We start from the raw sequence: 144,179 nt of genomic DNA, 5'->3' as shown, positions 1-144,179 counted from the left end.
TAATGACAGTGATAGACAAGACTACCAGCACAGGCCTCCTCCTCTCCCACTCCATCCTCTCTTTCTGTTCTTCCCCTTTTGAAGTCTTTCTGAAGACCGCCTGCTTTTATTTTTTTCCCTCAGCTAAGGCAGCAAAGGGCCAGGCTTCCAAAGTGAACATCAACTCCTCGCTGTGGAGGACATCATCAGTCTGGAGGGAGTGAAGGAGGATATGTCCGCCGTCCTCACCACCCTGAAGGACGACTTCAGCGCAGCTGAGCATCAGAAGCTCTCCAGGTGCGTAGGGGCCGTGGACTGTAATAGGGTATTTCCAGGAGGATAGTCTCTCATGACCGACTGTTGATTATCTGGCCAGTGCACTCGGTTCTAGGTGCTGAGATTATGAAGAGGGAACCGTTCAGTTCTGTCAGTAGAGGGAACCGTTTCAGTTCTGTCTAGTAGAGGGAACCGTTCAGTTCTGTCAGTAGAGGGAACCGTTCAGTTCTGTCAGTAGAAGGGAACCGTTCAGTTCTGTCAGTAGAGGGAACCGTTCAGTTCGTCAGTAGAGGGAACCGTTCAGTTCTGTCAGTAGAGGGAACCTTTCAGTTCTGTCAGTAGAGGGAACCTTTCAGTTCTGTCAGTACCACTGTCTGATCTTTCAATGCGGGATGCAAAGCTCTGAAGGCCTGACATTTAAGTGTTGTCCTTCTTTGTAAGCTTTAAAAGACCAAAGTCAACTGTTGGTTTCACTATCGATTGTTGGTCAAAAGATGAGGAAAAAGTGCATCCATCTGTTTACTTTCTCCCTGACAAATGGCCTGAGGGGGGGAAGAGTGATCCCTGCTCTTTACCTTGACCCCTGTTAACCCTGTTTCCTGAACTACATCCAGTTCAAAGCCTCCCCCTCTCCCCTCGGTGCAGACAAACCCTGAGAGGGGGGCTGAAGGGAGGGCCCCAGGGGGAGGAAGCTGTAATACCAGGATTTATACACAGATTAAATAGCTCCCCTCCCCTCTCCCTCTTTGCTCTTCTGTCCAGATGCACAGTAATCTGTGGAAGCAGCAGGATTTAGAGCTGACAGGGAATCTGACTGGAGAGATTTTGGAATGGGGGGAATCATGACATCATTTTGTTCTTGTGTGTGTGTTTGATAGTCTCATCTGGGTCTCATTATGTGGTGTGTTTTGTTGTAAGGAAAGTTAGCTGAAGGAAGGGCTGTTGTATTGGACGGGTTAATACGGTGAACCGGGCATCTGGGAACTCGCAGACAGTGTGGAGGTATTACAGCCTGTTCCTCTGCTAGAAGACTAACCTCTCGTGTCCATGGGAACACTGGACTAACGTCAGGCTATCCAGTCCTCCCTGAACAGCTCGGTGTATATTGCCTCAGATGAATACACTGAAACGAGAGCATTTTCAGGTCAGGATGCCAGTCACCCTCAACCAACACAGACATATTTACAACCCCAGTCTGTCTCCCAGAGATGGGTCAGAGCATTAGCTTCCATAGTTCAAAACAACTAGTTAATGTCATCCTCACGATCGTAAGGTGCCCCAGGCTAGAGCTCATGATCCCAGGGCACCCACCCACTAAACGTCACACAGGATCCACCTGGAGGTCTGATGGGACTTTATCATGAGGAACCCAGGGTCGGGTCGAGAACTAGAGAGAGGAAAAGGGAGGTAGCTCTTACCTGAATATGTCCTGTAAGAATACATTTTTGTATTGCAAAACGTTTTTCTACAGTGTGCCCTACTGAACAAAACCCATGGTAAATGTGTGTTTTTTTTGGAGAAGGCCTGTATTGTTGACTAATAGTCTACCTTCTGCCATGTTGGGTCAGCTGCCTGTGCCCTGACCAGGAAGAGTCCATTTGGCTAATGGCTTTCCAGTCGATCCTCATCCCTCCTCATGCCGTTTAGGAAATGCCTGTGTGCCCTCTGGAAGCGCTAGCAGATGTGCAGGCAGCCAGGTAGTCTCTCTGGTCTACCAGCCGGCTCTAGCAGTTAGCCTGGGGACGAGGTTAGGGCTCGAGTAACGCAGGCTAAAAAAGCTAGATTACTCTATGGTCCACCCCACCCTCCACACTTCTCCACTAGCGAGGGATAGAGTTGGTGATGTAAGCCAGAGGACGGCGAGGGAGGAAACGGCAGCGTCTGAGGTAAGCCAGATGAGAAGAGGAGACCCATGTTGAAGCTCTGGTTCAGCAGTCTGCACTGTTAGGGGGTGACCGAGAGAGGAGATGAGGGTTGGGGGGGACCTCCTGCACCCCAGCCAAAACCAAACCTGCATCCCAACCATAACCTTCAGCTCACTCTCTGCCAACAGTCTGAGGCTTCATAGTGATCACATAACGGTTTAGTTGTCTTGGTCATGTCTTGTTTTATGCTGGGACTCAAGAATTACGTTTATTGTTTTTATATTCTGTTCATAAAGCGTCTCAGACTAGGAGTAACATGACATGGACAGTGGGGACCTGATCCTAGATCAGCACTCCTACTCTGACATGCTGTATAAATACGGGCCCTGGTCCTTTTGGGTTTTCAGGAGCTCTGGATCACATTGTGGTGTCCATGGCAGACGGCAAGTTCCCACTGAACCAGCTGGGTCAGATCTCCATGAAGTCCCCTCAGCTCATCGTGGTCAACATGACCGGTTTCCCAGAGGTGAGCTCACATATGCACAGTACAGACACAGACACACACACACACACACACACACACACACACACACACACACACACACACACACACACACACACACACACACTGTATGAACCACACTCTGGGCTGATGGCAACACATTGTGAAATTGGCACGTCATTTTAGAAACTTGGATTGAAATCTCCTACTCTTGTCTCATCCAGTGCATGGAAGGTTGAGCAGTGTCAAGTGTCGACACACAACTTCCATCGAGCTCTCTCGTTCTCTCTCTCGTTCTCTCTTACTCCTTTCTCCTCTGAAACTTGAGTCGGTTAGTGATCGATGGTTCAGGGAAGCTCTTTGTTCTGGGATAAGATTGAAACAAATGCCAAGACTCTGTGGTCAGCTGTCATCAGCAGGAAGTGACCGCGCTTTGCCCTCTGGGAAGGCGGAGAGCCAAATGCTCCAATAGATTCTCTTTCTCTCAGACACACTGAAAGTGAACAACTCTTTCCCTCTTCATTCTTTTCTCCCTGTGTTTCTCCTTCCCCCTGGTCTTTTCTCCCTAAAGCGTCCTATGTTGTTGAGGGTTGCCCCTGTCTAATTCTGGGATCAGTTTTAAAGGGAGATTGATGCTCTTTGGCCTTGGCTCAGATCCATTTAGTACTGCAGAGTACTGTTTCTTCAACATGAGCAGCTGAACCTGGAACGTAGTACTCTTGTCACCGTAGGTGTACTAATACATTATTCATGAGAGATCACAGCTTTTAGATTTGCAGATTTGTTTTTGTGAAACTCATACGGATTAGCATATTGTCATTATCAGAGACCCCCCCCCCCCGGACACACAAACTATTGCAGCATAAATACTGGAGGCTGACGGGAGGGGTCGGGAGACACTGGCCCCGTCCGACGATACCTCCGGACAGGGCCTAACAGGCAGGATATAACCCCACCCACTTTGCCAAAGCACAGCCCCAACACCACTAGAGGGATATCTTCAACCACCAACTTACCATCCTGAGACGAGGCAGAAGACCTCCCCCTTGGCATGAACCCAGGGTGTGTACGGCAGGACCAAATTGGAAAGATAGGTAGGAGCAAGCCCATGTAATGCTTTGTAGGTTAGCAGTAAAACCTTGAAATCAGCCCTTGCCTTAACAGGAACCCAGTGTAGAGTGGCTAGCACCGGAGTAATATGATCACATTTTTTGGTTCTAGGCAAGATTCTAGCAGCCATGTTTAGCACTAACTGAAGTTTATTTTGTGCTTTATCCGGGTAGCCGGAAAGTAGAGCATTGCAGTAGTCTAACCTAGAAGTGACAAAAGAACTCCCATTACCTAATAGTCTTAACAGCCCAGCTAAGGCAACACAGGGGGGACTGCACAGCACCCAGAGCAAATAGGATTATAATTATTCACATCAATTACCCATGATCCTAACGAGAGGCCATTGTTTTCCAGCCATTCAGTACTGTGTTACTGCAAACCCCCAGTGGCTGTTGTGAAGTGGCGATGGCAGCATGAATTAAACCACTTGGATCTGAAGGAAGAAAGGGATGTAAAAGGTCTGTGTGGGATCCTCAACATCATTAACCAGCTGTTTTCTTTAGCTCTGTTCGTTCCTCTCGGTTGGGCTGTGGCTTTGAACTGGCTGTGTTTATTCACAAACCTCTGTGTAATTCCACAATTTAACATATTAACCAGAACATGCCTGGTGTTTACAGAGCTGGCCAGAACAGAGCACAGCATTCCCCCACTTTTCCCTAATGGCTAGAGCTGTAGGAAGTAATGATGAATTCAGTACTGAGAACAATCAAACATAGGTATGGGATGGCTCTCTGGAGTTACTAGAGAATAGGAGAGAACCAGAGAATGGGAGAAGCTGTTTATTTAATAATTCATTTTTAACCCCCTTTTTCTCCCCAATTTCGTGATTACGATCTTGTCCCATCGCTGCAACTCCCCAACGGGCTCGGGAGAGGCCTCTGAAACATGACCCGCCTAGCCGCGCTTCCCAACACCCGACCACTTTACCTGGAAGCCAGCTGCACCAATGTGTCGGAGGAAACACCGTTCAACTGGCGACCAAAGTCAGCCTGCAAGCACCCGGCCCGCCACAAGGAGTCAAGTAAAGACACCCCCAGCCAAACCCTCCCCTAACCCGGACGATGCTGGGCCAATTGTGCTCCGCCATATGGGAATACCGGTCATGGATGGAATACCGGTCATGGATGGAATACCGGTCATGGATGGAATACCGGTCATGGATGGAATACCGGTCATGGGATGGCATACCATACCGGCATGGGAGGAATACGCATACACGGTTCATGGGATGGAATACCATACGTCATGGGATGAATACCATATCGGGTCATGGGGATGGAATATACCGGTCATGGATGGAATATACCGGTCATGGGATGGAATACGGTCATGGGATGGAATACGGTCATGGGATGGATACCGGTCATGGGATGGAACCCCATGAATCGAATGGGATGGAACCGTCTGGGACGGTCATGGGATGGAACCGCGGACGGTCAGGGATGGAACCCCGTCATGGGATGGACCCGGGTCATGGGATGGAACCGTCTGGTGGACCGGTCATGGATGGAACCCGTCATGGGTATGGAACCCCGGTCATGGGATGGAACCCGGTCATGGGATGGAATACGGTCATGGGATGGAACGGTCATGGATGGCACCGGTCATGGATGGAATACCGGTCATTGGGATGGAACCCCGCATGGGATGGACCCGGTCATGGGATGGAACCCCGGTCATGGGATGGAACCGGTCATGGATGGAGACCCCGGTCTGGGATGGAACCCGGTCATTGGGATGGAACCCAGGCTGTTTGTGTTCCGCAACACTGAGATGCAGAGCCTTAGCCCGCTGTGCCACTCGGAGGCTGTTTTTATTTATATATTTAACTTGCAAGGCAAGAGACTTTTATGAATTAATACAAACAAATAATCCTTGAATCTCGCTGCCAATTTCTTTCCCCCCTCAGTGGTTAAGACCATAAGAAAGGTTAAAGCCCTGCTCTCCTCCCACATTACACACTCACACTTTTGGACTGAAGCAGTTGTCATGTTGCAGCAGCAGAGATTTGTGAATGTGTGATATATACAGTAACTCTGGTACCAGTGGGATTTGGTCCATTTCATTTATGTACTATTTTGGCGTTCCTGTGTGAGAGTTCTCGCTCCTTGTCATAATTCTGGTGATGTTGCTCTTAGTGCTGAGTTTCAAACTGGTTCTCAGTGTTGAACCTGAACTCGGTGTGCTCAGCGTTAGTGTGTTCCCACACGGCCTGTACTGCCAGTCTAACAGGCTCCATGTACTGGAGGTTCACAGGCCCAGTCTCGGACTCTCAGGCACCTCCTTTCTGTCTTCCCTGTTTCTGACGTCTCTCCTCGGGCACCTCTCCTTTCTGTCTTCCCTGTTTGTGACGCTCTCCTCGGGGCACCATCTCCACCACCACAGACAAATCACATAGACAATTAAAATGAAAAGGCTGTAATCTGGATATTGGAGTTTCAAACACAGTTAGTTCTAACATGCTCTCCTAGATAATGACTCTGTTGTCTACCAGACCGTTAGTTTAACATGCATCTCTAGATAATGATGTTGTCTACCAGACGTTAGTTTACATGCATCTCCTAGATAATGACTCTGTTGTCTACAGACTGTTAGTTCTAACATGCATCTCCTAGATAATGACTCTGTTGTCTACCAGACGTTAGTTCTAACATGCATCTCCTAGATATGACTCTGTTGTCTACCAGACGTTAGTTCTAACATGCATCTCCTAGATAATGACTCTGTTGTCTACCAGACCGTTAGTTCTAACATGCATCTCCTAGATAATGACTTGTTGTCTACCAGACCGTTGTTCTAACATCATCTCCTAGATAATGACTCTGTTGTCTACCAGACCGTTAGTTCTAACATGCATCTCCTAGATAATGACTCTGTTGTCTACCAGACCGTTAGTTCTAACATGCATCTCCTAGATAATGACTCTGTTGTCTACCAGACCGTTAGTTCTAACATGCATCTCCTAGATAATGACTCTGTTGTCTACCAGACCGTTAGTTCTAACATGCATCTCCTAGATAATGACTCTGTTGTCTACCAGACCGTTAGTTCTAACATGCATCTCCTAGATAATGACTCTGTTGTCTACCAGACCGTTAGTTCTTAACATGCATCTCCTAGATAATGATCTGTTTGTCTACCAGACCGTTAGTTCTAACATGCATCTCCTAGATAATGACTCTGTTGTCTACCAGACCGTTAGTTCTAACATGCATCTCCTAGATAGTGACTCTGTTGTCTACCAGACCGTTAGTTCTAACATGCATCTCCTAGATAATGACTTGTTGTCTACCAGACCGTTAGTTCTAACATGCATCTCCTAGATAATGACTCTGTTGTCTACCAGACCGTTAGTTCTAACCTGCATCTCCTAGATAATGACTCTGTTGTCTACCAGACCGTTAGTTCTAACATGCATCTCCTAGATAATGACTCTGTTGTCTACCAGACTGTTAGTTCTAAATGCATCTCCTAGATAATGACTCTGTTGTCTACCAGACCGTTAGTTCTAACATGCATCTCCTAGATAATGACTCTGTTGTCTACCAGACCGTTGTGCTGTATAAAATATATTCTATAGTGGAAAGAAACTTTACTCAGAATCTCCTTTTCCAATGCATAGTGAGTACCAGGCCAGACCCCGTTCTGACAGCACCCCGCAGCACTTCCACACTGCATGTGCTCCCCCCCAACACACACACACACACACACACCCTAGCCCCCCAACCCCCTCTACCAGAGATTCTACACAGTTCACCCAGCTCACCATGGATCAAAGCCAGCATGACCCAAGGACCGCCTGTGTCTGCAGTGAGAGTACTACTGCCCCAGTCCCAGCTGGCAGTCATTCGGTACAGGTCTAATGTGTGTTTGTGTCCTCAGGCCGTGGCTGCTGCCACCCACGCCCTAAGAGAGAGCAGCATGAAACTCAACCCTGAGGTGGACGGAACCATAATCAAGGTGGCCATTCCCAAGTGAGTCAACCAGGCTGGGCCCGAACACTGTCTCTACTCTCGCTCTCTCTTTTTCCTCTCAATTTCATCACTCTCTCTGTTTTACCCTTTCTCTCCATGTCTTTCTCTTTACAGTAATGAATTCTCTTGTCAGTCCCTTCCCTGACCATCCGTCACATTGTAAAGAAATGCATGGATCTGTCTKTGGTTTCCAGGAGTTTCTGAGACATTTATCTGACTGTAACAGTTCTACAACACCAACCTTGGTCAGAAGTCTTCAGTTCTCTGACCAATTCTGCTCCCTGCCAAATCAAATAGCTTGATGTGCAGCCGTCACTCACGTAACCACAAAAACATGTGGTTACGTCACAAATGGCACACTACTCCCTATGTAGTGCGCTGCTTTTGACCCTGTASTGAATACATTTGGGATGCAGGCTGTGTGATTAATAAGTACGCCCAGCAGCAGGTGCTTGTCTGGCAGCGCAGGATAGGGGGACGGACAGACGGACGCCCTCTTCCTCTGCAATCAGTCTCAGCACGCAACAATATTTGCATTTCCAAAGAGAGCGAGCATCTTGATTGGCCCAGAATCAGTAATTACACATTATTGTTTGCAGTAAATAGACACCACTCTTGGATTGTTTGCAAATAGTCCCAGGCAAAAATACCAATTACAGAAAATAAAGTGTTAGCTGTTACACCAGCAAAACAAAGTTGTTGACTGTTCTGTGACCATGAGAAGTTTTTTTTTTTTTGTGGCACAGAGAGCCAGGCATTTAGCCAGGTATTGTTTTAAGGAATGAATGCTTTGGGCATTAATATGAATTGTGCCTACTTTCTCCCATATTCTCTCTATTAAACAGTGTGTTTGTGTGTGTTCATGCTTTGTGTGTGCGACTTTGTGTTATCGCTCGTAACACTGTGTCCATGCAGGGTGACGCGGGAACACAGGGAGAACCTGGCTAAGCTAGCTAAGCAGTTCGGTAACAAGGCCAAGGAGTCTCTGAGGAGGGTGAGATCCAACGCTATCACTCAGGTGAAGAAGGCCAAGGACACCGTCTCCGAGGACACCATCCGATTGGTGGAGAAACAGGTACTGAGATACCTCAACCTGTCCTATCGGAGGACTGAAATACAATGGTTATAATAGTCAGAAGGCTACAAACGTTCAGATGAATCCTTACTGTTTTTTGTTGAACCCCGTATTGTTTTACAGTTTCTATAATCGTAATAGTTGTCTAATAAGAATTTCTGTTCTCCACTCTCTCAGGTTGGGCAGATGGCRGACAGCTTTGCAGCAGATGTAGACAAGCAGTTGACTACCAAGACAAAAGAGCTGCTGGGGTGATGACGACTAACAGCACCACACCTTTATTTTTGATATTGTCACGTTTGCAACGGTTCCTCCTGCATATATGATTGGACACGATACTGCACACGATACTGCACACGGTGCTGCACACGGTACTGGACACTAGTTGATGGAGGTCTAGTACTGTGCTGTAGATTTGTTTGGCGCTCGTTGGGGGCTTGTTTGTGTGTTCCAGAAGTTGGCATCGCACAACAGCGGCTGCTGGGTTCCTCACTCACTCTCGTCTTCAAACAAACACAGAGGGGAGAAATTGACTTTTAATGGCTTCTGGGAGCCTCCTCCTAATCAAACTGATGCTACAGAGAGCTGTGTTTATGTAGAAAGCACCACACTCGACATAAACTGAGTGGCTTTTCTGGTCTGAGACACCGAGACAATCTCCCAGAGGACAGGAAGAAGAGATATGTATGTGGTGCCAGCATTTGTTTCAGATTCACCCTTAAAGGGATAGTAAACGATTTTACACATTACATTTTTGTTTTCTTACACTTGGAAGCAGCCTCTCGACATTGAGTGACTGCAACCCTTTAATGCCACTCCAAACTCACTGATTAGTTCTGTCAGTTTGTCCAGGATTAATCCTACAGCTATCAATGCAAACACAATAAAGTGGCTACTACCATTATTTATGGGGGCCATTAACTGAAACACTGCTTTGTACGTCATCTCTGTTCTGTTTCTTCTTCTTTACCTTTGATGTGAGTTAGATGTTAGATTAGTGAGTGATAATGGTCTACTTTCTTCCTCTGTACTAAATTATAATGCATCACACCATTCATCTATTAGGCAGGGTCTTAATATGGTGGTTTACTTGGCCCTACCGTGAGACGCTACACACACACACACACACACACACACACAGATGGTCATCGGATAAACAACAGTTTAGAGGAGGAGTGCACAGATGAGGGACCTGGCAGTGTTTCTGGGTCCATATGTCAGTAATTTGGGGGCATTGTGTACCTTGGCCCAGAACATGATCGATGGAGGAGTGAAAGACTCAAGTCCCTGGCCCGAACGCAGCTCTGGAAATTGCTTTCAGCTGAATACTTTCATTTCATTTGACATTTATCAACTGAATTACTGGTCCTCCGCTCGCAGCCTCCCTCTGTTTTAATACTGCTGCCATGGAATAGCGGGATGGTGAGGAGAGAGGAAATAGATTTTCTTGTACATTTTTACTAGCGGCACAAGTCTAAATTGGCTCAGTAAACTTTTGAATTGACAGTGTTAGTGCACTCCCTTTGGACACCAACATCTGGCTGGGAGGTTAAAGTAAGGAGACGTACTGTAACTACCTGGCTGTAGTCCCTGTAGTGATTTGATGTTACATATTATTTCAGTTGAAGCAAGGAACTGTAAGTCTATCTCGCAGGGGCCTTGTCTTCGTACTTTACATGCAGATTTTGTATGTTTGAATTATACATTTTTGGAGTCTTGTGAGAATGGTGTAACATTGATATACCGGTTAGGTTTGGTGAGAGTACTTCACTAAAGCCTGGCAGAGGGGTTGTGCAGGCGATCAAACCTCCCTGCCAGTGCCGCTCTGATTACACACCCAACACCCAGCCCATGTTCCTGAACGGTGGTAATGAGGGCGAGAGAGAGAGGGCAGTGAAGCACTTCAGCGGCCATAGAAATGTGTCCCATATGCCTATCGCGTCCTCACCATGTGAAGTGTACCAGCCACCCGACGATCTCATCAAGAATCCAATCAGTGATGTAGAATACACCTCTGGTGTGATGGGAAGACTTTCAGCCCAGCAGTTTGTGTCATAGGGGAAGATTCACTGCATATGTAAATCAGACTGTACATTACCATGGATTTGATGTTCAGAARGATTTGAGGTGTTAGGAGGGAGGGGGGCTAAATTGGAGAGGGAACAGAGGGAGACCCTTGTTTCATGAGATAGGCAGAGACTGAAAAGAATAGGCTCTGTACAGTTTCTGATCTGTAATTCATATTTGGTGATGGTGTTTGAAATATAAACGCAACATGTAAAGTGTTGATCCCCTGTTTCATGAGCTGAATTTAAAGATCACCAGAAATGTTCCATACTCACAAAAAGCTTATTTCTCTCATATTGTTTACAAATTTGTTTACATCCCTGTTAGTGAGCATTTCTCCTTGGCCAAGATAATCCACCCACCTGACAAGTGTGGCATATCAACAAGTTGATTAAACTGCATGATCATTACAAATGTGCACCTTGTGCTGGGGGCAAAAGGCCATTAAAATGTGCAGTTTTGTCACATAACACAATCCCACAGCTGACTGCAGGAATGTCCACCAGAGTTGCTGCCAGGGAATTGAATGTTCAATTCTCTACCATAAGCCGCCTCTAACTTTGTTTTAGAGAATTTGGCRGTACGTCCAGCCGGCCTCACTACCGCAGACCACGCGTAACCAGCCCAGGACCTCCACATCCGACTTCTTCACCTGCGGGATCGTCTGAGACCAGTCACCCGGACAGCTGATGAAACTGAGTATTTCTGTCTGTAATAAAGCCCTTTTGTGTGGAAAAACTCATTCTGGTTGGGTGGGCCTGGGATGACATAGGCCCACCAATGGCTGCTCTCCTGTCCACTCATGTGAAATCCAAAAATTTAGGCCATTGGCCTAATTCATTTATTTCAATATACTGATTTCCTTATATGAACTGTAACTCTGTAAAATCATTGAAGTTGTTGCATGTTGTGTTTTTATATTTTTGTTCAGTACAATTAAGTCAGTTCTCAGATAAGAACCTTGTAGGTCTACTGTGATAGGCTACAATCTTGATGGCCTGCTATGCATACGGTTCAGGGCTAATGGTATGTCATGTGAGGACTACCTGAAGACTGGAATGTGTGACTTTGGGGTCATAGGGTCAAATGAGTATGTAGGATGACTGATATACATTAATGCAGAGGGTTTTGAGCCTATATGATGCTCTACTGGGTCTAATCTAGACCTTATAAGCCTTTCCACCCACTCAGAAATAGTTATTATAGTATGGAAATTGTTATTGCGTATATGAAACACCATTAGCAGGAGGTGGGGCATCTTAATCATCAGGTAACTAATACTGGGGAAGAAAACTGCTTCATTTATTTTCTCTATATTGATCTGGCCTGTGATGACTGTGTTGACCTGGCCTTGTGGCCTGTGATGACTGTGTTGACCTGGCCTTGTGGCCTGTGATGACTGTGTTGACCTGACCTTGTGGACTGTGATGACTGTGTTGACCTGGCCTTGTGGACTGTGATGACTGTGTTGACCTGGCCTTGTGGACTGTGAGACTGTGTTGACTGGCCTTGTGGACTGTGATGACTGTGTGACCTGGCCTTGTGGCCTGTGATGACTGTGTTGACCTGCCTTGTGGACTGTGATGACTGTGTTGACCTGGCCTTGGGACTGTGATGACTGTGTTGACCTGGCCTTGTGGACTGTGATGACTGTGTTGACCTGGCCTTGTGGACTGTGATGACTGTGTTGACCTGGCCTTGTGGTCTTTGAGCCATTTCAGTGTCACAGGAGGAACGTGCGCTCGTTTGGGGGGGTCCCTGGGCGGGTCTATGCACGTCTCGCCATGGGCTCGGCTGCCCGTGCACCCGTCGCAGTAAGGAAAGATCGATCCCCTTCTAACAGAGCGTTGCTTTAATCTGAAGTGTTTAAACTGTCATTCCAAATCGTCTGGATGTCGTGATTACCGGCACGAGGAATTATATATTTAGCTTTATGTCCACTGTGATTTCCCCCCCCCCATTTTTTTATCTTAAGTGATTGGTACCCTCAATGGTTCCTATCTCTGAGGAGTTGACCTCATCCCCTGGGAACACTGTAATCAAGGGTCTCAGCGCGGCGGAGAGGAGAGAGAGAGAACTAGATGGTGATGGGTGAGAGGGTGTGATGGGGCTGGGGTATCATAAATGACAATGTTCTGTGTTCCTATTCTAATATGACCCCTACTACAGCACAGACATTAATACATTCATAAGTAAATGGCTTAGGCTATATTTGAAAATGTATGGAGGTGTTCAGTTCAGTCCCCCACTCTCACAACAACCCTTTTGTTACAGTATGTATGGTATGAAGTTTATAATGTTACAGCCCACCCATAGTAAGGCTTCACCAGTTTGAGAAAGCAAAACATGTTGACAGTTGAAGTTGCTGCAAGACCTATTATTACATTGACCATCTTCTTGTCTTTTTTGACCTTGTGAATGACCTCTCACTTGTGGCCTTGTCTCTATGTACATAATGACACGTGCGAGGCCTGTCGTGGCCGTTAGTGCTCTTAAAGCGTCAACATGTCAGTTGATTCAACAGCCTATTTTATGATTGAGAATGTACTTGCCGTTCTTCCGGACTGTGATGAAATGTTGAAGGCCAACTTGCGAACAGGTGATACCTGTTAATTACAACACTAACTTGTGCTACAACAGTTTATTGGACACATTGTTAGTGTCAATGTGAATGTTAACTCTAGTGGTCCCAGCTCTAACAGACACCCCAGCATCTTTACTMCAAGACTGTTTTAACCTCCAAGAAGATCAAGTGAATCAGTACTTCCTCCTAACCCATCCCAAAAGTCCTTTAAAAGATGCCTCAGCACACAGTCCACCACTTGACTCCAATCCTTAGGTCGCTCAAACTCTAACCGATCCTGAGATATCCTCKGAGATATCCTGAACTAGACTAATACATGGTAATTCCCTTATAAAAAAGAAGTGATCATTTGCTTTCCAAATGCCACAGATAAAACAGGAAGTTGGTTAATCTGAAACCTGATCCGGCAGGAAGGAAGGACTCAGGAACCAGCGTTGAGATCTTTCACCAATCATATTCATCACAGCCGGTCGGCCCGGGCAGGCCCAGACTCATTAGGTCGCAGCACTGCACTTAACTAAACATCTTTCCCATAAAATAAATGCTTCCAGGTTACTCTGCCTTGCCCAGGTTGCCTCTTCACCCTGCCTCGCCTCAACAGCCCATCTGATCTCAATTACCTCAGTGAGTTGGTTGGTGGTGCTATAGTGGTGGTGGAGTGATCAGACCTGGGTTCAAATAGTGTTTAAAATCTGTCAAATACTTTGAGCGATCGCTTTAACCTGCCTGGGGTGACAGTCAGGTGCAACAGGGTTTGTGGGTTGGACTATTGACTTTTCTTCTGGTTCCATTGCAACAGGCAAGCTCAATCAAGCACAGATAAAGTATTTTAAATCATTTGGAATAGTATTTGAACCCAGGTTTGACTGGTGGTGGCGTAGTGATACCGGACCCCTAGTCTGACTCAAGGCCATGGCAACTGGTGAGACGCCGAGCCGTACCCCGACACAGATCTACCTGCTCTCTGTCCCTCTCATTTAGAATACAAGGGTTGTGTCCCAAATGGCAGCCTATTCCCTATATAGTGCAAATGACATCCTATTCCCTATCTACAGTGCAAAGGGCTCTGGTCAAAAGTCCCAAATGGCAGCCTATTCACTATATAGTGCAAAGGGCTCTGGTCAAAAGTCCCAAATGACATCTATTCCCTATATAGTGCAAAGGGCTCTGGTCAAAAGTCCCAAATGGCAGCCTATTCACTATATAGTGCAAAGGGCTCTGGTCAAAAGTCCCAAATGGCAGCCTATTCACTATATAGTGCAACGGGCTCTGGTCAAAAGTCCCAAATGACATCCTATTTCCTAATATAGTGCAAAGGGCTCTGGTCAAAAGTCCCAAATGGCAGCCTATTCACTATAAGGCAAAGGGCTCTGGTCAAAAGTCCCAAATGGCAGCCTATTCACTATATAGTGCCAAAGGGCTCTGGTCAAAAGTCCCAAATGACATTCTATTCCATAGTAGTAGTGCAAAGGGCTCTGGTCAAAAGTAGTGCAACATATAAGGACATCGCCAATAGGGCAAGAGGAGGGGAAAGCGTTATTGAATAATTGGTTCCTGATGCTTTCCGCCCCTTTCCTTTGGAATATTAATGACCAAATAGTTTTCCTAGTGCACTACTTTTGACCACAGGGAATAGGGAATATGGTGCCTGCTCGCTGCTATTTGAGACACAGCCATAATCTTTTTGGTTGATGTTGTTGGAGGAAGTGGGGCCTAGGATATAGGAAGAAGTCCTATTTGATGGGTTTAACTGTCATTTTGTGGGAGGAGATCAGACAGTTGGTGTGGAGTTCCAGTTCCAGAGGATATAGAATATTTTTATTCTTAGGACTGGAGGATCTCAGAAGCTTTGAGGCCCATCCCAAATGGCACCTAATGGGCCCTAGTTAAATGTAGAACACTATGAAGGGAATATGGTGCCATTTGGGACACAGRCCATCTGAAGATCTAGGCTCAGGCTGCTATAGAAGTATTTGTGGCACAGGCTAGCGGATTAATGTTCTGGAGCATGTCATTTCTTCATAGGTCACATGCGAAAAGTCAAACAGCAAACAGGAAAGACCAGAAAGCAGAAATCTGCAGAACATATGTTCTGTTCCGATTGGTGTCTAACAGAGATGTTTTCTGTTGGCTTATTTCAGATCAGATTAAAAGATACGTTGCAGGTAGAGTATGAGACTGGGATTCCTGTTACACTGTCTCGCTCTCTCTAACTCCCTCTCACTCTCTCACCTGTGCAGGTTGAATTTACCTAGGYATCCACTTGCCATGGACCTGCCAGTGTCAAACTGGATGTAGGCTAGGCTACAGACTACATGCTTCAGATCGTGAATTGATTTTATATCCATTGTGAGCACACTTCTTTTTTTCTATCTCTTCTTCGTTTTCATTCACCCACTTACCTGTAGTTTATTAAGGCATGGTTGGTTTCCATAGTAACCATGAGTCCACATCCTCTCAGCATCATTGTGAATGTGTTTACAAGGAGATGAGAGGGCACAACCTTGTGACAGCACATAAACTAACTATCTGGTTGCCACAAACACTCAGAGGGGGATACAATATGTTTCCCATGTATCTTGCTCCAAAAACACCATTCTGTTTTGTAATCATTGCTGCTGAGTCCAGTAAGATATATATATATCTGCTGCTATAACTCCTGTGGTTACGCTATTGTTATTTAAGTTAAGGAATTAGTGTTATCTGCTTGTCTGTGACTGAATAGGCCCAGTGGACTATAGTCTTTATGCTACTTGGGGAGCTCAGGTCCGTGCTCCTTCAGTTGTATTGAGAGGTTTCTCTCTCTTTAATGGAACACTCAGTGTTCTAGAATCATCAGTGATGAAAGTCTTTGTTCTGTTCTGACTCACAGACAACCCCTCATTATCTCCAGACCCAATCTCTCTGAGTGTGCTGCTACAGTCAAGATTAGAATATAGACAAATGGTGCCGTTAAAAAAAGCAAGCGACAAAAAACGCAGAGCATTTCATGAGAGGAAAATACCATCTTGAGTGAATAAATTCTACTAAACGCGTGTTGGAGCTAGAAGACGTACAAGTGGTGAAAACTTCTGAGAAGGATTTTGAGAAGACAACTCATTCTCAATATCCTCTTCTATGGTTACAGCTCTCCTTCTGCCAGAGATGGTCTGTCTATAATGTAATAGGACTCATGTCATCCGTTGGATTCTCAAATGACCAATCTGAAGTCAAGATAGAGTTTGTCATGAGGGTCAGGGAGGACTAGAAACAATTGTGTTATTCTTCATTTAGCCTAGTAAAATGCATTAGTTGAATTCCACCCCCAATTTTTTTTTGTAGAGGTGTTGACTAACTGAGTGTAAACTATACAAAGAAAGAAAGTCACACATTCTAATTATGCTCCCAAAGGTTTAATGGGCATGACAACCAACGTTTCAGCACACAGTACCTTCTTCAGGGCTTCTTGGTAAACGCTTGAACCAGGTTATGTAGCGAAACTGTGCAAGTAGTGCAGCCAATGAACACAGTGAGGGGCGTGTCATAGTAATTAAGGTAATGAGGGATGAAAAAGTGGAACTGTTAAAAACTCTTATTTTACTGCGTGTGTCACGATGTTGAATACACGAGGCAGTTATTTACATAATCATATGTCAACATAATTAGATTTAATATAATACATCACGTTAATATAATCTTATGTCAACATGATTAGATTTAATATAATACATCACGTTAATATCATTTTATGATTAGATTTAATAGAATACATCATGTTAATATCAATCATTATTGTTACATTTAATTAACTTTAATCTTTTTCATAATTTAAATTATATTTTTTTCATTTTTTATTTAAGTAGGTAAGTCAGTTAAGAACAAATTMATATTTACAATGACGGCCTACCCAGGCCAAACCCGGATGACGCTGGGCCAACAGTGCGCTGCCCTATGGGACTCCCAATCACAGCCGGATGTGATACAGCCTGGATTTAATATCTTCTTGTGGTTCAAACATAATGCATAATGAACATCATCAACATGGGAAACATGATATGCAGTATCAGCTAATAAGCTGTGGGCAAAACATGTTCATTGGGTTGAAATGTTCATAGAAAGGGGCCTGAGATCAAAGTCAATATTCAAACCACTAGGGGTCAGTGTTTTTAGGTGGGAGATCCAGTTGGCTTCCCTCTGTAGCAGTGATGTCTCAATGTTACCTCTTCTCCTTGGTAGTGTTACATGCTCCATACCTGTGTATATGAGGGAGGAAATAGCATGGTTGGCTTCAACAAAGTAGGCTGCTACTGGGTAGTCAGTGTTCTTACACCTGACTGAGCTGTGGTGTTCAGCAATTCGTTGTTTTGTCTTTTCGTTTGCCCAACGTAACCTTCACCGCTTCATTTAGCCAACAGAGGGAGACAGAGACTGATAGTCTCATATAGAAGTAACTACTAATCTGTAGCCTACCTTTGCTGCACTAATATTCCATGTGACATGGGTGACAGGTTTTCTATAGTGTGTTTCTATATTTAATCTGGGTTGAACAGATAAGGAGATAGTATTTACACTGAGTATATCAAACATTAGCAACACCTTCCTGATATTGAGTTGCACGCACCTTAGGTAAAAAAAAAAGTGTCTCCTTTTACCTTCACTGATTGAAGTGGATTTAACAAGTGACATCAATAAGGGATCATAGCTTTCACCTGGATTCACCTGGTCAGTCTATGTCATGTTGTTAAAGTGTTGGATACACAGTGTACACATGAATATGAACTAAATGGTGTGAGGCCGTACTGACAGCAGAGAATAATGTGCTTTCTGTTTGCACTAAGATAATGGCATCATTTAAACGCTCACCTGTTTCTAGGCAGCCAACTATGTCTTCTTTACAGAATACTTAGTCTCCCACGTAAACACAGATACATGCATGCATGAACACACACACACACACACACACACACACACACACACACACACACACACACACACACACACACTTATTCTATCATCCTCCTTTTGGTCACTAGGGTCTTCACACTGTCTGTCCATTTGGAAGGTCAAGGGAGCCTCTTTCTGTCTCCACCTCCCTCTCTTTCTTTCTCTTTCCCTCCCACGCCACTACAAGTGGGACCATGGACGGTAACCTGTTGTCCTTCATGCTGTTTGGGGTGGTGGTGTGGATGGTGGTGGCTGTCTACCTGTGTGGTACTGCTATGCTCCCTGTGCTGGAAGAACCAGGGAGAGGAAACTGACATGGAGAGTTCAGAGGTTACATCTGCTGAGATCACAGAGATCCTGTGAGAACATGACAGAAAAGGGGAAGAATACTTTGTCCTCATTCCAGAGGTTAAGTGCCTTGCTCAAGGGCACAATGGCAGGATATGGCAATTAGGATGCTCAYTTCCCATCATCTTTTCATGAGAGATTTGGGATTTGAACCGGCGACCCTCCTGTTTTCTGTCTCTCTTTGCTTTTGCCCCAAGCAACCTTATCACTGGTAAGTAGAATTTATTTTCTTACAATTTCTTACAATAAGATGAAACCTTATTTAGTACCTCTTATTTAAGCAATAAGGCCCGGAGGTGTGTGGTATATGGCCAGTATACCATGGCTAAGGGCTGTTCTTATGCACCGCGCAACATGGAGCGCTTGGATACAACACTTAGCCATGGTGTATTGGCCATATACTACAAACCCCCAAGATGCCTTATTGCTATTATAAACTGGTTTCCAATGTAATTAGAACAGTAATCAAGTCATTTGTGTCATACCTGTGGTATACGGTCTGATATAACACGGCCTTCAGCCAATCAACATTCAGTGCTCGAATGATCCGGTTTATAATATATATTTATTCTATCTAGAGATGCCAAAGTGGCGGACCCAGTCCTAAGTGGAGACAAACTGATCAGGTATACTTACAGTGAGAGTTAAAATTCTAGTCCAGTAGCTACATATTTAATTAGTTAGTCCGATAGTTACATATTTAGTTAGTCCAGTAGTTACATGTTTAGTTAGTTAGTCCAATAGTTACATGTTTAGTTAGTCCAATAGTTACATGTTTAATTATTTAGTCCAGTAGTAACATGTTTAGTTAGTTAGTCTAGTAGTTACATGTTTAGNTAGTAACATGTTTAGTTAGTTAGTCTAGTAGTTACATGTTTAGTTAGTCTAATAGTTACATGCTTAGTTAGTTAGTCCAGTAGTTACATGTTTAGTTAGTTAGTTAGTTAGTCCAGTAGTTACATACTGGCATGTTTTACATGTATACTATTTACATATTAAATTGTCTCGCCTTGTGATGAGAACTACAGGGTGATCTATGAAAGGGCTTTTCCAAACCATGCCTTTCATACTGAAACTACATTTAAAACATTTGTTGTATGACTTGTTTTAATTTGAGTGACAGGACATTTGTACATATTATACTGAACAAAAATATAAAAACGCAACATGCAACAATTTCAATTATTTTACTGAGTTACAGTTCAAATAAGAAAATCAGTCAATTGAAAGAAATTCATTAGGCCTTAATCTATGGATTTCCCCCACAAAAGGGCTTTATTACGGACAGAAATACTCCTCAGTTTCATCAGCTGTCCGGGTGGCTGGTTTCAGACGATCCCGCAGATGAAGAAGCCGGATGTGGAGGTACTGGGCTGGCGTGGTTACACATGGTCTGCGGTTGTGAGGCCGGTTGGACGTACTTCCAAATTCTCTAAAACGAAATTGGAGGCGGCTTATGGCATAGAAGTTAACAGTAAATCCTCTGGCAACAGGTCTGGTGGACATTCCTGCAGCTCCCTTAAAACTTGAGACATCTGTGGCATTGTGTTGTGTGACAAAACTGGAAATTTTAGAGTAGCCTTTTATTGTCCACGCCACAAGGTGAACCTCTGTAATGATCATGCTGTTTAATCAGCTTCTTGATATGMCACACCGGTCAGATGGATGGATTATCTTGGCAATGGCTCACTAACAGGGATGTAAACAAATTTGTGCAAAACATTTGAGAGAAATAAGCTTTTGTGTCTATGGAACATTTCTGGGATCTTTTATTTCAGCTCATGAAACATGGGACCAACACTTTACATGTTGCATTTATATATTTTTGTTCAGTATAATATATATTTTTGCATAAACATGAAAAATGTGAGGGTTAGTTTAGAATATTTTCTTTCAAAGGTATATTACTGTTACCCACTGACATTTTGAATAACAGCACCTCTTTCATGCTGATCCTCATCACAGGGGAACCACAGGGGTGGGTGCTGAGTCCCCTCCTGTTCCCCTGTTCCCCCTTGACTGCGTGGCTATGCACGTCTCCAACTCAATCATCAAGTTTGCAGATGATACAACAGTGGAAGGCCTGTTTCCCAAAACAACGACAAAGCCTACAGGGAGGAGTGGTGCCAGGCAAATAACCTCTCCCTTAACGTCAACAAAACAAAGGAGCTGATCGTGAAATACAGGAAACAGCAGAGAGAGCACGCCCCCATCCACATCGACGGGGCCAGTGTGGAGAGGGTCAAAAGCTTCAAGTTCCTTGGCATGCACATCACTGAGGAACTGAAATGGTCCCTCCACACAGCCAGTGTGGTGAGGAAGGCGCCAATTCAACCTCAGGAGACTAAAGAAATTCGGCTAAGACCCTCGCCAACTTCTACAGATGCACCATCGAGAGCATTCTGTCAGGCTGTATCACCGCCTGGTATGGCAACTGCACCACACGCAACCGCAGGGCTCCCCAAAAGGTGGTGCGGTCAGCCCAACGCATCACTAGGGGCACATTGCATGCCCTCCAGGATATCTACAGCACTTGGCCAAGAAGATCAACAAGAACCTCCGCCACCCGAGCCACGGCCTGTTCACCCTGATACCATTTAGCAGGCGGAGACAGTACAGGTGCATCGAAGCTGGGACCGAGAGACTGAAAAACAGCCTCCATTTCCTGGCCATCAGACTGCTGGAGCTAGAAACACAATAATTTACTGCACTGCTGGAGCTAGAAACACAATCATTTACTGCACTGCTGGAGCTAGAAACACAATCATTTACTGTACTGCTGGAGCTAGAAACACAATCATTTANAGCTAGAAACACAATCATTTACTGCACTGCTGGAGCTAGAAACACAATCATTTACTGTACTGCTGGAGCTAGAAACACAATCATTTACTGCGCTGCTGGAGCTAGAAACACAATCATTTACTGCACTGCTGGAGCTAGAAACAATCATTTACTGTACTGCTGGAGCTAGAAACACAATCATTTACTGCACTGCTGGAGCAAGAAACACAATCATTTACTGTACTGCTGGAGCTAGAAACACAACCATTTCACTGCACCTGCTTTAACATCTGCTAATCTGTGTAAGCGACAAATAAACTTTGATTTGATTTTACATACCCTCTGTAGATTTGAATTGTGCAGTAGCAAAGTTGACTTTGGCAGGGTAGAAGAGGAGACTTGTGTTCCAGGATCCGGTCGAAGTAAAAAATGTAATACAAAGCTTTTCGGGATACAAGTAGTCATGTTAAAATGCAAAGGCTAACAGCACCAGAGGCTAACATGGATGGGATAACAGCCCTAGTGTCCAACAGCAAATGGCTACAAAGATATAATGGCTTAGAAGCCAAATGGCCCAAGACTAGTCATTCAGAATTTTAAACTGGGTGGTTCGAGCCCTGAATGCTGATTGGCTGAAAGCCGTGGTATACCAGACCGTACACCATGGGTATGACAAAACATTTATTTTTACTACACTAATTATGCTGGTAACCAGTTTATAATAGCAATAAGGCAACTTGGGAGTTTGTGATATATGGCCAATATACCACGGCTAAGGGCTGTGTCCTAGCACTCCGTGTTGCGTCGTGCTTAAGAACAGCCCTTAGACGTGGTATATTGGCCATATACCACACCCCCTCGGGCCTTATTGCTTAATTATACATTATATATTAAAACCAACTGATACAACTTTCAATTGAACAATGACAACAGTGAGTCATTTGCTACTTTGAGTATAGATGGATGTTCAGTCAGTTCAAGGTTGGATTGTCACAGGTTGAGGCTTGTGAGTAATTAAGCAGGTTACTCATGATATGATTGGAAGCAAAGACGTGTGAGGATATGACATCTTGGTCATCTGGGTCGCCCCCTCACACCTCCTTCCTTCCATAGTATGATAACATGCCTCAAGTAAACAGTAAGTATTGCCTAGATACATCCTGAATGTTTGTAATACAGTCTGAAATGTGCAGGGTATATCACCACTGGGTGATATGAGATTGATATAGCTCCCCCTGTCCTCATACCATACACAATTGTATTATGGCTCAACTCACAATCGTAATCAAGGGACTGTTATGTGTAATTACTATGTGTGGTGTCATCCTCACAGCTTTTATTTATCTGCAAATACAGAAATAAGGTTTAGGGGTGTTGGCCTGAAGTTGCAAGTTACAAATTGTAAGTGGACTTTATACGTTGGGTGCGGCTGTCTATGTAAACAATTTGAAATTGTTACTCCGTCATGATAAACATAGCAGTAAGACATGTATGTAAAAAATAACATATTTCCCACACCTTGTTTTGGTATCTAAAAGGTTTCACATTGACCATTGTTTTCACAGGCATTTATTTTAATTTCACTGATTAATCAGTAACTCAGTACTCTTTAGTCTTGGACAGACACATCTGCGATTGTTCCCTCACAGTGCAAATAGAACTTTGGACTCATTATTCCTACATGTGTATTATGTTAGATTCCTTAAAAAGGGAGTGTCTCTATGGAGTATCTCTACAATACTGCATGCTTATGTTTCTCAAATCATGTCCATTCAAATGCATTCATTATATTGGATAGACAGTGGCTACACGACTGTGGGATATTTTCACCAGGACACTGTTGTTAAATCTGTTGTTAAATATTTTGTCAAAGAGAAACATAATAGTGACTAATCATCGTCGACAGGTTGTGATCAGCTGATACAATGTATCACTGAGTGATGGTTATGCAGTGCAACAATGTAATCATGTTGTCCAACCATTTGATTTGCAACTCCAGTATCATCATGACAGCTAATAAAAATGCACCAGGACCACCATAATTGATCCTATTAGTATGACTGTACCACAGACCTATTTGACTGTTCTATCCGTTTAAAAACGAGGAGGGATTTGGGAATATTCCCGGTAGTGACTTCATTTCCCGTGGTGCCTATGGGCGTTGGCTTCTGCACTCTAGTAAAAAGGTGTGGCCAGTTGACAACTATAGCTCAGGTAAGGCGAAACAGCTTTTTCTGATATTTAACAAATTATAAAACGGAAAATGTAGGACTATCGAAGGTATGGCACGCTATTGTTCAAGTTGAGTGAAGTGCGTCAAGTAGTATACTGTGATTATTTTTCTCGACAAGAATTCGTTTCAGCTGTCACCAGATGTGATTTAACGTTAGTCTATCAAACTCCGAAAAATATTTGTTGTATTTAAAACCGTTAACGTAGGCAATTGATTTAGATTATTCTGATTTAAATGCCTTAAGTAACACAACTACCATAGTTCTCGAAAACCCCTTCTCTCCTTAGGGTTTTCACTGGTTAACTTCGCCCACGGCTGGCTCCATGTGAACTATAATTCCGAAGCTGTTTTAACATTTAGAAATGTCAATCATCGCGTGCGAAACTGTTTTCGAAAAACATATGCTCCTTTTTGATATCAGCAAGAAATAATCTTTCAAATTAAAATGATACTTACTGTAGCAGATTTTCACAGAGCCATAAACTGTGGGGCCGCCAGTTGACAAACTACACTTCCTCCTCAGTGACGCGTCCACACAGGTGTTCGACGCATGTTAGATAGCTAATAGGTACAAGTTGTCAGCTCTGTCTTACATAAACAAGCCCTGTAACATGGAGATATGGCCATGTGGGAACACTAACCTTTACCCTATAAAGATCTAGTAATATAACCTTTTTATGATTTCTTGCTGATATGAAAGATGTGTTCTTTATGTTTCTAAAACCATACTGCAAGGCATGTGTTTTAATGTSTATAGCAGGTGTCGGGGCTCTTTACAAAAGTGCCCCGGGAAGAAGATAGCTCCACCAATAGACGCTAGYGTTAGTGTCTATGAATGGGCTAACCTACCAGTACGGTGGAATGTGCAACGTTGCACTGTCAATGAAGATGGCTTTGGAATTGCTGTACAAATTAGGCCATAATCAAAGAAATATGAATCTATGAATTGTTACCCAGCTCCTTCCCCCCTCACTTGTAGAATATCCACTGCTGCAATGGCCAATGTTTGGGTAAGTTACCAGATATGTCCCTCTAATTTCTGTAACGGAAATACTTTTTTCTACTAATTGTTCCAGATGATTGTTGTTTCTGTTTACACATCTCYAAGCCACTTCTGTCCCTGGCCTGTGTTTGTTGGCTGGTTTCCAAGTAACTTCACTCCTCCACAGACTTGAGAGCAGACTCACATCTTAAAAAATTAAAGAACCTCAAGACTCTTTCGAGTCGCTATGCGTCGATACTTCCAAAAGGTAAATTCTTCAACCCTTACCAAGTACCTATGTTTGTCCTCTGTTGCGTGCCATTCTTAGTTTGCCGAAATCCATACGTTTTTAATAAAACGTTATTCAAATATACCACAATCACATAAATTGTGCCAATTTAATCTTAACAAGGAAATAGTCGGTGGTTGTATTTGATTATTAAAGTATGATTTTCAGCAAACAAAGGCAGGCAATAACAGAGGTTAAAACATACGGACACGGTGAGAGTTTAAGAATTTACATTTTTGAAGTGTCGACACATAGCGAGTCGGAGGTTCATTGGGGGGAAAAGAACTCAGTGGAGGATGACTGCTAGTCTTTGTCCATAATGATCCTCTGGTAATCTGTACATTTTCTTTTCAGGATGACTTGGATCTCCTTTTGGATTCACCTTCCTCTTTGACAGTAACGGTAGGCCTACTAAGTTATACTTGTATTTCAACTATGGGCTATGTACCTTAATGTAATTAACTAGTTTTTGCTGTTTCTTGATATGTTTTTCTGTTTCTCAGTCCACCACCCGAGGAACCATTAAAGAGAAAGCGGGATTCAAAGCAGCAGAAGATGTAGTTGCTCTACGGAAGGCCATAGAGGGAATAGGTAGGAATGTCAATCAATCCACCATACTCTCTAAACACTTCACTGTACTCTACCACATACCAACCAAGAAATAACTTATTTGATGCCTCGTGATAGGAATTTTCACTCCATGTGATCCTGTGTAGCTCAGTTGGTACAGCATGGAGCCTGCAATGCCAGGGATGTGGGTTCAATTCCCACAGGGGACCAGTATGGAGAAATTTTAAAAAGTATGAAAATGTATGCCCACACTACTGTAAGTCACTCTGGATGACTGAAATGTAAAATTTCTGTTTCTATAAACATTGTGTGTTGATGTTCTCAGGTACCACTGAGAAGACTCTAGTTGAAGTTCTAACCGGGAGGAGCATTGCCCAGCGTCAGCTCATCTGTAAAGCGTACCAGGAAGCTGCCAACAGGGTACAACTATCCCTCTACTACTCTCAATATTAGCAGCATGATAGTTTTTCTCGAATTTATTTAAAACATCTTGTCCTGATATCTCTGAATATTGCATGAGTCAACATCCATCCCTGTTGATAACCCATGGCCCTTTGACCCCCCCCCCCCCCCCCCCCAGACATTAGTGGATGACCTGAAGGGGGACACCCATGGGGACTTTGAAAACTTGCTAGTTGCTCTGGTCACCCCTCCTGCTCTTTTCGACTGTCATGAGGTCATCAGAGCCATCAAGGTAAGGGACATTTATCTGTATTAGGTAACTATCTGGTACCAAACATTACTGTGAATGACCATTTATCATGTACTTTGTGCATACCTGCCTGTTACACACACACAGGGTCCTGGGACAACTGAGGAGACTTTAACAGAGATATTTGCCTCAAGATCCAACAAGCAAATCAAGGATCTATCTGATGCTTACTTAGCAGGTTAGTAGTCTCTAAACTTTCTTACTATGTACTACTAAGTGCTCCCGAGTGGTGCAGCAGTCTAAGGCACTGCATCTCAGTGCTAGAGGCAGTACTACAGACCCTGGTTCGATTCCAGGCTGTATCACAACTGGCCGTGATTGGGAGTCCTATAGGGCGCAGCAACATTTGGCCTAGCGTGGTTAKGGTTTGGCCGGGGTAGGCCGTCATTGTAAATTAAAATTTGTTCTTAACTCACTTGCCTAGTTAAATAAAAAAATAGTATTAAAGTTGCATTATGCAGAAATCGCTCCGCCATTTCCTGGTTGCTAAAACTCTAATAGTTCGCCAAATTTCAGTTTGTGTGATAAAATAAGCAAGTATAGTGTAGATAATCATTGTACCATCCAAACCACTGTGAAATTATAATTTCCATAACGAAAAATATTGTTGTATTAGCTGTTTGAAGTTACACCGAAAGTAAAAGATGCAAAAACTACATTTAAGAATGGGAAGCATAGAAATAGCGCAAGTAAAACAGATKTACTCTTCTTAGAATGATAGATCTATAACCCACATTTCTTAGTGAATTTGGTCGGTCGCCTAAAAAGTTACATATTGATTGATTGTCAGTCATCTGTTAGTTGGAAACTAATAAGATACTGTATTTGACCACAGAAACTGGGCGATTGATGACTCATGACCTCAAGTCTGAGGTATCTGGAGACTATGCTACAACACTGCTCATCTTGGCTGAGGTAAAATGAGAACTTTATTGTCCCCAGGGGGAATTTGACTTTGACTTGGACTTACAAGTAACAGTGGTATTTCTGTTACATAGTTTTTTTCAGCTGCTTGTTAAGATAACTTTTTCAACCTTTCGGTTCGGTGTCTGTCATTTTAAGGGAAAGCGAGATGAGAGTACGAATGTGGACCCGGCTAAAGCTAAAGCGGACGCTAAGGTACATTAAGATATGATGAATTTTGCAACCATGCTCAGTATTTCACTGGTCTTGGTTTTAAGCTTCCTTGGGAGTGACTCACTCAGACGTCCTGCCAAAGACTTGTCATCGTGAAGTGTAATTAAATATATTGGTTTGTTCCTCTTCCATGTTCTCTCACTCAAGCCAATGCACGATAGTGCCTATACAAGTACTGTACTACCTCTGTCTCGCTCTGTCTGTGTCCCTCCCCCTCTCTAGGCCCTGTACGAGGCAGGAGAGAAGAAGTGGGGGACTGATGAAAGCAAGTTCATTGACATCCTGTGTCACCGRAGTGTTCCTCAGCTGAGACAGAGTTAGTAACCTTGGTCTACCAAAGCACTGACGGACACAATACTGTAGTCTTGTCTTCTATGATGATGATGTAGGCTAACGGGTTGCGTGTTTCTCCCTCCCCTTACAGCCCTAGTGGAGTATAAGGCCTTGAGCAACAAAACTCTACAGGAGAGCATTGAGAGGGAGATGTCAGGGAATCTAGAGGATCTACTGGTGGCTATTGGTACGAAGGACTATTCACAGGTTTTGTTGCCTATCACTCTCAAAGATGTCATGCACTGTTATCGCTAACAAACCCTTTGACTTTCCAGTGAAATGTGTGAAGAGTGTTCCTGCCTACCTGGCTGAGAGACTGTTCAAAAGCACAAAGGTGAGCAGAAGTCTTCCTGTTTATGCATTTTACAAATTGCTTACAGTATACATTTTATTTTTTAAGCTTCGTGCAGCTCATGCACTATTCTCCACCCGCAGAGCCCAACGGGATACAAGGTCATAGTGCACGGTGCCTAGCCTGATGTCAGATCTGTTTGTGCTGTCTTGACAACTCCTATGGTCATTGTCATGCCAAACTGCACAAGAATGGCCATCTGATTTTCCTAAACTGCACAAACAGATCTGGGGCTGACATGTTTTGTTTCATTTCCTCTTATCCAGTGGGCTCTGGTGGTGTAGAATGTTAATCTGTGGGGTTTTGGGATTAATCCAGTGGTTGTGTGTTCAGGGCGTGGGGACCACAGAGTCCGTTCTGACCAGGATAATGGTTGGCCGCTCTGAGATGGACATGCTGGACATCAGGGCAGAGTTCAAAAAGCTGTTTGGCTGTTCTCTCTACTCCACCATCAAGGTATTTGCTGATAATCTTGCTGACTGGTAACATACTTGTCCTATAGCTACATTTCATGGGGTCAATTTTCTATCTTTTACAGCTCGATTTGTTTTGAGCAATTAGTTACAGTGCATTCAAAGTATTCAGACCCCCTTGACCCCTTTACTTAGTCCTTTTGTTGAAGCATGTTTGGTAGGGATTACAGCCTCAAGTCTTCTTGGGTATGACTCTACAAGCGTGGCACACCTGTATTTGGAGAGTTCTTCTCTGCAAATCCTCTCAAGCTCTGTCAGGTTGGATGGGGAGTGTCACTGCACAGCTATTTTCAGGTCTCTCCAGAGATGTTCGATCGGGTTTAAGTCCGGGCTCTGGCTGGGCCACTGAAGGACATTCAGTCTTGTCCTGAAGCCACTCCTGCATTGTCTTGGCTGTGTGCTTAGGGTCGTTGTCCTGTTGGAAGGTGAACCTTCGCCCCAGTCTGAGGTCCTGAGTGCTCTGGAGCAGATTTTCATCAAGGATCTCTCTATACTTTGCTCCATTCATCTTTCCCTTGATCCTGACTAGTCTCCCAGTCCCTGCCGCTAAAAAACATCCCCACAGCATGATGCACATCTATCACTCSAGTGTTTAATTGCTAAATTGTAATTACTTCAACACTACGGCCTATTTATTGCCTTACCTCCCTAATCTTATCTCATTTGCACACACTGTATATAGAGTTTTCTATTGTGTTATTGACTGTTTGTTTATTCCATGTGTAACTCTGTTGTTTGTGTCGCACTGCTTTGCTTTATCTTGGCCAGGTCGTAGTTGTAAATGAGAACTTGTTCTCAACTGGTCGACCTGGTTAAATAAAGGTGAAATAAATAAAAAATRCTGCCACCACCATGCTTCACCGTAGGAATGGTGCCAGGTTTCCTCCAGACGTACCGCTTGACATTCAGGCCAACGAGTTCAGTCTTGGTGTCATCAGACCAGAGAATCTTGTTTCTCATGGTCTGAGTCTTTAGGTGTCTTTTGGCAAACTCCAAGCGGCTGTCATGTGCCTTTTACTGAGGAGTGGCATCCGTCTGGTCACTCTACCATAAAGGCCTGATTGGTGCCGTGCTGCGGAGATGGTTGTCCTTCTGGAAGGTTTTTCCCCATCTCCACAGAGAAACTGGAGCTCTGTCAGAGTGCCCTTCGGGTTATTGGCCACCTCCCTGAGCAAGGCCCTTCTCCCCCGATTGCTCAGTTTGGCCGGGCGGCCAGCTCTGGGAAGAGTCTTGGTGGTTTCAAACTTCTTCCATTTAAGAATGGAGGCAACTGTGTTCTTGGGGACTTTCAATGCTGCAGAATTTATTTTGGTACCCTTTCCCAGATCTGTGCCTCGACAGAATCCTGTCTCGGAGCTCTACAGATAATTCCTTCGAACTCATGGCTTGGTTTTTGCTCAGACATGGCCTGTCAACTGTGGGACCTTATATAGACAGGTGTGTGTGCCTTTTTTAAATCATGTCCAATCAATTGAATTTACCACAGGTGGACTCCAATMAAGTTGTAGAAACATCTCAAGGATGATCAATGGAAACAGGATGTACCTGAGCTCAATTTTGAGTCTCATAGCAAAGGGTCTGAATACTTATTTACATAAGGTATTTCTGTTTTCGCTTTGTCATTATGGGGTATTGTGTGTATATTTAGGGGGGGAATATTTAATCAATTTTAGAATAAGGCTGTAACGTAACAATGTGGAAAAAGGCAAGGGGTCTAAATACTTTCCGAATGCACTGTATCTGCTGATTTTTATTTAATGGCTGCTGAAATAAACATGATTGGAATTGATTGATTTATTTTCAACCCTACCTCCTATCTTGTGATTTTATTATTTGGTCAGCCAATCTGATCTGCATATGCGATTGCGAATCAGACCTTTTTTTTATTGTGATTTGGGGATATTTTTTTTTGTGGCGTTTTCTGTCTTGCCAGGTCAGTCATAAGTGTCCAGTTACTATGGCAACGCTCTGAAGATTCTCTGTGGAGGAAATGACGATTGACTAATAGGATCTGTGAAATTGATCATACTGTGTCATAGCCATGTAAAAGTCCTCTCCATCCCTGTGTTCAATTGTAGTCTGAAACTGCTGGAAGTTACGGACAAGCTCTGCTGAAGCTGTGTGGTGAAGACGACTAAGGTCCTGTCTACTTGGCATTGAGGAGCCTCCCACCGAAGGATCGTAACAATGTGAAGGCTGCAGTGCACTGCACAGGTTCGATTTATTATAGACACACTCACTGTGTTTCCCTGAGAAACATGGATATGTTTGTTTCAATGTTCAAAGTTTGACATTGGGACGTGTAACCTGGAACATGTAATGTGTTCAGCCAGCCCAGACACACTCCAGGATTCCTTAGCCAGAGTCACCTATTCTGTTTCATGTGTTTCCAACATTTACATTCCTGAATGCATCTCATTAAGACWAACCTTTATTGGTATTATCCAAATTATTATAGATATCAGGAAGGTATTCTATCTGTTCTTGTATGAGAAGTACTATTAAAAATGTTTACTAACAGTTGCTTGTCATGTGGTCTTTTGTCCAGTGGGTGGYGATAAAGCATATCTGCAGAATACCATGTTGATCAGTGATTCAGTTTAGAAATGTTAAGTTTTCTTGTAGTGGTTTTACAAAGACTTGAATTGGATTTGCTAACAATAACTGACAATGCTTCTGAATGAGATGTGAAATTGAGTTCTTTTAATACAAAGCCCAGATCTCATCCTGTAATCCTCAAAACAATGTTGACATGTAATGTGGTGATTAAGCTGTTTAGCCTAATTCTGATATAATTTATGATTGGTATTTTACATGGCATGAATATTTCATCTCTGTCTGCACCTGAGAATAAAGGCAATTTGTCAAGTGAGACAAAGTGTGATAAATCCTCCTGCTCTGCGATGTTTTGCCAACACTGTCGTGAAGAAAGCTATGTTTAGTCATTATCTCAGGCAAGACTGTCTAATCTGGAGATTTGTTGTCTGTTGGGAGTATCTAACTCTAAATCAAATTTATTTATATAGCCCTTCTTACATCAGCTGATATCTCAAAGTGCTGTACAGAAACCCAGCCTAAAACTCCAAACAGCAAGCAATGCAGGTGTAGAAGCACGGTGGCTAGGAACCCTTTCTTACAAAATTCCAATTAGTAGCTGTAACAAAAGAACAATGGCTGTAGATTATAATACCTCAATTTGCGCTGGGAGGTCAGAGATTAAAACAGATTGTAGAATGGGATTAATTGAAAATATTGTTTTGACAACTATGCCTTTGTATAAGATGTGATGGCAAGGAGACTATGCTCTCGTTAACTTTGAGGAGGATGCCATTTTCTAATAACCGTATATAGCCACAAGTGAGAGTAATGGCTTCTTTTTTCTGACATTTGAATTCAACAATGACATTCCTTTTAGGCATTCTTTATTAATTTATAATACTCGAGACATGTCACATTAGATAGATTAAAACAATGTGCCCCTTTAGTCAGTGCATTCCAGCATTCAAAAGTAAGTCCATCAGTAATGCCTAAATGAATGGAAAAACAAATGTTGGACAACCAAAGACCGACATTATAGCAACCAGGTAAAATACAGTGAAATAAAGGCATACTTGAAACAAAAGCTCATTTACAAACAAGGCTAACGAACAGTCATTACAGGCTGTGAATGTCATAGTGGGCCTTTAACGGCTGTGATATGTTCTGAGCATCATTATCTGACAAGGTCGAATGACCTCTATGGGTATTAGCTACACAGTAGGAGATCTACAATACAGGAGGCTGGTGAGGGGAGGACGGCTCATAACAATGGTATTAAAACACTTGTATGTCATTCCATCAGATCAATTCCAGCCCGTACTGATACAGCCCCCCCCCCCCCCCCAATTAAGGTTGCCACCAGCCACCTGTGATCTACAGGAAACCATATTGTGCATAGATAGACCTGTCAGTAATGTGATTGTAAAACCATACGGTATTAGTCATGACAATAGATAAATCTGGCCTCTAAAGTATTTCTTCTTATGCAGTTGTTTCACACACCCCATGTTACATATATAGAAAACAACCATCAAGCGGGGTTGCAAAAAACTGGGTGCAACCGGTTTTCAAGTGGAAATGGAACGAGCCTGGCGCGCGACTTCAAGCTTTAAAGACGCTTAAAAGGCGACGATCCATCTTAACTCCTCCTTCACATTTACTGGATTTGGTTGAACAGTGCAGAACAGAACCTCCACAAGTTATATAAAATAATATAATAATACTCAGTGACCAGATGGGGGTATCCCTACTCCAGGTGTTTTCTTTTACGTCGCTACGTTAGGTTATATAGTAAGTGACTAGTAGGGACGGATTCATAAATGTCTATTAACAAACAAATTAAAGCAAGGTCATTTACTCCCAATCTATTAATTTGGGTTTAGTTTACAATGTACACCAACTCTCTAAACATTCCTGAATCAGCCCTTAGATTCAAGTGGATTGTGAGAGGAAGGGGGTCAGTTGACCACTAATACTAAAAGTAACCCCACCATTAATGAAATACAGTAAGATAACTACTCAATCCCACCATTAATGAAACACAGTAAGATAACTACTCAATCCCACCATTAATGAAATACAGTAAGATAACTATTCAACCCCACCATTAATGAAATACAGTAAGATAACTACTCAATCCCACCATTAATGAAATACAGTAAGATAACTACTCAACCCCACCATAGAACCCAATGAAGTTTGTGCCAGAGGCAATAATACAACACACAAACAATTCAAGTATTGATTAATACAGATAAAACTACTCAAACAAAAATAACTTTTTTGTTTTTGTTCCATTTCCATAGGATAGCAGGCAGGTAGATTGCACATAACCCTTTGTAAGGTCCCATTTGCTCAAGGCAGCAGAGAAGTATTTCACAGCATGTAACATTCAAACAGTAGCTTACATGCAAATTAATAGATACAAATCAGCTTAAAAAAATCTTGAATATGAAAAGATAATTGGAGAATCACAGAAAATGTTCACCTGTAGCGGTATATGTATTGTGTACAGTGTGTCTAGTGACTTACCCTGTCTGGTCCCAGATCTGTTTGTGCCATCTTGCTTCCCAGACCTGCGACCAGGCTATGATTGACCTGTCTTTCCATCTCTTATAACCTGGCATTACAGAAGTCTCAGCAGAAAGCAGACATGATTGCATAACACCAATAGCAAACCTTAAAACCAGAGATGGTTTCAAGCTTTCTACAGACACCTGTAAGGTTTAACAGTACTATCATGGGTGTTCTTGGATATGGGTCTTGACTGGGCATCTGTAGAATAAGCTTATATAGGCGGTCTGTAGTCTGGTTTGATTGCATTGAGTGGCTACAGTACAGGCTGTGGTTGCTTGGTGGCTGGATGCTAGTCTGTGTGGCTCCAGCTAGCCACTATTGGTGTAGAGAGGAGGGCATGGCTGGTTGTGTCTGAAGTTCATTATATACACAGCAGTCTGGTGCCACCAGTAGAACATAAACACTACCAGGACATGCCACACCTGGTGGCTGGCTCCCAGATAGTTCAGCTGACCTGTGGAGGTCAAAGGGCATCACACGGTCATCAAAAGGTCACTTCAAATTTTAAGTGTTCAAAGATTGGAATAAGGAAATGGAAGACAGAGGCTATTTGGCCAATCAAAAGTTGGCAAAAAAAAGGTGACTGAAATATACAGAGTGTACAAAACATTAGGAACACCCTAATATTACGTTTCACCCCTTTCTGCATTCAGAACAGCCTACATTTTTCGGGGCATGGATTCTACAAGGTGTCGAAAGCGTTTCACAGTGATGCTGGMCCATGTTGACTTCAATGTTTCCCGCAGTTGTGTCAAGTTAGCTGGATGTCCTTTGGGTGGTGGACAGTTCTTGATACACACGGGAAACTGTTGAGTGTGAAAACCCCAGCCGCTTTTCAGTTCTTGATACACTCAAACCGGTGCACCTGGCACTTACTACCATACCCCATTCAAGGGACCATAGCTTTCACCTGGTCACTCTGTCATGGAAAGAGCAGGTGTTCCTAATATCTTGTACACTCAGTGTACAGTAACAAATGGAAAGAGTATTATGTTATACATGTCTTATAAATGGGTCAAAAGCATGAAGTCATGAAGGCTCACCTGGGAAGGCAAGGTGCACAATTACTCATCTTAATCACACGAATGGTTATTTGCTATTCAAGGTAATTTGTAATATTGTGGAATAGATGTGTCAAGCATGACGGCTCACCTGGGAAGCAGCGTTCTGGGATTTTAGAGATGTAGAAGAGGAACGCAGCTCCAGCTATCAAATACATCACAATCACACGAGGGAGGAACAACTGCAGACAGAACAGATGTTAAGGGTAACAATACTTAACTCTGATGCATAATTGTACTGTTTATGAATGTGTTATGAAGTCAACACACTTTCAAATAAAGTGTTAATTCAGGAATCTGTTGCCTCACCTGGACGACAGCTGAGCCGAGGCCTTCATTGAGCCAGACCCAGTGGCCGGCGGGGATGATCCCGTAGCCAGCCACGGAGCAGAAGAGGGCAGTACGCTGGTGTCGCCACTCCTTAGAGTGGTAGTGAGGGTGGATCTGAGCTAAGAACACGGCCAATATCAACGCTAGAGCAGTCACCAGGTACACCTGTCTCCAGAACTATTGATGAGAGAAAGAGGGTGGGGGTAGTAGACAGGAAACGGGGAAAGATATGTGGGGAGAAGAGATGGGATTTCAGAGCCAGCTTGCACAAGTATACATTTACAAAAACAAACAGTATGAGTGGAAAAAGAAAACAAATAATGGAATGTATTATTGTCGAACATACAGTGATGCAGTAGAAGGCATAGAAGACCCCTGGAATGTAACAGCCCAGGATTCCCACAGAGATTCCAACGAAGTCCAGCGCCAACCAGCGGTGACACGTCTTCTCTGAGAGGTGGCAGGAGAACATGTGATACCCTGCAGAACACAGCATACACACCTAGAAAAACAGGTMAAATACACCAGCTTTACTTCTCCTGAACACAGGTAAGACCTGTAAACCACAACAAAATAAGACTGACAGATAGCTGTGACCTCTCACTCTCTTTCTTTCTGTCCGTCTCTCTCTCACTCTCACCCACCCACCCACCTACCCAAACACACACCTGAAAGCAGAAGAGTGCTATGCAATAGATGACATAGTCTTCTCTGTTGGCACCTGAAGCCGGCAGGACTGTAGACATGTCATTCACCCCCAGTAGGAAGAACAGGAGGAAGCCCAACAGATGAGTCCATATGTTGACTGTTTCATTGGACAGCACAAAGATGCTAGAAGGGTGGAAAACAATACACAACAACTAGCCTGGTTCCAGATCTGTTTGTGCTATCTTGCCAACTGCTATGGTAATTTTGTTTGACATGACAATAACCATATGAGTTGGCAAGACAGTATAGACCTGGGACCAGGCTATACAACAACTAGCAACAACACTGTACAACAACGTACTACTTTACATTAAGCTTAGCTATATTATTCTCTTGACATACCTTTTTAAACAAAGTTTGGATTGTAAACGGGCTCTGTATCCATCTGTAATGTATGGGTTTTCTTTCATGAATAACGGGATCTGTTCAAATGTGTACAGGCGGATTCCCCTCGGCATAAGGACGGGCCAGTAACTGGCCAGCCACTGGTAACTTCCCAGGAGTAACTTGAGGAGTTTATGAGGCATTTTGGAACATCAGATTTCACGGTTCTGGCACAGGTTTAAGGCTGAAAAGATGAAAGGGGCACAACAGGTTAAAGTTATGGCATGGCACTAAGGTGTCACTGCAATCTAAGGTTGGCCGAAGATACCGACCCTATCATTATGCTTGTTTACACTGAGCTGCACTGGGGTCTAAACGCAATCATGGTTACATTAAGACACTGTGGAGCAGACAGGAGATAAGGGTCGGAAAACGTACCTCAATTAAGGGATGGGTACTTTACTGCAAGTTGTACCTTCATCCACACTTCATCTACACTGTACACACATCCACACTTCATCTACACTGTACACACATCCACACTTCATCTACACTGTACACACATCCACACTTCATCTACACTGTACACACATCCACACTTCATCTACACTGTACACACATCCACACTTCATCTACACTGTACACACATCCACACTTCATCTACACTGTACACACATCCACACTTCATCTACACTGTACACACATCCACACTTCATCTACACTGTACACACATCCACACTTCATCTACACTGTACACACATCCACACTTCATCTACACTGTACACACATCCACACTTCATCTACACTGTACACACATCCACACTGAAAAACTGGAAAAACAGCCCTTTGTGTTATCAGGCTAGCTAACATCAGCCAAAGCAGCCATTATGGAATGGCACGTGGCGTTGAACAACAAAGGAGCTGATTGGCTGACCCTACATTYCAAAATGACTGCGGTGGCTACTACTAGCTAGCATGARAACAAAAAGGGCAGTTTTCTGGGAAAATTAGCAGTATTTCAATCTTCTCGATGTATCAGTGTGGATAAAGGTCAAAATGAGTGGCATATCCCATCCTGCATTGAGGTATGTTTTCCGATCCATATCTCGCGCCAGCTCCAGTGTTTTGAAAGCTGATTTTATGGTCAATCCGATTCTGCAGTGGCTGTACAGCATTTACAGCAATGCGGCCTCCACAGAAGTCAGAGCATTCATACATCTTGAGTTTCGGGCAGCTGTCATACTCATCCAATAAATTGTTCTGCACCGCACCACTCGTAGCGATTCAGGATTCATCTCTACAGCCATCCAGCTAATTACGAGCAACTGGCTAAACAAAAAGAAAATACCTTACCTCTTCTGAGTTGTTGGAGTCCGTTTCCAGGTGCTTGACATAGGAGCTCAGCCAAAATAGCATGAAGTAAAAAGGATGCACCGTTTTCCCACCTGAATCTCCATCCCGAATCTCCTCATTGCCCCCCAGCAAAATCAGCCTACATTTAGGCTGTTGTTTATGTGTATTTCACACTATATGTTTGTATGGAGGTCAACCCCAATACATGTTCATGTCATCAATCAACTGCATTACAGTTTAAAACGACTTTGACTACACCACCAATTTCTGTGTGCTCSCTATGCTAACCTGCTTATACAAACGGGAGTTAGCATTTACTAGTCACTTTTTATAAACCTGAAAAGGGACAACTTCTAAATGTTATTGCAGCGAAAACAGCAATAATATCCAAATCGGGAATTTAGTACCCACATATGGGCCTGTTACAATACATATGCAGCATATGCTGCCCAGCAGCATACCACCCTGCATACCACTGCTGGCTTGCTTCTGAAGCTAAGCAGGGTTGTCCTGGTCAGTCCTGGATGGAGGCCAGGTGCTGCTGAAGTGGTGTTGGAGGGCCAGTAGGAGGCACCTCTTCCTCTGTCTAAACAAGATCCAATGCCCCAGGCGCATGATTGGGACACTGCTCTGTGAGGGTGCCGTCTTTCGGATGGGACGTTAAACGGGTGTCCTGACTCTCTGAGGTCATTAAACCCATGGCACTTATCGTAAGAGTAGGGGTGTTAACCCGGTGTCCTGGCTAATTCCCAATCTGCCTCAACCATCACGGTCACCTAATAATCCCCAGTTTACAATTGGCTCATTCATCCCCTCCTCTCCCCTGTAACTATTCCCCAGGTCGTTGCTGCAAATGAGAACGTGTTTCTCAGTCAATTACCTGGTAAATAACGGTAAAATAAATAAAAAATAAATAAATAAACATCAATCATGACGGATTTGACAAATATTCACTTTGATCAGATTGTTGAATGTGGGCCAATCCATTGCCCTTCTATCCCCACGGTCTGCATTCCATTGACCTCTTTACTGCATCTACAGTTGAAGTCGGAAGTTTACATACACCTTAGCCAAATATATTTAAACTCAGTTTTTCACAATTCTGACATTTAATCCTAGTAAAAATTCCTGTCTTAGGTCAGTTAGGATCACCACTTTTATTTAAGAATGTGAAATTCAGAATAATAGTAGAGAGAATGATTTATTTCAGATTTGTTTTTCATCACATTCCCAGTGGGTCAGAACTTTACATACAATCAATTAGTATTTGGTAGGATTGCCTTTAAATTGTTTAACTTGGGTCAAACGTTTTGGGTAGCCTTCCAGAAGTTCCCACAATAAGTTGGGTGAATTTTGGCCCATTCCTCTTGACAGAGCTGGTGGAACTGAGTCAGGCTTGTAGGCCTCCTTGCTCACACACGCTTTTTCAGTTCTGAACACAAATTTTCTATAGGATTGAGGTCAGGGCTTTGTGATGGCCACTCCAATACCTTGCCTTTGTTGTCCTTTAGCCATTTTGCCACAACTTTGGAAGTATGCTTGGGGTCATTGTTCATTTGGAAGACCCATTTGCGACCAAGCTTTACTTCCTGACGATGTCTTGAGATGTTGCTTCAATATATCCACATAATTTTCCTGCCTCACGATGCCATATATTTTGTGAAGTGCACCAGTCCCTCCTGCAGCAAAGCACCCCCACAACATCATGCTGCCACCCCGTGCTTCACGGTTGGGATGGTGTTCTTCAGCTTGCAAGCCTCCCCCTTTTTCCTCCAAACATAACGATGGTCATTATGGCAAACAGTTCTATTTTTGTTTCATCAGACCAGAGGACATTTCTCCATGTGCAGTTGCAAACCGTAGTCTGGCTTTTTTATGGCGATTTTGGAGCAGTGGCTTCTTCCTTGCTGAACGGCCTTCAGATTATGTCGATATAGGACTCGTTTTACTGTGGATATAGATACTTTTGTACCTGTTTCCTCCAGCATCTTCACAAGGTCCTTTGCTGTTATTCTGGGATTGATTTGCACTTTTCGCACCAAAGTACGTTCACCTCTAGCAGACAGAACGCTTCTCTTCTGAGCGGTTTGATGGCTGCGTGGTCCCATGGTGTTTATACTTGCTACTATTGTTTGTACAGATGAATGTGGTACCTTCAAGCATTTGGGAATTGCTCCAAGGATGAACCAGACTTGTGGAGGTCTACAATTGTTTTTCTGACGTCTTGGCTGATTCCTTTGATTTTCCCATGATGTCACGCAAAGAGGCACTGAGTTTGAAGGTAGTCCTTGAAATACATCCACAGGTACACCTACAATTGACTCAAATTATGTCAATTAGCCTATCCGAAGCTTCTAAAGCCATGACATCATTTTCTGGAATTGTCCAAGCAGTTTAAAAGCACAGTCAATTTAGTGTATGTAAACTTCTGACCCACTGGAATTATGATACAGTGAATTATAAGTGTGAAAACAAATGTTGGAAAAATGACTTGTGTCATGCCAAAACTATAGTTTGTTAACAAGACATTTGTGGAGTGGTTGAAAAATGAATTTTAATGACTCCATCCTCAGTGTATGTAAACTTCCAACTTCAACTTTWTTCCTATTATTATTTATTTTTAACCTTGATTTAACTAGGCAAGTCAGTTAAGAACAAMATCTMATTTACAATGACGGCCTACCCCGGCGACGCTGGGCAAATTGTGTGCCGCCCTATGGGACTCCCAATCACGGCCAGATGTGATACAGCCTGGATTCAAACCAGGCACTGTAGTGAGGCAGTGCCTTAGACTGCTGCGCCACTCGGGAGCTTCCTCCACAATGTCTTTCTAGGAGTTCAAACTTATTTTTGTGTCTTTGAAATCCCTACATAAAGATGTATTATATTGGTGAATTTATTCTGATAGTCTTTCGTCAAAGTTCTCCATGTTTTTTTGTGAAGTAAGCGAGTTTGTGTTTATACAGGATGAACTGCCCCCCACCTACCATCAACCAATCATGTCATTGTGGAGCTATATGCAGTACTTATGAAATAGGTGCCGGTACTCAATTTTGGTGCCGGTACGGTTTATATTTATGTGCAGCACCTCTACAATACTTTTGAGCTAATATTCTATAAGAGGAACAGGAGCTCAAGCAGTAGAAAATGTGAGTTGCCAGTACTAGTGGGTAGCCTAGTGGTTAGAGCGTTGGGCCAGGAACTGGAAGGTTGCTGGATCGAATCCTTGAGCTGACAAGGTAAAGATCTGTCGTTCTGAACAAAGCAGTTAAACCAATGTTCCCCAGGTGCCGAAGACATTGATTTAGGCAGCCCCCTGCACCTCTCTGGGTTAAATGTGGAAGATTCGTTCAGTTGGACAACTGACTAGGTATCCCCCCTTTCCCTACTCAGCTCCTGACAGTATTAAGCACTGGCTACATGGAAATATGTTGAGCCCTATGTATTGCCAAATGGAGCTAGATTTGGCATTTTCAAGCCTCCAAAGGCTCTGCAATTTTGTATCAGAACCTCCACATGGAGCCTCCTGATGGCATTGACAGATCAAGAATAAATAGGCTTTTAATGTAACCATGATTGCGTTCCGACCCCGGTGCAGCTCAGTGTAAACAAGCATAATGGTAGGGGTCAGTATATTCTGGCAAGCATAACGTTAGATCGCTTTTCTAGGAAAGACGAATAGAGGATCTGAACCTATGACTAATAAAATTGGCAAGTCAACATGCTTTTGGTAATAGATCATTTATTGAAATAAATCAGAGCTAAGCGATTGATCAAAATATATGCATTCCTCTTGCATTCCAACTTGAAATTTAGCCGGACATGCTAGCATGCGGAATTGATCTCGCAGAGAGAAAATTACCTTTTGTTGCATGCTATCGATGGCTACGTGGTGTCATCTAGCTACAATACACCTTACTTTGTGATTTAGCAAGCTATTAATACAATATTTTAAGCAGCTGGCTAGCCCAGCAGCTCATGCTGGAAAATACATAAGCACAAAACAAAAAAACAGAGTTCTAAAATTACACAATGGACATGGCTGCGCAAGTCGTGCCCGAGGACCCCCTCTCTGGACTTTATAAACTGCCTGAATACAATACGATCAAAGACAGTAACTCTGTGATACGATTTCATGAACACCAGTTTAAGTCTGGGTGGCTCCAAATATCTGATCATAAATAAAAGCTTTTTTTATGGCCCATCTGGATATTATAGAAATGACCCAAATAGCCAAATGTATATGATTTATGATACAGCTACAGCAATGATTTCATTTTACYACAATTAATAGCTATACTGGAGAGATAGAAAGATATGAACAAGTCAATTTATTGAAGAATATAGAATATTATTTGTAAAAAATGATGTGGTATTTATCCAAATACATAATCTAAATCMATTATTTGGATTTCCAATAGCCTAGTTCTCAAGTACTGAGATCAGTTTGGCCGTGTTCCTCGATTGGCTTTGGTTGCCGAAAAAGGTGTCCCAACTGTCCCCCCAAAAAGTATGCAACAGACTAGGGGAGAACATAGAGATAGATAGAGGACTCATCTGTGACAGCATGGACAGCCGCAGCGCCATTGTGGCTACAACCCATAGGAAACCCCACCCAGATGACTATTTTGACTACTTTAAAATGGCGGMAGCATGGTGGATGCCCTCAATAGCGCTGCCCACGCTAAAATAGAATTTTGGCCACTAGAGGCATCTATCATTCTCTATGGAGGAGACCGCTTGCTCCCTCTTGAAGTCACGGAAGTTCAAGACCGACCGCTGTACTGCAGGCATTTGTTAGCAGAACTAGGCCCCATTATAGTGAATGGAAAAATGTATCTTTGTGTAAAATTGTTTTATTAAATTATGGTACCAATAATTGCTTGTAATACACCAGATCTATGTCCTTTTAACTATYTATTTAAATCGCTCACAGAATARGTTATAAGGATMATTTAGTTGCTAATAGCAGCCAGCAGTAGACTACCCAGGTTGGCCTTGTGCTTGAGTTACTGAGGTAGCGTGCAACATCAYTTTCTGGAGTAGCCAGAAATACAGTCCTTTTGAGGAGATGGGAAACTCCATTGCAATCGTATTAACGCCTATTGTGTACGTTGCCCATTGTACGTCAGTGGGCCATACGGTGCAGTCTGGACGATTCTGGGACAAGGAGAGCTCTCCTTCATGGAGTGAATGGGAGTCAATTGGGCGCTAGCTTAAAAACACAACWTTAGCATGAATTTTGTCATCAAGAAGTACAACATTACAAATMTTTTCCTAKATGTAAGAGAAYTAATTTCCTATGCAATATTGTATGGCTTTGAAATCGTGACATTACGTACTTTCGAGGAAAATAGGTACGTTAGCTTAGCAACCACATGACGTRGCATGACGCGTGAACGTGAAAGCGATTGGTCGACAGTCTGCWGGGTGGGGCGTTATAYTACCTCCATTCATTGCCCAATGGGATTCCTATTTCCTACTTTCTTATATCTCTAGARTAGATCAAACTGCGCATGTTATGTCTCCATGAGACTGGAGGCGAAAGAAACGCACACCTGTTTAGGCAAGGTGCTGGCTAGCAGAATAGAACAYWCAAAAAGAAAAGAGAGCCGCACACTCTAGGAGCTCAGATGCAATCAGTTAATAACCTAATAATAAGCTAAGCTGCTGACAGCATGCAATAATAACCAACGTCTGTCGAAACGTTGGTTATTAGGTTATTAAATAATTGCATCTGAGCTCCTAGAGTGTGCGGCTCTCCTTTATTTTTCATGTCTCCATCAGACGGCGTCGTATGCAGGAACCCCTCTTTATACTTCCCTTCCATTGGTACCTTTTTTAGCTAGGACTCCGGTACACAGGCGGGAGTTGGGGGCGCTCCAGAACAGTGGGTGTTGGTAATGCACCATAACCTTGGATGACAACCGCCAATTAAACCCCTCGGAAGAAGAAGAGGCGGGAGCGATATCTAGGACAACGGTAGACTGTCGACCCCGCCTGGTGGGCAATGCATTCCCGCAGTTATGTTAACGACGGCGAGGGCAGGTGTTCGGCAGGCCGGAGTGTAATAAATGTCATTATTTATAACACAAGCATATTTGCTAATACATTGTTATAACTAACTTCTTTCCAAACAGGGTTTCTCACAAACTCATAGCAGATACGGAGACCCACACCACACCCAGAGACAGATGGCTGACACAGGCCTTTTCATAAAGACTGATAAGAAAAGTGGTGCCTGGTACTGCATATCACGAGAAACTGAGACACACACATACCCAAGGACAGAGGGCTGACGTAAACCTTTCATAAACACAGATAAGACAGGAACATCTTCGCACACACAAAAACTCCTTTTCAGTCTGAACATTTTACGAGACACACAGAAATGTCAAAATAGGAACATCTACGCACACACCTAATCTCCTGTTTTAGCTGAACATTTCTGAAGACAAAGAACTCTACTCAGAGCCAATGGGACAGTGATACTGGCCGAAGGAGACCTCGCCCAACTCATCAAACCAACCAGAGGACCAGAACTTCCAGACTCAACCTACTTTCTGTACTGTATAAAATGTATATGCACTCTGTTATCTGGGCTTCTTTCGGATAGTTCCATTTGAGCTGATGAAAAGGGTCCGTGCACGCTATTTCAGATATCTTTACCTCTGAATAAATTGCATTTAATTAAACCTCATCCACCCTGTCCAGAGTCTCTACTTCGTCTCAGTTCTCCAGTAAACATGTTTTATCAACAGGAGCAAAGGACACTGCTAGCTAGGTGGTATAGATATCTAGCTAGCGAGCACACCGATAGTGTACCGCGTCCCCGCCTGTCGGGCACTGTTTTCCAACAGTTCTGGTAACGACTGCGAGGGCAGGTGTTCGGCAGGCATTACTAGCTAGCTAGGATGCCAATACACAGCAGGTGGGAGGCAGGTTCTGTTAAGGCCTTTGCAGACTGTACGATTTTAGCTGTCTTTTGCCATGTTTTCGACATCCCAGACAAAATGTTCATGTCTTGGGCAAATTCTTAGGTTGTAAATGATGTCGGACGTCTTGGCTTGTTCAGTTGTACAGGGTCTAGGTCTGCTGATTCTGTGTCACTACGTCTTGACTCGTTCAGTGTGACCGGGTCTAGGTCTGCTGATTCAGTACCACTAAGTCTTGGTCGTTCAGTGTGACAGGGTCTAGGTCTGCTGATTCAGTACCACTACGTCTTGGCTCGTTCAGTGTGACAGGTGTAAGAAATTGTCTCTTGTGAGACGTGAAGAGGGGATTTGTAAGAAATTGTATAAGATACTGGTAACTTGTTTTAACCATTCTCAACATAAGCTATTCTTGGCACAACATGCACCCATCCCCACTACTTTGTCAGACCCACACACACATCCCCTCCCCCATGAATAGGGCCTGTGAAAACAAACGCACATGCAGGATGCCTTAGGATGTGACTAGGACAAAGAACTGTGTGAAAAGCCAATGGAATGTCGACATCAGGCCGAACAGGGCATACCCACGACCGAATCGACCAATCGGAAGGCCAGACGACAAGATCAACCTACTTTGCTTGTTGCCTATATAATCTGTATGTACTGTTTAGAGGGGCCTCTTCTCCGACGATTCCATAAGAATCAGACAGAAAGGGGCGTGCACGCTTTTGCTGATATCTTTACACTTGAATAAAACGGCCTTATTATAAAATTATCCACCTCGTCCTATGTCTCCACTTGTTCTCCTGTCTCAAGTAAACGTTTTATCAAAAAATTGGTAGCAGAGGATGGTTTTCTCTCTGAATTCGGTCCATAAAAAGTTGATAGAGAAAAGAGACAAGTGAGAGACGGATCAGAGAGACGGGTGACCTGAAAAGGAGCTGCGGGGATTCATCTCACCTCGGAATTGATCTAAAAGTCGACTAAACAAAAGGTAAGCAGAGCCTGTTAAATCAAAAATCTGCATATTGTATTATAGAGATAACCAAATTTAAGATCAGTGACTGAGTGTGAGTATGAATTTCCGTTAAATTTATTATATAAGTTGCATACTAAGGCATTGATGTAAAGATATTTGTCATATAGTCTAAGAATGAAAAGAGATGAAATGAGTAATGAGAAATGATTGACCACCGTAGAAGCGGGCCTAGTTGCTAGAAATAGAAGGATCCTGCACGTTGAAGTGTCTGTTCAAGTTTGTATCAGTGTCGGGGATAGAAGTTAGTGTAAGTTGAAGATGTAAGTTGTTGGCAACCTCGTACACGCCTCGGACACCCTCTAGGTAGCATCGGAATTAAACTGAGCTTGATCATTCGGGAGCTCGTGCTGAATTGGCAAATCCGGGTCAGGTTAATAACTATTATTAACTGGTCGCCGCTCGGTACCTAAGTCCAAGCCTGAGCTTAATGTGGTGAGGACTTATCCTCTTGGCCATGTTTTAAATTCTGTTGACAGGTATAACTATGTAATTATGTTTTGTTTGTAGTAAACGTTTGGGTTAAGGGGATTTACATGTTCCCAGAGACAGGTATCTTAAGGGGGCACACTCATATATGGAGTGTTCAGAGTTTTATTTTCTGAGTTTTAATTAATTGGGGCTCGGAAGATGAAACTCTGAATGTTCGATTCTGATACCTTCTGGGAAAGTATATACAACTCGAAAAACTGAAAAACGCTGAAACTTTTGCAAAATAATTCTAAAATTGAATTGATAATTATTTTAGCAGCGCTTGAGTTCGTAGATATATTGTTCCAGAAGGGCGATTCTGATACCTTCTGGAAAATATATAACAACTCGATTAACAAAAACTGATTAACAGTAATAACTGCTGTAAATAATTCTTTGTGTACGAGTGTGGGGCACCAGAGATAAGTCGGTGTCCAGCACCGAGATATCATTGCTGGCCTCGGCCAGTGACGGGCTAAGTGCACTAAGATAGTCAAACCTGATCCTGAAATTTACCATGGCAGCCGCTAATGGCCCAAAACTAAAGTTCAATGAATACCTAGAAAAAAATACAGGACAAGGCAGGGAAAGGAACAATATAAATGTACAGGCCCCAATCTCAAGACCTCGTGGGAGGGCCAATCAGACTTGAAGGCTAAAATAGCCAAGGTATGTGCTGGGTCCAATATGTCGTGGGGTGAGGCCTTTCCCCTGGGCTGATGGCCATGAGAGCCTCTCCAGGGCAGGGACTCATCTGTCTCCTCATGAGATCATGACAGGGAGGGTGATGTTTGGTCCACCAAGAGGGGGAGGTCATATGCCCGCTCTTGATGTACAACAAATTGCAATGTCTGACTATGTGAGAAAACTGACGGAACTTTCTGCAGCTCTCTCCAAACAGATTCACAAGGTCCAATGGCAGGGTATAAAGTATTTTGGGAGAAAAATTTGGAGAAGGACTGAATGAGTTACATGAAAAGTCACTAGAGGGCGCCATTGGTCAACTTGTGGAGGTTCATGGAATTGGGAGAAGGCAGACAGTTACATGAAACATAGAGGAAATTTTAAAACGAATGATTTAAGGGTATTATCATAATTCTTTTTAAGATAAGGGGTTCTTTAATAGGTCTAACATGGTATGGAACACAATATAAGGGGGTGTTGTAACCTTTGACCTGCATCATGGCTGTTCTTGAGTCTGATCAGCTTCGGGGGAGGGCCATGTAAATAATGCATTTGTGGTCATTTGGTATACTGGTTTTGAGGTAAATGGTGTAAGTCATTATTTAGAGTAGGTAAGGTTGATACCTGGCCAGGGCCAGGTATCAAAAGGGGAGGGGTACATTGTGGTCTAGGATAGGATGGGGCCTATTGAATAATAAACTAATTAAAAAATTCTAGCTAAAAAATAGGCATAGAAGTCAAAATATAATCAGATAGACAAATGAGAAACTGTTTGTTAACCAAACCTGTATGTCCAAGATTTTATGCATTACAGATGAATTAAAGGAGAAGGTGATTCACTCGACCTGGGGGCATATCGCACTTGGAGGGTGAGACACACTGACACTGCCGAATGATCACAGAGTTAAGGAGAAGAACTGTTGCTAATAAAGCTCAGGGGTCACTCCTTAATGAAGAATTCCCTGACCCCGACCTTTCCCACTGTGTACGTTCATAGAAGTGAAAGTGTTGCTTGAACTCTGGCTGATGAGTGTTCTCTGGGAGAGGATGGGGCTTTACAGGACTGCTTGTAGTCCTGAGCTGTCTGTTTAGGATACGAGGGGATGTTACCATCACAGTTACTGCCAGACAAACCACCAGTTCCAACGGACCAGGGATTCAGCCGGCCTCCCACACTTCAAGACCAACTCCCACACCACCACCTAAGCTCTCCAATCTGGTACAGCTAATCAACTTCTGGGAGCTGCACATGACACAGAGGCTCGGAACCAACCCAGGAGACGGCAGAGCCGAGACGGTACTTGGTCCGAGGGTACAGATAACATGCACACCACCTGTTGGGGTCCCAATAGGGCCCCCACGAATACCAGACATCAACAGGAATGATGGCCTGTGGCAATCTCATTGCCAGTTTGCCGCACCGTTTGTTGATGCTAAGCAGAATGCGCTTGGTACAATTATATCTACTATAATATCAACAATGATTTGTTAAAGCTACACCCCACAGTAATTCGAGGATGGCTGAACGATGGAGGGCTACCGTGCTTCAAACCAGTAGCAACAATAGACTAAACTGGACATGATTTTGGCCACCAGGGATGGTGTTATGTAAAATGATTGGAACAGTGCTTGCCACGTTTGTCCCTAACAATTACTATCCGATGGAGCATTTCAAGGAAGCTCTGAGTGGGGTCTGGCAAGTTATCACGGTGAGATGAAGGGTTTGGCAGGTGTGGAGGAGAGTGGACAGTCTTTCGTGGCTGGGTGAGTTGGTTTGTAAGTAACACTACAATGATGGTATGGTCTTTCTGACGTCTTGTTGTTGTTTCCTTATGCTCATGTGCTGTGCTGCTGTATCAACCATTTATGTTTGAAGAAGGTCTGTTTACAGATGTGGTCAAGGAGGCTGATACGGGAATCAAGTTTTTCGCAGGGAGTGTGGCCTGCAGAGGGACCCTTGGTTTTGCTGTAGTGGAGAGGTCTGTCGAATGAATAAAAAGTGATTGTTTGTCCTCCCTGTTTGTGAAGGTTTTGAAGTTTCGGTGGCGAAGAGCCCACCTGGTACAGGTTGTGTTAGAGGATGGAACCGAGGGTTTAACATTCTTCCGTCGTTTTTTGGTTGAGATATGTGGATTTTTTGGACTCAACAAGGCTTTGGGCGGTCCATGGGACAATTGGCAGCTACATCCCTGATGGCATTTCAAATAGAATCGCGGTGGATATGTTATTGGCAAACGGGGTCTGTTGCCATGTTTGGTGAGCAGTGTTGTACTTTCATTCCAACAACACAGCTACGATGGGAGTCTGACTGTAGCATTGGAGGGACTTCGTACCCTTAATGGTAAATGAAACAGCATTCTGGAGTGGACACTTCTATGTGGGGATCTATGGATGGACTTTTGGTAAATATAAGACGCTGGGTTTCCTCTTTTCCTAGTATCATTTCCGGTTTTGGGGCGGTCTTGTACTTTGTGGATTGCTTGTTGCATTCCATGTGCGCGGCACGCTTGCTAGCCGTTATTTACTGCCGCAATAGACCCTAATCAGGAAAGGCCCAAATGTTCCCATTGCTTGATGATGGGAAGCTGGACCTGTCTATCTATTTAAGGACTAAGAAACTTTTATGCACGTCTCTTGTGAGACGTGGAAGAGGGGGAATTAAAATTTTCTTCTGACAAATTTTATCCCATAGCTTTGTCTTTTTTTACTTTTATGTCACGTTCTCTTGGAGACGTGAAGAGGGGGATTTGTAAGAAGATGTTATAATATACTTGGTAACTTGTTTTAACACTTTCTCAACATTAAGCTATTCTTGGCACCACATGCACCCATCCCCAATACTTTGTGCAGACCCACACACACATCCCCTCCCCATGAATAGGGCCTGTGAAAACAAACGCACATGCAGGATGCCGAGATGTGACTAGGACAAAGAACTGTGTGAAAAGCCAATGGAAAGGTCGACATGCAGGCCGAACAGGACTACCCACGACCCAGATCGACCAATCGGAAGGCCAGACGACAAGATCAACCTACTTTGCTTGTTGCCTATATAATCGTATGTACTTGTTTAGAGGGCCTCTTCTCGACGATTCCTAAAGAATCAGAAGAAAGGGGCCGTGCACGCTTTTGCCTGAATATTTTACACTTGAATAAAACGGCCTTATTACAAAATTATCCACCTCGTCCTATGATCTCCACTTGTTCTCCTGTCTCAAGTAAACGTTTATCACAAGGGTCTAGGTTCTGCTGATTCAGTACCACTACGTCTTGGCTCGTTCAGTGTGACTGGGTCTAGGTCTGTTGATTTAAGTACCACTACATGCAGTCGTAGGTTCCGACAAAGTTCTAGCAGTGTCACATTTTTTTTGTTGTCTTTATCGTGTAGTGTGGCTGATGTTACGATCCGATCGGGTTGACTGATCAATAGGAACACCGCCGACACTGAGTATGCACAAAATAATATGATTATTGTGAATAGTCAGATTAATATGGGGCTCCCGAGTGACGCAGCGGTCTAAGGCACTACATCTCAATGCTAGAGGCGTCACTACAGACCCTGGATAGATCCCAGGCTGTATCACAACCGGCCGTGATTGGGAGTCCCATAGGGCGGCGCACAATTGGCCCAGCGTCGTCCGGGTTAGGGTGTCGCTGCAGTTGCTTCTCACCAGCTGCACCATGCAGCCATCACCTGGCTAGTGGGAGGCACTATTTGTCAACCAATGATTAAGCTGGCCTCCACGCTCTTCCTCTCTTCTTTAGCCTTTGCAGGTTAACAAAGATGGTGTAGCAGGACATGCAGATGATGATGATGGCACCACAACAGTGGCACCTTTGCCCATCTTCTGTCCATCTTCAACTGTTGCACCAACATGGTCTGAAGACCATGTTCATCAGCAGTGAGGCCTCCCTTTACTGCTTCTCCAGACATCTTACAGTCCTTTTTCGTCCTCTCATTCTCTGGGCAATAGACAACTTCCGCCTCCATCTGACCGGAGTGGAATTGTAGGTGGTGCTGTAGTTTTACAGGTTCTTTGATAAAGGCTTATATGCAAATAAAAAAGGTATCAAGCCCAATGCATTATACAGCCATCTTTTAGTCTTTCCCCCATAAAATGGTTAGCTCCTTCCTAGAAAATGAAAGGAGGATCTGACATTATTCTCTCTTCTGTTTGTCCTCAGGGACAGGAAACAGAAGCAGGGTTTTTATGTACAGTAAGCATTAGGTCACATACTTAAACAATGAGATTATATTATGGCATTTAGCAACATGAATGAGATTATAGGCCTACAGTCTGGGGAACAATATTAACCCATTGTAGTTTTGAGTTTAAAATGAAACCCTTTATTAGTACAAGCTTTCCGCAAACAGAAGTTAAACAGAGATTGAATAAGAAAGAGAAAGTTATTAGACGCTTCATTTTTGGATAAGAAAATACGCAAAAAGGCTCTCAAGAACACAGTTATCCTCCTAACACAGTATGCCGTTTTGATCTATAGATAAACATGAATTACAATATGATTGAACAGTATGCATGTGTAACTTGTATAAAGGAGGGTTTATCAGGGAGGTAAGAGAGGTATTCTGATGCTTAACGTTTTGTATGTTTAAATTGTTTTATTTAGTTAATCAGGCGAGTCAATTACAAACAAATTCTTATTTACAATGACTGCATAGCAAAAGGCCTCCTGTGGGACGGAGGCTGCTATAAAAAAATGAAATGTAGGACAATACACACATCACGACAAGAGACACTACAACACTATAAAACAGAGACCTAAGACAACGACACAACATGACAACAACTCAAGATGGCAGCAGCACAAAGATGGCACAAACATTGTTACAGTGCATTTGGAAAGTGTTCAGACCCTTTGACTTTTCCCCAAAAAAGGTATTTAACCTTTATGACGGCCTACCCCGGACAACGCTGGACCAATTGTGCACCACCCTAATGGGACTCCCAATCACGGCCGGATGTGATACAGCCTGGAATCGAACCAGAGACTGTAGGCTGTAACTTCGGGCTCCTGAGTGGCGCAGTGGTCTAAGGCACTTGCACTGAGATGCAGTGCCTTAGACAGAAGTTACAGCCTTATTCTAAAATGGACTAAATWWWAAAAAATCCCCATCAATCTACACACACTACCTCACAACGACAAAGCGAAAACAGGTTTTTAGGTGACCAAGAACCTGATGCCTCACACAGCTCCAGAGTTCCTCTGTGGAGATGGGAGATCCTTCCAGAAGGACAACCATCTCTGCAGCACTCCACCAATCAGGCCTTTATGGTAGAGTTGCCAGACGGAAGCCACTCCTCAGTAAAAGCCTGCTTGCCAAAAGACACCTAAAGGACTCTCAGACCATGAGAAACAAGATTCTGTAGTCTGATGAAACCAAGATGGAACTCTTTGGCCTGAATGCCAAGGAAAACTGGCACCACCATCCCTACGGTGAAGCATGGTGGTGGCAGCATCATGCTGTGGGGATGTTTTTCTGCATCAGGGACTGGGAGACTAGTCAAGATCGAGGGAAAGATGAAAGGAGCAAAGTACAGAGAGATCCTTGATGAAAACCTGCTCCAAAGCGCTCAGGACCTCAGACTAGGGCGAAGGATCACCTTCCAACAGGACAACGACCCTAAGCACACAGCCAAGACAACGCAGGTGTGGTTTCAGGCCAAGTCTCTGAATGTCCTTGAGTGTCCCAGCCAGAGGCCGGACTTGAACCTGATCGAACATCTCTGGAGAGACCTGAAAATAGCTGTGCAGCGACGCTCTCCATCCAACCTGGCAGAGCTTAAGATGATCTGCAGAGAGGATGGGAGAAACTCTCCAAATACAGGTGTGCCAAACTTGTAGCGTCATACCCAAGAAGACTCGAGGCTGTAATCGCTGACAAAGGTGCTTCAACAAAGTAMTGTACTGAGTAAAGGGTCTGAATATTTTCTGAATGCACTGTAGGCACAGACAACAGCACGAAGGACAAAATGGTAAAAACAAAAACACATCACGCAGCCACAAGTGTCAGTGAGAGTGTCCATGATTGAGTCTTTGAATGTAGAGAGATGGAGATAAAACTGTCCAGTTTGAATGTTTTCTTGCAGCTCGTTCCAGTCGCTAGTTGCAGCGAACTGAACAGAGGATCGACCCAGGGATGTGTGTGCTTTGGGGACCTTTAACAGAATGTGACTGGCAGAACGGGTGTTGTATGTGGAGAATGAGGGCTACAGTAGATATCTCAGATAGAGGGGAGGGAGACCTAAGAGGGTTATATAAATAAGCATCAACCAGCGGGTCTTGCCCCAGGTATACAGAGATGACCATTTACAGAGGAGTATAGAGTGCAGTGATGTGTCCTRTAAKGAGCATTAGTTGGAAATCTGATGGCCGAATGGTAAAGAACATCTAGCCGCTTTAGAGCACCCTTTGCAGATGTTAGCGCAGGTGCAGCGAAATGCTTGTGTTTCCAGCTTCAACAGTGCAGTRATACCTAGCTAAATGCTTGTGTTTTCAGCTTCAACAGTGCAGTAATACCTAGAACAAAAAAAACAATACACACATAATGCAAAAAATAAAGAAATTAATAAATATCACAACAAGCAATGTGAGAGACCGGAATATACATAAATATACAGTGAGCTCCAAACATATTGGGACAGTTCATTTTTGGGGGTTTTGGCTCTGTACTCCAGACCTTTGGATTTGAAATGATGGCGCAGACTGTCAAATCAAATCAAGTTTATTTTATATAGCCCTTCGTACATCAGCTGATATCTCAAAGTGCTGTACAGAAACCCAGCCTAAAACCCCAAACAGCAAGCAATGCAGGTGTAGAAGCACGGTGGCTAGGAAAAACTCCCTAGAAAGGCCAAAACCTAGGAAGAAACCTAGAGAGGAACCAGGCTATGAGGGGTGGCCAGTCCTCTTCTGGCTGTGCCGGGTGGAGATTATAACAGAACTATGCCAAGATGTTCAAAATATTCATAAGTGACAAGCATGATCAAATAATAATCATGAATAATTTTCAGTTGGCTTTTCATAGCCGATCATTAAGAGTTGAAAATAGCAGGTCTGGGACAGGTGGCGGTTCCATAACCGCAGGCAGAACAGTTGAAACTGGAATAGCAGCAAGGCCAGGTGGACTGGGGACAGCAAGGAGTCATCATGCCTGGTAGTCCTGACGTATGGTCCTAGGGCTCAGGTCCTCCGAGAGAGAGAAAGAAAGAGAGAATTAGAGAGAGCCAAGATTTTCAAAATGTTCATAAATGACAAGCATGGTCAAATAATAATCAGGAATAAATATCAGTTGGCTTTTCATAGCCGATCATTAAGAGTTGAAAACAGCAGGTCTGGGACAGGTAGGGGTTCCATAACCGCAGGCAGAACAGCTGAAACTGGAATAGCAGCAAGGCCACTGTCAGCGTTAATTTGAGGGTATATTCATCCATATCAGGTGAAATGTTTAGAAATTACAGCACTTTTTGTATATAGTCCCCCCATTTTAGGGGGCAAATTCCCTTGTGCATTAAAGTAGTCAAAAGTTTTGGTCCCATATTCCTACCTCGCAATGATTACATCAGGCTTGTGATTCTACAAACTTGTTGGATGCATTTGCTGTTTGTTTTGCTGTGTCTCAGATTTTGTGGCCAATAGAAATTAATGAYAAATGATGTATTGTGTCCTTTTGGAGTAACTTTTATTGTATACTAAACAAAAATCTAAATGCAACATGCAACAATTTCAAAGGTTTTTCATATAAGGAAATCAGTCAATTGAAATAAATTCATTATGCCCTAATCTATGGATTTCACATGATCTGGGAATACAGATATGCATCTGTTGCTCACAGATACCTTTAAAAAAAGATAGGGGCATGGTTCAGCAAACCAGTCAGTATTTGGTGTGACCACCTTTTGTCTCATGCAGCGGAACACATCTCTAATCAAATCAAAGTTTATTTGTCACGTGCGCCGAATACAATAGGTAAGTAAAGAAATAAAAMAGTAAAAAGACAGGCTATATACTGTAGCGAGGCTATAAAAGTAGCGAGGCTACATACAGACACCGGCTAGTCAGGCTGATTGAGGTAGTATGTACATGTTGATATGGTTAAAGTGACTATGCATATATGATGAACAGAGAGTAGCAGTAGCGTAAAAGAGGGGTTGGCAGGTGGTGGGTGGCGGGACACAATGCAGATAGCCCGGTTAGCCAATGTGTGGGAGCACTGGTTGGTCGGCCCAATTGAGGTAGCATGTACATGAATGTATAGTTAAAGTGACTATGCATAGAGTTGATCAGGCTGTTGATTGTGGCCTGTGGAATGTTGTCCCACTCCTCTTCAATGGCTGTGCGAAAATGCTGGATATTGCCAGGAACTGGAACACGCTGTTGTATACATCAATCCAGAGGATCCCAAACATGCTCAATGGGTGACATGTCTGGAGAGTATGCAGGCCATGGAAGAACTGGAACATTTTCTGCCTCCAGGAATTGTGTACAGATCATTGCGACATGGGGCTGTGCATTATCATGCTGAAACACGGTGATGGCGGCGGACGACAATGGGCCTCAGGATCTCATCATGGTATCTCTGTATTCAAACTGCCATCGATAAAATGCAATTGTGTTCGTTGTCCGTAGCTTATGCCGTAATCCCACCGCCACTATGGAGCACTCTGTTTACAACATTGACATCAGCGAACCACTCGCCCACACGACACGATACACATGGTCTGTGTTTGTGAGGCCGGTTGGATGTACTGCCAAACTCTCTAAAACGACATTGGAAGCGGCTTATGGTAGAGAAATTAATTCAATTCTCTGGCAACAGCTCTGGTAGATATTACTGCATTCAGCATGCCAATTGCACGCTCCCTCAATCTTAAACATCTGTGGCATGTAACGTTCGTCGTCGGAATGAGACCAAAACGCAGCGTGGAAAGTGTTCATAATTTAATGTTCACAAAAACACTCAACCAAAATGACAAAAGGAGAACACGAAAGCGCACAGTTCTGTCAGGGAAACAACCTAAACAGAAAACAACACCCCACAAAACCCAAACGGAAAATGACAACTTATATATGATCCCCAATCAGAGACAACGATAGACAGCTGCCTCTGATTGGGAACCACACACGGAAAAACAACAAAGAAATAGAAAACATAGATTTTCCCACCCGAGTCACACCTTGACCTAACCAAACATAGAGAATAAATAAGGATCTCTAAGGTCAGGGCATGACATGGCAGTGTGTTGTGTGATAAAACGTCACAATTTTTGTGGCCTTTTATTGTCCCAGCACAAGGTGTACCTGTGTAATGATCATGCTGTTTAATCAGCTTCTTAATATGCCACACCTGTCAGGTGGATGGATTATCTTGGCAAGGACTAAATGCGCACTAAACAAATTTGGGCACAACATTTGGGAGAAATAAGCTTTTTGTGAGTATGGAACATTTCTGGGATCTTTTATTTCAGCTCATGAAACATGGGTCCAACACTTTACATGTTGTGTTTATATTTTGGTTCAGTAAATAAGAATAGAATATGTTTCTAAACACGTTTACATTAATTTAGATACTACCATGATTACGGATAGTCCTGAATGAATCGGGAATAATGAGTGAGAAAGTTAGACACACAAATATCATACCCCTGAGACATGCGAACCTGTCACGCCCTGACCATAGTTTGCTTTGTATGTTTCTATGTTTTGTTTGGTCAGGGTGTGATCTGTGTGGGCATTCTATGTTGTATGTCTAGTTTGTGTGTTTCTATGTGTTTGACCTGATATGGTTCTCAATCAGAGGCAGGTGTTTCTCGTTGTCTCTGATTGGGAACCATATTTAGGTAGCCTGTTTTGTGTTGTGGGTGATTGTTCCTGTTTCTGTGTCTTTGTGTATGTTACCATACGGGACTGTTGCGTTTTCGTCCGTTTATTGTTTTGTAAGTTTATTCAGTGTTCTTCGTTAATTAAAAGTAACGATGTATTCATATCACGCTGCGCATTGGTCCTCCGATCCTTCTTACTACTCCTCCTCAGATGAGGAGGACGACGAACGTGACAGAACCTCTCACCATTACAATAACAGGGGAAGTTAGCATCTTTTGGACGATATGATATTTGTGCGTCTAACTTTCTCTTTGTTTTGTCATGTTTTGCCAACTGACTCATGGAAAGAGATGATTTGAAAATATGATCATATTACTCCAGTGCTAGCCTCTCTACACTGGCTTCCTGTTACGGCAAGGGCTGATTTCAAGGTTTTACTGCTAACCTACAAAGCATTACATGGGCTTGCTCCTACTTATCTTTCCGATTTCGTCCTGCCGTACATACCTACACATACGTTACGTTCACAAGATGCAGACCTCCTTACTGTCCCTAGAATTTTTAAGCAAACAGCTGGAGGCAGGGCTTTCTCCTATAGAGCTCCATTTTTATATCTGGACTATTTCTCCTGTCTTATCCAGTGTCCTGTGTGAATTTAGGTATGCTCTCTCTAATTCTCTCTTTTTCTCTTTCTTTCTTTCTTTCTTTCTTTATTTCTCTCTCTCGGGACCTGAGTCCTAGGACCATGCCTCAAGACTACCTGGCCTGATGACTCCTTGCTGTCCTCAGTCCACCTGGTCGTGCTGCTGCTCCAGTTTCAACTGTTCTGCCTGCCTATGGAACCCTGACCTGTTCACCGGATGTGCTACCTGTCACAGACCTGCTGTTTTCAACTCTCTAGAGACAGCAGGAGTGGTAGAGATACTCTGAATGATCGGCTATGAAAAGCCAACTGACATTTACTGACCTGTTGCACCCTCTACAACCACCGTGATTATTATTATTTGACCCTGCTGGTCATCTATGAACATTTGAACATCTTGTCCATGTTCTGTTATAATCTCCACCCGGCACAGCCAGAAGAGGACTGGCCACCCCTCATAGCCTGGTTCCTCTCTAGGTTTCTTCCTAGGTTCTGGCCTTTCTAGGGAGTTTTTCCTATCCACCGTGCTTCTACACCTGCATTGCTTGCTGTTTGGGGTTATAGGCTGGGTTTCTGTACAGCACTTTGTGACATCAGCTGATGCAAGAAGGGCTTTATAAATACATTTGATTGATGATCTCTGTCATGATCTCTGTCATCCAGGCTGCATCACATCCGGCCGTGATTGGGAGTCCGATAGKGTGGCGCACAATTAGCCCAGCGTCATTCGGGGGTAGGCCGTCATTGTAAATTAGAATTTGTTCTTAACTGACTCGCCTGGTTAAATAAATCAAATAAAAAAATGTAATTGTCATCTCAGGCAAGGCTGTAATCTGGAGATTTGTAATCTAGGTTGGGAGTATCTGACAACTCAAACTCTTACAAAATTCTAATTAGTGGCTGCAAGAAAAGAACAATGGCTGTAGATTATAATCCCTCAATTTACGCTGGGAGGTTATATTGTAGAATAGTTTTAGAGAAAATATAATCCTCATACGCCAAAATTAGCCTATGCTCTGGAAGATGTTTGATTGCATGGAGAAGACGAGGATATAGTCAACTTTGAGGATGAGGGCACTTTCTGAAAACTGTAGCTACAAGTAAATGTCATTGCAAATTATATAATATTGTCATTACATAAGTTCAACAATGATATTGCTTGAGGCATTCTTTATTTATTGATAGTAATCAAAGAGAAACATGTCATATTACAGATAGATTCAAATAATGTGCCCCTTTAGTCAGTGCATTCCAAAGTAAAGGTCCATCAACCATGCCAAAATAAATTAAAAACAAATGTTGAACAACGTAACAAACAAGACAGACAGGTAAAATAATACAGTAATTACACAGTAAAATAATGAAAGTCATACTTAAAAACAAAACAAAAAGAATTTACAAGGCAAACAAACAGTCTGCTGCGTTTCCAGTCATTACAGGCTGTGATATGTTCTGAGCATCCTTATCTGACTAGAGGCTAAGTATGTCAGCTGGAGACAATCTAAAAACGTGTGATCAAAATGTCATTGCAGTGCTGGATACATTTCCTTTAATTAAATGACCGGGAACTGGATTAAAATGGCAGGAGATGTACAGTATATGCATGGAGAGAGACCGGGGGGTAATTTGACGTAACCTGAATTCAAGTGTACTACACTATTGTGGAGTACAATCGATAATACTGGCCATTAGGACTTTTGTTCTAATGCAGTTGTTCACACACCAGTGAGTGACAAAAGGGACACTAACAAATTAAGGCGAGGGGAATTTACTCCCAATCTATTTCATTGGGTTTATGTTTACATTTCTCTAAACAGTTCTTGAATCAGCCCTTAGATTCAAGTGGATTGTGAGAGGAAGGGGGTCAGTTGACCACTAATACTAAAAGTAACCCCACCATTAATGAAATACAGTACTAAGTAATAACTCAATCCCACCATTAATGAAACACAGTAAGATAACACTCAATCCCACCATTAGAAATACAGTAAGATAACTATTCAACCCCACCATTAATGAAATACAGTAAGATAACTACTCAATCCCACCATTAATGAAATACAGAAGATAACTACTCAACCCCACCATAGAACCCAATGAAGTTTGTGCCAGAGGCAATAATACAACACACAAACAATTCAAGTATTGATTAATACAGATAAAACTACTCAAACAAAAATAACTTTTTTGTTTTTTCATTTCCATAGGATAGCAGGCAGGTAGATTGCACATAACCCTTTGTAAGGTCCCATTTGCTCAAGGCAGCAGAGAAGTATTTCACAGCATGTAACATTCAAACAGTAGCTTACATGCAATTAATAGATACAAATCAGCTTTAAAAAAATCTTGAATATGAAAAGATAATTGGAGAATCACAGAAAATGTTCACCTGTAGCGGTATATGTATTGTGTACAGTGTGTCTAGTGACTTACCCTGTCTGGTCCCAGATCTGTTTGTGCCATCTTGCTTCCCAGACCTGCGACCAGGCTATGATTGACCTGTCTTTCCATCTCTTATAACCGTGCATTACAGAAAATCTCAGCAGAAAGCAGACATGATTGCATAACACCAATAGCAAACCTTAAAACCAGAGATGGTTTCAAGCTTTCTACAGACACCTGTAAGGTTTAACAGTACTATCATGGGTGTTCTTGGATATGGGTCTTGACTGGGCATCTGTAGAATAAGCTATATAGGCGGTCTGTAGTCTGGTTTGATTGCATTGAGTGGCTACAGTACAGGCTGTGGTTGCTTGGTGCTGGATGCTAGTCTGTGTGGCTCCAGCTAGCCACTACTGGTGTAGAGAGGAGGGCATGGCTGGTTGTGTCTGAAGTTCATTATATACACAGCAGTCTGGTGCCACCAGTAGAACATAAACACTACCAGGACATGCCACACCTGGTGGCTGGCTCCCAGATAGTTCAGCTGACCTGTGGAGGTCAAAGGGCATCACACGGTCATCAAAAGGTCACTTCAAATTTAATGTTTCAAAGATTGGAATAAGGAAATGGAAGACAGAGGCTATTTGGCCAATCAAAAGTTGGCAAAAAAAAGGTGACTGAAATAACAGAGTGTACAAAACATTAGAACACCCTAATATTACTGTTCACCCCTTCTGCATTCAGAAACAGCCTACATTTTTCGGGGCATGGATTCTACAAGGTGTCGAAAGCGTTTCACAGTGATGCTGGACCATGTTGACTTCAATGTTTCCCGCAGTTGTGTCAAGTTAGCTGGATGTCCTTTGGTGGTGGACAGTTCTTGATACACACGGGAAACTGTTGAGTGTGAAAACCCCAGCCGCTTTTCAGTTCTTGATACACTCAAACCGGTGCACCTGGCACTTACTACCATACCCCATTCAAGGGACCATAGCTTTCACTGGTCACTCTGTCATGGAAAGAGCAGGTGTTCTAATATCTTGTACACTCAGTGTACAGTAACAAATGGAAAGAGTATTATGTTATACATGTCTTATAAATGGGTCAAAACATGAAGTCATGAAGGCTCACCTGGGAAGGCAAGGTGCACAATTACTCATCTTAATCACACGAATGGTTATTTGCTATTCAAGGTAATTTGTAATATGTGGGAATAGATGTGTCAAGCATGACGGCTCACCTGGGAAGCAGCGTTCTGGGATTTTAGAGATGTAGAAGAGAACGCAGTCCAGCTATCAAATACATCACAATCACACGAGGGAGGAACAACTGCAATACAGTAAGAAATACTTACTCCTGTGCAGAATATTTTCTGGCATTGTAATATTTGTATTTATAAATCTTTGTATGCATTTCATCTTTGTAATAATTGTATAACAATTCTGCAGTTTCACCTGGACGACAGCGGAGCTAAAGCCTCCATTGAGCCAGACCCAGTGGACAGCGGGGATGACCCGTAGCCAGCCACAGAGCAGAGATGGCGGTCCGCAGGTGTTGCCACTCCTTAGAGAGGTAGTGAGGGTGGATCTGAGCCGAGAATATGGCCAATATCAACGCTAGAACAATCACCAAGTACACCTGTCTCCAGAACTGGGGGGGAGGGGGAGTTGGAAACAAGAATAAAGGGCAGGAGAAGAGATTACATTTCAGAGCTAGTTTATGTAGGTATATCTTCACAGTGAGTTTAACATGTTATCTTTATCAGCCTTGTTAAACCAGACAGATCAGTCTGGTTTCACAAGACTATTATTTATATATTTTATGGGTGAAATATTTTTTTATATATACCACTATGGGTGAAATAAAAGCAATGGGCTGAAATGTCTATTATATTGTCCAACATACAATGTTGCAGTAGAAGGCATAGAAGACCCCTGGAATGTAACAGCCCAGGATTCCCACAGAGATTCCAGCATAGTCCAGCGCCAACCAGCGGTGACACGTCTCTTCTGAGCGGTGGCAGGAAAAGAGGTGATACCCCACTGAACACAGCATACAACACTAGAAAAACAACAGGTAACAATCCTACAACAGTACTAAATGCAGAGCTGCAGAATATAACATTACAGGTGTGTAGGCACAAAAGCAAAGTAGCTAAAGATTTTCATGGACATAAGACAGATCGCTGTGACCTCTGTCACATGCACCCATGCACCCATACACCCATACACCCACACACCCACACACACCACCAACACACACACACACACACACACACACACACACACACACACACACACACACACAACACACACACACACACACACAACACCTGAAAGCAGAAAAGTCCTATGCAGTAGATGACATAGTCTTCTCTGTTGGCACCTGAAGCCGGCAGGACTGTAGACATTTTGTCATTCACCCCCAGTAGGAAGAACAGGAGGAAGCCCAACAGATGAGTCCATATGTTGACTGTTTCATTGGACAGCACAAAGATGCTAGAGGGGTGGAAAACAATACACAACACACTCAACAACTAGCCTGGTTCCAGATCTGTTTGTGCTGTTTTGCCAACYGCTATGGTCATTTTGTTTRGTGTGACGAGGACCATATGAGTTTGCAAGACAGTACAGATCCGGGACCAGGCTACACAACAACTATCTATATATTACTAAAACTGAAGCTACAACAACTAGGCTTATTCTCTTGATTTCACATACCTTTTTAAACATAGTTTTGATGTCAAGTGTGCTCTGTATCCATCTGTAATGTAAGGGTTTTCTTTCAAGAACAACGGGATCTGTTCAAATGTGTACAGGCGTATTCCCCGAGGCACCAGAACTGGCCAGTACTGGTAACTCCCCAGCTCAATGTAGTGACTACTCTTGTGTAACTTGAGTTTTTGAGGCATTTTGGACCATCAGATTTCAGAGTTCTGGCACCGTTTTAAGGCTGGAAAGATGAAAGGGGCACACAACAGGGTAATGTTATAGCATGGCACTACAGTTTCATTGCAATCTAACATTGACATAGATGGAGCGCTTTTGTAGTTCAACAACAAGGTACTATTCTGCTGATAGCAGACTTAAGAGAGGATCTGAAGATATGACTAATAAAATCAGAGAGTCAACATGCTTTTGGCAATAGCTAAGTTAGTTTCTAGGAATAAATCAGAGCTAAGCGATTGATCGAAATATATGCATTCCTCTCATAACATGAAGTTCAACTGAAAATTTAGCCGGGCATGCTAGCTAGCGAACTAGCTATAGCTTTCATGCTGGCACGCAGAGATAAAATTACCTTTTGTTGCATGCTATCGATGTCTACGTGGTGTCATTTAGCTACAGTACACGTTACTTTGTAATCTAGCAAGCTTTTAATTCATAGACTATAGCTAAATCAATGACACACTACACTATGCTAAGCAGCTGGCTAGCCCAGCAGCTCATGCTAGCTAGTCCATAAACGAAACCAAAAATCGGCGTTCTGAAGTTACACAATAGCCCTGCGACAGACGTGCCCATGGACCCCCCTCTGTACTTTATAAACTGCTTGAATAAAATACGATTTCATGAACCGCAGTTGAAGAAGTATGTGCAGAGAAATGAAATATATTTTTATTGCCCATCTGGATATGATCATCTGGACATGATGGAAATGACCTACAGTACCAGTCAAAAGTTTGGACACACCTACTCATTCAAGGATTTTTCTTTATTTTACTATTTTCTACATCGTAGAATAATAGTTAATAAATCAAAACTATGAAATAACACATATGGAATCAGGTAGTAACCAAAAAAGTGTTAAACATTTGAGATTCTTCAAAGTTGCCACCCTTTGCCTTGGACTAGTAACCAAAAGGTTGCAAGGTCGAATCCCTGAGCTGACCAGGTAAAAAAAAATCTGTCCTCCTACCCCTGAACAAGGCAGTTAACCCACTGTTCCTAGGCGTCATTAAAAATAAGAATTTGTTCTTAACTGACTTGCCTAGGTAAATAATGACAGCTTTGCACACTTGGCATTCTCTCAACCAGCTTCATGAGGTAGTAACAAGTGTGCCTTGTTAAAAGTTAATTTGTGGAATTTCTTTCCTTCTTAATGTGTTAGAGCCAATCAGTTGTGTTGTGACAAGGTAGGGTTGCCATACATAAGATGGCCCTATTTGSTAAAAGAGCAAGTCCATATTATGGCAAGAACAGCTCAAATAAGCAAAGAGAAATAACAGTCCATCATTACTTTAAGACATGAAGGTCAGTCAATACGGAAAATGAAAAKAACTTTGAAAGTTTCTTCAAGTGCAGTCGCAAAAACCATCAAGCACAATGATGAAACTGGCTCTCATGAGGACCGCCACAGGAAAGGAAGACCCAGAGTTACCTCTGCTGCAGAGGATAAGTTCATTAGAGTTACCAGCCTCAGAAATCGTCAATTAACTGCACCTCAGATTGCTGCCCTAGTAAATGTTTCAGAGTTCAAGTAACAGACAAATCAAATTGTATTTGTCACATGCGCCGAATACAACAGGTGTAGACCTTAGAGTGAAATGCTTACTTACAAGCCCTTAACCAACAATGCAGTTTGAAGAAAAATACCTGTTAAGTAAAAAAATAAGAAATAAAAGTAACAAATAATTAATGAGCAGCAGTAAAATAACAGTAGTGAGGGTATATACAGGGGGTACCGGTACAGAGTCAATGTGCGGGGGCACTGGTTAGTCGAGATAATTGAGGTAATATGTACATGTAGGTAGAGTTAAAGTGACTATGCATAGATAATAAACAGAATAGCAGCAGCGTAAAATAGTAGGAGAGGGAGGGGGGGGGGCAATGCAAATAGTCTGGGTAGCCATTTGATTAGATGTTCAGGAGTCTTATGGCTTGGAGGTAGAAGCTGTTTAGAAGCCTCTTGGACCTAGACTTGGCGCTCCGGTACCGCTTGCCATGCGGTAGCAGAGAGAACAGTTTATGACTAGGGTGGCTGGAGTCTGACAATTTTTAGGGCCTTCCTCTGAGCATCAACTGTTCAGAGGAGACTGCGTGAATCAGGCCTTCATGGTCGATTTGCTTCAAAGAAACCACTACTAAAGGACACCAATAATAAGAAGTGACTTGCTTGGGCCAAGAAACACGAGCAATGGACATTAGACCGGTGGACATCTGTCCTTTGGTCTGATGAGTCCAAATTGGAGATTTTTGGTTCCAACCGCTGTGTCTTTGTGAGATGCAGAGTAGGTGAACRGATGATCTCTGCATGTGTGGTTCCCACCGTGAAGCATGGAGGAGGAGTTGTGCTGGTGTGGGGGTGCTTTGCTGGTGCCACTGTCAGTGATTTATTTAGAATTCAAGGCACATTTAACCAGCATGGCTCCCACAGCATTCTGCAGCGATACGCCATCCCTTCTGGTTTGCACTTAGTGGGTCTATCATTTGTTTTTCAACACGACAATGACCCAACACATCTCCAGGCTGTGTAAGGGCTATTTGACCAAGAAGTAGAGTGATGGAGTGCTGCATCAGATGACCTGGCGTCCACAATCACCCGACCTCAACCCAATTGAGATGGTTTGGGATGAGTTGGACCGCAGATTGAAGGAAAATCAGCCATCAGGTGCTCAGCATATGTGGGAACTCCTTCAAGACTATTGGAAAAGCATTCCTCATGAAGCTGGTTGAGAGAATGCCAAGAGTGTTCAAAGCTGTCATCAAGGCAAAGGGTGGCTACTTTGAAAAATCTAACATTTTAAATATATTTAGATTTTTGTTTGACACTTTTTTGGGTTACTACATGATTCCATATGTGTTATTTCATAGTTTTGATGTATTCGCTATTCTTCTACAATGTAGAAAATAGTAMAAATAAAGAAAAACCCTTGAGGTGTGTCCAAACTTTTGACTGGTACTGTAGATAAGGAAATTCACCAGATTTTATGATCACATCATAGGCAGCTACAATGATGGGAAAATAAGTAGCCACATAGACTGATGAAAATGTAGGAGTAGGGGTACTGTTTATTTTTGTACATTTTTATAATGTAAATCAATTATTTTGGGATTCCCATTGGATTTTATATGCAAATTATGTGTATCAAGCCCATTGCGTTCTACAATTATAATAGTCTTTCCCCTAAATACCTCCTCTAGAAAATAAAACGCGGATATGACATTATTCTCTCTTGTTCTGTTTGTCCTCGGGGACTGGAAACCGAAGCAGGGTTTTTATGTACAATAAGCATTAGGTCAAAGGGATTAGATAAACAATGTGATTTGTATTATGGCATTTAGCAACATGAATGAGATTAGGCCTGCAGCTTGGGACAAATATGACCCCGTTGTAGTTTTACTTGAAAGTGAAACCCTTACAATCTTTCCACAGAATGTTGAAAAATATCTTTATTTAGAAAACCACATTTGAAACAGCAGAGCTTGAATAAAAAATAAGAGAAATACACTGTGTACAAAAAATKTCAACATTTGTATCCAATTTTTTTAATTCACTCAGCTTTATTTTTAGTACTCTTTTATTCACTTAATTTCTTACGATTGTTGTTTTAATGTCAAGAAGTGAACCTGTCTATCCACGTATATCATGTTTATATGACCAATAAACAGACTTGAACTTGAATGACTCCTGACAATAAATGAAACGGTGACATGAGGATTTTATAGCAAGTAAGCAAGCTAACATTGTTGAATGCTACTGAACAGCCTTGTTTTATCCCAGATAAATACATGTTAAATAATAAGTCCTAGGAGAGGMACATTTACAGTTGGATGTTTAGGTATGTTGTCCATAGGCTCCTACATAGCCGCAGGAAGTAGTTTGAGGGTGGGGGTGCTGATACAGACATCTATATCGGTCTGCAAATACAGGACTAGTAAAGCCCCAGTGTACTACTTTTGTGAAGTATTTTTTTGATATATATATAAATAAAAATAAAATATGTATTAATAAATGTTTTATATATATATATTTTGTTCAGGGGGCCTAGAGCACCCTCAGCACCCATTCTTCCCACGGCTACGGGCTCCTGTTCGCTCCATAGCCTCATAGTCCAAAGATTATGGTGTGTTTGACCTAATGATTGGGAACTCGGGTGAAATTCATACAGCGCCCCTGAAACGAAAACAAAATGCAGATYATTTATTCCATTTAAACCTTTCACTTTACCAGGTAAGTTATTAAGAACACMTTTTTTACAATAGAGAGCAGTTAGGCTTAAATGTACCTATTGTATTCTACACTTATTAGAAAATGTACAGCAGTACTTCCTTAGCATACACTATATTTCATTACAGTAGTAACACCTCCCCACCCCCACCTCCATATCAGCCTAATCCTCATGAACAGTAGTGCATGGCTGTATCTACTCATTCTCCCCAACATGTATGGACTTGTTTATCTCAGATAAACAAGGTACATCAGTTACAAAATGAGCTCCTATACGTCGCTCTATACGTGGCATATCATGGACATTTTTGGACAATGCAGAGTTGGTATTTACAATAATTGATCATAATTAAACTCAATTGAGGCAGCCTGTAATGGGTAAGGAGGAGATGGCGAATGGGCCGGCTCATTGACACATCATCAATTTTAGCCAATCAAACACGAGAGCATAACTGGCTGAACAGACAGCAACTCCCATTCTGTCAAAAAGGGAGCCCCCATCATTATCCCAGGCGAGTATAGAGCAGGTACAGTGCCATGCAAAAGTATTCATCCCCCTTGGTGTTTTTCCTATTTTGTTGCATTACAACCTGTAATTTAAATTGATTTTTATTTGGATTTCATGTAATGGACATACACAAAATAGTCCAAATTGGTGAAGTGAAATGAAAAAAAATCCCTTGTTTCAAAAAATTCTCAAAAATATAAAACAGAAAAGTGATGCGTGCATATGTATTCAACCCCTTTGCTACGAAGCCCCTAAATAAGATCTGTTGCAACCAATTACCTTCAAAAATCACATAATTAGTTAAATAAAGTCCACCTGTGTGCAATCTAAGTGTCACATGATCTCAGTATATATACACCTGTATATATACACCTATATACATCTCAGTATATATACACTGAAAGGCCCCAAAGTCTGCAACACCACTAAGCAAGGGGCACCACCAAGCAAGCGGCACCATAAAGACCAAGGAGACTTTGAACATCCCACAGAGCACCATTAAATCGATTATTAAAAAATGGAAAGAATATGGCACCACAACAAACCTGCCAAAACTCATGGACCAGGCAAGGAGGGCATTAATCAGAGAGGCAACAAAGAGACCAAAGATAACCGTGAAGGAGCTGCAAAGCTCCACAGCGGAGATTGGAGTATCTGTCCATAGGACCACGTTAAGCCGGTACACTCCACAGGGCCGGGCTTTACGGAAGAGTGTCCAGAAAAAAGCCATTGCTTAAAAGAAAAAATAAGCAAACACGTTTGGTGTTCGCCATAAGGCATGTGGGAGACTCCCCAAACATATGGAAGAAGGGACTCTGATCAGATATCAGATGAGACTAAAATTGAGCTTTTTGGACATCAAGGAAAACGCTATGTCTGGCGCAAACCCAACACCTCTCATCAAATCAAATCAAAGGTTATTTGTCAAGTGTGCCGAATATAACAGGTGTAGACCTTACAGTGAAATGCTTACTTATAGGCTCTAACCAATAGTGCAAAAAAGGTGTTAGGTGAACAATAGGTAAGTAAAGAAATAAAACAACAGTAAAAAGACAGGCTATATACAGTAGCGAGGCTATAAAAGTAGCGACGCTACATACAGACACCGGTTAGTCAGGCTGATTGAGGTAGTATGTACATGTAGATATGGTTAGAAGTGACTATGCATAGTAGAGAGTAACAGTAGCGTAAAAGAGGGGTTGGCGGGTGGTGGGTGGCGGACACAATGCAGATGGTTAGCCAAAGTGCGGAGCACTGGTTGGTCGGCCCAATTGAGGTAATATGTACATGAATGTATAGTTAAAGTGACTATGCATATATGATAAACAGAGAGTAGCAGCAGCACCCCGAGAACACCATCCCCACAGTGAAGCATGGTGGTGCAGCATCATTCTGTGGGATGTTTTCATCGGCAGGGACTGGGAAACTGGTCAGAACCACCCTCCTGGAGTCTGTTTCTGACCGTTTGAGCAGACACATGCACATTTGTGGCCTGCAGGAGGTCATTTTGCAGGGCTCTGCAGCATGCTCCTCCTTGCACAAAGGCGGAGGTAGCGGTCCTGCTGCTGGGTTGTTGCCCTCCTACGGCCTCCTCCACGTCTCCTGATGTACTGGCCTGTCTCCTGTAGCGCCTCCAAGCTCTGGACACTACGCTGACAGACACAGCAAACCTTCTTGCCACAGCTCGCATTGATGTGCCATCCTGGATGAGCTGCACTACCTGAACCACTTGTGTGGGTTGTAGACTCCGCTCATGCTACCACTAGAGTGAAAGCACCGCAGCATTCAAAAGTGACCAAAACATCAGCCAGGAAGCATAGGAACTGAGAAGTGGTCTGTGGTCACCACCTGCAAACCACCTTTATGGGGTGTCTTGCTAATTGCCTATAATTTCCACCTTTTGTCTATTCCATTTGCACAACAGCATGTGAAATTTATTGTCAATCAGTGTTGCTTCCTAAGTGGACAGTTTGATTTCACAGAAGTGTGATTGACTTGGAGTTACATTGTGTTGTTTAAGTGTTCCCTTTATTTTTTTGAGCAGTGTATAAGTCCCACAGTTGACAGTGTCAGAACAAAACCCAAGCCATGAGGTCGAAGGAATTGTCCGTAGAGCTCGGAAGACAGGATTTTGTCGAGGCACAGATCTGGGGAAGGGTAACAAAAAATGTCTGCAGCATTGAAGGATTCCAACAACACAGTGGCCTCCATCATTCTTAATGAAGAAGTTTGGAACCACCAAGACTCTTCTGAGAGCTGGTCGCTTGGCCAAACTGAGTAATCGGGGGAGTGGACATCAGAAGCCACTCCTCAGTAAAAGGCACATGACAGCCCGCTTGGAGTTTGCCAAAACGCACCTAAAGGACTCTCAGACCATGACAAACAAGATTCTCTGGTCAGATGAAACCAAGATTGAACTCTTTGAACTGAATGCCAAGCGTCACATCCGGAGGAAACCTGGCACGGTGGTGGTGGTAGCATYATGCTGTGGGGATGTTTTTCAGAGTCAGGGACTGGGAGACTAGTCAGGATCGAGGGAAAGATTAATGGAGCAAAGTACAGAGAGATCCTTGATGAAAATCTGCTCCAGAGCACTCAGGACCTCAGACTGGGGCAAAGGTTCACCTTCCAACAGGACAACAACCCTAAGCACACAACCTAGACAATGCAGGAGTGGCTTCGGGACAAGTCTCTGAATGTCCTTGAGTGGCTGAGCCAAAGCCCGGACTTGAACCCGATCTAACATCTCTGGAGAGACCTGAAAATAGCTATGCAGCGACACTCCCCATCCAGCCTGACAGAGCTTGAGAGGATCTGCAGAGAAGAATGGGAGAAACTCCCCAAATACAGTCTGTCACGTGTGCTCCCTCTCCGGCCTTTAGGTCACCAGGCTGCTCGTTAGGGTGCACACCTGTCACCAGAGTTATGTGCATAATGACACTCACCTGGACTCCATCACCTCCTTGATTACCTGCCCTTTATACAGTTGAAGTCGGAAGTTTACATACACTTAGGTTGGAGTCATTAAAACTTGTTTTTCAACCACTCCACACATTTATTGTTAACAAACTATAGTTTTGGCAAGTCGGTTAGGACATCTACTTCGTGCATGACACAAGTAATTTTTCCAACAATTGTTTACAGACAGATTATTTCACTTATAATTCACTGTATCACAATTCCAGTGGGTCAGAAGTTTACATACACTAAGTTGACTGTGCCTTTAAACAGCTTGGAAAATTCCAGAAAATTAGCTTTAGAAGCTTCTGGTAGGCAAATTGACATCATTTGAGTTAATTGGAGGTGTACCTATGGATGTATTTCAAGGCCTACCTTCAAACTCAGTGCCTCTTTGCTTGACATCATGGGAAAAAAAAAAAAAATCAGCCAAGTCATCAGAAAAGAAATTGTGGACCTCCACAAGTCTGGTTCATCCTTGGGAGCAATTTCCAAACGCCTGAAGGTACCACGTTCATCTGTACAAACAATAGTACGCAAGGTATAAACACCATGGGACCACGCAGCTGTCATACGGCTCAGGAAGGAGAGCGTTCTGTCTCCTAGAGATGAACGTACTTTGTGCAAAAAGTGAAAATCAATCCCAGAACAACAGCAAAGGACCTTTTGAAGATGCTTGGTCCAAATGGGTCTCCCAAATGGACAATGACCCAAGCATACTTCCAAAGTTGTGGCAAAATGGCTTAAGTACAACAAAGTCAAGGTATTGGAGTGGCCATCACAAAGCCCTGAAATCAATCCTACAGAAAATGTGGGCAGAACTGAAAAAGTGTGTGTGCAACAAGGAGGGCTACAAACCTGACTCAGTTACACCAGCTCTGTCAAGAGGAATGGGCCAAAATTCACCCAAGTTATTGTGGGAAGCTTGTGGAAGCTACCCGAAACGTTTGACCCAAGTTAAACAATTTATAGGCAATGCTACCAAATACTAATTGAGTGTATGCAAACTTCTGACCCACTGGGAATGTGATGAAAGAGATAAAAGCTGAAAAAAATCATTCTCTCTACTATTATTCTGACATTCACATTCTTAAAATAAAGTGGTGATCCTAAACTGACCTAAGACAGGGAATTTTTACTCTGATTAAATGTCAGGAATTGTGAAAAACTGAGTTTAAATGTATTTGGCTGAGGTGATGTAAACTTCCGACTTCAACTGTATGTCACTCCCTTTGGTTTCTTCCCCAGTCATCATGTTCCTGTTTCATGTCGTTCGCGTGTTTGTTTTCTTGTTTTGTTCATTTATTTATTAATGTATTCACTCCCTGAACTTGCTTCCCGCCTCTCAGCGTACATTGTCACACAGTCGTGCCAAGCTTGTAGCGTCATACCCAAGAAGACTTGAGGCTGTGCTTCAACAAAGTACTGAGTAAAGGGTCTGAATATTTATTTAAATGTGATATTTACGTTTCTTTTATATATAAATGTGCTAATATTTCTAAAAACCTGTTTTTGCTTTGTCATTATGGGGTATTATGTTTAGATTAGAGGGGGGGGGAAACATTTTAATCCATTTTACATCCAAGGCTGTAATGTAACAATGTGGAAAAAGTMAAGTGGTCCAAATACTTTCCGAATGCACTGTAGACATTAAGGGTCAGGGTGGCCAGTCACACCAACATGGACATCCATCCTCTTCTCTCAGTGGAGAGTCATAACTAACCTTCTAGGTTTTCTTTCTCTCCCTTACTACCTCTCACCACTGATGAGCTAGACAAGGTTACTAACGTGTGAAAACTGGATGACAATGACCAAACACAGAGCTCGGTCTTCTTTTCTCTCTTTCTCTTTTCTCTCTCTTTCGCTTTCTCTCGTTCACTTTCTTTTATTTTMTCTCTTTCTCTCTTTCTCTTCTTTTCTCTCTCTTTCTTTCTCTCTCTTCCTTTCTCTTTCTTTTGTTGCAATCAGGGTTTGGTCAATTCCATAAAAAATTCAGTCAATTCAGGAAGTAATCTGAAAACATTTACAGAAGGGGGTACTTTACCCTGTCCTGTGCTGTTGGTCTCATGACAGCAACTCGATCATACTGGCGCCTGAGTAATGCTACTAGAGCATCAAAACGCCCCTGAGAGAAAGAAACAATGAGAATTGTGGTGATGAAACGAGTTTAAACAAAGATATGATGAAACCAGTTTAAACAAAGATATGATGAAACCAGTTTAAACAAAGATATGATGAAATCAGTTTAAACAAAGATAAGATGAAACCAGTAAAAAATATTAAAGATATCAAATCAGTTACTGACTGCCATTGTCAACTGGGTTTGAAAGCATCCGAACTAACCTTGATGGGCGTGTACCATCTGGACTGTTCTGGGATGGGATAGGTAGGGCATGGGCTCTGAGGCATTGGTTTTCTTCCAATGGTTTCTTCCACCTCCTCTTCCACCATTGTGACCACTGCGTTCTTAGCTTTCTCTAGCCGTGCACCTTCCTCCGTGGAACCTTTCTCTCCCCATCGAACCTAATACACACTTTACATTAGGTTCTTTTATACAGTTCATCTTTCATTTTATACCGTTTATATWTTTTTTTGTAGCACAAAATAACCATTCAGACCTTTAGAGTTACTAACATCACTCAAAATAAAGTAACAACTCACTGTCAAGATATAGTGCAGCCCAAATAGATGGGGTTGAATGGGGTAATAYGCATTCTGACATACCTCCATGCGTTTCATTCCTCCGATACCTCTTCCCCCATAATAGGATGCATCCACCATGGGCCATTTCCTCTTGGGCAGAGGGTCCTCCTCAGGCTCCTAACGGAGGAGACACAGCGAAACCACTGTATTAACCCTGTGAAGAGCTGAATGAACTGACATTCATGTTGATTTAAACAACAGTCTTAAGGATCTAAGCGACAGTCCACTCACAGGTACTGGTGGAGGAGGGGGAGGAGGGGTGCGACGGGGAGGGGGGTCCTTGATCACCTGTAAAATAGAAGCCTTCTTCCATTACTATATACTATCAACCAACAACCATTTGAACTGATTCACTCATACTGTTTCTATTTTTCAAGGGGAAAAGTGCTGTGTTGAACCACTCACAATAGTGCAGCAGAGCGGCCAGAACCACCACATCAGAGCCAGACCCAGCAGCAGGAGTAGAACTAAGATCAGGACCAGCACCACTGTCCCATCAGACTGCATCAGGAGACACTGTCACTTTAAATGTGTAGCTATAGCMCTCTGAATGAATTCTAYTGTGTCGTTTCTGTGTTTTCATGTTTTATGTACCATCTTTTTAAGCACATGACCAAATGAATTTCTCTCTTGTGGAATCTGAGTCTGAATGGTAAACAAAGCAGCCTGGTACGCAACACAGACTTGAACAGATTTCTTTATGCCAAACATAAATATAATATACTTGATAAACTGGGTGTTTCGAGCCCTGAATGCTGATTGGCTGAAAGCTGTGGTTTATCAGACCGTAAACCATGGGTGTGATAAAACATGTATTATTTACTGTTCTAATTACATTGGTWACCAGTTTATAATAGCAATAACGCACTTCAGGGGTTTGTGATATGTGGCCAATATACCACGGCTAAGGGCTGTWYYTARGCACKMCRCWWHRYGKMGTGCYTARRWACAGCCCTTAGCCGTGGTATATTGGCCACATATCACAAACCCCTGAAGTGCGTTATTGCTATTATAAACTGGTTACCAATGTAATTAGAACAGTAAATAATACATGTTTTATCACACCCATGGTWTACGGTCTGATAAACCACARCTTTCAGCYAATCAGCATTCAGGGCTCGAAACACCCAGTTTATCAAGTATATTATATTTATGTTGGTCATATACCACACATCCTCTGGCTCATTGCTTCAGTATTTAATGGACTTTATCAGACTAGACTTTGGTGAACTAAGACTGACCAAACTGAATGTCAGTGTTTGTTTTGAGTTGTCTGTAATACTGATACTCACACATCCTGTAGCGTAGATAGTGAATGGACTTGAGATGTAGGACTGACCCTTGTTCAAGCTGATCAGCACATCTATCGATCTATTGAGAGAGAAAGAAAATCCAGACCATTTCTATGTTATTGCTGAGAGAGAAAGAGACTAACAAAGTAGGTCAGGTCGAACTTAATTGATGTATCGGCCTGGCAGACCAAACGTTGAAATGCCAGGGCACTGTGCTATAGCAAACAGGCATGCTGGTGGCAGGGTAAACACTATTACATGGTCAACGGTGGGTACCCACTGGGCACAGACGTCAGTTCAACGTCTAGTTTTGATTAACATTTGGTTGAGTTGTCAACTAACGTGAATTCAAAGTGAAATCAACAACAAATGTGACCATGTCATTGGATTTAGGGTAAAAGTTTGGAGGAAAAAATTGCCCTTATGTTGATGACTTTTTCTGTCCTTTTCCAATCAGTTTGACATGTTGATTCAACGTTATCACATAGATTTTTGGGGTTGAAATGACGTGGAAACAAAGTTGATTCGATGCGTTTTTGCCCAGTGGGTAAACACTAACAGGGTCACAAAGTCTCACAAAAACATCCTCCTGTACTAAACTGTTTAAATGACAGTATGCCAAACCATTTTGGTGTGTCTCACCACTACACATCGGTTCAACCTATTCGTTTTATATTCCATAAAGAAACCAGGTAACTGTAATGGAATAGGACTGAACCGCATTTATTCTCCAATCACAAAACTTCTATTTTATTTTTATACTTGAATGATTTTATTTTGTTGCTTTTAWAAGCAATCGATCCGTTACCCGTCGAACCAACTGCCCACCCTGAATGAAAGTGTGTGTACTCTTACACAGTGGAGCTTGGGTTGCAGCATGGTTCTTCTCTCACGGAAACCAACAGACAACATGCCATTCCTTTGATCTGGCCATCTGAACGCGCTCAGTAGCTCACTGGCCATTTATGGCTACAGGAAGTTCCACGAGGAGAGAATCAAGTGCAGCACTTACTGTCCGGCTTCATGCAGCACTGGTGCTGGACACAACAGATAGCCATCCTGCACCACACTAGGCCTCTGATCTGGGAGAGGGAAAGAGAGAGAGAGCGAGAGGGAGGGGTTGTGGGGAGCCAGAGAAAGTGTGAAAGGGAGGGGTGTGTGAGCTCTATGCCCTCTCAGTGAAGAGACATTGTTTGTTATGTTCTATATTAAGCAATGAGACAGAGACCAGCTCCATGCACTCAGCTGGCTACAAAATGACGTCTCTGTTCTCTAGCTACTAAATAAGACACTGTTCTGTTCTCTCTGGTTTGGGAAAATACTGAGCCCCAACATTCACTCCATGGTCTCATTACACTATTAGTATGGCTACAGAATGAACAGGGTGACCAACATCTTTCCATGATGAAATTGATTGAATCCTGAGGAATGGCATTGAGTGCATTGTTTGGTGTACAACTACAAAGGACTGTGGCATCTGGTAATATACATGAATGAATGTGGTGTAACAAGCGGCTAGGGGGAGTTATTTTCAATTTGCACTCTTACAGTAGGTCGGTGTGTCAATATTAGAATGCAGAATGTGATGCATTATGGAGCTTGTGGTGGGGTATACTAACTGTAGGTCTTCTGGTTGACTGTGAGAACACAGATCACTCCCTCCTGGCTCCTCCCACGGGTGAAATCATATCCTCTCAGCACAATGTTAAAAGATTCTGGAATGTTATGGAGGGTCACAATGTTAGGATTTTCGGGCACAAACTAATAATAATGTTAACCAATATTGATCACATTTAATCAGTATAACGACAAACTAAATCTTTGCAGCATACCGTTCACACAAACATTAGTGGGCTCTATACTGAATATTTCTGTGCAGGATTTCTTCAAAATCTGTGAAAAATATAAATAACGCTGATGTAAATTACATGGTATGTGTCTTAAAGTTTATTCTGACATATTGCTCTATGTAATTATTCTGACCTCACCGAATTCACAATGGTTTTGAGTGCATGAAATCCAGCCAGCACTGGGAATACTTGGTCTTTGCTGTCTGCAATGTCAACAAGCTGTAGGGATAAGAAAGCAAGCATACTCTATAATGTTACACAACATCTGAGAGATTGCCTTTCCACATCTAACATACGACATAGCACTCTCTCCCTCATTGTCTGTACATTACTCTGTCTCTCTGTTGATGTTTTCCTGCCTGGTTTCCAAGGCTTTCCTCTAATGTAATGAAACTATAACAGGAAGCAGGGCTGGCACGATCGTGATCTTATTAGATGATTACAGTACAACGGACTTCCTGTCCAGACTGCTAACGCTCGCTGAGAGGGACAGTCGATCAAATCATTAAACTGGTACTCTCATTTTCCTTTCACTWTGTTATCAATATCAATCAGCTGTTACAGCATTGTGCATGCTTATCCAACAGATTTCAATGTAAACAAATATTTCAGCAGGGATACTGTTTGTGCATGGCTGTGTGCAGTTTGTGAGTGCTTCTCCAGCCTACAATTGATAAAGTGAGACTTCAAAATCATACCTGTCTCTCATCAAAGTCCTTCACACCGACACAGTACACTCTAGCACCAAACTCCCTGGCTGCGTTAGCCTGAAACAAAAAGAGAGGACCAATAGATTAATTTATGGAAAATAGCTGTGTACTAGTAAGAGCTCAAAGCAAAGTATGTACTATGTTATTGCTCATCACAGTCTATTATAATGGCATTACCTCCTCTACTGTCAGTTCATAAGGATAGACCTCCAGTTTCCCATCAGTCAGAGCGATGATGATGCTGGATGACCGTGTGACCTGGGCCTTTATCTGCTCTGAAGCCTACATGTAGGAAGCCATGTTTTAATGGACAACACATACAGTACAACTACAAAAATATATATAACTGCTATGAATCAAAACTTCATACCACTTTCATTCCTTCGTGCATGTATGTTTCACCAGCTGGTCTGATTTCACTTAACTTTTTCAAGCCTTCCTCTATTTCATACCTACAAAGGAACAAGAAATATGCATTTTAGGTCCTATATTATCTGAGAGATGATGTGTACCGCGAGAGAGTGTGTATGCTGTCTCGTTAGGTGAAATATGTTTACTGTAGTAGTACCTGTCTCCAGTTAGTGGTAGAATCACCTCTGCTCTAGATGAGAAAACTATGTAGGAAACTCTCATCTTTGGACTAGAACAAACACAGGGATACACAAGGGGATAAACGGGATTAAACACCCAAGAAGATTCAGAAGCAGATTAACTCCAGCAATGACTGGTCATTTTGTATTTAAAAGACTACACTAACAGTAGCTCTACTTAGCCCTATTCCCCACACCCTTTGGGGCTAACAATTTTTTTCTACATTAGCCTACAATTATACACCAGTTGCCACCACAGCCAGATGTGCCGAATGTTTTGTGGAGTTAAATTTAGTACCCCATTATTAAGTTTAAAAATAATCCCAGGCATGCAGTGTCCGAGTGTTTGGTGGACCTACTTTTTGTTAAATGCCTAGGCTTCTGCTCGATAAAGATATGCCCCACTTTCACAGGACTGTGTTTACTACAGTTTATCTATTGATTCCAGCTGTGAAAACATGCCCTTGGTAAATCATTGATAAAAGGGGCTCATTCAGTCAATATACTGAAAACTTGTATCATGAGAGAAGGGGAGAGAGAGAGAGTTGTGTGGGTTTTGTCCTGATGGATAGTGACATGTTCAAGGCAAAGTTAACTTCATAGAGAGCTTGACCTGAGAGCATAGACAGTTTACCTCACAAAGCGGTTGGTGAGCTGCTCCACAAACTCATAGATCTCTCCCCAGTTATCATACACACTACCAGACCTGTAGAGCACACAATGAAACTCTCTGAACCAAACAAACCCATACAAGGACTATACAGACTGAAATAGAACATTAGTCATTTTAATAGGTCCCGTGTGGCTCAGTTGGTAGAGCATGGCGCTTGCAACGCCAGGGTTGTGGGTTCATTCCCCACGGGGGACCAGGATGAATATGTATGAACTTTCCAATTTGTAAGTCGCTCTGGATAAGAGCGTCTGCTAAATGACGTAAATGTTAATACTATTTACATTAGCATTTTGACTACTTGTTACACATTTGTTTTTTTCACACACATAACTTGATAATAAAATGCTTCATACGTGCACTCTGACACCTGATAGATGCTATTGAATCATGTTGATACAAGACATTTCAACATAAAAAAAATAGAACAAGAAGTCACGTTCATATCAACTACATCTTGCATTTAGTTTATAGGCTAGGCTACTTACCTATCTAAAACGAAATAAATATCAAAAGCTCCATGGCAAGACGCCTCTTCGCTTTGACAATATAATGTGTTTATTAGAACGGAAAGAAGAAACACAATCCCTTGTCCGTTGAGGATCATTGCCTTGATAAAAATCATATTTTCTCAATTATATTTTGCACATTGCACTGTCTACCTTACATGCGCTTTCTTGTATGTAAAACAAGATAAATCAAGGCTCAAGACTGACTGATTTTCCAACGAAAAAATTGACAAGAAACTGACATTACTTTTACGCGACATGTTACTAGCGTATGTCTTTGTAAATACCGATGATCGTCCTTGCCACTCGCATAGTTGTTAACTATACATTGTCTGAATTGAGAGAATAAAATTATTTGGCCGGTCGCATCACCGCTGATACTGTACCATCCCATCTGAAGTGGGCATGCGCAAGATATCCGGACACTTGGAACCCTATCGCTCCCTCACCAGCGTTGGGGTGACAGCAGGTGACAAAATGTTTTGTTAAATTAACAATTTAGGTAACTATTTCAGTTCAACAACCAAACTTTATTGGAGCTTGATACGCAATTAATTATAGCCAGAACCACAGAAAGACGTGAATATTACMTTTAATTTCGTTACACACACTGAAACAAAAACATTGTTTCGTTTGAAAACTTCAATTCGACTGATTTGTATTTATTTGTATTGTTTTGGATTTAGAGTGGTTTACGCACGGTTTCTTTGGCGTTTGCCAAACTCATTTTAAAATGATTTATTCTCAATTGTTAGCCTAATGATATGAATTATATGTTTATCAGGAGACCCTGGAGGCAGATATTCTGTCGAAACTATTTTGGAACGCAGAGGCGAGAGCTCAGCAACGATGGATAACTGACATTTTTACGCGCGTCCGCATCTCCTACGACGTTCCCGAGAACGCCGTTTTTGGACCGTATGAGCTGAAACACACCTCCGTTTATGACTGCTCTCAAGTCTATGGACCGAAGAACGGCACCATACATTTTGAGGGTGAGAACACGTACCAAATCCGTGCGTCTTAAAAGAATGTGTTCCAAACCAATGGTTGGCAAGTTTCTCATGCCCGCATAATTGYTTGAAATGCATCGAACCTTTCACGTAGTAAAATGGTGTATTTTACTTGTTTTTGTATGACAAAGACCCGTTTCTATTTGGCTACACAGGTGGACGCCACAGCGCACTGGTGGTCCAATGTGGCTGCGGYTGGTCCAGTCAGCCTGGAGCGCTGAAGAACAGAACCTGGAGGACTATGTGAAGAACGGACACCTATTCTTTAGAGCCCTCAGGACGATCCAGAAGGAAGAGGAGCGGTTGGTGTGGTACGGGAAAGACCTGGCCAAGCTTCTTCTCCTAAACCCACTGCAGATACAAAGCAAAGGTATGTCTACATACTCTATGAATGTGTTATTACATAGTAATAAAATATGATGTATTACATTATAGATACACATTGTTCATATAAATGTTCATGATTTTAATACTGACTGCAATTATACATAAATAAGGACATCAAACTATATTTATTTATTCATTACATTTGTACAATTTAAACAGTATTGGCAAAGGTTTATGTCAAGCAATATTGGCAGAATAAAGTGATATTAATCCATATYCATCTCTATAACCAGGTACGGGTCCGCACACATGTGCCAACTGTAACCAAAGCTTTGAGACTGAGTTCCCCTTTCTGGAACATCAGAGCCCACAGAGACGACCAAACAGCCACAGCACCAAACCTGGTCAAGGCAACACTGACCATGTGAAACCTGACTCCCTTCCTGTTCCTGCCTTCAAACAGAGCCGTCCAGAAACAAGTCCACAGGATAGCAAACCTGCAACAGACTTCCATAACTTAGCCCGGGATATGGAGAATATTAAGACAGGGTCTTCCAGCACCAGGGACTCTGAGACTAGAGGTTCCCTCAAAGGGAAACACACAGAGGTAGAGGAGGACAGGTGTAGTGAGCCACAGCATCAAGTGATGAAGCAGGATCCACTGGAGACAGGATACTGTACTTTGACCATGAAAAGACAACCCAGCCCAGTCTCCTGTCACCTGTCCAGTAACATCAACAAGAACAACATCACCAAAGACAGAGCAACCCAACTACACTTACAACAAGGTTCTGGKCCTGAAGACCTCAGATCTTCATCCAGCCTAAGGAACCAGAGCATTCAGCCCAGTAGTGGCCTAGTAGAGCCTCAGAGAGACCCAAAGAAAACAAAGACAGAAACACTACGGTCTCCATCTCACTCAGAGGAGTTGTCTTCTTTCACTGACTCTGCTACTGTCACCTCTGCCTTCAGCCAGGTCTCTGTCTCTGAGAACAGGAGGAGTGCCTTCTCCCAGCCCCCACRCTCTGTTTCCTTTCCCCAGACTACYCCCCTGCTTGGGAGGGCTAAAACTTCAATCACTCCCTTTACTACAGATCTCCACCGACCGGTGCTGGTCCAGGGTGTTTTGAAACAGAAGCGCCCTCTATACAGCCCAGCAGCTCTCTGGACCAGGACCACAGGCAAATCCCCCCTCCAGGTCCAGATTTCCCTATCCCCGGTGCTCCTGTCCCCCTCCGTCTCACGGCTCTCGCCCCTCTGCCTGACGGCTCAGAACTGGTGTGCCAAATGCAACGCCTCCTTCCGCCTGACCTCAGACCTGGTGCAGCAATATGAGGTCCCACCACAAGAGGGCGGTGGACGCCACAGAGTCAGGGTATGGGGTGAAACAACAGCAGCGCAGGGCGAGAGGAGAGGCTCAAGTCTTGCATCTACAACGAGGTCTTCAGACAACGCCATCACCTTGCGGGACACTTGACCTCTCACACATGAGTTCAGTTCAATTAGTTCTTATCATTGGTAAGATCTTGATATTTTAATGTTTGATGTGTCATCATATTGATGAAGATACTAATTGGAGAACTAATAAAACACAAACTATTATGTTAATTATTATAATGTAAATTATCAATGCGATTACATTTTATAGTTACATTTTTTCTCTGAATTCTGTCAAATGTGTCATTTTTGAATGCCATATATTTTTCTATTCTTTTACATCAAATGCTTGTTTTCCACACAAATTACAATAGTTAAAGTGTTATGACTTGATTGTAAGGTCAGTTGCGAACACTAGATGGTGCCAGAGAGCTATTTACAGGGACAGAAAAAAACTCGCTTCAATTTTTCTATTTTATTTTGAAAGAAAAATATACCTATTATTTCATAAGAACTTCATGTAGAGTACCCTGATAAGTAACACATTGGGGGAGCAAACAATAAAATATACACGATACAAAACCAAATAGTAAAAAAAGATGAGAATACATAAAAATAAAATATTTATAAAAAGTAATATCTGTAAGGTAAACAAACACATATGATGATACAAAAACATTTAAAAACAGAGTTAACTATTCACAGGCTATTGGGTCATATTCGTATTCCTTTCACCAAAGATGAGATGAGAATATTTTTATGTTCAGCACAAATATTTAAGTAATTTATGACATATACAAATCACACAATTTACTAAGAACAAAAACGTAAAAGAAAAATAGATGACATTTTAAGAACACTGAGCAAGCCAACCAGCAACAAGCTCATGCCACTTCAGAAATACTACTTCAGAAAAGCTTAGAAAATCATCAGTAACCATTTCGACCCATTGGTATAAAAAATAACTGTCATACTGTGTGGGTAGACATGTTACAAATGAATCATCTGTAAAAGAACTGTAATACTGTGTGGGTAGACAAGTTACAAATGAATCATCTGTTAATGTACAGTGCGAGAGGCAAGATTTTCAGTTCTCCAGCCATAGAAGGAGGCATCCTTAATCTGAGTGCTTGAAAAGGGTTATTTTCCTCATCCTTTGTGAAAATCTTCATCTTCCAGACCCTGTCAACCGTGAGCCTCTTGTTGCGAAAGAGGATCGCTCAGTGTCCCAGTCATGACCGTCACTCACCGATGCTCTCTATGCAGTAGKGATGTCCTGAAACACAGGACACATAACACAATGGTATTATTTAAATAAACMCTGTGCCTTGTATGAGTGCAAAACCTTGAGTGAAGTTGACATTAAGTTAGTAAAGTGAGCTAAAGTAAAGTTACACACCTGAGAGACCTCCGACTGTCTTTTTCCAGGTGGTTCTCTGGACCTTCGGTCTCATAGGAGGCCAAGTGCAGCTCATCCTCGGTGAAGACAGGTGTAGTGACCAGGTATTGGAGGATCTTCCTGTCTCTCTCAAAGGGACACATCACCTGACGCCACACCAGGAACTCACTGACCTGCTTCGCCAGGTCCCACAGTTTCTATAGAGAAACAGGAAATKAACAATATTGACAACAATGCCCTTTTGCCCACTACTAAAAGCGTAGTAGAAGATGAGTATTGTCATTATCAATAACCCCAACAATAATGCATCCCGTACATTTCAGTAAGACTCACCTCAAAGTTGACATGACCGTTGGGTAGTCGGCTGGCACATCCCTCATTGAGGAAGTAGATGTCCTTGATGAGAAGGCTGAAGAATGGAATGACTATTTTCTCCTGGTTGCTGTGTGCTGTGATAGACCTCTGGGTGGCTCCTCGCAGGGCAGTACGGTAGTTGCTGAAGTTACTGGACGGGTCCATTTGGTGCTCCAGTATGTCAAATTTGTCTGTGTTGACTTTGCTCCAGGTCTTCTTCAGTCGGGACACAGGACTCATGTTCATTCCGGCTATGGGGAGAAGAGACCAGGGTTTGGAATTCCATTTCAATTCAGTGAATTCAGGAAGTAAACTGAAATTCCAATTCTAAGCATACTATTGCAGAATATAGAAATCCTTCTAGAGCCCTGTATTGTAACTTACTGATGATGGCCATGAGTGAGTTGAAGTTGCCGATGTTATAGCATTCTCTGGCCACGTCTATGAAGAACTCCAAGGCCCGGGCTCTATGCTTCTTCTTTACAGGCTGGAAGGAAGAAAAACACAAAACCATGGGAACAGAGTCAGAAAGAAAGGATGACAGAAAGAGAATGGTTGTGGGGAGAGAGACAGAGATAGAGCTAAAGAGCGRGAGCAAGAGAGAGAGACAGAAAGTAAGTAAGAAAGACAGAGAGCACTCACCATGCAAATTTCAGTAGCCACCAGGTAGCTGAGTCTGTTAAACCAAGCTACATAGGCCTCCAGGTTAGTAGTCTTGCGTTTTCGGAAGAAACTCTGAGGGGGAAAGAAAGTTCATGGTTACTTTTCAACTTATTATCTAGCTGAATTACAACATTGAACTGCTGTTGGAGCAATCCAGTGAATTCTGTTTATTTTCTTGTAAAATGAATGTGGTCTAGAGTTGTTTCTCTCAGTCAGTTCTTGGCTACTTGTTGTGATGTACTCTGTTGATGATTGTTAACAGGCTAACACAATGATAGTCAGCCACAACCCATTCAATAACCTCCCCCTAATGACTGACATATGGTCTCTTATGTAACCAGTGGAAGGTAGTGGACAATGTTATGTACACGGTAGTGGACAATGTTATGAACACGGTAGTGGACCAGGCCTACTTTATGGTTGTCCAGGGGATCCTTCACACCAAAGGCTTGGATGAACTCCTCTGGTCCAATAAAACTCAGTCTGTCCTGGAATTGGAAAAATCATAAGGTATAAACTCAATATTCTTACATTCACTTTACTTGATGGATCAAGTTTATGTATAAGAGAAACTTTAAGTTAACAATAACTTCTAATTCAAACAGAAATGCCATTCAGCTTCAACTTCTCTGAACACCACATGTCTAGAAGGTACATATACAATATAATCTCTCCTCACCAGTTCAATGTGTGTGAGCTGCTGGGCTAGTATAAAGGCATCATCACAGACACTGAGGACATCATTCCGCTGTCCGTTCTGCTGCTTGGCCTTCAGAGCGGTGGGTCTCTCTGCTGCGGAGGCGTTGAGCGTGGCGATCGCCTCCTCATACTGACCCAGAGCCGCCAATCTCCGGATCAACCGCTGACTGTCATCTGCTGCATGGCCCGCCATGAGTACTGATATAAAACAACATCAAATGAGTACTGGTATAAAACAACATCAAGAGAGATGTGAGTATTGATATAAAACAACATCAAATGAGTACTGATATAAAACAACATCAAATGAGTACTGATATAAAACAACATCAAGAGAAGATGTGAGTACTGATATAAACAACATCAAATGAGTACTGATATAAAACAACATCAAATGAGTACTGGTATAAAACAACATCAAGAGAGATGTGAGTACTGATATAAAACAACACAAATGAGTACTGATATAAAACAACATCAAGAGAGATTTGAGTATTGATATAAAACAACAACAATGAGTACTGTATAAAACAACATCAAATGAGTACTTATATAAAACAACATCAAATAAGTACTGATATAAGAACAACATCAAATGAGTACTGATAATAAACAACATCAAGAGAGATATGAATACTGATATAAAACAACATCAAGAGAGATGTGTACTGATATAAAACAACATCAAATGAGTACTGATATAAAACAACATCAAGAGAGATATTGAGTACTGATATAAAACAACAACAAATGAGTACTGAATAAAACAAACACAAATGAGTACTGATATAAACAACATCAAATGAGTACTGATATAAAACAACATCAAAGAGAGATATGAAGTACTAGATAAAACAACATCAAGAGATATGAGTACTGATATAAAACAACATCAAGAGATATGAGTACTGATATAAAAAACAACACAGAGAGATATGAGTACTGATATAAAACAACATCAAGAGATATGAGTACTGATATAAAACAACATCAAGAGATATGAGTACTGATATAAACAAACATCAAGAGATATGAGTACTGATATAAAACAACAACAAGAGAGATATGAGTACTGATATAAAACAACATCAAAGATATGAGTACTGGATATAAAACAACACCAAATGAGTTCGATATAAAACAACATCAAATGAGTACTGATATAAAACAACATCAAGAGATATGTACTGATATAAAACAACATCAAAGAGTACTGATATAAAACAACATCAAGAGTATGAGTACTGATATAAAAACAAACATAGAGAGAGAAATCAAATCAAATGAAATAGTTACAGTCACATGCGCCGAATACAACTGTTGTAGACCTTACAGTGAAATGCTTACTTACGAGCCCCTAACCAACAATGCAGTTTCAATAAAATATGGATAAGAATAAGAGATAAAAGTAACAAGTAATTAAAGAGCAGCAGTAAAAAAATAACAATATATACAGGGGGGTGCCGGTACAGAGTCAATGTGCGGGGGCACCAGTTAGTTGAGGTAGTATGTACATGTAGGTAGAGTTAATCTACCTACACTCAGTGGCCAGCTTATTAGTTACACCCCCCAGATCGTGAAAATGGTTTGCTCCTACAGACAGTAAGTCACATGGCCGTGACTTGCTATATAAAGCAGGCAGACAGGCATCAAGGCATTCAGTTACTGTTCGATTGAATGTTAAAATGGGCAAAACGACTGACCTAAGCGGCTTTGAGGTTCTAGTAATTTAGAAACAGCCGGCTTCCTGGGCTTTTCACACACAAAAGTGTCTAGGGTTTACCGAGAATGGTGCAACAAACAAAAAACATCCAGTCAGTGGCAGTCCTGTCGGCGAAAACAGCTCGTTGATGAGAAGTCTAAAGAGAATGGCAAGAATCGTGCAAGTTAACAGGCCTGCCACAAACAGGCAAATAACGGGCAGTACAACAGTGATGTGTAGAACAACATCTCAGAACACACAACTCGTCGGTCCTTATCACAGATGGGATATTTCAGCAGACGACCACCCCGGGTTCCACTCCTATCAGCTAAAAACAAGAAGAAGCTGCTCCAGTTGGCACGCGATCAACAACACTGGACAAYTGAGGAGTGGAAAAACATAGCCTGGTCCAATGAATCCCGGTGCTAATCGCAGAGTCAGGATTTGGCGTAAGCAGCATGAATCCATGGCCCCATCCTGCCTGGTATCAAYGGTACAGGCTGGTGATGGTGGTGTAATGGTGTGGGGAATGTTTTCCGGGCACACGTTACGGCCCTTGATACCAATTGAGCAACGTTTGAACGCCACCCCTTATAGAATCCATGCCCCAAATAATTCAGGCTGTTTTGGAGGCAAAGGGGGGTCTGACCCAGTACTAGATGGGTGTACCTAATAAACTGCCCATTGAGAATGTACTGTATACACATACTGATATAATAACGTAAAGAGGAGCTCAATTTATGTACTGAACACAACRGAAAGAGAATATGAAATTTAATATATGTACCGTATATTTCTACATAGTCTAGTTCAGCACAAACAACAGGAAGGAAAAGCAATATCTATAGATATATCATATACTTACAGATGTAAGATCTTAATTTGATTACCCTGTTGCAGGAGAAATTTCCTGCAATGCAGGACATTTAAAACTTGTAGTGTATTTGAGGTTTAAAAAGGCTTCTGAAGTTTGTAATTTCCACTTTGAAATTTCAGACTTGATTTTCCCTGGTGAAAAATGTATCAACCCCTACAAAAATGTCCATTAATTATCCACATAATAATTAACATTTCCTGTTGTTGCAGGATTATTTTCCTGCTGTAGCAAACAGGCTCCAATTACGATCCTACATCAGTACATCAATGTATACTTGTATAGCCACAAGAGAGAGAAATCAATATCCAGGTATATCTTTATTTGTGCTGATATAATGACGAGGGCACTGAGTTCATTATCTGGCTCTGGAATTTGTGAACTTGTTATGGGTGTGTATTCTCACCTCCTATGCTACAAATGTAGGATCTTAATTTGATCACTCTTTTGTTGCTGACAATTTTCCTGCATAGCAGGAAATTAAACTTGTAGTCTATTCAAGGTTTAAAAAGGCTTCTAAAGTTTGTAATTTCCACTTAATATCAGACTTGACTTACCCTAACGAAAAATGTATAAAAAAAAATAAAAAATCCATTAAAAATCCACATAATAATTCACATTTCCTGTTGCTGCAGGATAATTTTCCTGCTGTAGCAAACGGGCTCAAATTAAGATCTGACATCTGTATCTATACTGATATAACACATGGAACCCATGGAACACACAGAACACATATAATGACATACAGTAACACATGAGTGACACATACAGTACCAGTCAAAAGTTTGGACACACCTACTCATTCAAGGGTTTTTCTTTATTTTTACTATTTTCTACATTGTAGAATAATAGTGAAGACATCAAAACTATGAAATAACACATATGGAATCATGTAGTAACCAAAAAAGTATTAAACAAATCAAMATATATTTTATATTTGAGGTTCTTCAAAGTAGCCACCCTTTGCCTTGATGATAGCTTTGCACACTCTTTGCATTCTCTCAACCAGCTTCATGAGGTAGTCACCTGGAATGCTTTTCAATTAATKATTAACTAATTTGTGGAATTTCTTTCCTTCTTAATGCTTTTGAGCATTAAGGTAGGGGTGGTATACAGGGGTGGTTTATAGAAGATAGCCCTATTTGGTAAAATAATTTGTGATAAATAAGGTGTCTGATGTCAAACTCAACTGTAACTGGTCAAATTAGATGTCTGATGTCACATCTCTAATGAGTCAGTCAGTTAAAGGTTATGTCAGGGTGCTGACCTCATCTCCTCTGGCCAGATGATGGCTCATCTCTTTCAGGCAGAGCATCATCCTCTCATCTCTGAAGTCATAGGGAAACGTCTCTGTCCACTCAGTCAGCAGCTGCACGATCTTTGGAGCAACGTCCCGTATTCTGATCTGAGGACAACAAGGAGAAAGACATGCTAGTGTGAGACCGACTGTAAGGAGGTGGTGTCCACTCCTGGTTGTTAAGAACAACTCTGTGTGTGTGTGTGTGTCTGCGCTGTGTGTTTGTGTGTGCGCTCCTGCAGGGTTGTGTCTGTGTGTTTGTCTGTGTAAGCATGCGTGTGTGTGTCTCCGCTGTGTGTTTGTGTGTGCGTTCCTGCAGGGTTGTGTCTGTGTGTTTGTCTGTGTAAGCATGCGTGTGTGTGTCTGCGCTGTGTGTTTGTCTGTGTAAGCATGCGTGTGTGTGTCTGCGCTGTGTGTTTGTCTGTGTAAGCATGCGTGTGTGTGTCTGCGCTGTGTGTTTGTGTGTGCGTTCCTGCAGGGTTGTGTCTGTGTGTTTGTCTGTGTAAGCATGCGTGTGTGTGTCTGTTAGCTACCTTATCAAGCAGCAGGTCTCCAGATCGATGCTGCTCCACACACAGGTGACAAAGCCGAGACATGAGCTCGTAGGGGTGGAGGAAGAGACGGGAACTCAGCAGGAAGGTGAAGACATACGACCTCTGAATGGAGAACAAGAAAAAGAAATCATCAAAACAACTCATGTTGTCATCAACCCAGTATCAACAGCATAAACCAGCCATTAACAGCCAGATAACCCAGCATTAACCAGCAATGCAACCGTTATCCACCCAGTAATCAACCCAGTATCAACCCAGTATCACCCAAAGTACATCACCCAGTATGCACCCAGCCTCAACCCAGTATCAACCCAGCGATAAACCCAGTATAACCCAGTATCAACCCAGCATAACCAGTATCAACGCCAGCATAAAGTCATCAACCCAGTCTCAACCAGTATGAAACCATGACCAGTAATCACCCAGCATCACCCGCTATAAAACCAGTAATCAACCCAGTATCAACCCGCATCACCCCAGCATAAACCCAGTATCAAACCGCAGCATTAAACCAGTATCAACAGCATAAACCCAGTATCACCCAGTATCAACCAGTAATCACCCAGTATCAACCCCAGTCATCAACATCACCAGCATAACGTACAACCGAAACAGTATCACCCAGCATCAACCCAGATCAACCCAGATAACCCAGGATCAACCCAGCATCAACCGTATCACCCAGCATCACCCCAGCATCACCCAGATACAACCAGCATAAACCCAGTATCAGTATCCCCAGCATAACCCAGTATCAACCGCAAAGCATCAACACCAGTATCCGCAACCCAGTATCAACCCAGCATAAACCCAGTAATCAACCCAGCATAAACCCAGCTATAACCCAGATCAACCAGATCAACCCTATCAACCCAGCAATAACCCAGCATCTCAACCCAGCATCAACCCAGTATAACCAGTAAAACCAGTATCAACCCAAGTATACCCAGCATCAACCCAGCATAAACCCAGTATCAACCCAGCATAAACCAGTATCAACCCAGCATAAACCCAGTATCAACCAGCCGCATGATAACCCAGCTATCAACCCAGCATAAAGCCAGTATCAACCCAGCATCAAACCCAGTATCAACCCAGCATAAACCCAGTATCAACCAGATAAAACCCAGCATCAACCCATATCAACCCAGATCAACCAGCATAAACCCAGTATCAACCCAGCATCATCACCCAGTACAACCCAGCATAAACCCAGTATCAACCCAGCATAAACCCAGATCAACCCATACAACCCATGCATAAGCCAGCATAAACCAGTATCAACCCAGCATAAACCCAGTATCACAACCCAGCATCAACCCAGCATAAAGCCAGTATCAACCCAGCATAAAGCCAGTATCAACCCAGCACATACTGACACATTCCCTGCTATTCAGTTGTGAAATCAGCTAATAATATACTGTACATAGTCTACCATTTGTTCTTGAAGGATAGAACTTATGAATGCTTTATGGACTTCGTTAGTACACCAAACAAAACATAGCTGTATTCTATTTGGCATAACAACAAGTTTGTAAAAGTCCATTATTTATGTTTTTGTTGTTGTCATTAGAGTCCCCTGAGAGATCGTATTGGACGCAGAGATAACAGCACTACCATCATGTTCTTGAAGAATGGAACTTCTAATGCATTGAGCCTGTTTTTACCCTATCATAACCCAAATATGTTTGTATGATTCCATTGTTCATGTTTTATGTTGTTGTTGTTCTTGGACCAGAGATAGCACTCACGTCAGGGTAGTAGTCCACTGTGGGAACTAAATGTTGTATTAGGGCCTCCAGGGAGCCAGAAACAAGACTGTTGTCATGGTAGCACATGTCCCGTAGCTCACTTTCATGGGCTGGTGGTATTTGTGGAGATGAATGTTGTTGTTATAAGTGCTGGTACTGAACTTGCCAGCATACGGTGTCGTGGGAGGCATGTTGACCTGTTGAAGAGATGTGAAAATATAAAACAATGTTCAATCTTTGTTTTTCTTCTCTTAAACTCCTAACTGATCACTTTATTTTTCATGTTTCAATTCAGTATTATTTCCCTAAGAAAGATATTGTGTGTGTGTGCGTGCTTGCGTGTGTGTGTGTGTGTGGTGTGTGTGTGTGTGTGCGTGCTTGCGTGTGTGGTGTGTGTGTGTGTGTGTGTGGTGCGTGCGTGCTTGTGGTGTGTGTGTGTGTGTGTGTGTGTGTGTGTGTGTGTGTGTGTGTGTGTGTGTGTGTGTGTGTGTGCGTGCTTGCGTGTGGTGTGTGTGCGTGCTGTGTGTGTGTGTGTGCGTGCGTGCTTGCGTGTGTGTGTGTGTGTGTGTGTGTGTGTGTGTGTGTGTGTGTGTGTGTGTGTGTGTGTGTGTGTGTGGTGTGTGTGTGTGTGGTGTGTGTGTGTGTGGTGGTGTTGGTGTGTGTGGTGTGTGTGTGTGTGTGTGTGTGTGTGTGGTGCTTGGTGTGTGTGTGTGTGTGTGTGTGTGTGTGTGTGTGTGTGTGCGTGCTTGCGTGTGTGTGTGTGTGTGTGTGTGTGTGGTGTGTGTGTGTGTGGTGTGCGTGCGTTAGCGTGTGTAAGAGAGAGAGAAAAGCTGAACTGTAACAACTTCTGTAATAAGTACTAGCAGTGTGTGTGAAGTTACTATAATGTTACCCTATTACTGTATGTCGACACCATGCTGGTATAAGCCTGACTGTGTCACTGTCTCATATCCCTTCTACTGCTTAGTCTACACCATGCTGGTATAAGCCTATTTATGCCACTGTCTCATTCAACCGACATCCTGGCACATTCTAACCCTGATCTCATTCTCCCTGCTGGCTTCCTTAACACTGTTAAGAGATTAAAGGTGCTTTCTTCTTTACTCTGTTCAAACAGGGCTAAAGGAGCCTACGCGAACAGAGCCACGGAGCGTTGTATACAGTCCATTCTAATATTTGAGCCRCACTAAAGTACGTAGAACGACGTAGAAAACGACGCTCCGGCGCTGCGTTTGCGTAGTTTGCAACGTGGCCTTTAAGGCGACCTGCTACAACAGGAGCTGACCATCTGAAACACAAGAGCTATTCAACCAATCACCACCCAGCATTACTACTACAGGGACCCCCCACACAGTAAAGATTAGATCTACGCTGTAACTGGAAAACAGTAAATGATATGGTATTATCAACAATTTTGTATCATACTGTAAATTATGATGCATTGTGGGAAAATGTTGTGGACGGGGAAATAATTGCTGTATTTTGAATGGTACTGTAATTCCACACCACACAATACAACACAATACAGTGACTATTAGTGGGTGCATGGTATTGTTGTTTCTGGCTCATTGACATATTTTGAGGTGTGCCTTGTAAAAGGCTATATTTGTTGCACCAGTGAGTGAAAATGCTGTACCAATTTAAAGCATATGTGGTTATAGTGCCCCATCAATTTGTATAGGGGACAGATTGGAATGGCAGCAAGTCTTAAACAGTATTGGTTGAGCATTTTCCCATGTCCTTTTGGTCTATTTTGCCCTGTAGTCGCTGCAGTTTGGAAGCCGTTCTTAAGGCCTCTAGAAGTGCAAGTGATCTAAAACACCAAATATTAAATAATATAATGTTATGTGTAAAAACACTTTACCTAGGAGCCAACCTGCTTGCACCAATCCCTTGTATTGACAGTAAATTACTGTGAAATGCAAACCCCTCCCCTCAATGAATTTCATTCATCCATTCCGATTACGGTAGCATTTACTTTTTTTTACCATATAATACAGTCAATTTTACGGTATTGTACTTGTGTCATTACGTAGCACTTGCTTTGATACCGTCTTTATATTAAAGTAGGAGTACTGTAATATGAAATATAGAATTTTACTTGCTCCCGAGCTGCCTGTAAGCTACTATCAAATTCACAGTAACCCCTTTACAGTGTACTAGATAGACCTACTACATTTGAATGAAAGTGACATTCTCTGACTGATGCAACAGGCTTACACTAAACTAGCCTGGCTGGGGTTGACTGGGTTTAAAGGTTTATGTGGAAACAGATAAGAACTCAATCTATCTGATAAAGGAGACAATAAAATAACAGTCAGAAAATAAGACTGATATACAGTACATTATACTGTATCCATCTTGGATATAACGTCCAATAAGATGGATACTGTTTATAAAATGGAGGGAATAAAATATCTCATTCCCACATGTCTCACCTTGTTTTGCCTGTTCCCTAGTCTAGAAAAAGATAAGAACTCAAATCTGATAGAGAAGCAAATGTAGAGTAATAAAATAAGATAGATATACTATATCCCTCTTGGACATAGTATCTAATAAGATGGATATTGTTTTTAAGAAATCTCATGTCCCACCCAGTTATGTTTATTCTCAGCCCAGTATCCAGCTAACTGTAGCAAGCTAACTAACCAATGTACTGTACTGTAGCACAGACAGGATAATCACAACCCACCCAGCCCACTCCCCGGGTACTGTTAATTACTCTTGACTCGCGCGGTCTTATTATGTGGAAAGMAGTCTTCCATAGAACCCTCCTCCTGGGCTGAACCACACTCAGCCACAACACTAGTGAGTAACGTAGGCTAATGCATGCCAGGCAAGTAATTACACAGGCAGGCATTATGCTGCAGACTAAAGCAAAACAATAACACAATTGAAGTACAAAACAACTGAAATTAGCTGTAATTATATCATATATAAGTGACTGGGATTTGTAAGTGATTTTGCAAAGCATTTTTGTTTGTAAAAGTCAACATCTGCCATCATAAGCCGTTTTTGCCTTCACTCAAAGTGCAACCTTCAAACCCATTGAAAGCACTGTAATTAGAAATCTATTGGGAATGCATAGCATAGCCTAACACTTTTGTCTGGAAAGTTCCCAGCATGTTTCCTTGTTACAAATAATAAGACTTTCATTGTGGACATATTGTGATCAACTTACCCCGACTAGAAAAAACTAACAATTGTAACAATATAAAAAGGATGTAGACTATGTGTATCAAATACAGCTATTCCAAGTCTTTGCAAAATAATATCATAYGTAAGAAATTAATCTTCAAAGATATTCCACGGAAATATGTGCACAAAAAGCATACGAATACTACCGACCAGTGTTTTCRGAGCGTGAAATTCCTATTCGTATGGTCCATCCATTGTGTCCATGCAGTCCTTCGAATCACAAGTCATTTGAAACYGTGACCACGACCAGCCGTATTCAAATGCCTTACAGAAAGCGGTGAAACAGCCTATAATAGGTTTAGAGGCGGATCGTTCTGCATGGCAGTAARCCAATCACAGTGAAGAATCAGAAAAATCGAAACGTTAGCGCACTCTCATTGGTCAGTTTGCCAGCCATCGATTCTCTTTGAACGACATAGGACCATAATGTTACATATACTGTTTTGTGAGAATTAAAAAGTGAAAAGGACATTTGCTAGAGAGATAGAGGGAGTGTGTGAAGGCATATGGCATGGCAAGGTTTTTTGCGCTATCCAACAGCTTTGGTACACCATATGGAGTGTAAAATACAGTACCAGTGAAAAGTTTGGACACACCTACTCATTCAAATGTTTTTCTTTATTTTTACTCTTTTCTACAAAATATAATAATAGTGAATACATSAACACTATGAAATAACACATATGGAATCATGTAGTAACCAAAACAAATCAAAATATATTTGAGATTCTTCAAAGTAGATTAGTCAATACAGAAAATTTCAAGAACTTTGAAAGTTTCTCCAAGTGCAGTCGCAAAAACCATCAAGCGCTATGATRAAACTGGCTCTCAYGAGGACYGCCACAGGAAAGGAAGACCCAGATTTACCTCTACTGCAGAGGATAAGTTCATTAGAGTTACCAGCCTCAGAAATTGCAGCCCAAATKTAAYACTTCACAGAGTTCAAGTAACACATCTCAACATCAACTGTTCAGAAGAGACTGCATGAATCAAGCCTTCATGGTCGAATTGCTGCAAAGAAACCACTACTAAAGGACACCAATAATAAGAAGAGACTTGCTTGGGCCAAGAAACACGAGTAACATATATTAGAACAGTGGAAATCTGTCATTTGGTGCTCATTATATGTGGGAACTCCTTCAAGAATGTTGGAAAAGCGTTCCAGGTGAAGATGGTTGAGAGAATGCCAAGAGTGTGCAAAGCTGTCATCAAGGCAAAGGGCGGCTACTTTTAAGAATCTAAAATATATTTTGATTTGTTTAACACTTTTTTGGTTACTACATGATTCCATATGTGTTATTTCATAGTTTTTATGTCTTCACTATTATTCTACAATGTAGAAATGTAGAATGTAGAAAATAGTAAAAATAAAGAAAAACCCTTGAATGAGTAGGTGTGTCCAAACGTTTGACTGGTACTGTATGTCTAAATTGTATCAGAATACAGTAAACTTTGCAGTTTTACATTTGAAAATACTTTACAGTAAGAATAAAAAATACTAAAGCACTACAGTCATGMAATTATTACAGATTTTGGCAAGAACCAAATTAACGATCACACAATTTCAACTAGTGTTTCATTACTGATTATTAGTTATACTTTATAATCTATTAACTGAAAGTTAATAGTTTATWAACAACTTATAGACCCTTTATAAATGTTACCAATGTATTGGTAATAAAACAATGATACAGCAATTGGACATAAATCAATTGAAATGTCAAATTCACCATAAATCATGACCATTGAAAGTTGATCAATGGAACTTGAGAAACAAACAYCTTTCCTGATAGCTACAGATGTTTTAGTAGCAATGACGCACTTCCATAAACAGTGGGCGTGTCCTCTTACAATTGGAGCCTATAGGGAGGAGGTCAGAGACCTGGCAGTGTGTTGGCAGAACAACAACCTCTATCCTCAACATCAGCAAGACAAAGGAGATGATCTTGTTTGACTTTTTAATAATATTTCTCTATTTTCTTTCTCTCTGCATTGTTGGGAASGGCCCGTAAGTAAGCATTTCACCGTTAGTCAAGACCTGTTGTTTACAAAGCATGTGACGAATACAATGTGATTTGAGTCATATTACATAAAGATGGTTTCATGATTTACAGAGAACAGAATGTGGGCCCCAGGTTGTGGGTGGTATTCATTTACAGCCTCTCAATCATAGTCTTACATCATTGTTCATGCAGGAATAGCCAAAGCCTGCAATGCCTATAGGCTACGTTCTATTCTACTGCACCTACACTCACGCCAGCCACCTGAAAGCACTGCTAGCTGGAGATGGCTTCCGGCTTGGCTTCAGCTTGGTGAGGGCCCTTGTGGAGCCTTTCGATTAGATTCAACCCACAGTGCTAGGGCACGGGGGCCACAGCTTCCCTCAAAGAGAGGCAGTATATAACTCGACTGACACACACACACACACTGACATCATAAGCTAGTGGACTGACTGACTCCTGCCTTCCATAAACACTCAGATTGAGCTTCCACCCACACACTCCTCTCTCTCCCCTCTCTCTCCCCTCTCTCTCCTCTCTGTTCCCCTCTCTCTCCCATCTCTCCCCCCTCTCTCTCCCTTCTCTTCCCTCTCTCTTCCCCTCGCCCTCTCTCTTCCTCTCTCTCCCTCTCTCTCCTCTACTCCCCTCTCTCTCTCTCTCTCTCCCAATCTCTCCTCTCTCCCTTTCTCTCTCTTTCTCTCTTTTATCCCTCTCTCTCCTCTCTGTATTCCTTCTCTCTCCTCTCTCTCCTCACTCTTCCCCTCTCTCTCTCTCCCCTCTTTCTCCCCTCTCTCCCTCTCTTTTCCCTCTCTCCCCCTCTCTCTCTCCCCTCTCTCCCTCTCTCTTCCCCTCGCCCTCCTCTTCTTCTCTCTCTTCCCCTCTGTCCCTTCTCTCTCTTCCTCTCTCTTTCCTCTCTTTATCCCCTCTCTCTCTCCTCTCTTTATCCCCTCACTCTCTCCTCTCACCCTTCTCTCTCCTCTCACCCTTCTCTCTCTTCCCTCTCTCCTCTCTCCCCCTCTCTCCCCTCTCTCATCTCTCTCCTCTCTCTCTCTCACTCTTCATTCTCATCTCTCTCATCTCTCTCCCTCTCTCCCCTCTCTATCCCATCTCTCCCCTCTCCCCCTCTCTTTATTTCCTCTCTCTCCCCTCTCTTCTCTCTCTCACTCTTCTCTCTCATCTCTCTCCCCTCTCTCTATCCATCCATCCCCTCTCTCTTCCCTCTCTCTCTCTCTTTATCCCCTCTCTCCCCCCTCTCTCTCCTCTCTCTCCCCATCTCTCTCCCCCATTCCTCTCCCGCTCTCTCCCCCTCTCTCTCCTCTCAGGTGAAACCCAGGCAGGACTCATATCACTTCACAATGGACCTCTCTTCTATTACTGATGATGCTTGATGTTCAGTTACGTGATGATGAAGAAGAAGATGAAGGGATGTTGTTTACTGTGTTCTGTTGGTTGAAAATAAATCTGGAGGAGTTGGATTGTTTTGTTTAGTGTAGAAGCCAGGATGTTTTGTAGTTGATGTTTTAAATGTCTTATAAACTTTTGTTTTACAGTAAGAAACACATMATTTATGGTATTGTACCTCTATTAGTCTGACTTCATAGTACCAACATAACACCAACTCTCATTGCATTGTTCATTATCACTTACAATATTGCATTAATAACCATGTGCCCTAATAACAATAATAATGTACATGGAAAAAAACACATGATTCTCCAACATTAAGAGAATGGAAGAATAAAATGCTTTATTATTTAAATATTGAAAAAAATCTGTCTACAGACAGAAACAACRTAATACAATTTGAAGTCATATGAGGCWGAGTCTTTGTCACGTTCGTTGTATGAGTGAGACCAAGGCGCAGCGTGAGTAGAGTTCCACATCATTTTAATAAACTGAAAACTCTCCAAAACAAAACAATAAACACAAACGAAACGTGAAGCTATACAAAATAGTGCAGACAGGCAATGAAACATAGTCAAGATCCCACAAACACAAAAGGGAAATGGCTACCTAAATATGATCCCCAATCAGAGACAACGATAAACAGCTGTCTCTGATTGGGAACCATATCAGGCCAACATAGACATGCAAAAAACCCTAGATAACCCACCCTAGACATTATCACGCCCCAACCAACAAAGAGAAAAAACAGCTTACTATGGTCAGGGCGTGACAGTCTTACAAGTATTAGAAACAGCATTGGATGTGGACGCGGTGGGAACATGTAAGTCTGAGCAAGTGTGATGTCATTAATGTTTATGTAAATGTGATGCAGTGGCGGTCAGTGCCGTTTAAAATGAGGGAGGAGGATTTTTGTTTAATTAGCATGGTCTAATTACAGCATAGTGGATGACTATCACTCATATTCCATTCACCCGGTTCAATGTAACAGCGATAGGTTTAGGCTACTGCATGAAACTAGAATTYTCTACAACCTAGCCTATGAAGGAAAGTTTACAACGTAGGTGCACACCGGTCGAGAGACAAATTCGAGGTGACAAACAGTGACACATGAACAGACAGTGACACATTCAATACCGCCTTGCACACTCTTGTCTGCATCTAGCTGATATAGGATGTAATCATTTGTCCAACAGTTGCAAACGAGAGTTTCTATTGGACAAATTCAAGTATGTTTATCCCCGTTTTGTTCCGTTTGCTTCCGTTTAAGAAAAGTTTTTAAGCAGAATCGGCGGAATGAATACACCCCTGATCATCCGTAAACACACAGCCATGTTGTATTCCTTCTCGCATCCATACGCTCTTCTCGTATCCTCTCACCTCTTCCCTTCACTTGTGGACTTCAATGCACAACACATCAGCTGTCTGTGACCAGGTGAGAAAACCTTCATATCATAACCGCTAACCGCTACACACAGCCTACATCATTGTCACCATATTAGCTAAAGTAACGTCATAGTCAGCATAGTTAATAGAACTAACGCATTAGTAAACCTGCTACAGTCATGCAGTAACGTTACAGTGTACAGTCAGTAAGCAGTTACACCGGCGGGCCCCAGTGGCAATAAATTAGCAAAATCAAAAGTTTACATTGACTTGGAAGAATTCCAGTGTTGTGTTTGCTAGTCATAGCCAGCTAGGTAACATAGCATCCCTCTGTTTGAGCAGGGTTTCAGTAGGCTAAACTAGCTAGCTGCATTTGCTAGCTAAGTAAGTGAAACTGAAAGTGAAAAAAATTATAATCTCTCTCTATATATATTTCTCTCTTGTTTCTCCTTCATTTTGGAAGAAATTAATTAGCTATTGTCTTTCTCTCACTTTGAGCCATCTACTCACCACATTTTATACACTGCAGTGCTAGCTAGCTATAGCTTATGCTTTCAGTACTATATTAATTMTCTGATCCTTTGATTGGGTGGACAACATGTCAGTTCATGCTGCAAGCTCTGATAGGTTGGAGGATGTCCTCCGGAAGTTGTCATAATTACTGTGTAGCCTCCTAAGTTTTGYGTTGAAGTCAATGTACCCAGAGGAGGATGGAAGCTAGCTGTCCTCTGGCTACACCATGGTGCTACCCTACAGAGTGCTGTTGTGGCTACTGTAGACCTGTCACGATGTTCGTAATAATGATGTTCGGACCAAGGCGCAGCGTACGTAGAGTTCCACATACTTTTAATGAATAAAGTGAAACTTAATCAAATACAAAACAAATAAAGAATAAACAAACCGTGACGACAATGCAGTGCTAACAGGCAACTAAACATAAACAATATCCCATAACCCACAGGTGGAAAAATGCAACTTAAGTATGATCCCCAATTAGAGACAACGATTACCAGCTGCCTCTAATTGGAAATCATACACAAACCCCAACAAAGAAAATTAAACCTAGAACCCCACATAGAAATAATAAACTAGACTAAAACCCCTAGTCACTCCCTGACCTACTCTACCATAGAAARCACAGGCTTTCTATGGTCAGGACRTGACAAGACCTTTGCAAAATAGTGTGTTTAATCAATTATTTGGTGACGTGATTATATTTAGTTAAGTTTAATCTAAAAAGGATAACTTTTTWAAATGTTTTACCATTTAAAAAAAWWRTAATTCACTGAGGAGGATGGTCCTCCATTGATGTGATGTTGTGTATTGTTTTTGTCTATGTATGTTTTTGTTTGTTGTAAAAAAAATTCTTAGAAAACACGAGGTCACCAAACATCAGCGTAGCATGGCCTYGGTGTGTTATTGTCTAAGTGGGATTACAGACGGACCACTTTGTGAGATCAGAGGRTAGACTGGCTGGGGTAGAGGGGGGAGACTGGTGGATATGAGGGAGGGGTGCCTATCTGACTCAGAGATCTTTCAGTAAGTCCTATAGTTCCCCAGTGGCCTGTGAGTCAGCATCCGATCTCTCCCATTTGACCCGAGTAGGTCCAACATGGAGCTTTCTCTGTTAGACAAGTTAGATTTAACGACCCTGCAAAGTCTCCAGCCACTGTCTGACAGAAGGCCTAATGAGTGTCAACTGACACGTTCACTCTGCATGCAACACTGGTATGAATGACACACACACACACACACACACACATGCACACACGCACACAGACAAGAAAAGGATCCAAACATTTCAAAGGTCCCTGTATGCGTGGCACTCAAGGGTACAGAAAGCATCTCCTTCTCCAAACAGCTAGTCTGCCCACGACAGCTGAAACAGAGCAGTACCTAGCCAATTGCTTTGCCCTAGTTTTTTGTCAGGCCCGCATACTGGAGGCCACGCCCTGCAAGCCTGTGTACCTGGCCGAGACTGCCAAATATCAGCTCCACCAGCTTGCACCTACACCCGAGGCATCCCAGCRTGCCACGCGGGGCTGGTATTTAAGCAGCTTCTTGGCAAAGGCCTGCTCCATGGAGCTGTCAATTGAACAGCCCACTTCCAAACTGAGCACCTCCCCCTGGCCTCCCCCCATAACAACAATATCTGCCGTATTTGGCACACAGAAAAAAAATCAACATCAGACCAGCTTCCCCTTAGACAATAATGTTTATGACACACACACACACACAACACACACACACACACACACAACACACACACCAACACACACACACACACACACACACACACACACACACCACACACAACACCAACACACACACACACACACACACACACACACACACACACACACACACACACACCCACACACACACACACACACACACACACACACACCACACACAACACACGCACACCACCACACATTAACCACACACACACACACTAACACCGGCACAGCACTATGGATGATCACAGAGCTCTTTGTGTGTCAGAGCGATGAGGGACAGAGTTACTAGCCAGAAGTTATACACTCTTTTGGCAGGATCTGGTTGTTTTATACGCCCCCACACACTACGCCCCCCTCCTCCACCCTCTGTTTTCCCCTCCTGTCTGTTTTCAATGAGGACTTCTGGTAAATGGAAAGTGCCAGTGGAGGAGAGCCCCTGTTTCCCGGAGATCATGCACCCTTACTTCTATTTCACATGCAGACATATTCGTTGGAGAATATTGTGATAGAAACACAAGAAGATAGCTGTGTTTCATTGGCTTAGAACTGAGAAGCCATGTGTCTATTTGAAGATGGCCCAATAGGAATGGTCTATTGGGTCTACATTCACATCTGTGAATGGTGAGCAATGCAATTCAAAGGCCATTTGAAGGTGATTTACTGTAAGCTATACAATGATTTACTGCAGTTTACTGTAAACTATGCTTATAGCTGCTGCAGTCTACAGATGTGGCTCTACTAGTTTTAGTGATCTTGGCATCCATTGGCCAGCTACTCAAGGCTATAGTTTTAGTGATCCTGGCACCCATTGGCCAGCTACTCAAGACTATAGTTTTAGTGGAAAGTACCTAGTACTTTATATCCATCCACAACAAACTATCATTGCGTTCTTTTATTAAACCAGGACCAGTCTGTAAGCGTTGTACAATGGGGTTCAGTTGAACTATATTTACTCCAGTGGCAAGGAGTGTTTTTACACCATGCTACTGTTTCACAACATGTGCTGCTTTGTTTTCTCTCTCTGCCTGGTAGAAAGTAATTGGTCTGAAAGTGTTTTCAGCCAGGGCCACGGCCACGGCCATGTGCCTTGCTGCAGGTGCATGGGGCATATGAATGTGACACAAACAGGAAGCAGTGTGTTCCCTGCAGGCCTGCTGTGTGGGACACCCTGAACTCACTACCGTCACTATATAGAGAGCTAATCCTCAATCGGAGAACACCAGTGTTATATGAAGTTGTCAGTATAATCTCTTCCAGACACTTGAGATGATAAAGTTCAGTGAGTCAGTGCTCCAAGGTAACCATTCTGTTTACTGAAGTCTTTGTGCACAAGGGGCAGGGTTTGTGTGTGTCTCATGTGTCTGGTAACTTGACCTGATTTGGGCATAAATGGGGTGGTAACGGCGAAGAGAASGGGGATGAGGAGGGGGCGTTCAGGAAGATGAGGAAACTAGAAGAGAACACCCTAGACAGAACTGTTCCCACAGCCCTCCCTCCCTCCCCCACAAGAGAGGTCTGGACTGGTCTGGTTCAACAATGAGTGCATCACATCTTGTCACAGCAAACAATGCGTCACATCTTGTCATAGMAAACATTGCCTGTGGGACAAGAATGTTTTTGGGACAGTTTGTTTTTGTTTTGGTCCCTTCTGCGTATTTAGTCTAATTTTAGTCTACTTACTAAACAGTTTAAGAGTTACTCACTGATTGTGATTTGGTCCTACAGTAATTGCTGAGACCAGTGCATTTTGTCTTTAAATGGTAAACAGCTGTGTCACAGATCTGTTTTTCCTCTTGCCAACTCCACTGCCGTCATTGTCAAACCAAACATTGGCATGACAATGAGGGACAAGGAGTTGGCATGATGGCACTAACAGACTGGCACTGACAACTTGGATGGAAAATTACTGAGGATAATAGCGAATGATATTGCCACTCCTATTTGCCATATCTTCAATTTACACCCACTAGAAAGTGTGTGCCCTCCGGCCTGGAGGGAAGCAAAAGTCATTCCGCTACCTACGAATAGTAAAACCCCCTTTACTGGCTCAAATAGCTGACCAATCAGCCTGTTACCAACCCTTAGTAAACTTTTGGAAAAAATGGTGTTTGATAGATACAATGCTATTTTAGAGTAAACAAATTGACAACAGACTTTCAGCACGCTTATAGGGAATGACATTCAACAAGCACAGCACTTTCACAAATGACTRATAATTGCCTGAGAAATTGATAATAAAAAGATTGTGGGGGCTGTTTTGTTAGACTTTTGACAGTATTGATCATAGTCTACTGCTGGAAAAAACGTATGTGTTATGGCTTTACACCCCCTGCTATATTGTGGATAAAGAGTTACCTGTCTAACAGAACACAGAGAGTGTTCTTTAATGGAAGCCTCTCCAACATAATCCAGGTAGAATCAGGAATTCCCCAAGGTAGCTGTCTAGGCCCCTTCTTTTCCCCATATTTACTAACGACATGCCACTGGCTTTGAGTAAAGCCTAGAGTGTCTATGTATGTGGATAACTCAACACCATAGACGTCAGCTACTACAGCGACTGAAATGTCTGCAATACTTAACAAAGAGCTGCAGTTATTTTCAGAATGGGTGGCAAGTAATAAGTTAGTCCGAAATATTTCCAAAACTAAAAGCAGTGTATTTGGGACAAATCCTTCACTTAACCCTAAACCTCAACTAAACCTTGTAATGAATAATGTGGAAAATGAGCAAGTTGAGGTGACTAAACTGCTTGGAGTAACCCTGGATTGTAAACTGTCATGGTCAAAACATATTTATACAACAGTAGCTAAAATTGGGAGAAGTCTGTCCATAATAAAGCGCTGCTCTGCCTTCTTAACAACACTATCAACAAGGCAGGTCCTATGGGCCCTAGTTTTGTCACACCTGGACTACTGTTCAGTCGTGTGGTCAGGTGCTACAAATAGGGAAAATTACAATTGGCTCAGAACAGGGCAGCACGGCTGGCACTTAAATCTACATGGAGAGCTAACATTAATGATATGCATGTCAATCTCTCATGGCTCAAAGTGGAGGAGAGATTGACTTCATCAATACTCGTTTTTGTAAGAAGTTTTGACATGCTAAATGCACCGAGCTGTGTGCTAGCAGTTTAAACACACAGCTCGGACACCCATGCATACCCCACAAGACATGCCACCAGAGGTCTCTTCACAATCCCCAAGTCCAGAACAGACAATGGGAGGCGCACAGTACTACATAGAGCAATGACTACATGGAACTCTATTCCACATCAGGTAACTGATGCAAGCAGAAGAATCAGATTTAAAAAACGGATAAAAATGCATCTTATGGAACAGCGAGCTCTGTGTGTAAGGTTTTGTATTTATTTTCTTAGTCAACCTTGTGTTCTGTTTCTTTGTGTTCTTGAACGTAGCCCTGTCTTTCATTTTTGTTCATTGATTTCACCTGTGTTAGTTACTCACCTGGTCTCATCAGCTCCTTATTTAGTTCAGTTCATTCTGTTTGTGCCTTTGTGAGGTATTGTTCGTTTTGACTCTACTAAGCCTTTTCCTAGCTCGTTTGTGAGAACCAGTTATAGCCTTCAGTCCTAGTTTTGATTCACCTGCCTGTTTGTCTATCTGTGTATGACCATTGCCTGCTTGTGATCCAGATTCCTGCCTTCTGCGAAGGTGAAATAAACACCTGCCGCGCTCTGCGCGTGAATCTACACCTTTTTCTCCCTGAGTATTCATTACACTGTGAAGCGACACACACAGGTACAGACACACGCATACGCAAACAAACGCTAGCACATGCACTCTACACACACATTACATTGTAATATTGTTATATGGTGGTATTATACATTTGTATTGTAGATATATAGTGGTGTAATAATGTTTTATGCTGTACTGTTTTATCTTTTGTTTTATGGGTAATGTAAGTGCCTTAATGTGTTTGGACCCGAGGAAGAGTAGCTGCTGCCTTGGCAGGAACTAATGGGGATCCCAAGTAAATACAAAAATACTGAGGCTATCTGCCTCCTGGTTTGGGACAGAATTATTTTTTAATTAACCATTAGTTACCATATTTTGATTTACCCTAAGAATCAAGCTAATTGTCAGCCTCTAACCCTGTGTTTGTTGGGCAATGGGCACTTACCTCTCCTCTTCCTGGTGCTTTAGGCAGTTTTCAACGTACAGTAGACTACGCTAATTCAGTTAATCAGCAACACAGAGTGAGAAATCATTCAATATGGTTCAAATAGGCACTTACTGTTCTGGAGGAGAAGAGAGGAGAGGCGTGGAGAGGAGAAGCAAAGAGACGTGAAGTGAGAAGAGAGGAAAGAGGAGAGAAGAGGAGAGAGGAGAAGTGAGAAGAGAGGAAAGAGGAGAGAAGAGGAGAGAGGAGAAGTGAGAGGAAAGAGGAGAGAAGAGGAGATGAGGAGAGAGGAGAAGAGAGGAAAGAGGAGAGAAGAAGAGAAGTGAGGAAGAAGAGAAGTGAGGGAGAGGAGAGGAGAAGAGAAGTGAGGAGAGGAGATAGGAGTGGAGAAGAGAGGAGAGAGAGGAGAAGAGAAGTGAGGAGAGGAGAGGAGAGGAGAGGAGAGGAGAGGAGAGGAGAGGAGAGGAGAGGAGAGAGAGAGAGGGAGAGGGAGAGGAGAGGAGAGGAGAGGAGAGAAGGAGAGGAGAGGAGGGAGAGGAGCGTCATTCACTCCTTGGCATAATACCTTCTGTTCATACTGTTTAACCGTCTGCCCAAAGGGAATATGAAATCCAGATTTTACTGGACTGGATGGACACTCATCATTACCTCAGCCCCTGAGTCACCAGGAGTGTGAAGTGTCTAGGCCACAATAAGCCCCAGTGCTGACTAGCTGAGGTACACTGAGAGCCACAAGAAAATAAGTAACCTGTTGCACTTTACTCTACAGCTCAGAATAATTGGGTTATAACATAGTAATAACCATGGCAATTACAAGTAGTTACCAGTAAGTACATTTCTACCAAAATATCTAATGGAATTCCGTTGATGGATAATCAAATGCGATTCCAAAGTTTTAAAGAATCTTTGTAACGAGTTCTAAGAACTTTTGCCTTGTTTTGGTGTGTTCTGTCATTGACAGAAACAAATTCAGCTGGGCTGACCCAAGCATTACTGTTGGCTGAAAGCTCTGTTTGTGYTCTGGCTGCAATGGCTTTCCGATGGCCATAGTTAGTTTCTAATTGTTTGGGTTGAGGTATGTTGAAGAGGAATGTTATGAATAGTGAATTGAGCTGTTGATGACAGTGCATCTGTGTAACTGTTTTCACAATGTAGCCAACCTAAGAAAGTTGAAGTGGGGCCATTAGCAGTGGCGATTTTAGCATGTTGTTGGGGGGGGGGGATGCATGCCAGCAAAGCCACTACACAACACAACACTAAACAATACATTAATTGGACTATAACGGTGACACACGGTGCCTACAAACTGTTAGGGCCTACATAAAGCTGTCCCTACTGCAGTCCCAACATCTTACCACTGTTACACCTGGCTATCAGTAGAGCCTTGTCTGGCAGTGAAACAGTTCATTCAGCGTCATTTAATGCCTTTAAAAAAAACATGGCTGATATGGCTGACTTGCTTAAACAAATGTGGTTTCTAATGACAATTGAAATGTACAAACTATGGCATAAGGGGACAACAAGTGGATAAGAGGCATTCGTAATTTCGATTAAGACATTAATGAGCAAGCTAGGACGGACGTAGTAAATGTAACTATTTGTATAGCACCTTTGAAATGTACAGCGACAGAATTCAGAACATGGGCCATTCTTACAGTGTTCTCCCTGTACACCAAGTCAGAACCATAGGATAAATAAATAGGGCATATAAGCAGACAATTGAAAGCGCTTACAATATTCAATGATTACATTTCTCTAAAACAGGTTATAGGCTACATACATGTGCACCACCAAGTCAGAACAGTTGGCCAAATTAGAAGGGTAAATAGACCAAATTATTAGGGTGAGGCACATGGGCTACTAACCTCTTACTACACAACAATCACATAGTATTACTTTCTTAGCTACAGTACACATATCTGGCATATTACATAATTTATGCAGCAGCATACAATACATTTTTGGACTCACCTTGTTGTGCTATGTTCACTTGAACAGGAAGGTGGYGCAACGGTCCTTCGTGGGAAAATKTTATCATCAAAGTCTGGCATTCTCTGGATTTATGGTGTTTTCAAAACAACTGCAAATAATTKTTTTATTTAACCTTTATTTAACTAGGCAAGTCAGTTAAGACCTAATTCTTATTTACAATGAAGGACTACACTGGCCTAACCCGGATGACGCTGGGCCAATTGTGCGCCGCCCTATGGGACTCCCAATCACGGCCAGTTGTGATACAGCCTGGATTCAAACCAGGGTGTCTGTAATGACGCCTCTGCTAACTAAGATTTTGAAAGTATGATGTTGACATCAGTGCAATCAAAGAAACTGTATATTTGAGTGACTTGAGGTCATTTTGTCTGAGGCCAATGACCTTGAGCCATATTGGATGRGCAATTCTAATGTAACTCTATGGCAGCACCCATGGGGCTAGAATTTTGTAGCTCCACCCTTAGACTTGGCGGTGACCTAGTGTCCCCATGAATTACAGAACACTGAGCCAATCACGGTGCAACGCTCCGTATTTTTGCCCCACCACCACAGAAAGTACTGAGCTAGGTGGAAACACCTGCATTTCGGAGCTGCCTTAATCAAGAAAACACAAAAGAGACCATGTTTGTATGCATCTTTATTAATTCAATGATAAATATTTTTTTTACATTGTTTGCTAAGTGATATGTGATGTACTAATGCCAAAATAATATGCAAAACAGGCAAGCCCCCCCTCCCCCAAAAAACCAATGTGGAGCTCAAAACAGGTGGGCAGATTGACGGGTCGCCACTGGCCATTACTAACCACAGCTGCTGTTGTCAACCATTGTGATAGTGGCCTCACAGATGCATCAAATTGACACTTGAAAATGTGAGTAAAACAATCTTCAAGTCAAGTGACTACATAAACAGACCACTTCAGCATCAGTTCAATTTGAAAACAGAGAGTGGATATCTCTCTTCCACATTGCTCAACTTTTTAACACCCCTCCTCTCCACCTATGCTTCCTTCCTCATCTTTCCTTCCCCTGTCCCTCCATGTCACTCTTCAGCTGAAGTGCTGATCTTAAGGAAATTACAGGAATCAATCTGTCTGTGTGGGTGTGCAGCATCTGTAAGTGTTCTGAGAATTTAGAAGCAGTTGTGTTTGTACAGTAGAGACCAACGGAACAGTTTGTATCATCCTACTGACCATTTAGTTGTGGAAAAAACACACACACACACACACACACACACACACACAACACACACACACACACACACACACCACACACACACACACAACACACACACACAACACACACACACACACACACAACAACACACACACACACACACACACACCACACAACACACACACACACACACACACACACACACACACACACACATCCATCCACACCCATCACAACTACAAATCCTAGGTGTCTGGTTAGACTGTAAACTCTCCTTCCAGGCTCACATTAAGCATCCTCGCATTCCAAAATTAAATCTAGAATCGGCTTACTATTTCGCAACAAAGCCTCCTTCACTCATGCTGCCAAACATACCCTCGTAAAACTGACTATCCTACCGATCCTTGACTTCGGCGATGTCATTTACAAAATAACCTCCAACACTCTACTCAGGAAACTGGATGTAGTCTATCACAGTGCCATCCGTTTTGTCACCAAAGCCCCATATACTACCCACCACTGCAACCTGTATGCTCTCGTTGGCTGGCCCTCGTTACATATTCGTCGCCAAACCCACTGGCTCCAGGTCATCTATAAGTCTTTGCTAGGTAAAGCCCCGCCTTATCTCAGCTCACTGGTCACCATAGCAACACCCACCCGTAGCACGCGCTCTAGCAGGTATATTTCACTGGTCATCCCCAAAGCCAACACTTCCTTTGGCCGCCTTTTCTTCCARATCCAATGACTGGAACGCACTGCAAAAATCACTGAAGCTGTAGACTTACATCTCCCTCTCTAACTTTAAGCATCAGCTGTCAGAGCAGCTTACCGGTCACTGTACCTGTACTCAGCCAATCTGTAAATAGCACACCCAACTACCTCATCCCCATATTGTTATTTATCTTCTTGCTTTTTTGCACTCCAGTATCTCTACTTGCACATCATCATCTGCACATCTATCACTCCAGTGTTAATGCTTAATTGTAATTATTTCGCCTCTATGGCCTATTTATTGCCTTACCTCCCTACTCTTATTACATTTGGACACACTACATAGATCTTTCTACTTTTATTTTATTTTGTGTTGACTGTACGTTTGTTTATGTTTTATCTTGGCTCTGTGTTGTTGTTTTTGTCGCACTGCTTTGCTTTATCTTGGCCAGGTCACAGTTGTAAATGAGAACTTGTTCTCAACTGCCCTTCCTGGTTAAATAAATGTTAATTTTTTAAACAACATAAAATAGGGAATAGGGTGCACTATGTAGGGAATAGGTTGTATGGAATAGGCTGTACTATATAGGGAATAGGGTGTACTATATAGGTAATAGAGTGCACTATATAGGGAATAGGGTGTCATTTGCGACACAACTAGTTTGGGACACAAATTGTTTTCTCAATAAACCACAAAGGGCTGGCCCTCTCTCCCTCCCTCCCTCTCTGTCTGCATCACATAAGGTTCACACTATGGACACCACTGAGATTAGACTAATCTGCCACGGACTGTCCCGTCTAAGGGGGTTGAGAAGCACCTCTCTGCCAGAGACACGCATGGAGAGAGTCAGAATTGGGCCTTGGGGGCTTTGATTACTAATCCCTACTGATCAGAGGTCCACACTAACTCAACACACTAACTCAACCTGCTCCAGAGATGCAGTCAGGAAGGCAGAGCAGTCAGAGCAGGTAGACAGAAAGGCAGACAGGCAGCCAGGCAGTAAAACAGACAGGAAGGCAAACAGGCAGCCAGGCAGTAAAACATACAGGCAGGCAAACAGGCAGCCAGGCAGTAAAACACAAAGGCAGGCAGACAGGCAGCCAGGCAGGCAGGGCAAAGTAGTCAGGCAGACAGGCAGGGCTTTAAACAGCGCCATGAATTTGAGTGATCTGGACTAGAGATAGACAGCACACAACCAGGAGAGAATCAGCTTGGCTCATCCATTCACAGCAGCACTCCCCTCTCCATCCCCTTCCACCTCCAACTCTTCATTCTAGTGTGCTCAAGACAAAGTGGTTGTGACTCAGACCCATAACAAACACAATTTAAGTTAGTTAGACTAGAGAGAGCTAACCACTCACTAGAGACCTCTAGTCACCCTCTATAAAAGGTGTCAGCTGGTCTCACACAGCATGCAGGGAGGAGGGTATCCGAGAGAGGGGGAGATCAAATGTCAAAAGAATTCCACTGAGCACCCGGAATCTGGAATCTTCAAGTGGGGCTTCTCGGCTCTCTGTTACCATTGAGAGTTTCCAGATCTCCACGGGAAGCTCTTACAGCATAAGAACTCAAGCATTCCATAAAGTACAGACAAATAGATTGGTCATCCTAAACAATTTAAACAGAAGACCTCAAGCATTACAAGAACGCAAACATTGCATTGCAACAAAGCACAGTCCCGACGGTCTATAGAGACAGAAAGATGGGTCATCTTAAACAACTTTGATCTGTTTTTAATAATTTTGTTTTCCCTTGCTCCTCCAGAGTTGTGTGATCCTACATGTTTAAAGGCCTCTCATGCCATCACACATTATTTGTGGTATCTCTAGAAYGGGGCCTGTCTGCATGTGGAAAACCCCCAGACTGATTGATTCTGTGGTACAGTARCTATTACTTCTGGCCTTAGCTCAGCGGAGCAGCCAGGGGTGTCTTATGCAACAATCCGCTAGCCTACGCGATCAGCCACAAATAGTCTCTGCTAGGCCCTTATACTGTATACAACCCATATGTACATGGACATTTGTATTGCATTGATCTGGAGAGGCTTTAGTCCCGGCTGTTAGAGTTTTAACGATCATTCATCCCTTCACACACCCACGAATAGAGCTATTGCTGTGTATCAGAGTTTTAGTTCAGGTCAATGTGTAGGTTAACTTTCCCTTTTCATAAAGCCACTTGACTACATCCTTCTCAATACAGTATATCTTTATCTATTTCAATGGAAATCCTTTCATTCTTGCTGTCACATTACAGCTCTCAACCAGCCAAATTACATAACTGCATAAATCTCCATGTTTATTTTCAACTTTACCAGCGGTTCCCTCTCTCGTGCCACAGCAAAAGAACTAACCGTGGAATGGCCACATGGTCTGTAACTGTCAGACACTGGGCTCTCTCTCTATCAAAGGATACAGCTGAGGCCAGTGTTGCTGTGCTCAGTTTGAACAATCACAGACATTCATGTTAACTGAATCAGTCAACGGTGGCGTTGGTCTAAACTCCTGTGCAGTGACCTGTTTTTGCTGTTCTCTCTCTCTCTCTCTCTCTCTCTCTCTCTCTGCTGCTTGTTTTGGATTTTTTTATTTGATTTGGGTCACGACAAGTTAAAATGACACTCTGTTTCATAAGCATATTATGATATAAACATGTGTATCTAAGTCTCTATAAGAGATCATATGGGATTAACTGATTATTTATATTTTCTTCAAAGATCTATTGTTGCTTCGCAGATCTCAAAAGGTTATTCAGTAATCATTACTAATAGGGAACATCTAAATATAATGTCCGTATTTCTCTGAAGGATTTTCTAAATATAAAACACCTGCCGTCATTTTAAAATCCAAAGTGTTCCTCACTGCTGAAGAGGACTAGATATTGGATATTACAGAACCAAATTCTTATCCAAAACTTTGTATGATTGAATTAGGGTGTACGGTACGTAACAGAATGTCTCCCTTAAGACCATGCACGGCCATGGAGTTAGGGATTGAATAGCACTCTCTGATGGCCATAAGTGGAAATGTCAGAGTTTTGAGAATGTTCCTTGAACTACATGGAGTATACAAAACATTAAGAACACCTTCTTAATATTTTGCCCTCAGAACAGTCTCAGTTGGTCAGGGCATGGATTACAAGGTGTCGAAAGTGTTCCACAGGGATGCTGGCCCATGTTGACTCCAATGTTTCCCACAGTTGTGTTGGCTGGATGTCCTTTGGGTGGTGGACCATTCTTGATACACATTGGAAACTGTTGAGTGTGAAAAACCCATCACCGTTGCAGTTCTAGACACACTCAACCCGGTGCAACTGGCACCTACAATACTCCATTTCAAAAGCACTTAAATCTTTTGTCTTTCCCATTCACTCTCTGAATGGCACACATACACAATCCGTCTCAAGGCTTTACAATACTTCTTTAACATGTCTCCTCCCCTTCACCTACACTGGTTGAAGTGGATTTAACAGGTGACAACAATAATGGATGATAGCTTTCAACTGGATTCACCTGGTCAGTCTATCATGGAAAGAGGACTGAATGCATTACTGCTTAATAATACTCATGTTTGAGAGAGGCCAAAGAAACTTCTTGTACAATATACAGTATATTTATTTTACCTAGGCAAGTCAGTTAAGAACAAATTCTTATTTTCAATGACAGCGGGTTAACTGCCTTGTCCAGGGGCAGAATGACAAATTTGTACTTTGTCAGCTTGGGGATTTGAACTTACAACCTTTCAGTTACTAGCCCAACACTCTAACCACTAGGCTACCCTAGTAATGAACAAATKTATTTCTTTAATCTTTATTAAAGCAGTGGAGAGTCCTGTTGAGACCAAGTCTCTTTTTACAAGGGAGCCTTTCATTACAAAGCATAAATGAATAAGTCAACACATGTAATATTTAGGTAAACGAACAATGTGTTTGAAGTGCACATTTTTCAAATTCGTTTTCTAAGAATAATTGTATTTGGAGAAAAGGTTAGATTTATAGGTTTATTTGGTAAAAATATGTCGATGTATCATAGCTGCGGGCCTACATTTACCAATAGGCGAACTGACAGGGCGGGGCTATAGTTCACGTCCCTCCTCTGACGTTATTTTGCGTGATATCGTGATGGATGCACAGGTACACTGGAAACTGGTTTTCACTAGTTACCACGGTCACAAAGTCAAAACTGTCTATATCGTAAAAATGCACGATTTTTCTGKTGCTTTTTTTGGTTTTAGGTTAGGGTTAGGGTTAGGGTTAGGCATAAGGTTAGCAGTGTGGTTAAGGTTAGGTTTAAATTCACATTTTAAAATCATTCATTGAAGAAATAGGCGGGGTTTGTGACTTTGTGACTGTGGTAATTAAGGACGACCCTGCACACTGGACTTTACACTCAAAGTTGGGAATGAGGGTGGTGAATGGTAGTACCGCCAGTAAAAACAATGGCATTTAAAAAGGTCCCAGATTTCTCTCTTAACGGAAAGTAATGAAAGAGTAAACTATGGAGACCTTCCTAATGTTATTAAACGATAACATTCTCATCAAGCTTCTTCTTATGTTTCTCTCCAGCGGACAAGTGTTGGGAGGTAAAGTACAGAAAACCTGTGTAATTCTTTGTCCATATGAAAACTTCCTCTTGAATTTTTCATGAGAATGATACATTATGGTATGATAATATAATTTGCATCTATCTATTTAACTGTTGACTCATTTGTATTGTGCAATCTAGGCCAACTAGTCTACTGTATATGTGATTTTCTTTTATTGGCAGATTGAATTGCATTCAGGGATTTTGACGTTTAGATAAAATCACATTTATTTGTTCGATTATAATAWTACATTGCATGAAGCATTATTGTTATGTTGTCGTTATAAGAACAGAAGAAGGTGGCAGATTTATAATTCAAAGTGATGCAGTGTTATAGCAGGCAGATTAATATTAATCCAATTAGTTAAGGATCTATAAACGCGATAAGACCTCGTAAGAGGACACTGCCAGTGACACGATAACATAGGCTGCTATTATGTATTTGGAGCAGAAGTCTCCTGCAAGTATGTATTTTTCTATAGCTATTTGCGAATATATATATAAACTAGCATTACAGTTTTATTACATTCTTATAACCACATAATTAAATATAATATTACATTGTATCGCTATGGTTCTACCATCTGATGCTTTTTCCATGGCTGACCAGATTTAGGTTTATAGTGTAAGTGAGTTGGAACTATCCGATATAGTGTTTCCCCAAATAGGCCTAGTCTATTCAATGATAATGGGTTGCTTTGTGAGATGTCAACTGTGATTCTGCCAATGACGCAACTAACTACTGAAAGATCAGCAGTCCTGACGTAGTAGACAACATGGGTATTTTGGTTCTTCCATCAATTGGGCCACTGCTCCAGATATTCTGAATCTGAATGATGTCCAGCACAATCTCACAATCTGCCTAGTTTTCCAGTTAGAACAATGCTCAGGGCATGAGAGTTTACATGAATTGAATTCAGATACAGGGAGTAAAGGTCACAGACACTTTGCAATAATAGCGGGCACTTAGTCCCTGTAGCAGGGAAATCAATAAGTTAAATGGGATGCTGCCAAAGAAGACCTAATTTTGCTGCCTCAATAGGCTAAATGAYTGTTGTTAGCATTCACATGTGCTTTAAGAAAGGGAAAAACCAACAGGGACAAAGTTACTATAGTGTTTTATGCAAGTTAACAAATGCTGAATATCTACACTACTTGTTGTTGGGTTCTCTAAAAAGAAAAGTAGCGAGGAAGATGAGGCCTAATGCGTTGTTTTGCAGCATGAAAAATAGGCTGCCCTTTGGCACTACTAGAATAGAATGGGTGGGGTGCAACCAACTATGATACAGAACTGCTCATACACAATTTATCTTCAGTGTATGGAAATAAACCCTGCAGAAAACAGCAACAGGCCGTGACAGGATTAGCGTCTAGCCGAACCAAATCTTATTATTCCTAAATCTGATGACATCATATAGAATGATTTTTCAATCTGCTGTTTCTACACAGCCTCATTCTACGGGGATGGATATGTCCAGCTGAGGACTGTGGAGTTATCCAGCCGAACGGCGCTCCATGTGCGCTTCCGCACCTCAAGTCACAGTGGACTACTTTTCATGGCTGCCGGGGAGACAGACTTCCTCCTGCTAGAGCTGCACTCTGGTCGCCTGCAGGTGAGAACACACCTTACAGATAAACAGACATGCCGTAGCTCAGAGATTGCAGGTGAAAACACGTCTTACAGACATGCCGTAGCTCAGACTTGCATATTACTTCATAGGCTCAAAGCAATGCTCCCGAGTGGCGCAGCGGTCTAAGGCACAGCATCTCAGTGCTAGAGGCATCACTGCAGACACCCTGGTTTGAATCCAGGCTGTATCACAACCGGCTGTGAATGGGAATCCCATAGAGYGGCGCACAATTGGCCCAGCGTTGTCCTGGTTTGGCCGCTGTAGGCCGTCATTGTAAATAAGAATTTGTTCTTAACTGACTTGCCTAGTTAAATGAAAGTTAAATAAAAAAAATGCTCACCCTACACACTACACTCTTCGAATAAAAGTGCTWTCTAGAACCTGAAAGGTTCCTGGTAGAAACCTTTTGGGTTCTGTGTAGAACCCTTTCCAGAGAGAGTTCTACAGGTAGCATAGCGGGAACGTCTGCCGTTCTGCCCTTGAGCAAGGCAGTTAACCCCCAACAACAACTGCTCCCCATGCGCCGATGACTTCGATTAAGGCAACCCCCGTAAATCTCTGATTCAGAGGGGTTGGGTTAAACGTGGAAGACACATTTCGGTTGAATGCATTCAGTTGTGTAAATGACTAGGTATCCCTTTCCCCAAAAGGGTTTTATCTGGAACCTAAAAGGGGACAGCTGAAGAACCCTTTTGGAACGCTGATTTCTAAGAGTGTTAAGGAGTGCGGTTAGGCAGGTCATGTTTCGGAGGACGCATGACTTCACCTTCGCCTCTCCCGAGCCCGTTGGGGTAAAATACCCCCAAAAATATTTTWAAAATACTGTCACTGTAGAGATGACTCCGACAACATCAGTTCTGACCACTGTGATTACATATAACTCAGTACTGCTCTTAGCACTTCTACTTTGGAGCACAGACAAGCCACGGCAGTCATTTCTCTAGATTACAGATTGTGGACACCCCTTCAAATGGCTATTTCAGCCACACCCGTTGTTGACAGGTGTATAAAACCGAGCACCAAGTCATGCAATCTTCATAGACAAACATTGGAAATAGAATTGCCTTACTGAAGACCTCAGTAACTTTCAACGTGGCACCGTCATAGYATTTCTGACCTGCTAGAGCTGCCCCAGTCAACTGTAAGTGCTGTTATTGTGAAGTGAAAGCGTCTAGGAGCAACAACGGCTCGYCCACGAAGTGGTAGGCCACACAAGCTCACAGGACAGGACCACCGAGTGCTGAAGCGCACCGCGCTTAAAATCGTCTGTCATCGGTTGCAACAATCACTACCGAGTTCCAAATTGCCTCTGGAAGCAACGTCAGCATAAGAACTGTTCGTTGGGAGCTTCATGAAATGGGTTTCCATTTATAAAATCATCATGTGTAATGCCAAGCGTCGGCTGGAGTGGTTTAAAGCTCGTCGCCATTGGACTCTGGAGCAGTGGAAACGTGTTATCTAGAGTGAATCATGCTTCACCATCTGGCAGTCCGACAGACGAATCTGGGTTTGGAAAACACTACCTGCCCGAATGCATAGTGCCAACTGTAAAGTTTGGTGGAGGAGGAATAAGGGTCTGGGGCTGTTTTTGATGGTTTGGGCTAGGCCCCTTAGTTCCAGTGAAGGGATCAGTGTGGAATAACTTGACTGGCCTGCACAGCGCCCTGACCTCAACACCATCAGACACCTTTGGGATGAATTGGAGTGCCGACTGCAAGCCAGGCACAACATCAGTGCCTGACCTCACTAATGCTCTTGTGGCTGAATGGAAGCAAGTGACCGCAGCAATGTTCCAACATCTAGTGGAAAGTCTTCCCAGAAGAGTGGAAGCTTTTATAGCAGCAAAGGGGGGACCAACTCCATATTAATGCCCATGATTTTGGGATTAAATGTTTGACGAGCAGGTGTCCACATACTTCTGGCCATGTAGTGTATATAGGCAGTTATTATCCTCAGAATGGCCAAAGGTTAAACCCAGAGGAAGGCTATGTTCTTATTGCTTTCATAGAAAAAAAGACCACCGTGAGTTTAAGGATTTACCACAGTCCCTGACAAGTTCATTCATGAATCTTTCTGGAAGAGACCACAGTCGGTTAAATGTTAGTATCTGCTGCAGCATGGAAGGTTATAGTTGATGAGTGGAAATAAATGTGGTGGAATGGATTCAACCTGGCATTCTGCTTGTGAATGACCTCTACTTATGCTTATGTCAGACAGAAATATGCTGAGGAGAACAACCTTGATGTGCTACTGTCCTGAACCCTTCTGTTGTTTGATGATTTTTGTAACAAATCTGTAATGTTATCTTACAAAATAACCACCAATTAGTCTTTTGTTAATTTTTCAATTGAAAAACATTTATTGATACCTTCATCTCCCCTTTGTCCCTCCTTCATCTCGCCTTTATCCCTCCTTCATCTCTCCTCCATCTCTCCTTTATCTCTCCTTTATCCCTCCTTCATCTCTCCTTTATCCCTCCTTCATCTCTCCTTCATCTCTCCTATATCCCTCCTTCGTCTCGCCTTTATCCCTCCTTCATCTCTCCTCCATCTCTCCTKTATCTCTCCTTTATCCCTCCTTCATCTCTCCTCCATCTCTCCTTTATCTCTCCTTTATCCCTCCTTCATCTCTCMTTCATCTCTCCTTTATCTCTCCTTTATCCGTCCTTCATCTCTCATTAACCCCTCCTTCATCTCTCCTATATCCCTCCATCTCTCCTTCATCTCTCCTTTATCATTCTTTCTTTCTCTCAGGTTCAGTTGGATTTGGGATCAGGTGAGCGTACCCTCCGCTCTGAGAAGGGGGTTCATCTGAACGACTTGGCCTGGCACTCTGTGGAGCTCCAACACGACCAGCACAACGTCACTCTGACGGTGGACCGCCACTCTCACACCAGCGTCAGGATCCCCGGGCCAGACCTGGACCTCAGTGTCCACGATGGGTTGTTCGTTGGTGGGACGGTTGGCCTGGACAAACCCTACCTCCATAGTGACGATGCCACAGGTTGGGTTAGAAGAAAAATATTAGATTTAAGTTATAATCAATGACTATAAAGTATTCTTCTCTTCCTCCTGCTCCTCCTCCTCTTCCTCCTCCTCCTAGGCTTCCGCGGCTGTGTGGACGAGGTGCTCTTCAACCAGCACAACTTGCTGTCCAGCCTGCGGCCCTACTCGGGATATAAGAGTGTCCATGAGGTGTCTCTGGGCTGCAGTTCTCAGTTTTCTGCAGGCGAAGATGACCCCATCAGCTTCTTCAGTTCCAGGGCGTACATGTCCCTGCCCCCGTGGGACGTCCCTCAGGAGGGGGTGTTGGAGTGTGAGGTACACACCTCCTCCGAAGAGGGGATCGTCCTGTACAGCTCTGCCCACCAGAGTGACTTTATCGYCATGGAGATCCAAGAGGGGACTTTGGTGGTTGTCGTTGGTAACGGCGGGACTAGGACGGAGCTGCACTCCCTCACGTACGTCAACAACCAGAAATGGCACCGGGTGAAACTACACTTGCTTCCTCACAGCCTGCAGCTGACTGTAGGTAAGGACGACCTGTACGGACCACGATGGAAACAAGTAGTAAACCTTTATTTTGTGTTGTCATTGTTGATTTTAAATTCACTGTATCCACTTGTGTGACTGGAATTTTATCTTTTGAGTTGTCAAATTAGGGCTAGGGTTAGGGTTACTGAATAGTTACAGTACTGTAGTTGGAATGTTGTTGACAGTTTGTTGAACATCTACTGAACATCTAAAAAGCATATATTTGAGACTATTCAAATAAAGTGATACCAATGAATTGTATCTTTCTAGGTGAGGAGATAGTCAATCACAGCCTAGGGGCTCATTCCAAGTCCCTGCAGCTCCGAGGCCCTCTCTACATGGGTGGTGTGGATGACAGATCACGTTTAGAAGCCAGGAAGGCCGGCCTGCTGTCTTTCAATGGGAAGCGGCTGGCCGGTGGAGGATCCTTCAAAGGCTGTCTGAGAGACATCCGGGTCAATGCGCAGAGGATGGGGCTTCCCCACGCTGTAGTCACCAAAGACATATCTGTCGGCTGTGAATTAGAGAAGCTTCCAGAAGCAATCACCACCGTGAGCCCCACGGCTGTCCTCTCTGTCACCTTGCCACTAGTCCACCATCATGGATCAGACAGGAACAGGAARAAGCCGGGTCAGAACTTTCTGGTTCTGAAAGACTTAGTGGTTCCAGAAGGTGGGAGGGCTCTGTTAGAATCTAAGCACATCAAGGTGAACCTAGAGTTCCGGAAGCTTGGAATCCGTCAGTCTCAGATTATGTTCCGTATTGAAGAGCAGCCTGTGCATGGCCAGCTGAGGCTTGATGTGGATCATTCAGACCAAGACGAGGATTGGACCTTCAGCATGCTGGACCTGTGGCACGGTAGAGTGATCTACGTCCATGGAGGCTCAGAAGACCCTCAAGACTTCTTCATGTTCTCTGTCTTTACCAACAGCAAGAAGGAGATCCCCTTTTACCTCAAGGGAAACAAACTACACCGCTTCAACATCAGCGTCACTCCTGTCAATGACCCTCCCGAGCTCAGCCTCCCTGAGGGAAGTCTCTTCATCCTCCTGGAGAACTCCAAACGCCACCTTAACACGGATGTTCTCAGAGCCACCGACCTGGACAGCAACTCCTCGGACCTAGTGTTCACCGTACTGGGGAACCATAATGCTGAAGCAGGCTTACTGGAGAACCAGGACCACCCAGGGACGGCCATCACCACCTTCTCCCAACCCGACCTGGAGGAGGGAAAGGTCAGCTATGTGCACACGGGAGGGCTGGTGAAGAACTCCCGGATGGCTGTGAGGGTCAGTGATGGGGACAAGGTGAGCAACACAGTAGTACTAAGGATCATGGCTGTCCAGCTTGAGCACAAGGTGGCCAACAACACAGGGGTGGAGGTGGACCAGGGTGGGGCTGCTGTCATCAGCAGCCAGCACCTAGCCATGCAGGTAAACATTGTGAAGCAGGGCTTTGACATCCGCTATGACGTGGTGGAGGCACCGCGATATGGCGAGCTGCAGCGGCTGCACTCCAGCGGAGAGTGGAAGCCCACCTTTGTCTTCTCACAGAAGCTTCTGGAGAAAGAGCGCATCAGGTACCTAGCTGTGTTGTTTGATCTTTGTTTGTGTGCAATTGTCCATTGTTTTAACACCACGAGTTGAAGGAAATATTTACATTTTATAAAATAATTTAATGGACAATAAATATTTTATTTTCGATTCTATTCAGGTACCTCAACACCTTCCGGGAGATCAGGACAGGCAATATCACAGATCAGTTCAAATGCAGGGTCAGTGTGGGCTCAGCAGTGACTGATGAACTGGTTTTCCACATCACGGTGCGGTGGATCCACTTCAAGGTCACCAGGAGTAAGATGGAGGTCAGCGGTATGAGGAAAGTCCTTAGCAACGAGGAGCTCCGTGTTGTCTCCAAGGGCATGAAGCTCCATGACAGTGAACTTCACTTCAGAATGCTATCCCTGCCAAAGAAAGGACAGCTCGTGTTCAAAGACAAAGTCTTAATGAAAAACTCAACATTTAGCCAGAAGAATATATCTGACCACATGGTGAAATATGAGGTTACAGGTAGGCCTCATGAGGACACAAGGGACTCGTTTCGTTTCCAGGTGGTCTCCAAACACGCACATTCAGGGGGTTACGACTTCAGAATCAACATCAAGGCAGATGTTCATAGCCTGATCCAAACAAACAAAGGACTGTCCATCCTGGAAGGAGAAAGCAAGGTAATCACCAAGGATTTGCTGTTTGCTGAAACAGTTGGGGTTAAAGCAGCCCTTTATACACTCACCAGCAGTCCTAAACATGGCAAGTTAAAGCGGATCAATCTCTCTAATTCTACGTCTATTAACGATAACATCACGGCTTTCACCAATCAGGACATCGTAGAGGACCGCATCATGTACGTGCACGACGGCAGTGAAACCACGGAAGACGCGTTCACGTTCCACACCACCGTCGCCAAACACACCAAAGCACACAATCACAAACGAACACACTCCAAAAAAGAAAACACTCACACCATTGACGACATCTTCAACATCTCGATTTCCCTTGTCAATGACGAGAAACCGGTCCGCGTTGTTGACAAAGTTTTCCACGTGGCCAGGGGCAGGCAGAGGCTGCTGACGTTAGACGACCTGCGCTACCACGACGCTGACTCAGACTTTGATGACAGTCAGCTGGTCTACACTAGACGGGGAATCCCCATGGGCGACCTGGTCCTAGTAAACGACACAGGCCACAAGCTGTACCAGTTCAGCCAGGAGGACCTGCAGCAGAGGAGGGTGCTGTTCATCCACAGGGGGGTCAGTATGGTGTGAAATCAGTAACTTTTATTACACATAAAATACACACACATACACACACACCGTTTTAATTATTGCTTTGTTACACTTACGAATATTAAAGATTTCACTCCATAGGTCAGCTTTGGACGCTTCGTCCTATTCGTGTCAGATGGGAAACACTACACATCCACACTGTTGGAGGTCATCGCCCAGGACCCCTACATCCAGGTGGAGAACAACACAGGCCTGCTGGTCCAGAAAGGCCATGTGGCCATCTTGGGTTCGGCCAACTTCAGTGTGTTTACAAACCTGGATGTCCGAGACGATGAGGAGGTGGTCTACCAGGTCTTCCTCCCGCCGAGACACGGGCATCTGTTCCACAACAACGTTAAGGTAAAATAATTGAAATTGCACCAGCGTTGTATTGTTTGTAATGTGCATGTTGTGTGTTGTGATGTTGTTCGTTTAATTTGACCTAGGGCATCAATAAAAGTTCAATTCAATTCAAAGGCAGACCGGTTTAGTATAATTCATTTCAATTGATTCAATTCAATTTGAAGGTGGATCGTTTCACTCAGCATGATCTGAAGATGGGCAGCGTGCAGTATCGCCATGATGACAGCATGAACCTGGCTGACTCCTTCAACTTCACGGTGAGCGTTAAAGAGGTGCGTCTGGACGCCAGCGTTGGGGTGAGAGTGTACCTGGAGAGCCACCAGCAGCCCCCCACTGTACTCTACAACCACATTGTAGTGGTGGAGGAGGGCAAGTCTGTCAAGATCAACAGAGGAGACCTGGAGGTGAGATACTACATTGAAGTTCCCTATCACAAGCAGTTTTTCTGTTAAGAACCATGGGCTATCATCACAAGTTTTAGTTATAAGGGACACAAGAACAGATCCCATTACCTTAACTGGGGTGTTACACAAGTGTTATCCTTAGGAATAATACRAGAATGAATTTACAAACATAGACACATTTATACGTTACTTTTTTGTCTTGTAAAACACCATACTTCTCAAATACCACCAAATAGTCTAATTTGATGTCATGTCACATCTTACATCTCATCTCTGTTTTCAGGTGACCCATAAGGACAGCCTCCCCTCTGAGATAGTGTACAAGGTGAAGACGGCTCCATCCCACGGGTTCCTCCGTAGGTCCACCCAGGGAGAGGACAATCCCTACCAGGGTAGCAGAGAGGAGACCATCCACTCCTTCTCCCAGGAGGATGTCAACATGGGACACATCCAGTACCTCCAGGTGGATTCAGACCAGACCCACGACTCCTTCCTTCTGGACGCCTCCAACGGCATCACAGTGGTCCATGACATCAGGTAAGTAGATGATAGGCTGACCAGAAGTTCATGACACCAGGAAGGTAGATGACAGGCTGACCAGAGGTTCATGACATCAGGTAGGTAGATGTCAGGCAGACCAGAAGCGGGGAGGTTCAAGCCAAAAATGTGAATTACTCTCCATCCAGGCACCATGCACCGCGGCTGACACTGTGCCTCGATGTGTGTGTGTGTGTGTGTGTGTGTGTGTGTTGGGGTAAACGGCAGATTAGTTTCCGTTCTAACCAAATGGACAATAAGCATCTCATTCTATTCTATTCTATCAGGGTCTCCGTGGACATCATCCCAATCCACATCCCTCTCAATGTCTTCAACGTGACCTTGGAAGAAGGGTCATCCACGGCCCTGACCAAGGAGGTCCTACAGGTCACCAACAGACACTTCTCTCAGGTTGACTTCTTCTACCATGTATCTGAGCCGCCAAGCCATGGTCATATTGAACATGCACGCATTCCTGGACTCTCTATTCCTTTCTTCACACGCAAACAGGTTAGTAAAAGGTCCAAGGTCATCTATGTTTTTATCTTCTTCAGGTGGAACATCTTCTACCAGTAGGATTTTAAAAAGAGTGTCTATACTGGGCAGATGGAATTATACTGGACAGATAGATTTCCTAACCTCTGGGTCATTTCTGTGATTTCAGGTGGATTCAGGGCATATTTATTATGTCCACGATGGAAGTGATACACTGTCAGATAACTTCACCATTATCGCCAACGACACAGACACCAGAAAGCACAGCCAGCCCTGCATGGTGTTCGTCCATGTCACGCCTGTCAACGATGAGGCCCCAGTCATCACAGCCAACAGGATTCTAAGGGTGAGTTTTTGTGTGTATATAACACAATAATACTGTAGTAACAGATATGTGAAATAACAGAGATGGAAGGAACTTGAGAAACTGGCAAAAAAAGTGTGAGGAATTTGGGATTGACCTATGCTAGTATGCTCCTCCTAAATTAAGTCAGTGTGTTTTAGCATCATGATTTCGACGAACAGGGTTTATAAGAAAATTATGTAATTGGCTCTATTTTGGGAGTGGTCAGGAAACTGTGTCACTGGTTGTTTGGCAACTTCCTTTACATTTGAACCTCTGTCATGAAAAATAATTTAGCAAAGGCTTAGAGTTGAGAGTTTGCCCCAACTTATCAAATAGTTGGAATTCCTGACATACTATCAGCTGTCCCTCTTGCCCTTGAGATGTTTCTGTTGTTGCTGGATTTGAGTCCAATTGAGTTATTTTGTTGTTCAAGTGTATGAGCCACATTGTAACATTTACACCCTTGTGACTTCAAATATAAGAGTGTAGCATTGTTCCAAGACAATACATTTTTTTGGTTACAAGTTAAGAATCTGGTATTTTGAACATTCAGTCAAGAGTGCACGGATTTCCTCTTCTGGTGTTTTTGAAGTACCTTAATCTGTCCACCAGGACATCACTCTCAGTGGTGGGATCAGACACCAACCAACCGTCATGACATACTGTAGGTCAGTGGTTCCCAATTAGGGGTACTTGGCCTATCCACAGGGGGTACTTGAGAAGACTCATGAGACCATAGGCCTACTGCTATAATGCACATGAGGGGGTACTTAAACCCCCTAAGGTCGATGTCCTCGTGGAAATCTAAATAGCGTAATATAAAAATCCCCATAAAAATCTGTCAATTTATGCTAGAGATGTATGTTTTTTTTGCATTAGATCCACTTCCGCATCTGCAGTGAAAGGTGAGAGAGCTAGAGCGGTGTTTATCAGACCATGACACATCCAGAAAATCGGTCATCTCACAAAATCGTCTGTAGCGTCCGAACGGTTTGGCCTAGAAACTATCATGTTTTGCTCTACGACCCACACAAGCGTCTTGGGACTCGTCTGAAGTCGGTACAGCCGACTGCCAACTTCTGTCGGTAGCTTCCGAACAGTTGGGGCTACACACAAATATGACCCGTCTGTGGAAAGGTGAGACTCTCACGAACACGTACATGTTTTGCTCTATTATGTGTACAGGCGTCACAAGACTTGTCTGAAGGTCCCCGGTACCAGTCGAAAAGATTTATGGAAGTACAGTACCAGTCAAAAGTTTGGACACACCTACTCATTCAAGGGTTTTTCTTTATTTTTACTATTTTCTACATTGTAGAATAATTTATAATTAACACATATGGAATCATGTAGTAACCAAAAAGGTGTTAAACAAATCAAAATATATTTTATATTTGAGGTTCTTCAAAGTAGCCACCCTTTGCCTTGATGACAGCTTTGCACACTCTTGGCATTCTCTCAACCAGCTTCATGAGGAATGCTTTTCCAACAGTCTTGAAGGAGTTCCCACATATGCTGAGGACTTGTTGGCTGCTTTTCCTTCACTCTGCGGTCTAACTCATCTCAATTGGGTTGAGGTTAGGTGATTGTGGAGGCCAGGTCATCTGATGCAGCTCTCCATCACTCTCCTTCTTGGTCAAATAGCCCTTACACAGCCTGGAGGTGTGTTGGGTCATTGTCCTGTTGAAAAACAAATGATAGTCACACTAAGCATAAACCAGATGGGATGGCGTATCACTGCAGAATGCTGTGGAAGCCATGCTGGTTAAGTGTGCCTTGAATTCTAAATAAATCACAGACAATGTCACCAGCAAAGGACCCCCACACCATCACACATCCTCCTCCATGCTTCACGGTGGGAACCACACATGCGGAGATCATCCGTTCACCTACTCTGCGTCTCACAAAGACACAGCAGTTGGAACCTAAAATCTCCAATTTGGACTCATCAGACCAAAGGACAGATTTCCACCAGTCAAATGCCCATTGCTCGTGTTTCTTGGCCCATGCAAGGCTCTTCTTCTTATTGGTGTCCTTTAGTAGTGGTTTCTTTGCAGCAATTCGACCATGAAGGCCTGATTCACGTTGTCTCCTCTGAACAGTTGATGTTGAGATGTGTCCGGTACTTAAACTCTGTAAAACATTTATTTGGGCTGCAATTTCTGAGGCTGGTAACTCTAATGAACTTATCCTCTGCAGCAGAGGTAACTCTGGGTCTTCCTTTCTTGATGGTTTTTGTGACTGCACTTGAGAAACTTTCAAAGTTATTGAAATTTTCCAGACTGACTTACCTTCATGTCTTAAAGTAATGATGGACTGTCATTTCTCTTTGCTTATTTGAGCTGTTCTTGTCAGAATATGGACTTGGTCTTTTACCAAATAGGGCTATCTTCTGTATACCACCCCTACTTTGTCACGACACAACTGATTGGCTTAAACGCATTAAGAAGGAAAGAAATTCCACAAATTAACTTTTAACAAGGCACACCTGTTAATATAAATGCATTCCAGGTGACTACCTCATGAAGCTGGTTGAGAAAATGCCAAGAGTGTTCAAAGCTGTCATCAAGGCAAAGGGTGGCTACTTTGAAGAATCTCAAATCTCAAATATATTTAGATTTGTTGAACACTTTTTTGGTTACTACATGATTCCATATGTGTTATTTCATAGTTTTGATGTCTCACTATTATTCTACAATGTAGAAAATAGTAAAAAAAAGAAAAACCCTTGAATGAGTACGTAGGTGTGTCCAAAYTTTTGACTGGTACTGTATATATGGAGACTGTTTAGTGCCAAAAATAAGGGGTTAAATACATGTAAAAAAAGAAATATATACAAATGTTTCCTGATCTTTCTTATATCTCAGATATAAGACAGACATTTCAGAACAAACATCCTTTAGATTTTTGGGGTACAAATTTTTCATCAAATTATTATTATTATTTTTATTCTTCAAGGGGTCTTAAAATTCAAAATCAAATAGCAAAAATATCCTTGGTATGACCTTGGTGGTACAGTAACCAATAAAGGTTGGGAACCACTGCTGTAGGTTGCGGTACAATACGATGGTAGAATATTCATAGAATTTCCATGTTTGACAGAAATCTTTTCATTTCTCAATCTGTTTCTTTCTGCTTGTTTTGCTTGTCGTCTTCTCTACCTGTAACTGTCCTCTTCTCTACATGTCCCCTTTACAGGTGTGGGTGAACTCAGTCACAGAGATCAGTGTAGATGACCTGAGTGCTGAGGACAGTGACTCTCCACCGGAGGACCTAGAGTTCATCGTGACCCCGCCTAGTAACGGTCACCTGGCCCTGAAGAGCGCCCCCTCCAGACACATCCTCAACTTCACCCAGACACACACCCTCCACGGACAGCTGGTGTTTGTCCACAGTGGTGAGACTATGAATACTGGATAGTAGATATCAATAGGAGGTAGCTGCTCTTACAGAATAGTAGGTTAGTAGCACTGAAGGGTGCCAACAAAATGCCAACAAAGTGGACAATATACGACATGCAAGTTAGACATACAAGTCATATCCCAGTTCTGGGGGATTATAAGGGTTATAACCACAGACATATGTACAGTAGTATATCCAACGACCAGAAGCATTAAGACAGACTTTTGTTCCTTGCAGGTGCCTTGTCGGGAGGTTTCCACTTCCAGGTCAATGATGGGGTGAACTTTGCCCCCCGACAGATCTTCAGCACCACGGCACGCTCCCTGGTCCTCAGCCTGGAGCGGAACCACGCCCTCACAGTGTTCCCAGGTAACAGTAACTAGATACACTGAGTATACAAAACATTAAGAACACCGGTCCAAATCAGCAACACTGCTGGGTTTTTCACACTCAAAAGTTTCCTATGTGCATAAAAAATGGTCCACCATCCAAAGAACATCCAGCCAACTTGACACAACTGTGGGAAGCATTAGAGTCAACATGGGCCAGCATTCCTGTGCAACGCTTTCGACACCTTGTAGAGTCTACGCTCTGACGAATTGAGGCTGAGGGCAAAAGGGGGGAGGGGATGCCACTCAATATTAGGAAGGTGTTCCTAATGTTTGGTATACTCAGTGTATATAGACTTTGAACTAAGCCCTCACAGTGTTCCCAGTTAACAGTAACTAGATATATAGAACATTAACCAGTTATGCTGTTCCCAGGTAACGTAACAGGAAATATAACTATAGCCCCCCCCCCTACACCATAATAAGAATAAAGTGTATTGTCCTAAAGAGGAAAATCTTGGTACAGTTCACAAAGTGAATATATAAAACCTATAACCACCACCACCGCCGCCGCCGCCGCCACCTGCATTAGCCTCATTGTCTAGCCTGGTCCCAGATCTGTCTGTGCTGTCTTACCAACCCTTTTGGTGTTTCGCATGAGAATGACCATAGGAGTTGTCAAGGCAGCACAAACAGATCTGGAACTGGCTAGTAAACCCCTAGTCTTTCTGCTGCAGTATAAAGTCATTCTCAGCCTGTACTGAATCAGATGATCATGGTGCCAGCTGCCAGCCTGTACTGAATCAGATGGTCATGGTGCCAGCTGCCAGCCTGTACTGAATCAGATGATCATGGTGCCAGCTGCCAGCTTTTACCAACTGGTTATGTGGTAGGTTGCTAAGTAACTTAATCATACTTAACTTACCAGCCATTATGCCTCCTGGCCAGAGGCCTGGTTTATCAAGATCATAGGATAACGGAGGTGGCATAGTCTTACATTATACAGAAAGGTGATTCAATCGCCCTTGAGACCATGCTACCAGTACGGTATCTTCCAAGATAATGTTGTCTAGAGAGCTGCATGTAACACCCACCGGAAAAAAACATGAAATAGCTACTTAGACTGCCTGTCTCTGTCCTGGTTATGTTTGTAATACTGCAATGTCCTTGTAGTTACAACAGACAATGAAGTTTGTACAACCTGCCGATCATGTCTTTCATAGTTACAACTTGTAGTTACAACAGAAGTTTGTAGTCTACAACATGTCAATATTTTATTACAACAGACAACAGACAAGACGTTTGTACAACATGTCACTCATGTCGTTTTATCCCTACTAAACACGATCCTGTTTTTTCTCTGCAGGCTCTGTGAATACCATCTCTCAGAATAACCTTCTGGTGGTTACCAACGACAACGGTGACATGGGAGGGAACCACTCCATCCTTTACAATGTTACCAGTCCTCCAAAGCTGGGGAGACTGCTCAGAAAACAGACAGACAACTCTACTGCAGAGATCTCCTCCTTCACACAAGACATGGTAATGCAATATCACTTCTTACGGTAAAGTCAATAGAGACACAGTTTTATTTATGTTTGGCACAGTTATGTTTTCTTTACAAGACACATTTTAAGAGTGTCTTTGCAACAATAACTTGGATTTTGAAGTTAAAATATTCCTATCTTTCTCGTTTCTCTGTTGTCTTGTTATTTTAGGTGAATGAGGGTTTGATTAGTTATGACCAAACCCATCCTGAATCGTTGGGATGGATGACTACAGACTCCTTCACTTTCACAGTGWCTTCGTCCCCTGTCTCTCTGCAACCTCAAGTCTTCAGCATCCATATCTCCTATGAGCATGCTCCTGCAGAGCGCAACACCATCCTCACTGCTAACACTGGTGAGTCAGTTAGTCTGTGTTGCTGTTAGACAGACAGACGAAGGCTCTACTGGACTCTTGACTGTAGTATGCCCAGCTAACCTACCCTGCAGAATACCATCACTGGTCCAAAACCTCAAGTTAAACGTTTGAATTTATTCTTATTTGCAATGACAATCCTGATATTGATGAATGTTCAATAAAAGCTGTTTGTTTATGATTGTATGTTGTTCTTCTCTGTTACCAGGTGCTGTTGTGACTGAAGGTGGCAGAGTGGTGATTGACAAGATGCAGCTGGATTCCTCTAACCTGCTGGGCAAGCTGTTGGAACCCCAGCGACGTTCCTATGAGGTCTGGTACCACGTCACCTCTCTACCCCAGCACGGCATAATCACAGTGGGAGAACGCAACCTGACCAGCGCCAAACCCAACTTCTCCCAGTTCATCCTGGATAAGTTTGGAATCACATACCAGCACGACGACTCCGAGACGACCCAGGACTTCTTCACCTTTGAGGTTTGGCTGAACCGTAAGGGCCAGCCTCCCCAGAGACCCTCAGAGCCCAGCCTGATAGTAACAGAGTCGTTTGACCTCACAGTGACCCCTGTCAATGACCAGCCGCCCCTGCTCCGGACCAAGGCCCCCAGTCTGAGTCTGGTGCAGGGGGACACGGTGGTCATCAGCCCTGAGAACCTCCTGGTGGAAGACCTGGACACCCCTCCAGAAGAGATCCATTACAAGGTCTTCTTCATGTCATCTTTTACTGTCCTTCACCTTTACAGGGTTCACAACCCCTTATCGTTTACACCTTACTTGTTGTTGTCATTTTTACAGTAATTCTGTTTTCCCTCCTTACTTTTTTCTGTGAGTTGTTGAGACACGTCTGTGAAATGCATTGATGTTTTATTTKATTTGATTTAGGTGATCAGCAAACCCAACAATGGCTTCCTGTCTCTAGGAGAACAGCTGAATGAGACAGTGTCTGCCTTCTCCCAGGCAGACATCAACCATGGCAGAGTCCACTTCGTCCAGGAYGGAAAACCCTCTTCAGGGGTGTTCTACTTCAGTGTGACTGACGGGTTCCACCGGCCGCTGTACAAGCTCTTCAACCTGRAGGTCACCGCAGCAACCGTCTCCATGGTGAACAACACAGGATTGAGGCTGGTGCAGGGTCAGACAACCGCTACATTGACAACAGAACACCTGGCTGCAGAGACCAATGGGAGACACAGTGTGACGATTCACTATAGAGTGACCACACCACCACACCACGGCAGTCTCCTCATGTCCGACCTGCCAGTCAGTGAGTTTAACCAAGAGGACCTTCACTCATGCAGACTGTCCTATCACATGACGGACCTCACCTCCTCCTCGGACAGCTTTGAGTTCACAGTCTCGACACCGGAGAGCAACATGACCGCTCAGACTGTCAATGTCACGGTCCGACCGCTCATCCATTTCAGCGAGCGCGTCCTGATCCCCAGTGGCATTGCCGTGAAACTGAGGAAGGTCTATCTGGACGCCACAGACCTTGCCACACTCAGCGGCAGCGACCCTGTCTTTCACATCCTGTCCCCGCCCAAACACGGCAAGCTGGTCAAGGTAACCTTTGACCTATCGGACGGCGCCAATCACTCGGTGGAGTCGTTTACCTTCCGGGACGTGGTGCAGGGCAGGGTGGCCTTACAGGAGACCCTGGCACAACAAAGACACAGCAACAACATCGCCGATCAATCAACATCTTTACTGTCCCAATTAGGGACCGCCGACCACAACACAACAGAGATCCATGTGTCCATGCTCAATGACTCCTTTTCATTCCTTCTGAGGGCGGATAATGTTCAGCCGGCTGTAGGAGAGTTTTTATTCACCATCGTGCCATACGAAGAGAGTTTGAACCACACGACCAGGTCACCTGGGCGCAATCGAACCACAGGCGGCAGAGGGACTACAATCCACTCTGCTACCCACCCTCACACCACAAACCACAAGACCCACAACAAGACCCTACAGAAGCAGTTCAAAGCCCGTCACCACTGGGGGAACCAGACCCGCGGAGGTCACCCCATGATCCCCACCGTCCCTGGAAACACCCATGGGAAACACAACATCCACGGCCCCCACAGAATCACCCCAGTTCGGGGAGAGTCCCTGCCCCGGCCGGCCTCCGACCCCCTGCTGCTCATCCTGCCCTTCCTGGCCTGCCTGCTGCTCATCGTCATCCTGGTGGTCCTGATCCTGGTGCTGCGCCACCGCAGGGAGAAGAGGGCCTTATCCAGAGGGCTCATCCAGGAGCTGGCGGCTGCAGCCGGAGATGGAGGCCCAGAAGGGAGCCCCTACCTGGGCAGACCGGAGAGGAGCATTGCGGTCCCCTCAGTGGTGGTGACTCCGCTGCTGGGCCCTAATAGTTGCCCCAGTACTCCGGTCCTCAATGTGCTGCGTAGGGGAACGCTGGCTCCACGTGACCCTTGTCTGCTGCTCTGGGCAGTAGATGCTGTTCCTGATATGGTACAGGCCCAGCACTGTCAACACCCCGAGCCCACTCTGAGAGACAACCAGTACTGGGTGTAATTGATCCACAGCTCATACCCCTGCATTGAAACAGAGATACTAACTAAACTTTATACTATTGAGTAGCCCCACACCTACTCTGAGAGACAACCAGTACTACGTCTGATTGAACCCATACATACCCTGAAACACAGAGACTTGGTTTAACCTTGCACCCAATATACTGTAACTATTGACTACTGATGTTTGCATTCCAATGTTGGTGCTGTTTGCTGGTTTCATTGTGAACTTGATTTTGGGTCCTTATATAGAAAGTTCTTAATTGGTTCTACAATTCACCCTGTTACAATGTTTTATTTGTGGCAGCTTACTATTTTACTTTGGTTTTATTGGGATTTTATATTTTATACGTTATTTGACCAATTAGTTTTGCGCCAAGATGTTTCATTATAACTTTTCACAATGGCTTCAAAAACCTGTCCGTTTTTTTTCAGGCCAGTAAACTGTTTTTATTTTATTTTTTAGAGTAGTTGATAATTCTATTACAGTATTTATGCTTCCTGTTTTATAAAAGATGTATGTTTCAGTTTGCGGTTACACTATGAAGTTTACATTAATCTGACTAACATAGCAATTCAACTTGTCAGTGGTTAGAATGACCAAAGGAATAGATATAGCAAGAGCCATTTATAGATGCACATGTACTGTATATACACATCTGCTTGTAGCTTGAAACAGGAACTGAGACTACATTAGATCTGTTTTCAAGGAAGTGCCTTTAGTTTGAATGCAGTCAGTCAGCCATGATGTTGTAATGGTCACAATGTCTTCTAGTCTGGTTAGGCACAATAGACCAAATACTTGACTAACACACTTTTTTGTTGTAAATAATTATACTGAAATGCATGTCTTCAGTCATTATCCAGTATTTTATAACCATATGATAACTTAAACACGCCTGTTCATCACGCATGTCATGCCTGATTCAGTGTTTCTATTGGCTAGTAAATATGCAGCCCACTATTTCTATAAAAAGACTTGACACACTCTCTTTGTTTGTAAATAATGCTTGTCTTCATCCAGTCTTTTTGTAACCAAATGATAACTTCATCATGCCTGTGCTTCGGGCATGCCAAACCCCAATCAGTGTTTTAAATGTCTGAATACAAAGTACTATACATGTAAATAAATACCGTATGCAGTCAAATATATCTATGGTAATAAAGATGAGCTATAATGAGAACACATACTACACCAGTGTGCTCATCTTTGCTGCAGCCTGCAGTAAACACATATCTGTATTATTCAAATAAAATATTTGTGTTATATATAGGTTGTGTACAGGGCTGTGAAAACGTATTTCCTCCCTTTCTGATTGTCTCTACTTTTGCATATTTTTTGATACGGAGTGTTCTTCAACCAAAACCTAATATTAGATAAAGGGAACCTGAATGAACAAATAACACAACAGTGACATACTTATTTAATTTATTTCATAAACAAAGTTATGCAACACCCATTGACCATGTGTGAAAAGTAATTGCCCCCTTCCACTCAATAACTGGTTGTGCCACTTTTAGCTGCAGTGGCTCCAACCAAACGCTTCCTGTAGTTGTTGATCAGTCTCTCACAATTTTGGTCCACTCTTCCATGCAGAACTGATTTAACTCAGTGACATTTGTGGGTTTTCAAGCATGAACTGCTTTTTTCAAGTCCTGCCACAACATCTCAATTGGGATTAGGTCTGGACTTTGACTAGGCCATTCCAAAGCTTTTTAAGCAATTTTCATGTATATTTGATTGTGTGTTTTGGGTCATTGTCTTGCTACATGATCCAGCTGCGCTTCAGCTCACAGACGGATGGTCTGACATTCTCCTGTAGAAGTCTCTGATACAGATCAGAATTTATGGTGCCTTCTATTAAGGCAAGTCATCCAGGTCCTGAGGCAGCAAAGCATCCCCAAACCATCACATTACCACCACCATGCTTGACCGTTGGTATGAGGTTCTTACTGTGGAATGCAGCTTTTGGTTTTTGGCAGGCATAATGGGACCCATGTCRTCCAAAAGCTATACTTTAGACTCATCTGTCCATAGAACATTCTTCCAAGAGTCTTCCAAGAGTCATCCGGGTGCTTCCAGGTGCTTTTTGGCAAACGTTAGTCAACTTTTTGGACGAGATGGGTCACATTATGTCTGCCGAAAACCAAACACTGCATTCCACAGTAAGAACCTCATAGGAATACTCAAGCATGGTGCTGGTAGTGTCTAATATTCGGTTTTGGTTGAAGATCTAAAAATAGAGAAAATCAGAAAAGGGGCAAATACTTTTTCACGGCACTGTAGATGTTTTATCATGTGTTGGCTGGCTAAGTTTTTTTGAAGAACTCTTGAGTTTATAGCTAATGCACTGTAGGCCTACACAGGAAAGTGACTTGTGCCAGCTCAGTATTGCAGACTGTAAATCGTCTTAAATGAGTAGCCTATGTTGGTCTGGACTGACCTTTTCAGTTGCCATAAAGACTAGAGTACAGCTTTTGTTTCTTTATATCCTTCCATTCAACTCTCCACTTTTCCACCAGACTTCAGAGGCCCGCGTGGGCTGGACTGGGGCAGAGTGAGGTACACACAAGGGGGAGGGTAAGATTTCACTTAAAGTGAACGCAACTGAACAAAACATCTTCAGATTCATCACTAACATTCCACAAACATTGCAATATGCTTCCAATTACTTAAAGAAAAGATATCAGTCACCATTATTGACAGTTAGAAATATGACTCAAATCAAGTTCCAACAAGTTTCCTGTTTCCACAGAGAGAGACTGCACCAGAGTCCCAGCCAGTGGAAATAAAATGGCCTCCTTTGTTGTAGAGATGAATGGACATGTGGTTCTTTGTGAACAGGAACAGTAACTTAAAAAAGGTGTCACTGCAAAACGGTCTAGATTTAGGGGTCTGTGGACATCACATAAACACAAATTTCAGCTCTCATTAATAATTAGACAGGGGTGAGATGGTAGCAGAAATCTCTCCTTCTGTATGTTGAGAGACAGTGTCTTTGACCCTCCTTTGCAGTTTGGAAGACTGCTATGGCATTCTGAAATACACATTCAGAAACACCCTTCCAGGAGTTGTGAAGTTCTGGTGCATTGCACAGCCCACTGCTATGTAGTCAATCTCAAACATGCACAGTCCTTCTGAGAGAGAGGAGTAGCCAGTCTGTGTAGAAATGAGTAATAGAGATCATATTAAATTACTAGAGGGGCTATGTCATAAACCCTAACAGTTCCATAATGGGGGAAAATGGCAGCCATCTTGGTCAGGGAGAAATCCAAAACCAGTCGAATTAGAATGAATGGCAGTAGAGGCATAGGTGATGCATTTCCTGCTTTTACTTAACCAGGAAAATAGAAGTAAGGCATGTAATGCACAGTATCAGAAATTCTATAATGGAATTATAGTCAACCTAAAATATTGTCATATAATTATAAAAACAGTTTATTTGGGTTTTATACCAATTTTCAGGATAAATAGCCTTATGTATGTAAACAGGCCATAAATGTCTCAGATGTTGTTTTCCAGGAAAGCTGTGAGTGTTATTATATGATACAATATCAGTACTTGTTGCATTTACAACTTGTTTAAGTCCTATCATCTACTGATATCAGCCAGTGTCTGGTTGTGGATTGACTGCATTGTTTGAATGGAATGTTGGCATATTGGCAGTTAATTAAAGCTGCAATATCTAACTATTTGGGTGATCCGACCAAATTCACTTAGAAATTGTAGTTATAGTTCAGTCATTCTCATTGAAAGCAAGTCTAAGTAGATATGTTCTATGTGTGCTATTTCTATGCTTCCCGTTCTTAAATTTCCTTTATGCGTCTTTTCCTTACAGGTTTGTACACCAGCTTCAAACAGCTGAAAATATAATATGTTTATATTTCACAGGAGTTTAGATGGTACAATGATTCTCTACTATATACGTGCTTGTTTTGACACATAATCTGAAATTAGGCAAACTTTTAGAATTTTTGCAACCAGGAAATGGCGGCGCAATTTCTGTAGCCTTGAATTTAAAAAAAACATTCCTCTAAAACTGTCTAGCACACATACAGCACAGGTAAATTATTCACATTCATTGTTTCACGCAATATCTTATCACAGCATTGGCAAACCCATGGGTGACCAACTCCCTGACAAACATGGCTGACCTTTGGACCGTCATAAGAAGGTTCATTTCCATTCTAGTATTCTAATTCCTAATTCTATGGAATAAGTAATAAAGGAATCAACTAAGTCGTTCTGTGCTTTGAACTTTGCTCTGGCTAAGAGTGTCTGACTAAAGGCTGTTTGGCTGCTGCTTATCCTCACTAACTTAACCGAGGTAATGTTTGTGAATGTGAACTTCCGTGTGGACAAACTTGAATAGGCTTTGGATCACTGTTATCCTTTAACTTCAAAATTATAATGTGCACCTCCTGTGATTATTAAGACATGGGTGAGCCAACTCAATATTAGGGAGATGTGCCTAACCTTTGGTATACTCAGTGTATATAGGACTATACACTGTTCCTTGTGTCATGTGATGAATAAAAGTCCCTTCTACATATATTAGTCTGTTCAGGGTGATGCATGCTAAGTCATCTAGCAGTACCCCAGTCAACCTGGTCAAATAACTTACATAACTTAATTACAAGTGCGTTTTGGAAGGACACCAACAATGGTCCTTCAACCCTTATATAACACCAACAATGGTCCTTCAACCCTCATATAACACCAACAATGGTCCTTCAACCCTCATATAACACCAACAATGGTCTTCAACCCTCATATAACACCACAATGGTCCTTCAAACCTCATATAACACCAAACAATGGTCCTTCAACCCTCATATAACACCAACAATGGTCCTTCAAACCTCATATAACACCAACAATTGTCCTTCAAACCTCATATAACACCGTTCAACCCTCATATAACACCAACAATGGTCCTTCAACCCTATATAACACCAACAATGGTCCTTCAATCCTCAAATAACACCAACAACAGTCCTTCAAACCTCATATAACACAACAACGGTCCTTCATCCTCATATAACACCACAACGGTCCTTCTATCCTCATATAACACCAACAACGGTCCTTCTATCCTCATATAACACCAACCGGTCCTTCTATCCTCATATAACACCAACACCGGTCCTTCTATCCTCATAAACACCACAACGGTCCTTCTATCCTCATATAACACCAACAACCGGTCCTTCTATCCTCATATAACACCAACACGGTCCTTCTATCCTCATATAACACCAACAACGGTCCTTCTATCCTCATATAACACCAACACCGGTCCTTCTATCCCCTATATAACACCAACACCGGTCCTTCTATCCTCATATAACACCAACACCGGTCCTTCTATCCTCATATAACACCAACAACGGTCCTTCTATCCCCATATAACACCAAAACGGTCCTTCTATCCCCATATAACACCAACACCGGTCCTTCTATCCTCATATAACACCAACAACGGTCCTTCTATCCCTGATATAACACATACGGACAACTGTAGGAAGAGAGATTATTTTTCAACAATGTCCTTCGACATCAGGGATTCCCACAGAGACAAATTTTCAGTATTATTTTGGCCGATCTCCCCGTGCCCCCCCCCCCCCCTATTGAGTACAATAAGAAGGAATGGAAAATCATGTGTTCTGTTCTCCCCCAGGGTTCTAGAATCTTAAAGCTTGTTCCTGGCACAGATCTCTCCAGGAGGTTTGACATAACGAGGTCCAGAAACTACAAACAGGATAACCAATCCCCCTTGGTTGCCCTCTCTATGATAACACACACGTAGACATTGATACACATGCACACACACACACACAAAGGGACATGTCATTCATATTTGCCATGAGACTGAAATCACGTTATATTTGTTCAGAGGACAAGGCAAATGAGGGGGATTCAATGCAACAGGTTAAACATGTTTTTCACAGATATAATTACGATTCTAAACAGTTTCCTACTGAAATCATTCTACAATATTTTTGAAGTGACACTAATTGTATAAGTGATGAATTAACATATCCTGTCACGCTAGACTACGTTATCAAGTTTTGCAGACAACAACCCTCTCTGTCAATGAAGGAATAATTCTCACTCCTATTTTATATCCGTCAGTGCAGTACCGGCATAGATCCGCTCACTTCCAACTGTAGAATGGATGAATAATCTTGTCAAGGAAAAACAACACATAACCAATTACATTACTAGTTACGTTAGTTCGCACCATAAAACATATTCCGTTTAAATGGGGAATTCTTCTCTGAGATGGGGAGGTCAAAATGTGTCCCTCGATCTTTTTGCCAAACCAGTGCTCCAAGTCTTGATCAGATTATGAAATAGGGAATACTGCAGAACTGCACAGTGCCAAGACCAGCACACTCCCTATGGTTCTACCCCATGTTCACATAATCTCTTTCTCCCTCAACTCCTCCTCTCTTCATCTCTCTGTATCCACCCTCCTCTCTCTCCCTTAGTCCCCCTCCTCTCTTCATCCCTCTGTATCTACCCTCCTCTATCTCTCTTAGTCCCCCTCCTCTCTTACCCCTCTGTATCCCACCCTCCTCTCTCTCTTAGTCCCCCCCTCCTCTCTTCACCCCTCTGTATCCACCCTCCTCTCTCTCTTAGTCCCCCCCTCCTCTCTTCATCCCTCTGTAGCCCCCCTCCTCTCTTCATCCCTCTGTATCCACCCTCCTCTCTCTCTTAGTCCCCCTCCTCTCTTCATCCCTCTGATCCACCCTCCTCTCTCTCTTAGTCCCCCCCCTCTCTTCATCCCTCTGTATCCACCCTCCTCTCTCTCCCTTAGCCCCCCCTCTCTTCATCCCTCTGTATCCACCCTCCTCTCTCTCTTAGTCCCCCTCCTCTCTTCATCCCTCTGTATCCACCCTCCTCTCTCTCTTAGTCCCCCCTCTCTTCATCCTCTGTATCCACCCTCCTCTCTCTCCCTTAGTCCCCCCCTCTCTCTTCATCCCTCTGTATCCACCATCCTCTCTCTCCCTTAGCCCTCCCCCTCTCTTCATCCCTCTGTATCCACCCTCCTCTCTCTCTTAGCCCCTCCTCTCTTTATCCCTCTGTATCCACCCTCCTCTCTCTCTTAGCCCCCTCCTCTCTTATCCCTCTTTATCCACCCTCCTCTCTGTCTAGTCCCCCCTCCTCCTCTCTTCATCCCTCTGTATCCACCCTCCTCTCTCCTTAGCCCCCCTCCTCTCTCCCTTAGCCCCCCTCCTCTCTTCATCCCTCTGTAGCCCCTCCTCTCTTATTCCTCTGTATCCACCCTCCTCTCTCTCCCTTAGTCGCCCCTCCTCCTCTCTTCATCACTCTGTATCACCCTCTCTCTCTCCCTTAGTCCCCTCCTCCTCTCTTCATCCCTCTGTATCCACCCTCCTCTCTCTCCCTTAGTCCCCCCCCCTCTTCATCCCTCTGTATCCACCCTCCTCTCTCCCTTAGTCCCCCTCCTCCTCTCTTCCAATCCCTCTGTATCCATGCTCATCTCTCCAGGCCCTTATATGATGTCCTCGTCGTACTTCTGCAGTGCCTCTTCTAGCTTCCCAGTGATCTTCTGGAAGAAGCTGATCTGCTGCTGGAGGTGGTGTTGCATCTGGCTCTTGAAGTCACGTACGCGCGTACGGTGAAAGTGCTGGATCTCAGCCAGTGTGGCGCAGGAAATTATGTTACAACGCTCGTTGATGGTTGATCCCTCCCCTTCTTGTTTCTGGCACTCCTTCACTTTGGTAAGGGCACCTGGGGAGATAGGTGGAGGAGAGAAAGAAGGAGATGGAACGGGGAAAAGATGAGTGGGGAAAGGGTTCGAGAGAAGGGTATCAAAGCTATTCCTATTAATGGTGAAAAGGAAAAATACTATATTWAGTCAAGCAAACTCTGGTTGAATCATGAATCTGTCCCGTTGAAAAGTTTTTACATGACTCAGAAAGAAGTTGACCATTGGTTTCATTCCCTCAGCTCTCTGTCCATATAGTAGTAGACTAAAGCCAATGCTCCGTGGTGCCCCTCACATAGTTATAATCGTCTAATTCAAAGCAGTCTGTCTGGTTTACAGCTGATTACACTGTGGAGTACTGTGGCTAAATGGTTACCGAAGGCCACAAACACTGAACAACCTATTTATAAGTGAATAGCTAAGAACAGCAATAGTTGTAATGAGATATGAACAATTAAATTGTTGCCGTGAAGGACACATACACTACATGACCAAAAGTATATGGACACCTGCTCGTGGAACATCTCATTTCAAAGTCATGGGCATTAATATGGAGTTGGTCCCCCTTTTGCTGCTATAACAGCCTCCACTCTTCTGGGAAGACTTTCCACTAGATTTTTGAACATTGTTGCGGGGATTTGCTTCCATTCAGCCACAAGAGCATTAGTAAGTTCAGGCACTGATGTTGGGCAATTACGCCTGGCTCGCAGTCCATGTTCCAATTCATCCCAAAGGTTTTCGATCGGGTTGAGGTCAGGGCTCTGTGCATGCCAGTCAAGTTCTTCCACACCAATCTCGACGAAATCATTTCTGTTCTGGACCTTGCTTTGTGTACAGGGCATTTTCATGCTGAAACTACAAATGGCCTTCCCMAAATTTTTACCATTAAGGTGGAAGCACAGAATCGTCTAGAATGTCATTGTATGCTGTAGCGTTAAGAGTTCCCTTCACTGGAACTAAGGGGCCTAGCCCGAACCATGAAAAACAGCCCCAGACCATTATTCCTTCTCCACCCAACTTCACAGTTGCACTATGCATTCGGGCAGGTAGCGTTCTCCTGGCATCTGCCAAACCCAGATTCAGTCTGTCGGACTGCCAGATAGTGAAGCGTGATTCATCACTCCAGAGGATGTGTTTCCACTGCCAGAGTTCAATGGCGTAGCTTTACACCATTCCACCCAACGCTTGCATTGCGCATGTGATTCTAGGCTGTGTATGGCTGCTCGGCATGGAAACACATTTCATGAAGCTCCCGATGAACAGCTATTGGCTTGACGTGCTTCCAGAGCAGTTGGAACTCAGTAGTGAGTTTTGCAACCGAAGACAGACAATTAATTTACTCACTTCGAGCACTCGGCGGTCCGTTCTGTGAGCTTGTTGTGCCTACCACTTACGGCTGAGCCCGTTATTCTCCTAGATGTTGCCACTCACAATAACAGCACTTACAGTTGACCGGGCAGCTCTAGCATGGCAGAATGTAATGAACTGTTGGATAGTAACCTTTATTTTAACTAGGTAAGTCAGTTAAGAACAAATTCTTACTTACAAATGAAAACCTAACCCGGCCATTCTACTGCCAATGTTTGTCTCTGGAGATTGATCCGTTATGCTCAATTTTATACACCTCTCAGCAATGGGTGTGGCTGAAATAGCTGAATCCACTAATTTGAAGGGGTGTTCACATACTTTGTATATATAGTGTACTTGAGCTCTGAATGTGCAAGTGGAAAGATTTACCTAAAGACTTTTCCGCTGCTTTAGTGAATACCCTTATTACAGCCATTAGACTCCAGGCCTTATCTAGGGAATTTAAATCAACACGCGCGCAACACACACACATGCGCGCGCACACACCACACACACATTCACGCGCACACACATTCACGCGCACACACAACACACCCACACCTGCAGACACCAACACACACACAACACAACTCACACACACACACACACACACACACACACACACACACACACACACACACACACACACACACACACTTGGAAGAATAAATATACTAACGATATTAAATTAACTTGGACATTGTTATTTTCGGCGCTTGCATGCAATCACAGAGCCAGAGCACCAATAAGCTGAACTTCTGCACCAGTGCCAGTGGAAGAAATGTGTCCAGGCAATATTGTGCAGCAGTTCCCCAGATCCCCACCCTTGGAGAGGAAAATCACTTAATCCTGAGGCTATTCCGCATTCCAATATTCCCAGGGAAACGCCGGACAAGAGGCCCCGGAATCTCCTCCTTCTAATTCTATGCCGATGTAGGCTAACATAACCTTCAATGTCACAACTGAACTTGGACTACACGGCATGTTACAAAACGGCACCCCATATTGATGTGCCTACTATTTAATAAATCTATTACAAAGTGACAAATAAGAGAACGTTGCATCCATTAGTAAAATGAGAACTAAAGAGTTCTGTTGGTAACCACGTTTCCTTGAAGACTATACCTAGCTCTAAGAGCCCTGAGCTGTGATTATAGGTTCCTTCAGCAGAKTCCAAACCTCTGATCTCACTCTCTTCATTGGGTGTGAGACAAAACTCTCAACTCTCTTTCAGGACAGAGAATGAAATGTCATGCCTCAAGGCCATATTCTTCAGCATTACTCAACAGAGAAAACTGTGAAAACAAACTTTTGCCAGGATGCACAAAAGTTGTACATAATACAAAACATGTGTGTGTCATGTTACGTGATCTGAAGTAATGTTCAAAACACAAAACATTTTGCTGCGAGGGATATCCAGGAAAGCCAAGGCAAAATGTGTTTTTGTTCATCATCAACATAACATGACCCCTAGAAATAGAATGCCTATGAGAGTGCAGCCAAATTGCAACGTTTAGAGGGTCTTTGACCATTCTATGGACTCTATTTCTAGAGCAGAGACAGCTGTGACATAATCATACTGTACCTTTCTGAACATGGATGATATCAGGATAGTTGGCCAGGTGTCCCTTGTACAGGTCCAGCAGATCCGATATGGGGTCCAAATCCTGTCTGGGCTGCTCAGCAAAGTAGTCTCCTATAGCCTCGTAGGCCTCTCCTGTGAATGCTATGGCACGGTTCAGTCCTACAGAATAGGACTGCTGGTCCATCTCAAAGGCTTGGCCCAGCAGTTTGAAAGACTGACCCACTTTCTGATACTCTTTCTTAAAGCCGGTGATCTGCTTCCGGGCGAACTCGTTGATGGTGGCATTCACCACTAGGCAGTTGTCATCCATCTTCTTGGTAAAGGCTTTAAACCCATCGACCTTGTTCTCTACCTCCTGTAGGTCCAGTGGAACAGCCGGGGTGGAGATGGTTAGGAAGAAGTTAGCGCCAGTCAACTCATCCTTCTCTGCCTTTCTCTTGCCCATCTTCCACGTCTTCTCGTCTGTGCTGGGGCAGGTGAGGAAGTGCTGGAAGACGTCACATCTAGCCAGGACAGGGTGGCTCGTCATGTGGTTCATCCACCATATCAAACCTTTTCTGCGTTTGGAGACAAAGTCCTGCTCAAAGCGCCCAGTGGCCTGTTTCTCAGGCAGATGGGGGACTGAGATGACAGGGAAGCGTTCCACAAGTCGAGCGTAGAGCCAGTCAAAGTGCTTGTATCTTCTATTCACCTGGCTCTGGGTGTGGGACGGAGTCAGTCTGTATGACATGTAACTCTTCATGCCTTTGAATTTTGTCTGTTTGGTGGGGTCATCGATGGAGCAGGCAAACGGGTATGGGTCTTCCTCCCACTCTGGCCCATACTGCCCCATGACAACACAGATCTTGTCCCCATCTTTGACAAAGGCAGCTGCCTCACCCAATACAAAAGCCTCTCCGCCAGATTTCACAAAGGTTGAGAACCTGTTGAGGTTTTTACCTATTGTTGCTGAACTTTTGGCTTGGGCACTGTCACGTCTCCCAGGCAACGAAGTAGTCACTGTGTATGCTGTGGAACTAGTTCTATCATTGTCATGTTTAGTTCCAGGCTCAGCCGCCACAGTAGAGCTGTCATCCCAGTCATCATCCCAGTCATCATCACTACCTTGACTGGTCTGGTAACCATGGCGCTGGGGAGTTTGCACAGGATAAGCGGAGTGGGTCGGATCTTTAATGTTCTCAGCACGAGAGTGGGACTGGGAATAGTATGATGAATCATATCCACTTGATGGGGAGTCGGGTTGACCTTGATCCGCCGACATGCCATTATTGTTGGACGAGATGTCAGATGATTCATTTCTGAGAATCTCCACGTATGAGGCTGGAAAAAGACCAGTATCCCCTCTGCTGTTTGTTCCCTCTAGCCATCCCTCTATGTCTTGTTCGCTGTATAAAGTAACAACTTCGTTCTCAGTAATTGATATCTCTCCTAGATTTTCCGAACTAAAGTCGTACAAGGCTCTTGCCCTAAACGCCATAGTTCATAACACAAACAACAGGGGAGCGCGCGACCGAGTCCTGATAGACTATTAATTAGTCATGCGAGCGAGCCATCGGACCACCGTATCACTTTGTATTCAGCACCAAACTCTTTTTTAGTTTTAGTCCTTTGCAATTGGGCTGTAGAWTATCGTCCGAAAATACATTTCAAGTTGTAAAACATGCGCTTGTATTCTCTGTAGTCTAATCGCATGCGTGAAAGTCAAAGAACAATGTCTTMTTTTTCTTCATGAAAAGGTACAACGGAGAAAGTCCTATTCCAGATGCTAAAGGCTCGTAACAGGACTAGTCCGCAGACGAAAGAATCCTGAATAATCGAGGGTGGAGCTAGTTCTAGGCTACATTTAACCACTGAGATATGCATTCAGCAGGCAACACAGCAGCGAGCAATACGTTTGGTCAAGTTTCCATATTGTTACAATGATGTCATATTTTTTCGAACAGACCA

At 43.0% G+C, this 144,179-nt stretch overlaps 8 protein-coding genes, 1 long non-coding RNA gene and 1 pseudogene across 13 annotated transcripts in view; 4 read left to right on the top strand and 6 right to left on the bottom strand.

Moving 5' to 3' along the window:
• LOC111981012 (ribosome-recycling factor, mitochondrial) overlaps positions 1-9,708 on the top strand; it is a 27,539-nt gene extending 17,831 nt beyond the window's left edge. The window contains exons 4-7 of the mRNA XM_024012123.1: positions 2,528-2,646; positions 7,615-7,706; positions 8,622-8,781; positions 8,959-9,708. Coding sequence (XP_023867891.1) covers positions 2,528-2,646; positions 7,615-7,706; positions 8,622-8,781; positions 8,959-9,036 — 449 coding nt within the window. The 3' untranslated portion in view covers positions 9,037-9,708. The remainder of the gene's footprint in view (positions 1-2,527; positions 2,647-7,614; positions 7,707-8,621; positions 8,782-8,958) is intronic.
• Positions 9,709-23,610: 13,902 nt separating this feature from the next.
• anxa3b (annexin A3b) lies at positions 23,611-31,088 on the top strand. Of its 2 annotated transcripts, none has more exons than XM_024012118.2 (14): positions 23,611-23,701; positions 24,700-24,730; positions 25,346-25,393; positions 25,495-25,582; positions 25,887-25,981; positions 26,142-26,255; positions 26,361-26,451; positions 27,109-27,188; positions 27,336-27,392; positions 27,633-27,726; positions 27,835-27,930; positions 28,019-28,077; positions 28,429-28,551; positions 30,647-31,088. In XM_024012118.2, the coding sequence occupies exons 2-14, from the start codon at positions 24,716-24,718 to the stop codon at positions 30,704-30,706; spliced, it is 1,020 nt and encodes a 339-aa protein (XP_023867886.1). In that variant the 5' UTR covers positions 23,611-23,701; positions 24,700-24,715; the 3' UTR covers positions 30,707-31,088. The 2 variants fall into 2 exon arrangements, with proteins under 2 accessions (XP_023867886.1, XP_023867887.1); XM_024012119.2 differs by lacking the exon at positions 23,611-23,701 and adding an exon at positions 23,737-23,767.
• Positions 31,089-31,973: 885 nt separating this feature from the next.
• On the bottom strand, positions 31,974-41,526 carry LOC111981010 (progestin and adipoQ receptor family member 3). 2 transcript variants are annotated; one of them, XM_024012121.2, is made up of 7 exons: positions 41,322-41,526; positions 36,125-36,350; positions 35,743-35,905; positions 35,421-35,576; positions 35,054-35,251; positions 34,836-34,926; positions 31,974-34,137 (listed from the first exon to the last, which is right to left on the bottom strand). In XM_024012121.2, the coding sequence occupies exons 2-7, from the start codon at positions 36,307-36,309 to the stop codon at positions 33,992-33,994; spliced, it is 939 nt and encodes a 312-aa protein (XP_023867889.1). In that variant the 5' UTR covers positions 36,310-36,350; positions 41,322-41,526; the 3' UTR covers positions 31,974-33,991. The 2 variants fall into 2 exon arrangements, with proteins under 2 accessions (XP_023867889.1, XP_023867890.1); XM_024012122.2 differs by lacking the exon at positions 41,322-41,526 and adding an exon at positions 37,460-37,857.
• Positions 41,527-59,413: 17,887 nt separating this feature from the next.
• On the bottom strand, positions 59,414-64,243 carry LOC111981009 (progestin and adipoQ receptor family member 3-like). The gene is given in 10 exon segments (XM_070449566.1): positions 59,414-60,002; positions 60,694-60,737; positions 60,739-60,782; positions 60,908-60,966; positions 60,969-60,989; positions 60,992-61,103; positions 61,359-61,514; positions 61,786-61,951; positions 62,174-62,405; positions 62,754-64,243. Coding segments are annotated over 9 exon segments (939 nt in total). The 5' UTR covers positions 62,365-62,405; positions 62,754-64,243; the 3' UTR covers positions 59,414-59,856.
• Positions 64,244-65,523: 1,280 nt separating this feature from the next.
• Positions 65,524-78,822, bottom strand: LOC111981004 (anthrax toxin receptor 2). 3 transcript variants are annotated; one of them, XM_024012113.2, is made up of 17 exons: positions 78,701-78,822; positions 77,869-77,940; positions 77,213-77,284; positions 77,015-77,096; positions 76,822-76,926; positions 76,633-76,701; positions 76,073-76,153; positions 75,917-75,977; positions 75,704-75,799; positions 75,097-75,166; positions 74,085-74,163; positions 73,198-73,293; positions 73,024-73,080; positions 72,814-72,909; positions 72,433-72,612; positions 72,134-72,214; positions 65,524-66,569 (listed from the first exon to the last, which is right to left on the bottom strand). In XM_024012113.2, exons 1-17 carry the CDS (start codon positions 78,805-78,807, stop codon positions 66,531-66,533), a joined length of 1,443 nt encoding a protein of 480 aa, XP_023867881.1. In that variant the 5' UTR covers positions 78,808-78,822; the 3' UTR covers positions 65,524-66,530. The 3 variants fall into 3 exon arrangements, with proteins under 3 accessions (XP_023867881.1, XP_070305666.1, XP_023867880.1); XM_024012112.2 differs by having other exon boundaries at positions 65,530-66,569; positions 78,393-78,736; XM_070449565.1 differs by lacking the exons at positions 77,213-77,284; positions 78,701-78,822 and adding an exon at positions 78,393-78,691 and having other exon boundaries at positions 65,529-66,569.
• A 4-nt stretch (positions 78,823-78,826) lies between these two features.
• LOC111981005 (PR domain zinc finger protein 8-like) lies at positions 78,827-81,499 on the top strand (annotated as a pseudogene).
• Positions 81,500-81,590: 91 nt separating this feature from the next.
• LOC111981016 (ras-GEF domain-containing family member 1B-B-like) lies at positions 81,591-93,876 on the bottom strand. The gene is given in 13 exon segments (XM_024012129.2): positions 81,591-82,406; positions 82,530-82,726; positions 82,863-83,134; positions 83,268-83,370; positions 83,526-83,618; positions 83,960-84,034; positions 84,226-84,411; positions 84,414-84,443; positions 88,089-88,226; positions 88,652-88,774; positions 90,424-90,512; positions 90,515-90,620; positions 93,772-93,876. Coding segments are annotated over 12 exon segments (1,437 nt in total). The 5' UTR covers positions 90,615-90,620; positions 93,772-93,876; the 3' UTR covers positions 81,591-82,375.
• Positions 93,877-113,053: 19,177 nt separating this feature from the next.
• LOC111981001 (chondroitin sulfate proteoglycan 4) lies at positions 113,054-132,755 on the top strand. Its single transcript, XM_024012109.1, has 17 exons — positions 113,054-113,247; positions 114,699-114,862; positions 117,634-117,883; positions 117,983-118,411; positions 118,684-119,992; positions 120,127-121,222; positions 121,340-121,597; positions 121,765-122,004; positions 122,288-122,541; positions 122,829-123,051; positions 123,206-123,382; positions 126,581-126,779; positions 127,022-127,153; positions 128,480-128,655; positions 128,832-129,015; positions 129,242-129,735; positions 129,916-132,755. Exons 1-17 carry the CDS (start codon positions 113,163-113,165, stop codon positions 131,563-131,565), a joined length of 7,320 nt encoding a protein of 2,439 aa, XP_023867877.1. The 5' UTR covers positions 113,054-113,162; the 3' UTR covers positions 131,566-132,755.
• Positions 132,012-136,720, bottom strand: LOC139029483 (uncharacterized). The gene is made up of 2 exons (XR_011481803.1): positions 136,510-136,720; positions 132,012-136,458 (listed from the first exon to the last, which is right to left on the bottom strand). It is a non-coding gene; the product is annotated as an uncharacterized lncRNA (long non-coding RNA).
• Positions 136,721-139,038: 2,318 nt separating this feature from the next.
• The window catches only part of LOC111981003 (sorting nexin-18-like), a 5,257-nt gene continuing 116 nt past the window's right edge, over positions 139,039-144,179 (bottom strand). Inside the window, exons 1-2 of the mRNA XM_024012111.2 lie at positions 142,233-144,179; positions 139,039-139,323 (exon numbers count right to left, since the gene is read on the bottom strand). The exon at positions 142,233-144,179 is cut by the window's right edge and continues 116 nt beyond it. Coding sequence (XP_023867879.1) covers positions 139,085-139,323; positions 142,233-143,709 — 1,716 coding nt within the window. The 5' untranslated portion in view covers positions 143,710-144,179 and the 3' untranslated portion in view covers positions 139,039-139,084. The remainder of the gene's footprint in view (positions 139,324-142,232) is intronic.

This window comes from Salvelinus sp. IW2-2015, linkage group LG20, assembly GCF_002910315.2.
Source record: "Salvelinus sp. IW2-2015 linkage group LG20, ASM291031v2, whole genome shotgun sequence".
NCBI classification, from domain to species: domain Eukaryota; kingdom Metazoa; phylum Chordata; class Actinopteri; order Salmoniformes; family Salmonidae; genus Salvelinus; species Salvelinus sp. IW2-2015.
The sequence above is the reverse complement of the archived record's forward strand: the minus strand, read 5'-3'. Positions and strand labels throughout refer to the sequence as shown.

What these genes read in the sequence shown, in the direction of transcription:
- LOC111981010 (XM_024012121.2), bottom strand. Translation starts at nt 36,309, where the DNA reads ATGCCTCATAAACTCCTCAAGTTACTCCTGGGAAGTTACCAGTGGCTG. An exon ending in TAGCACTCTTCTGCTTTCAG is followed by an intron (nt 35,577 to 35,742) that starts GTGTGTGTTTGG and finishes CTGTTTTTCTAG; the next exon opens with GTGTGTATGCTGTGTTCTGC. An exon ending in ATGCCTTCTACTGCATCACT is followed by an intron (nt 35,252 to 35,420) that starts GTATGTTCGACA and finishes TCTCATCAATAG; the next exon opens with TTCTGGAGACAGGTGTACCT.
- LOC111981004 (XM_024012112.2), bottom strand. Translation starts at nt 78,529, where the DNA reads ATGATTTTTATCAAGGCAATGATCCTCAACGGACAAGGGATTGTGTTT. An exon ending in ATTTATTTCGTTTTAGATAG is followed by an intron (nt 77,941 to 78,392) that starts GTAAGTAGCCTA and finishes TGTGCTCTACAG; the next exon opens with GTCTGGTAGTGTGTATGATA. An exon ending in CTCACCAACCGCTTTGTGAG is followed by an intron (nt 77,285 to 77,868) that starts GTAAACTGTCTA and finishes TGTTTGTTCTAG; the next exon opens with TCCAAAGATGAGAGTTTCCT.